A 144,179-nucleotide genomic window follows, 5' to 3' on the forward strand; every position below is an offset into this window, starting at 1 on the left:
TTGTAATAATATCGTATTTGTGAAGTAGGATGCCATGCACAATCCTGATTTGATAGAGACAGACGTGAAGAAGCATGGAGGAATATCTGGAGGAACTTCTGAAATGCCTGCCTCGCTGCCGCTGCTACTGTATGATCGAGAATCTCCAGAGAGAAGGCCCCAAATCCTCGGCCTTGCCTATTGCCAGGGCCGGGGTCGAAGCACTCGGCAGAGATGGTGCTCGTTGCATCGGTGTCGGAGAGCTAGTCGGAGGCTCGGAGTTTTCAGACGGACTCGGAGTTGGACTGTGGTTGGATGCTTCCGGGATGCTGCATCAGCAAGTTTGCGGCGCTGGAGGTTCACCGTCTGCGTGAGATGATGGGACTTTCGAGAGACTTCTTACCGTGCCCATGGTCTGTTCTTATCAAATTACGGTATTGCTTCGCACTATTGTACTATATGTTATAATTATGTGGTTTTTGTCAGTTTTTCAGTCTTGGTTTGTCATTGTTTTCTGTGATATCATTCTGGAAAAACATTGCATCATTTCTTAATGCATGCATTACTAAATGACAATAAAAGAGGACTGCATGTCCTCATAATCTAATCTGATCTAATCTAATAAATTTCAACCAATTTGTAGAAATTCATTTTCACTTTGACACAACAGAGTCTTTTCTGCTGATCAGTGTCAAAAAAGCCAAATTAAATCCGTTTTGATTCAATGTCATAAAACATGAAAACCTCCAAGAAGGTAGGATAAAAATTTTTATAGGCATTGTATTCATAAGCTAATAAGATAGATGGAGGAATATATAGCTCCAAGTGTGTTCCAGGCCAGATCTAATGTGACTGATCTAAACCAAAAGCTGTACAGAATATTTTTTTAAATTAACTGAAAAATCACAAAAAGCAAAGGCAGCAACCAATTATTCCCTCTGGCCTTTCAATTTGATATGCATCAGATAATTGAATTGAGAGTGCATCTCATATTATGTGCTCCAAGTGATTCATTTCAGCCTCCCATGCTTCTTTGTGTTGTAAAAGGTTAAAAAAACAACAAATACAAGGAGTATTGCTCAACAATGGTTAGGCAGTCAAAGAGGAATGATCAATGGTTCTTGACTGAAGAAGGTACTAACTGAAAAAGGTTAATCCTGGAACAAACACAGATTTATGCTAAATATTTGCTGCTTTTATTTATTTTCAGAACACTGATAGCACTGGCAAAGCCAGTTAATAATGACATCTCAACTTGTGGCCATGTGGCCAAGTGGTTAAGGCATTGGACTAGCGACCTAAGGGTCGTGAGTTCGAGCCCCATCCGAGGGAATGTGTTGTGTCCTTGAGCAAGGCACTTAATCACACATTGCTCTGCCACGACACTGGTGCCAAGCTGTATGGGTCCTAATGCCTTTCCCTTGGACAACATTGGTGTCGTGGAGAGGGGAGATTTGCAGCATGGGCAACTGCTGGTCTTCCATAGAGTGAAGACTTTCCAGGCGCAGATCCATGGTCTCGCAAGACTAACGGATGCCTTTACTTTACAACTTGCCCTTCAGAAGATGATGAGCTAATGACTGCACTCTCACAGTACCAGTGGATAGGGAGTTCCAGTCTTTAGCTGCAGCAGCAGTAAAGGAATGGTGCCATCCAAGTCAGGATTATGAACCATCTGAAGGAGAACCTACCCATCATAGAGCTATTCAAGCCCTCTTTTTGACCGAGTGAAGGAGAAATGCAGTAACCTGGCACTGTAACCATGCTCATTTTCATAGCCCTATCAAAGAAGCACAATAGAATCACTGTAAAGCGGCACAGATAACCAACCAATGAGCAAAGGACAACAAACTGTGTGAATACAAAGAGAATGATAATAATAATAAATAAGGAAAAAATATGGAAAACATCAACTGAAAAGTCCTAAAGAGTGAATCGATAGATTGTGGGATCAGTTCAGTCTTGGGGCGAGTGAAGTTATTCGCTTTGGTTCAAGAGCCTTCTGGTTGCTACTTCTATTTACTCACAGTATATTCCTGTCAATTATGTTTCCATGGAATATTTAAACAATTGTTTTACAGTCATTTTGAATTCATTTTCAGAGCTTCTGTTTGTCTTCCATAACTAATGACAACGTCGTGTATCTTTGACACTTCCTACTATTCATGCATATTTTGTTAACCATGTGCATACAATTGAATCAATCTATAAAGTAATTCCAAAAAATAGTTCCGGACTTGTCACGTATTGAGTTCCAAAGGGAGCAATCAGGGTAACCCTGAACAATACCTGTGGCGGCAACTTGAACAAACCAATGCTGCTGCTGCTGACTGCATGGATAATTATCTCGTATGATGTGCCTTCTGATCAATCCAATGTTCCAAAAAGTCAAAGAAAAGCATTCACTCCTTTTTTAGCAACTGGTAAAACAACCTTGAAGTGATGAAACTAAAATTATTAATATTGAACATACTTAAGCGGGCTTAATTGAAGTTAAGTAGAATTAAGCGAAGGCAAATATAATTAAGCGAAGTTAAGCGGAATTAAATATTCAACAAAAGATATGACACCCAGCAGTCCCAGCTCTAAAACTAACCAGAATAAAGCATGAGCATGTAACTTATTCCTTCACTTTTACCACACACCCACCCACATGACCAGCTACCATAACAAACGCATAACACAGAATACAATACAGATGAAGAACAGATGCATGGCTCCCACAATCTCAAAAGAAAATGGAATAATCTGCATTATTTTGTGTGTGTGAATTTAAGAACAATGGCCGATTATTCTCCTTTTCTTTTCTCTTTCACCTTTACAAATACATCAGATCATTAAACTGGGATTTTATATTGATTCAAGTCAGACTCCTGCAACTTCACACACAAAAAATGCTGGTGGACGCAGCAGGCCAGGCAGCATCTCTAGGAAGAGGTACAGTCCACAACTCAGGCCGAGACCCTTCGTCAGGACTAACTGAAGGAAGAGTTAGTAAGAGATTTGAAAGTAGGAGGGGGAGGGGGAGGGGGAGATCCGAAATGATAGGAGAAGACAGGAGAGGAGGGGTGGATCTAAGAGCTGGAAAGTCGATTGGGATAGACTGGAGAAGGGAGAGGATCATGGGACGGGAAGCCTGGAGAGAGAGAGGGGGGGGAGGGGAGCCTGGAGGGTGGAGAGCAGGCAAGGAGTTACAGTGAGAGGGACAGAGGGAGAAAGAGAGAAAGGGGGGGAAATAATATATTAAATAAATAAAGGATGGGGCGCGAAGGGGAGGTGGGGCATTAACGGAAGTTAGAAAAGTCAATATTCATGCCATCAGGTTGGAGGCTACCCAGACAGAATACAAGGTGTTGTTCCTCCAACCTGAGTGTGGCTTCATCTTGACAGTAGAGGAGGCCGTGGATAGACATATCAGAATGGAAATGGGACGTGGAATTAAAATGTGTGGCCACTGGGAGATCCTGCTTTCTCTGGCGGACAGAGCATAGGTGTTCAGCGAAATGGTCTCCCAGCCTTGGCGAGACCCGATGCAGGCTGGGAGACTGTTTCGCTGAACACCTACGCTCTGTCCACCAGAGAAAGCAGGATCTCCCAGTGGCCACACATTTTAATTCCACCCCTCCCCTCCTGTCTTGTCCTATCATTTCGGATCTCCCTCTCCCCCTCTTACTTTCAAATCTTCTTTCAGTTAGTCCTGACGAAGGGTTCCGGCCCGAAACGTCGACTGTACCTGTTCCTATAGATGCTGCCTGGCCTGCTGCATTCCAGCAGCATTTTTGTGTGTGTTGCTTGAATTTCCAGTATCTGCAGATTTCCTCGTGTCTCCCGCAACTTCAGGTGACAATTGCTGATGAAGCAAACCCATCAATTAATATGCAGATTATCAGACACAGACAGAATTTGGTTAAGTTATCTGCCAAAGACCAGGTCAAGCTTAAATGAAGGTGATTAAAGTAAGTAAGCAGATTAATAATGTAAATTGGTATAACTGCAGTTATAAGCATTATATCTCCATTCCAAGTTCAAGAGAGTTCAGAATTAGCCAGTTAAGGCTACAACAAAACAGTATGCCTGCAGTTCAAGTTCAGAATTAGAATCTGACTCAGAATCGGGTTTAATATCACTGACGTACATCATGAAATTTGTTGTATTGCAGCAGCAGTACAGTACAATACATTAAATAGTGAGGTAGTGTTCATGGGTTGGTTCATAGTCTATTCAGGAATCAGGTAGTGGACAGGAAGAAGCTGTTCCAAAAATGTTGAGTGTGTGACTGCCTCCTCTTTGATGGTAGTAATAAGGGGAGAGCATATCCTCAGCGATGGGGGTCCTAAGTGATGGACGCTGCATTTAAGAGGCATTGCAATTTCAGTATGTGCTCAATGTTGGACAGGCTGGTGCCCATGATGGAGCTGGCTGAGTTTTCAAACCTCTGCAGCTTTTTCAAATCCAGTGCAGTGGCCCCTCCATACCAGACAGCAAAAGCTAGTTAGAATGTTCTCCATTGCACGTCTGTAAAAATTTGCTTGACTCTTTGGTGACATACCAAATTTCCTCAAACTCTTAATGAAATATGGCTGCTCTTGTGCCCTCTTCATAATTTCATCAATATATTGGGCCCAGAATGGATCTTCAGAGATGTTGACACCCAGGAACTTGAAACTGTTGATTCTTTCTATTACTGATCCCTCGATGAGGATTGGTGTATGTTCCCTTGACTTCCCTTTGCTGAAGTCCACAATCAGTTCCTTCGTTTTATTGACATTGAGTGCAAGGTTGTGGTTGTGACACCACTCAACAAGCTGATCTATCTCACTCCTGTATGCCTCCTCATCACCCTCTGAGGTTCTGCCAACAACAGTTGTGGCATCAGCAAATTTATGGAATCCGTTTGATCTGTACCTAGCCACTCAGTCATGAGTATAGAGAGAGTAGAGCAGTGACCTAAGCACAGATGTTCGAGGTGTGCGGGTGTCGACTGTCAGTAAGGAGGAGATGTTATTTCCACTCTGCATTGACTGTGGTCTCCAGATAAGGAAGTCAAGGATCCAGCTGCAGAAGAAGGTACAGAGACCCACGTTTTGAAGCTTGTTGATTTGTATTAAGAGGATGTTAATGTTGAACGCTGAGCTGTAATCAATAAACAGCAGCCTGACATAGGTATTGCTCTGATGGCATGAAATTCGATTTCTCTAACTTCCGGTGATTGCTATTCCACATTCCTGCTTCTCTCTCACCTTACCTCCTTACCAGTCCATCACATCTCTCTGGTGCTTCTTTCCCTTCCCTTTCTTCCATGGTCATCTGTCCTTTCCTATCATATACCCGCTTCTCCAGCCCTTTATCTTTTTCACCAATCAACTTCCCAGCTCTTTACTTATCCCCACCCCCTCTCCTGGTTTCAGCTATCATCTGACACCTTGTACTTCTTCCTCCCCTCCCCTCACCTTCTAATTCTGACCTCTCCCCTTCCATTCCAGTCCTGATGAAGGGTCTCAGACCAAAACATCAACTGATGGATGCTGCCTGGTCTGCTGAGTTCCTCCAGCATTTTGTGCGTGTTGCTAGGTATTGCTCTTGTCCAGGTTGTCCAAGGCTAAGTTGAGAGCCTGGGAGATTGTATCCACTGTAGACCTATTGTGGCAGCAGGCAAACTGAAACGGGCTCAGGGCCTCGCTGAAGCAGATGATAATTCTGGCCATGACCATCCTCTCAATGCACTTTGTCACGGTAGATGTGAGTACAATTGGGCAACACTCATGGAGTCTGCTCACCCTGCATTTCTTTGGCACTGGTGTGATTGTTGCTCTTTTGAAGCAAGTGGGAACCTCTCATTGCAAATTTCAAAGATCAAAGTACATATAATGAAATCTGAGAGGTAGAAGAGGAGAAGAGGTTAGCTAAAACATCTGGCCTGGCCAAACAAGGGGCTTGGACCTGGTGGGTAAGTGTTGAACAATGACATCTATCTTGGAATGTTCTGTGGCAGATGGAACCACTCCACATTTCTTTTCTATGCAGAGCAGCGTACGATCTGCTCCCAACACCTGCCAACCTCAGCACCTGGTATGAAGATAAGCTGGACAGGTGTGCTGCTTGTGGCGAGAGAGGAACACTTCAACATATTTTGAGTGCACGCAGAGTCAATCTTTCCAGCGGCATGTACACTTGGAGACATAACAACGTTCTCAAAGTTGTAACAGAAGCGGTTGAGCAGAGAGTACTGCAGCACAACTTATATCATGCCCCATGCTGCACAGAACATCGCATATCATTTGTGAAAGAAGGCTCCAAGTCAAGGGTGCACAGTGCAGGCTCACGATCAAGCATACTTTCTTCAGCCAACGATTGGTGTGTCAAAGCCGACCTGGACAGGAAAGGCAGTTTCCCGGAGCAAATAGCTTTCACCACATTGCGTCCAGATATAATCGTATGGTCTGACACCAGTAGAGGAGTGGTTATTGGTGAACTCACAGTCCCCTGGGAAGACGACATCGATGAAGCCCATGAGCGCAAGTTAACCAAGTATGCAGAATTAAGATCAGAGTGCAGAGACAGAGGGTGGAAGGTCTCATGCTATCCATTCAAAGTAGGCTGCCGTGGGTTTATTGCGTTCACTTTCCAGAAGTGGCTGCGTGACCTTGGCTTCACTAGAATAGAGATCATGTCAACCAGCAGGGTCAGCATGGGTGTGGACCAAGTATGTCCAGAGGGGCAGATAGTCAGACAGTGTATACATATCTTGCAAACTCTTCAGTAGTTGCATAGACACCTGAAGAGCAGACTATCTGTTGGATGGAAGTGACCAACAACTCTGATAGAGGCAGATGCCAAGTTTTTAAGCTCACCAGTGGGAGGTGGTGCTTTAGCACTGCTGGCCTACCACCTCGAGGGAGTCTTGATCATTAGCTGGCCGAAACTCCTGAAGACAGGTGGCAGATCAACTGATGATCCCACTGGTGATGGCACAGGACAGCTAACATCTTAGTCCACGTGTATTTTTTAACTCTCGTCACCATATGCAACATTGAGTTTCATTTTCTTGTGGGCATACTCAATAAATCTATAGAATAACAGAATCAATGAAAGGCTGCCCAGCTTGGGCATTCAAGCAGAGTACAGAAAACAACAGTGGCAATACAAAAAGAAAGAAATAATAATAAATAAACAATAAATATCGAGAACATGAGATGAAGAGTCCTTGAAAGTGTGTCCACAGGTAGTGGGAACAGTTCAGTGTTGGAGTGAGTGAAGATGAGTGAGTTTATCCTCTCTGGTTCAAGAGCCTGATGGTTGAAGGGTAACAACTGTTCCCGAACCTGGAGGTGTGAGTCTTCAGGCTCCTGTACCTTCTTCCTGGTGGCAGCAGCGAGAAGACGGCATGAATGGCCTGGGTGGTGGGGGTCCCTGATGATGGATGTTGCTTTCCTACAACAATGCTCCATGCAAATGTGCTCAATGGGGGGCGGGGGGAGCTTACACGTGATAGACTGGGCCGTATCCAATACTTCTTGTAAGATTTTCCATTCAAGGGCATTGGTGTTTCCACTCCTGGCTGTGATGCATCCAATCAATATACTCTCCACTACACATCTATAGAAGTTAGTCACAGTTATAGATGCCGTGCGGAATCTCCACAAACTCCTAAGGAAGCAGAGGCGCTGCAGCGCTTTCTTCATAATTGCACTTGCGGGCTGGGCCCAGGACAGATCCTCTGAAATACTTTATACTTTATTGTTGCCAAGCAATTGATACTAGAACGTACAATCATCACAGCGATACTTGATTCTGTGCTTCCCGCTCCCTGGAGTACAAATCGATAGTAAATATTAAAAATTTAAATTATAAATCATAAATAGAAAATAGAAAAGGGAAAGAAAGGTAGTGCAAAAAAACCGAGAGGCAGGCCCGGATATTTGGAGTGTACGGCCCAGATCCGGGTCAGGATCCGTTCAGCAGTCTTATCACAGTTGGAAAGGAGCTGTTCCCAAATCTGGCCGTACGAGTCTTCAAGATCCTGAGCCTTCTCCCAGAGGGAAGAGGGACAAAAAGTGTGTTGGCTGGGTGGGTCGTGTCCTTGATTATCCTGGCAGCACTGCTCCGACAGCGTGCGGTGTAAAGTGAGTCCAGGGACGGAAGATTGGTCTGTGTGATGTGTTGGGCTGTGTTCACGATCTTCTGCAGCTTTTTCCGGTCTTGGACAGGACAACTTCCATACCAGGTTGTGATGCACCCTAGAAGAATGCTTTCTACAGTGCATCTGTAAAAATTAGTGAGGGTTTTAGGGGACAGGCCAAATTTCTTTAGCTTTCTCAGGAAGCAAAAACTGACTGGAGTCAGTGAAGACATATCTATCCTTAAGCAAACCCTACTGGCTCTGCGTACCATGGATGAGGTCATAACTAGCTAAAAGCCAACCACTCCAATCCCAGAACATAATGTCAGCAAGACTGTCTTGTATTCAAGTTTGAGTTTTATATTAAATACAGTCTCAACCTTCCTGATATTATTTCATTAATGACATTTCTTCTACTATAAGGCTCTCGTTTGAACAAAAATCCAATCCATTTTCAATTCTTCAGCAACTGAAGCAGTCCAGTTCAGAACAACACAGACAATATTCAGGCATAGCAGCAAGAACACCAACTTCCAGCTTTACTGTCAATGGTACAGCCATCATGAATCCATCATTGACATCTTCAGCAGAACCTGGACTAGCTACAAAATATTGCATGTTGAAAAGCAGATCAGATCTTGGTCATCCCTTAATATGCCACTCAATCTCCCTCAAAACTTGTTCACTTTTAATAAAGCACGCATATGGAACGTGATGGTCTATTCTCAGTTTAACCGAATGATTGCAGCTCCACCAACATTTGGTCAAGGGTAAGTTTTTTTTAATAAACGCAGAGTGGTGAGTGTGTGGAATGGGCTGCCGGCGAAGGTGGTGGGGGTGGATACAAAAGGGTCTTTCAAGAGACTCCTGGATAGTCACATGGAGCTTAGAAAACTAGAGGGCTATGGATAACCCTAGGTAATTTCTGAAGTAAGTAGATGTTCGGCACAGCATTGTGGGCCAAAGGGCCTGTACTGTGCTGTAGGTTTTCTATGTTTCTATGAGTGTGTTCCCACAAGATCATTCAGTTTCCCCCCAAAAAATGCCCTGGATGAACCAGCAGATGTGCAATCTGCTGAGGGCCAGATGAAATGCATTCAAGTCTGCTGACTAAGAAGGTTACAAGCTGTCCAGGTATGATCTCCGGAAAGACATCTTGCAGGGAAAGTGGCAATTCTGGACTAAACTTGAACCAAAAGGATGCTTGACAGTTGTGGCACAGCTTAAACACTATCATTTCTTATAATGCCTTCTCTGTTCGCTTTGACCATCAAAATATGGAGCAACTATCACAAACTCCCACAGCCCCCCCTCTGATGATCCTGTGATATCAGCCTTCAGGAGGGTGAATCCACAAAAAGCATCTGGCCCAGACGGGGTACCTGGCCAAGAGCTAAAGACCTGTGCCGATCAACTGGCTGGAGTGTTCAACAAGATCTTTAACTTCTTGCTTCAGCAGTCTGAGGTACTCCCCTGCTTCAAGTATGCTTCAATTATACCAGTGCCTAAGAAGAACGAGTTAATCTGCCTCACTGACTATTGTCCAGTAGCACTTACACCCACAGTGATGAAGTGCTTTGAGAGATTGGTGATGAAACATATCAAATCCTGCCTGAGAAGTGACTTCGATCCACTCCAATTTGTCTACCAGAGCGAGAGGTTCACAGCATTTCCTTGGGTCTTCATTCAACCCTGGAACATCCGTACAGCAAAGGTGCATGCATCAAGATTCTGTTATCAATTACAACTCAGCCTTCAATACCATCATCCCCTCAAAACTAAATAATAAGCTTCAAGACCTTGGCCTCAATACCTCCTTGTAGATGAGCATTTCCATTTCCTCACTTGCAGTCCCCAGTCGGTGTGGATTGGCAACATCATCTCCTCCATGATCTCCATCAGCACAGGTGCACCACAAGGCTGTGTGCTCAGCCCTCTGCTCTATTCACTTTTCATTTCTGACTGTGTGGCTAAGCACAGCTGCAATGCCATATTTAAATTTGCTGATGATATCACTGTTGCAGGCTGAATCAAAGGTGGTGATGAATCAGCAGTTAGGATGGAGATAGGGAGGAGGATCAACTACCTGCGGTGTACCAATGTACCAGTGACATCTCAATTTCACTCATGAAACCTGGAATATCTCCCATTTTACCCTCTACCTTTACAAGCTTTCCAGAGCCTACTGCAGTGAAGCATCCCCTCAGCACGATGCAGCTACCACCATGCTTTATGGTAGGGATAGTGTTTGGCTTGCGCCAAACAAGCTTTTAGTCTGATGACCAAAACGTTCAATTTTGGTTTCATCAGATCATAGAACCTTCTTCCAGCTGACTTCAGAGTCTTCCACATGCCTTCTGGCAAACTCTAGCCGAGATTTCATGTGAGTTTTCTTTTCCTAACAGTGGTTTTCTCTTTGCCACTCTCCCATAAAGCTGCAACTGGTGAAGCACCGGGCAACAATTTTTGTATGCACAGTCACTCCCATCTCAGCCACTGAATCTTGTAACTCCTCCAGAGTCATTTGAGGTCTCTTGGTGACCTCCCTCACTAGTCCACTTCTTGCACAGTCACTCAGATTTTGAGAACAGCTTGCTCTAGGCAGATTTACAGCTGTGCCGCATTTTCTCCATTTTTTAACTGTACTCCAAGGGATATTCAGTGTCTTGGAAATGTTCTTGTATCCACCTCCTAACTTGTGCTTTTCAACAAATTTTTCGCACAGCTGCTTGAGTGTTCTTTTGTCTTCATGCTGTAGTTTTTGCTGACTCACCAGTAGTCGGAACCTCCCTCTTCTTCCGACTTAATGGCGACTGGCATTTCAACTTAAAGGTGCATTAATGCCACCAACTGGACTGGTGTGTGGTGTAGAGAGTTAGGAAATAAACCCCCTACTGGTCTTTATCAAATGAAAACCAAATTACCCTCAAAAGTCCTATAGATTGTAAATAATGAAAGATGATATAGTGAATTAATTTAAAGTCACCTCCAGTAGTATAGTTTTTAAATGAAAACTATCAACACCCAAAGATAGTAGTACAGCCTGTATTTGCATTGTTTCAACCTTATATGCTTCACTTTGTAAAAGAATGTGTTCAACATAATGATGACAAAACCTGTGCACCCCAGAGCATTGTTTTTCTACAAGATACAAAGAATAATTAAGGATAGTATACCTAATTCTAAGTCAAGTCAATATAATTTCTTCCCTTCTGTTTTACACCCTTCTCCCATCAATCCAACAGTTTTATGTATTCTGTAACGGTATCTCCACTTATGCCCATTTGTCCCAGAAGTCTTGCCATAATCCCCTAATTCTTAGCTCCATCAAGCCCTTAGCTTCTGATTTGCTAAGTGGAATAGCAATAACCACAATTGAACTTTTAACAGCTTTTTGGCCAAACAATCAATTCAATCATTCCCCTCAACTCCTCTATGTGCAGGGTCCCATAAGAAGAGAAACATGTAAACCAATACTTTGAATTATGAAATAAAGTTTGATGAGATTCCAGCGGTAAACCTGACCTACTGCTAGAATGACCTGCTTTAAAACTAGTCAAAACTGAAAAAGAATCTGAACAAATTACAACTTTGCAAGAAATTTCCTCCACCCACTGTAAGCCCAAAATGATGGCAACAGTTCTGCTATATGTACTGATAAATAGTTAGTAAGACTTTTCTTTATTCTTACCAGTAATTCAGGCACAAAAACAGCCAAACCAACATTCTCAGTTAAATTATCTTTTGATCCATTAGTAAAAATAGTTAACCTATCACAATAATTTTCCTTAACATATTGATGAACCAACCGACTCAGGCATATGAGGATCCTTGGACTTCGTTAAATATGCAACCTAACATCAACTTGTCATTGGAAAAAACTACCAGGTGCACATTGCATAATCCAGCAAGCCCATATTCCTAGCGTGGTAAGAACCCAGCCACCCAAAACTAAAAACTTCTTGATGTTCCCAACAGTCTTCCAACACACCTTTAACAAGGTTATCATTTCTCTGCCCCCCTAAATTAATCCAGTATGTTAACAACAACTTCAGCCTCTGCAACTGTTAGGGTAATTGTTCCATTTCAACCTGTAAAGCTGAAACAGGAGAAGTTCTCACTGCACCATGACAGTCTTAAAGCCTGTGCTTGTATCACACCCAAACATTTTCAGTTTGAAGATGAGGCTGATCCATAAACCACACAGCCATAATCCAGAACAGATCTAATTAAACAAATATAAATGATCAGCAGAGATTTTCATGTAGCACCCTAAGAACTCTCACATAGACACAGAAGGATATTTAATGCCCCTTCCACTTATCAATTATTTTACTGATATTATGCCTCTATGTCAGCATATTATTCATTCACATGCCAAGAAATCTTACCACTGACATTTCATCAAGAGTTTGACCATATAATTTCAAATTAACTGCAGCCTTTCTCCTATTAATGCCCTTTTTAATAGGAATCACTTTCACTGCAGTTTGATGAATAATGTGACATAACCTTATATTGCAGATATTCACCTCATCCTCATTTTTAAGCTCAAACAGATGTTCATCACGTAAAACCTTAAACTTCTCCCAATTTGCTTTACGAAAATTCCACCTCCTAAACCCAAGCTTATAAATATAGGAAAATGATCACTCCGCAGTTTTTCATCTCCCATGATATCCTACTCACTTACTCCAGTCAGAATGTTGGAAACTAAAAGTTAAATCTATAGCAGTTTCAGAACTATTATGACCATTAAACCTCGTACCCTTCCCATCATTAAGACACAGAAGATGGGAAATATCTAAAAATTCTTCTACAACCAAACCATTACCAGCATTCTGTGAACAACCTCACAGTGAACTATGTGCGTTAAAATCCCCACATCGTACACCCCTAGTGAGCCAGAGCTACATATGCTTTCCAACAAATCAGTCAAAAACTTTCTACAATTTACCATTTTAATACCCCTACCTGTTGAATCAAGTACTTCTACTAAAAGTGCCTCATATACTTCATTCACATCCACAACTCTAAATCTTATCCCTTTTGTTATAAAACTTGCAATACCGGCCCCTCTACCAACTAACCTATCACGTCTAATTACAATATAATCCTGCAAAGAAAAACTTAAATGTGGTAACAACCATGTTTCCTGAATAAATATAACATCGGGTGGATTTGATAAACCAGAAATAAACTTCTTAAAGCCTTGACCATTAGAACTTAGGCTTCTCGCATTCCACTGCAATATTCGTAATTCATTTTGTACCTTCACAAGGAGACTGAAATACAGATACCTCACCCATCAGAGTTTTATTTACAGCTTCCCACATAACACCAGTTATACCCAGGTACTTATTAGCCGCTTTCACAATAATTTTAATTTTCTCAGTATTACTGTCTAAGCAGTACAATTCACCACATCCATTATTACCATCTCAAGCTTCAATTTATCAACTAGTAAAGTATTTTTAGTAAGGGAATTATGATGCCAACATATAGCCTCTAATTTCACATTCTGTTCTCTCACTGGTAATACTTTATCAACATTCAGTTTAACTTTTTTGCAAGATCTCTGCGTAAGACGCACCCAACTTGTTGAAGTTCAGCTGCCTTCTTAAGCACTCCACATCCTCTATAAGCTGTACTATGTTCTCCTCTGCATTTACAACAATCAAAACTTTACACCTTCACAATCTTCACACTTGTGTTCCCTACCATCTCAGTTTCCCATGACATACCGCCGCAACATGTCCAAACCTTTGACATTTGTAACATCTAAGTGGGTGTGGAATATAAGCTCGTATATTATAACTAACATACCCCAAACTAACTTCATCAGGAAGCTTCACCTCATCAAAAATTAATACAGATAAACTATATAACCTTTCCCCGTGTCTGACTACTTGCAATCTCTTTACTTCCTTAACTTTGCCTCCCAATAAATGAAATTTAACCTCTTCCATCGAAATCTCCACTAGAACACCATTATAACACCCCTAACACCTCTGTTTTCTTTAGGTAATATAGATACTATCTTTTTGCCAAGTTAAGTCTTCAAATGTAATGCCTTCTCACATTCTTTCTTATCCTTAAAAATGATAAATACATTATCTCCTCTTAAAGTATGAGTACAATTTATATTTCCAAAAGCAGATATCACCTCTGTAGTTAATTTAATGGGATTGATAGAAGAAAGCTGTACCAGGTGAAACTTAAACAATACTTTGAAGTCTTTTTTTTTCCAAAATATCCCACCATTCCTCTCTATCACTTGAAATTATTCCAATATTATGTTTCTTTTTCCATTTACCAGCTCTAGATTCAGCTTCATTATAATCTCCTCCCCCCAACCCACACTCACTCGAATCCTCCATTTGCAGTTTCTTTTCCAGATCTTCCCCCCTATTTGAACCCACACAATTTTTCCAACATCCCTACACCATTCACAGCCAGCGCCAGGAAACACCACTCCTCTGAGCTAACCACTGCCAACACCCCTCCATCAGCCCAGCCCAGCTGGTCTTCCAGATACAGGTGTATTTTTTTCTACAATCAGTTGAAACACCTTGACTGCACACAGGTCTCCAAAAACAGATCTCCTTTTAACTAATTATGTGACTTCTAAAACCAATTGGCTGCACCAGCGATGATTTCGTGTGTCATATTAAAATGGGTGAATACTTAAGCAATCAATTATTTTGTGTCGTATATTTGTAATTAATTTAGATCACTTTGTAGAGATCTGTTTTCATACTCACCCAAAAGAGTCTTCTTCTGTTGATCAAAAAAGCCAAATTAAATCCTCTGTGTTTCAATGTTGTAAAACAATTCAACATGAAAACTTCCTAGGGGGGATGAATACCCTTTATAGGCTCTGTATATACACATGGTTAACAAAATCTTTATGAACACTGAAACGTTGATGTATCAGAAATAGAAAAGAATTCTTTATCAATATTTACAAAGCATGAGATAGCAAAATCATTTAAAATGTTCAGAAAGAATCTATGTTGTGGTTAGGGTGAATAATTAATAAGATAATCAACCACCAAGGGGATAAATTCATAATTACATAAACATTTTAGAGAAAATAGCCATCGACGCTCTTGGAGAAATTGATTAACAAAATGAATAACGGCTAATAATTAAATTTAAAAAGGGAAATAGAAAAGTCTGGAAATGTGTTATAAATTAGCTTAATATCAATTCTAGAAAAAATACTGGAATCTCTTCTAAAAACATCTAGAAGGTAAAAATATTCTGCTGCTGTTCTTACATCACCAACCCTTTGCCCACATTGTTTCTTCCAGTGTGTGTTCTGGTGATTACTTCCCGCAGGAGACAAGCTCCTACTGCAAGCATGTAGTTTAATACTGTATCTGCATGATTGGTTGTGTTTGTAAAACATTTGACAAGCAATGAGATGCCATCCTTTCAGCTCACTGTTGTCAAATGTATATGAATTGCTTCAAATTTGACAACAAATCAAAAGCAGGGAGGAGCTGAAAGGCAATTATTTAGGCATTCAAATGTGGGAATAGTATTCCATAAAGGACTTTATGGAACTATTGCATAATTATTCATTCATTACAAAAATGATTTGGACTGGAAAGAGTAACATAAAAGTCCAAAATAGGTGAAAGATTTTCATTTGGGGTGTAAACTGAAGGTAATCGATAAAAGGCATTGAACTTTCAGAACAGATATGCAATTCACAGATGAGCTTTAAGTCAGAATGAACAGACATATTTTGAGAGAAGGAATTAGGAATACACATGCTTCATGGAGCCTGTGTGCAAATAGGGCCAAGGAGCTGCGCATTCTGCAGCTGCAAATACAAAATTACAATGTAGTCATACAAAGTAAAAAAGCCTTCAAAAAAAAAGAAAAAAAATCATATCATTGTGGTTTACTTCTTGTGGATTGGAATGGAAAAGTGAAGGTTTTATTGAATATATAGAAACTTGCACTGACCATAAGCATGTGCCAGTGCAAACATTATTTATCAAGCTCCTAACAGAATTCAGAGAGCATAAAAATCATGAACCACAAAAAAATGAGGTTATTGTTAAAGAGAAGACCTGAGGGGAATATTTATCAGACTGTAAGTGTTTGAGAGGAAAGAAAGAGAGGTTTCCATTTGCTGAAGAAGCTGGAGCTCAGGGTCATAGATAGCAGAATGTTGTTAATAAGTCTATTTTATCCAAATTTATCCAAGTAGAGTTCAATGCAGCAGCAGTTCAATGCAATACATAATATAGAAGAAAAAAACCAAAATAAAATAATAAAAAAAAGTCAATTACAGTATACATATATTGAATAGATTAAAAATAATGCAAAAAAAACCCAGAAATAATATATACTAACAAAGTGAGGTAGGTTCAATATCCATTTAGGAATCAAATGGCAGAGGGGAAGAAGCTGTTCCTGAATCGCTGAGTGTGTGCCTTCAGGCTTCTGTACCTCCTACCTGATAGTAACAGTGAGAAAAGGACATGCCCTGGGTGCTGGAGGTCCTTAACAATGGATGCTGCCTTTCTGAGACACCACTCCTTGAAGTTGTCCTGGGTACTGGATGATAATGTGGTAAATTAGATCACCAAATTTGCTGATGACACTAGGATTAGGGGTGTAGTGGACATTGAGGAAGACTATGAAAACTTGCAGTGGGATCTGGACCAGCTGGAAAAATAGGCTGATAAATGGCAGATAGAATTTAATTCAAACAAATGTGAGGAGTTGCACTTTGGGAGAACCACCCGGGGTGGGAATCACACAGTGAAGCGGTAGGGCACTGCAGAGTTTAGTAGAACACAGGCATCTGAGAATATGGACCCATAATTCTTTGAAAGTGGTATCACAGGTAGATAGGGTTGTAAAGAGTGCTTTTGACACATGGGCCTTTATAAATCAAAGTACTGAGTACAGGAGTTGAGATGTTATGTAGAAGTTGTGTAAGGTGCTGGTGAGGCCTTATTTGGAGTACTGCGTGTAGTTCGGGTCACCTACTGACAGAAAAAATATCAATAAGATTGAAGAAGTATAGAGAAAATTTACAAGAATGTTGTAGGGACTTGAGAAACTGAGTTATAGGGTAAGGTTGAGCTCTAAGTGTAGGTACATGGATGGGAGTGTTTGGAGGGTTATGGTCCTGGTGCAGTCCGATGGGGCTAGGCAGATTAATAGTACGGACTAGCATGGGCTGGAGGGACTGTTTCTATGCTGTAGTGTCTTAGGACTCTAAGCCTTGAGTCTGTTCTTTCCCATGCACAGTACAGATCCACCTGAAGGGGCAGCACAATGGTATAAGGGTAGGAACGTGCAAAGGTGTGTGTCCTCACCATTGAATCCAGAGCCCATGAAGTCTCATGCCATCAGCTCAGGCACAGGCCAAGAAGTCTACTCCTGATAGTTAGCTACTGTCCTCCCTCAGGTGACGAATCAATGTTGAACAACACTGGGAAACACTGAAAGTACAGAATCCATTCTTCAGTGGCGATGTGAAACCACCTTGAATGATAAAGCAGCTAGACTGGTTCTCCAGCAAGCAGTGAGTGAACAACCAGAAAAGATAAGCAGCTTATAAAGTGACAGAAAATATGAGCAAGAGTGGTTCCTCTGAGCCCACTCTGTTAATCAACATGATCATCCAAATTCAGTACTCCGTTTCTGCTTTTTGCCTCTATCCCTAGCCCCTTCTCACCCTAACAATGGTATCTAACTCTTTGAATGTATTTAGTGATTTGTCTTTCTGTCATAGGGAATTCCAGGAGTTCACCAGTTCCTGGGTGAAAATCGTTCTTCTAATCTCAGTCTTGAATAGCTGAACCCGTATTGTTAAACAAGATCCCTAGTCCTGGACTCTCCTATCAACGGAGCCATCCTACATGTTCACTCTGGTTAGAGTTTTGTTGTTAATGAGATCCCCTCTCATTTTTCTTATAAACTCCAGTGACTAGAAAACAAATTGAACTAATGTCTCTTCAGTCCTGTAATCCTAAGTCTTCATTCTGAATTCCCTCCATAGGAAGAACATCCATCTTCAGATTAGAAGCACAAAACAGCATGCAATACACAAACAATGGTCTCACCAAGGTGCTGTGTACGTGCAGCAGGGCAATCCCACTCTTATACTCAAATCCTGTGAAGTCAAACCTTCCACATCTCCTGAGGTATCCACAGGCTTACCTTCAGTGATTGGTGCACAAGTAGATCCAGGTTCAATTTATCCCCAGTCAGATGTTAATCTACCTTCCTCTTATTGACACCAAAGTTGAGAAAATTACAGTTACTCTAGAACACTGCAACTCCATTGTGTCTGCCCACTCCTTTAAATTGCCCAATTCAAGTTCCTCTGCCACTCTACATCCTCCTCAAGGTGCACTGTCCCAACTAGATTTCTGTAATCTGTAAACTTGATTTTACATTTAGTTCTTTCATCCAAATCGTTAATATGCATAGTGAATAGCTGGGATCCCAATACTAATCCCTGCGGTGGCCCACATCACTGTCTGCTGATCAGTAAGCACTCCTTTATTGCTATGCTCCTTGTCAAGTGTACTTAACTTTGTCCTCATCAACCTGCCTGGCCTGCACAGGCAGGCACCCCCCGGACTCCACCCAGCTAACAGGAGTCACCTTCTACTGATTTCCAAGTCCCCTGCAGCCTATTTAAACCCAGTTCTCATCCACAGCCCATGTTGACTTACACGAACCAGCCAAGCTCAATCAGTTGCTCCTACCCTTCAGTTACCTTGGTGCCGTGTTGTGCTAAGTATCTGTTCTCTCTTGCTTTGCGGCCCCTCATAGCTTGTTATTTTGCAGTTAATTATTTTAAAAGTGATTGCTCATTGCTAAATCGTGTCCGCTGGTCTACGTTTGAGTCAAGTCTCCTCTACATTTCCTACCACAGTCTACGCATGGCAGATGTATCTGTCTTCAATTGTATTGATAAAAGTGATCACAGTGTCATCCATTTGGAGCCAAAATGCTGTATTGACATTGAGAATACCCTTGATTGTGTTGCACTGCAGACCAATTGTGCCAAAAGGGGGTGGATTTGGAATAGGTGTGCAGGTTCCAACTGGGATATCAGAGGCACAGGGGACCACCAGGAGCAGTATAATCTGCAACCTGTATCCTCATGGCCATCACATTCCTCTCTCTGTGATTGTTCTCAATCAACATGGTTGAGTTAGCATTTCAAAAGGCATGCTAGGAGCAGCACCTGGCATCCATATAATGAGATGCCAATCCGAAACTGTAATTGTAAATTTAAAGGAATATTTCTGTGCAGACCAGACTGCTCTCTGTAAACTACAGAAGCCTTCAACAAATAAAAAGAGCACCCAAAATGTGTAGAATTGCAATAGTTGTCTTCAAGAATTTTACCTTGTGACTTAGTTTTGACTTGTTCTAAGTATGGTTGGTCATGAGAAAGAAGAAAGAACACTCTCTGGAGCATGGATTTCTCATTGTCTTCAACTCAGTGTGACCTGCTGATTGTGGAATTTATTTATTCTGCAAGCATTGTGAAAATGGTCTTTCAGAAATATCCCTGTGTGCCTTGTCCTTATGTTGCCCATTTGAAGCATCTGATAGCCCTCCAGAACCCCATTTTGCCCCATTGTTTCCTTAACTGTGTCATAAGGGGGCACTGGTGGTGGACCCAAATGCAAGACACAGACACTGAAGTACTAGGAACAGGACTAGGTGTGTCAAGAAAGCAAGGGAAGTGGGGAAGAAACAACACTGGACAAGACACAGGCCCTGGACGAGGCTAGGATACAGGGCCTGGGTTAGGACTTGACTAGGAAAGCGGAACCAGGACAAGGAACTAGGAACTTGGAACCTGAACAAGGACTCCAAACCAGAGACTGGACAGGGACCTGGAACCTGGGTCTTGACTCGGGCTCGGACTCCGGATCTAGGCTAGGACAAGACGTGGCAGCACGTCACAGGACTCCAGGGCAGGATGAGGACACGAAGCTCAGATTTGGACTTGGGAGACTGGAACACAGAACCTTGATCTTGGGAGACAGGAACGCAGAACACAGAACCTTGGTCTTGAGAGACAGGAACATGGAACACAGAGCCAGGACCCCTCCTTGGGAACAGGACGTAGGGCCAGGACTCATACACAGAATGCTGAACACGATGAGACGGTTTCTAGCACAGGGTAGCGGCAAACAGCCGGACCTACCTAGCGAAGGCGTGGACACGGAGATGGTTCCCAACACAAGGTAGTGGCAAATGACTGGACCCACCAAGTGAAGGCGTGGACACAGAGACAGTTCCTTATCTAGACACAGCAAGGCTCCGGTCTTGCTCCAGCAGTAGAACTTGACAGCGATACAGATGACGACGCAGGCGAGGTTGCAGGCAAGTCTTCAGGCAGGGCTTCAGGAGGAAGGAGAAGGGGAGGGAACAGTCCAGCAACTGAAGCTGAATCCAGGAGCTGTTTATGTAGCCAGCCCAAAATGAGAATCATGTGCCTCAATTAAGGCACCAACAGAACAAGGGAAAATTGGAAAACTTGGAATAAGGATTGATGGACTGGTCCATGAACCGGAATGCGGACTTCACGGACCGGACCATGACAAACTGCACATTTGGAATTGGTGCATTTTCCTCAAATCTGTTTTAGCTAATCTAATTGCAACTAAGAAGGTTTGATCTTTCACCTCCGGTTGTTTATAAACTGTGACAGTGTCAGATAAGCAAAGGCTTCTTTCATCTTTTCAGAAGACAGAGGGACAAAATCATTCATAGCATCCTTCCTGATTACTGTCATGTTTATCTTACCATGTACACCTACAGATGATGGCCACATGGAGAATAAAGTTTAGCATTAGACAAACTGTATATTTATATTGTCATTCAAAAAAAAAATCTTATACCTTTCAAATTTTAAATCTGGTGAGTGTGAAGCAGAATGAAGATCCTGGCCTGGAATTTGCTTTGTAATGAAGATGTTTCTGTTATCATTTTCCCTCATGAAACTTGAAACTGAGAGTAAATTCTGGCATCTATACTTGTTCTGCAAAGCTTGGATATCCTGTAGTTCTTGGTGCTAAGCTACTCCTCCACAGGATTTGAGCTGCAGTCTGTTCAGATGCAATGAACAATTTGGGGTGAGAGTCAACTGCCTGATCTGACTGTAAAAAATCTTAAACCTTTTTCTCATTAGATATTGCTTTTTATTATCTGTACTGAGTCACAATTATTGTTGATCAAGCTCCGTAACCACCATTTGAAATGTGAGGATTTATTCTCTCAGAACTACATTTTAAAAACTACTGACTTTTAGAATCAAAGATTAATGTTTCTTTCACTTTAAGTGTTGAGTTATACTATTTCCTTATGCATGAACCCTATCCATCATTTCACTTTGCATACAATGGCTAACATGTACATTTTGATTAATATGTGAATTTTAATTGCAAATATTACACCCTTGTTTAGAAGAGTGTTGGGATATAGTCAATTACGCGAGACATCCGTTTAACCACTGTGATGGCGAAAGTTCCAGAAATAATAGCCAGAGGGAAAAGAAATCGGTTACTTGATGAATGTGGATTGTTGGAGAAAGACAGCAGAGATTTGTTTTGGGAAATCAAGTCATTGCGATTTCAGGGCGAATGCATTTGCCGAAAGTTAATGGTAGCTGTTTGACAGCGAATTGTTACCAATCATTCCTGCAAGTGCAGGCAAATTCAGGACTTCACCATGTACGCCTCTAAAAGCAAAGTCGCAAATTTTCAAACAGATATCACCGAACAATCTGTCGGTTCACTCTGCTGCCAAGAAGAAAGAGCTTGCTGCGATTTCTCGGCGACATTCTCTGATTTATCAAGTACTCCCTTTATTAAATGTAAATTTTAAATATTCATGTCAGTGCGGATCCTTACACCTTATTTTCTGTTGTAACCGGTGGACCGTAATTTATAGACAGAAACATTCAGCCGACAGTTTGACTCCTATTTAAAACGCGCTTAAAGTTGATCACAAATCTTCTGTCCAAACCTGACTGTATAATCCTGTAAGGGACACGTCTATTAGAACAGATCTTTCACTAAATTGTAATGACTCATGCCCACTGTTCAATAAAATTTTCAACATGACAATGCAAGTCCCGCGAAAAGTATTCTCAGTCTTTAATAATCACGTTTCTCTGGTGTTAATGGAAAAATTGAATCATTTCATTCCTCTCTGCTGAGACTTGATTGTGGTGTTTATATTAGGTAGAATATTATCACATCTCCGCTGCTGAGATGCGTTTGCAATGCATATTATATTAATACTAAGTAAGGTATTATCTTTTAACTTATACCCAATGAAAACCAAGCTTCGTGACCCTAGTTCACTGGTCTAGTGTGCATTGAATTTGTCTCAATTATTGGTGTAAATCCATATAGAAAAACAAAAGAAAAACTCACCTGGTTTGTTCGGTGTCGGGTAAAATTAATGCATTCAGAGATTACCAAGGCCGTCATTTTAACTAAATCGCGAGAAGTTTGAGTATTGTTTCAAATGTAAAAGAAAGCCAAATTCTTGAAATGGAGTTTGGCATTTCGATTATTAGTACTTTTTCAGATGTTGCTAATCGTTATCGGAAGACCACCGAATTAATTAATCATTCCTTCCGTCCCCCCTGCCCCCATCACATGGATATAACCCCTTCAGCAAAACAATTTTCCTTTGTGGCATCTTTATTCGGAACGTGCATTCATACATGTTGAAGAATGCCATTGTTTCCAACGTTTAACTTGTAGATCCTGGGAACTGACATAAAGGAGCGAGTATTTCCTCAAATGCTCTTAACAAAATTTAATTCGTATTTGGGGAAATGAGTGAAAACATTTCTTGCGCTGATTGGGAGAATTTGTAAAGAAGACGGGGAGAAATCTTTATGGCAGAGTGATTGCTGGAGGACGCAGACTAATTAACAAAAGTTCCAAGGGGAAGATACGAAGGTACTTTACCTGGTGAGATACCCTGATCTGGAAAACACTGTCTGAAAGGCTGGTGAATGCAGAAATCATCCCAGTCTCCACAAGGGGATTGCAAAACGAAATTTGCAGGGCATTGTGGGAAGACAGGACAGGATGTATTGGCAGTGCTTCGTTTTAGAAGTGGTGTGGGCGCAGTGGGTGATCTGAACTTAAGCGTTATGAACTTTAAGTATTCTTTAGTATCGGAATGAAAATTGGACTGCATCTATAAAAGGCGGGCCATCGGCTCAAGTAAATCAAGACTCAATCACTGGAGGCGAAGTTTAACCCGTTGGTAGAATACAATGACCTGTTGACCACGATCCGAAATGATAGCATGACTAGGACATTAATGCAAGGGGTTCGTAAAAATTATTAAGAGCGAGATGGAGAACAAAATCTAGAACTTTGGGGAAAAACACAGAATAACAAAAATAATAGAGATTTGTCATCATATTATCATATTCAAATACAAAGTTGAAATGCAAAAAGTCATCTATATCTACAGGTGTAAAACCAAAACGCAGCTTTCTAAAATATATCACCCAGGCAGCTGTTTCAGGGAGCTGAGCAAAAAAAAGGTAAAATAATAGATGAGTGCCCAACAGATTTATTGGAAAAATGGTAAGATGTAGATTATGGATAAAGACGGAAAATGATGAGGCAAATGAGAGGGATTAATAGATAGCAGCGTTGTCAGCGCACGATGGAAAGAATGATTTCCTTCTTTGCCGAATATTTATTAACGCTGATGTAAATCTGAAATTAACATCAGATCATGCAAGACGAAATCAGTTACAAAACTGATTGCTGACTCTACTCAGTTACATTGCGACACTGGGATTTTTTTTGCATTCACTGAAACCAACATGGACTACACTCAGTCCTTGCAACAAGGTTTAAAACAGCACCGAAGAGGAGTAAAATGGTCGAGTAGAAGCAATGTTAAACCTGTATATTTGATTTGGGAGCGTCTTGACTTCAGTTCTGCAATGCTGGAGTGGATGCTCTGATTGGAAGTGTGTGAATATTCAGCAGCTCATTTGCATGTATTAACATCCCCCAAGAGCGCCGGCCATCATTTGCCCGCAGTCGGCGTTCCCATTTGCTCTGTGGCGGCTCCGCAGTACCGGTGCCTGCACGCTGTCGCATCTGCCTTTATGAGTCGCATCGCTTGACCACATCCATTGGTGCAATTCGATAAAGTTTCTTTTTCTATCCAGTAGCTGTCGGTGTAGGTGAAATTTTGCCGCCCTCCTCCTCTCTCTTTCGCTCTCTGTCTCTCTCTTCCCCCCCCCACCCCCTCTCCATTCCTTCATCCCCTTCTTCGTGCCCCAGCAGCTCGCTGTGCCGCTGCGGGAAAGCGTCGCTGGGAAGGTCGGTGTGAGACGGCCGAGGCTCGGGCGCAGGCCCAGGCCTGGTTACCATGGCAGCCGCCAAGGACGGAGTGGTGCAGGAAAAGTACAAGTTGGTGGTGGTGGGCGGTGGCGGCGTAGGCAAGAGCGCTCTCACCATTCAGTTTATCCAGGTCAGTGCGTGGCGACATTAATCCAGCCCGTGGCTTCGGCCTACTTCGCGAGTTGCGTGCGAGGCGGAGATCTGGGTGCGGGCTCCGCAAGGCAGAGCCCACACGTAGGGACGGTGGGTATCGTCTTAACCCCGCATCTCGCCTCCCCCCTGGCGGCCAGTTCTTTTGCTTTTTGCTTGGGGTTTGGTCTCCAGGGGTCACAGGCCGCTGCACTGTTTCTACATAAACTAATGCACAACTTCAGTGAGTCAGCGCTTCTTGGCGAGGAGTTTACAAATCCTTGTAAGATAAAATCAAATCTATCTCTCACTCCTTTTCACTTCCCCTTATTGGAGTTGTTGCATTTGATTTATGATTCTGTTCATGACCTAGGTCCGAGCCATGTTGGTTTCCAGAGTATGAGCACTTTGGTTACAATTTGTAAGTAGTTTTTAAACTGGCGTTAAACTAGCCGATTGTGGAATCTGTATTGGATCTCACCCAGCTATTTTATAAGAAGTTATAAAAGTTTTCGCTATAAACAGCTGCTATTGATTTGTTTTATTCAGAATGGAATTTAATCTACTGCTTGGTGATCCTCTTATAATCTCACGTAGACGGTGTAAAATTTGCTCCCTTTATGGCAAGTATGCGAGAAGTTGAATATCATTGTGGTTTATTTAAATACAAGAAGTGATTGTTGTATTTCTGGAATTGTGATCGCCGGTTCTCTGAAGTTGTGTTCATGAATGATCTAACATTAGTATATTTAGGAAAATTAATACTTATTGAAGTATAAGTCTTGAGCGGACAAATAACGCATCCTCTATACAAGGGGTACAATGTGCTGTTTTGGGCGGCTAGAGGAAGACATTTGTTCGATGCTTTAATTCAATAACTTGAAACCTCTTCTAACTTTTAGACAGCTGCTACATTTCAACCGTTGTTTACAACTGTTAGCCATCTTCCAGCTGTCACGTTAAACCTGTCCCTGACGTCCTATCACTCTAGTCTGGAGACATTTAACAGAACTGAATTTGATAGTAATTCAGTTTGTTTGTAATTTGTAGCATTGTTTTGTAGTAGATTTGTGTGATAATCATAGACCTCTCCAATATAGTTGAAAGATAAACTATTAAAGATGTTGCACACAACTAGTTAACTTAATAGTTTTGTAAAATGGACATTCATGGTCTCAATGTTGGTAAACTTTGAATGTCCAATTAATTTCTGGAAAAGGAAATTAAGCAGTTCATCTTTTAGATTGCACAGTTCATGATCACCACTGAATTTTACCCTTCCATCTGCCAGCAGACAACAGTAAATCAGAAGTGTAACTGGTGAAGATGGTCTTTTATGATTTTTATTAATTATGGTGGAATTTCTTGAGTTTACTTTGCTTGCAGGTTCAACCTACTTAAGACCAATCAACATCCACAGAAAAATGGTTGCTTGATTGGGATACATGTGTTGTGAGTATGCACTGTGGTTTACAGTATAGAATCAAGGAAATGTATTGGAGCACCTTCTTAAAGATGACTTAAATAACATGACTTACATTTTTGATTTCTATCAGGTCCATTTGTAACACCTCCATCTCAATCTCCCTCCCCCTCCCCCTGATGGGCAAATACCCCTTTTTTTCTGGGTTGAAATCCTGCCCACAATCAACTCTGTAGCTTAATTTGCAATACTCATGGAATACTGAAACAAAATTTAATTCAGCAAGACAGTTGATTGCCAGTTTAAGGGCAGCTATGGAGAATATTTGCTGACATCTATTACAGTGTTTTTTTTTAAAAATGTTGAATGTTGGTAAAAATTCCATGAGACGGAAAGTTATAAAACTGGCTCTTTTATGCAAAATAAAGAGAAAGGTTGCAGGTTAGTGGAACACTTGTCAAAAGAGAAATTTTGAAGGTATTACAGTAGGTCACTTGGAAAAATTCAATGTAATTGGAGAGAAATAAATTTGTGAAGGGAAAGGAATGTTGATTTATTGGAGCTCTTTGGAGAAATAACATACTGTGAAAAAAGGAGAATTTGTGAATGCCCACAGAGATCTCCAGAAGGAATTTGAGGTGATGTATCGAAGGCCATGATAGTGATTTAAATGTTTGTGGTGTTGGAAGCAATATATTGGCATGGTTAAAGAATTGGCAGGTTTATGGGTAAGAGCAAGTTCCCTATGTTCCCGGTGCAGCGGCCTCTATGTTGATGAGACATGACATGGATTGGCGGACTGCTTTTTAGAGCACCTTCCATCCATCTGCAAAGGGAGGATTTTCCTGTGGCCAACTACTTTAATTCCACTCCCCATTCCCATTCTGACATGTCAGTCCACGGCCTCTACTGCCCTGATGATGCCACTCTCAAGTTGAAGTAGCAACACCTCGTATTCTGTTTGGGTAACTTCCAACCTGATGACATGAACATTAATTTCTCCCACTTCTAATTTCTCCCCTCTCCCTGTTCTCTTTTTCCATTTTCCCATTCTGGTTCCACTCTTGCCCCTTATCTTCTCACCTGCCAATCCACCCTCTTCTCTCTCCCCCCCCCCCCCCCACCCAGTGCTCATCCACTTTCCCTTTTCACTTTCTTCACCTATTAGGTTCCTTCTTCAGCTCTTTACCTTTCCCACCTTTCACCTCCATGCTTCCACTTCATCCTCCCTACCATGCCCACTTTCTTCCCCTTCAATTGGCTTTACCCATCACCTTCCTGATTGAAATAACAGCAAGCTGTGAGGATTAGAAGTATTTGTGAACTGATGAACTAGAGTTTCAAAAGGACAAAGACAGTAAGTTCTTAAGGAGCAGGGTGGCGGGGGGGGGAAAGAAAATTCATTCAAAGCAGATTGATTCCTTGGCATTTCAGATGTTGAGAGATATTGGGGAATGCAGTGAAATGGCACTGTGTTGGATGTTGACCGGGATCTTATGGAAAGGTGAAATAGGCTCAGGGGCCCATTTGGTGGCCACTGCTACTAATTGTGACATTAAAAGATTGCTTTTGTCATTTAGCTTGTTTGCATTTTAATTATTATTTAAAAGATACATCTTAGGGGTGCTATAAACATTTTCAATGTTGAAATGTTTATTTCATGGGAACTTAATTAAACCCTAGTGCTGCTAGGTGCTTTTGATACACGGACAGTCTTTTGTTTCTTCTATATTGACAGTTTATCTTATCTGCTTCCTGCGTTGTACTAAATTCAAAATGCTGTTACCTTGCTCTTCATTTTGCATCAGGCTATTAATGATTTTCTGAACCTTTCTCTCTTCCATTCTCCCGTTTCCATCGTGAACCCACTGCTTCCGACAGCTATCTCAGCTTCTTTGCTCTTTCTGCTTTCTCTAAGGACTCCATTCTGTTCTAGTTTCTTCATTTGCTCTGAAAGCTTCCACACTGACTTTTTATGTACCTCCTTTACCATGACTGTTCTCTATCATAGTTGATGAGGCTCATGAATGTCTGTCCTTTATTTCTTGAACTCTGCTCAGCCCTTCTCCCAGCTAGAACAAGAACAGAGTTTTCCTTATCCTTGCCTTCTGCCCTAACATTTGGCAGATCATTCATCATTATTATATACCATATCCAATGGGATTTTACCACTGGCACATTTCACGTTCTCCACCACCATTCTGTAAAGACTTCTCTGAAGGTTTCCTGATCCGCAAACTATTCCTTCTCTGACATGGCATTTTCTTTTGCAGCCACAGGAAATGTAACACCAGTCCCTCTGCCTTCCTTCCCATCTGGCGTTCCAAGTCATCCTTGCAGGTGTATCAATAATGGATTTCTTCCCTGCTGCAAAAGCAATCCCAATATAGTTAACTGGAGTATCGTTGAAGTCTTTGTTAACTTCTCAAAAGAAAGCAACTGAAGAAATTGGATATTTGGGAGGTTAGAAGAGTAAAGAGTAAGGAGATAGGGTAGATGTAAAATTGTTTCTATCAGTAAGGCAGTCTTGAGTAGGGAGTGTAGTTAATGTTAATAAGATGGTTATTCTTGCAGAGGTTGGTAAATAACTGAGACACTGTACTGAAGTGGCTAGTTCATTGGAGCAATTTAAAGAGGATTTGGATATATTTTTGATAGATGAGTGAAATGAGGGCTCTCAGGTAGAAGAGGCGATGAGGCCTTGGGCATATCATAAGAATATTGAATGGTGGGATGGGCAACTTCCGTTTTCCTTGTGTGGAAATATTTTTCTTGTAATGTGATAAATTATAACTGGACCTTGATTAGAACCTAGGTTTGTAAGCCGAGCAAACATTGCCAGTACTGCCAGTTGATTTTGGGACTTTGACTGAGACGCTTAGTATTTTCCCTTATTCATTTGAAGCACTTTCCTGGTAGGTTGACTTCTCTGAAGTTGAGGATCATTGCTGCTTCATAAACCATGTGCTTGTTAATGCATTTAACGTATTGACCTTTGAGCACTTCTGAACTTCAGGCTATTTGGTTGCATTTTGCCATCAATATGTCATTGTGGAAGGGATAAAGTTAATCTTTTTCCAGAGTGTTGGTTAGCTTTTTATTATTTGTGGAGATGCTGTGCATTGCAGCTGGTTGGTACAGAATATTCCTCTTGCCTTGAATGAAATCCTTTCATGATAAATTTTTTGGTGAGAAGCTCTTTGTGCTTTTATTGTATGAATAATTTGACCTAAGTTCTAGTGGGAGATGTGCCAATTCTCAATTGACTTCTGTGGTACTTAATGAAAGAAAATGAACTTCTGAAAAGATGTGATTGGCAACGGAAGGGGTAAGATAACTCCATTATAGTTGTTCACCTGTCTGAAAGCTTGAATCCAGGGTCCAGTATTCTCATGGGGAAAGATATTGGCCTTGTGGCAGCATTTTCAGTCTAAGATCTTGTATTTGTTGGTTTTTTCATTGCCCAAATGAGGGATGACAGAGATGTTTGCTTCTATAATGGGTTCTGATGACTGCTTAATTGGTCACCATTTCATAGAGTCTGTTATCTTCAGCATCTTGGGTCTTAAACTTCAATGGTCAGGTTTAAGCAATGATGCTAAAGGACTTGAGGTTAGTTCTACTCTGCTTTGCAGTCATCTGAATCATTTCTATTCGGAGCTACAGTGTTCACAAGTGACTGGTATGGCATGGTCTCTACCTTAACTGTTTTGTCTTCACTATAGAAAACAAACCTATTGGTGAGAATGACTTGGAGGTTCAAAATTAAATGCATGTTTGTTGGATTGGAAACATTTCAGGAAAAAATTGTTAAATGACTAGCATCAAGGCTGAAGGGAAATCAAAAATCTGATGGCGGGTGTAAAGTGAGCAGGGGATCCAGCAGTGAGCTGTTAACAGAGTTGACTCTCCAGTACTGTCACTCCTATCTACCTTCTTGCTGAGAGCCAAAAATGAAGTACAAACAACCAGTTACTGCTGAAAGGAGCACTTTGAAGAATATTGTTTTTAACCTCTCGGATCACATGGTTGTGGTGCAGTTGGGAAATGTATGTCTTGTGGTTCAGAGTATCATAATAGTTCAGAGGGTCTCTTCCTGTTGTTGTAACAGCTTATTGAAGCCACATTCAATTATTATAGGCCAACTTTAGAAGGATTGTGAAAAAGTGTGTTTAAATGTATTTCAAACCTTCAAAATGTTGGGTGTTTTATTTTACTGAAAGGTAATTAATGATTACCTTTAATATTCAGCTACTCATGGAAAGCTGAATCACAAGGGGTCAAGTTGTTTTTAAATCAAACTGGCTTTTTAAAAAACTTTAAATGGAGATTTGAGAGCTGGTTAAATTTTATATACTGAGGGTTGGACTTAGTTTTGTGGCCCAGTTGTAGCAGAAAATAAAAATGCTTGTAAATTATTCAGCTAGCCGATGATGGAAGTTAATTTACTTTAATCATTTTTTAGCATTGTATTTTCAGATTTAAGTTTTGATTCAATTTGTATGTTTATTTTGTGTCATTGTTTATCTATATTATTATAATTTTGCACTTGTAGCTCCCTGGCAAGCCTCAGGCTCGCTCAGCTCGCTTCTGTCTAGGGGGAGCAGCCTTTGGCCCCGCCAAACTGGGTAATCAAGTTTGTGTGGATGCTGTGATGTACCACACCCCGCCAAATAACAGACACTACACCATATGTGATTAAATGATTACACTTTATAGATCTTACTGGAACTATGTCATTAATAGATAAAATATAAAAGGAAAGTAAAGGGCACCAAACTTATCAAAGTTCAACCACTTTGTGCACAACAGTTGGAGCTCAGTTAACGGAGACTTCTTTCCACCATTTGATCCCCTCCGACCCCCTCGACCCGCTGCCTGGGACCAACCACGGTGGTCGACCAGATGCTCCACACGAGTCTTGTCTTTGTCTCCTCTCCTCGCCGAAGACCCTGGGCCTCGGACTCCTGCTCAGGGTCGGTCCTGCCGCCCAGGATCACAGCATTGAGTCTCCTCTATCTGTCCCCATCGCGCCTTCTGCGCCAAAGCCCATGAAACACAATAGCTTACAGACACACAAGAAAGAATAACATCTATTCCAATTGGTTCATTCCCTCTTTTATCAGTAATATAACCCAAACAAGCAGAGAGAGAGAGAACTTGTATCGCAGTTATTATTACAGAAAAGCCATTTTAATTATAACATAACAAAGAAGCCACTTTGTTAGCCTTTGCAGTAACATAAAAGAAGAAACCCCTTACACTCTTCCCCCCCGCCGCCCCACCAAATCATGTCCTCATGACTTCTAAGTAACTCGCCAACCCTTCCTGCAGACACAATCCAGGTACAAACAGTCACATTGCTCCCCAAAGAGTAGACCTTACGCTCTTTTTCATGGACACTACATAGGCCAACCTATTTGGGAGTTTCCTAATCCTCCGAGACCTCTGTACCCCCCTCACCTAAACCCTTCAGGCTTGGATACTACTGGGGATACCTCTGGTCTGCTTGCCAAATCCTCTCTCAATCTCTCACTCATGCCCCACTGCAACTCGGAGCCCCCTGTCCCGTGTCCATTGCCCTGCTTCTTTTCCTTCAGGGTCCTGCTGTAACCCAGGCTGCCCACAGCTAGCCCTCCCCACTACACCTGACAGTGGGAGAAGGGCCAAAAGTCTCTTCCTCAATCGAGGGGAAGTTAGTGAAAGGCAGCATGTACCACACATCCCGCACATCATCCTTCGAAGCCGTACTCTTCCTCATTCCCTCAATCGGTAGCTGCTGTTTGATTTTCTCCAAACTGAAGCACTTAGCCTGGGCAGCTTCTGTAGCCTCCTGCAATCGAGACATCAGCTTCTTCTCTGACTCCTCCAGCTCTCGCCCCAGTCTCAGCAGTTCTGACTCACGTTTCGTGTCCATCTCCATCTGGGACGCAATTATACCACCAGCTTCTTCCAATCTGTTCTGGATCGATTTCTTGAGTTTCTGCTGATCCTTTCGAAGGTTGGTCATTGTTTTGTGTCTCTAGATTAATTCATCAGTAAATGACTGCAGTTTCGGATCGGAATTATGTTTCCCCGTCTCCACTTTGACGAGCGTGAACTCCAGTTCTTCAATGGTTGTCCGGGGCTCCGGCACCCTCCTCACATTATAGTCCCCCAAGGCGAATCCAAACCCTAGGTGATCATCCACATATGCCAAAACTCCAAACACCTCCACATCCCCCCATGGTCTTCCCCATGCCCCACGGGAAGGTTGCAGGGTCTCCGAATATGCCCTGTGGCATCTTTTCGGTTCGGAAGAACCCTAGGGGACCTATAACGGCCGTCTTCTCCTTGTCGGCCTCACTCATTGGGATCTGGCAACATCCACTCCTCAGATCCAGCACGTTAAACCACGTCGCACCATACAAACAGACCATAGCATCTTCGGCCCTCAGGGCCGTATTCTGGTCAATGACAGTGCGCCTCTTCAGAGTTCTATAATCCACATACACGCTGCCTATTTCTTCCATGGCTACAGGGTCCAGTCGCCGCGACCTCTCTCTCACCGAGGTGTCTTCAGCGGTCAACTCCCCTCCCTTGTGGTATTTCGGAGCGTCTACTAAGAGAGTCTCGCCCTCAGGTACTTCCCCCAGGGTGTACCACAATCAGCTCTCATTTAAATCCGGTACCAGCCCAAGGCTGCTACACACGTCCTCACAAGCAGCTCGAAACACTGGGTGCGCAGACAATGTCCTCATGAGCTCCATTTTCACTGATCAATAATCGTCTTCTGGATAATCACTGGCACTGGTACCCCAAATCTCAAGTGCCCTTAAGGTTGTCAAGGGTAAATGCTTTGGAAACCGGTTGTAAAACGAACTGTACAACAACGACCTGCGCCCCAGTGTTGAACATAGCTTCCATCAGTCCGTAACGACACACGGGGGCGTGGTCCCTCTAAGCCTTCAGGAATAAGGTCTTTTCCTTTCGGAAGTTCCTTGGTGCATTGCTGGGAATATGCTCCCCCAGAGACCCCAAGCTGTTCCCCCCACTGGGCCTCCACTAAGTTTCCCGACACCTCTCTGATCAGCTGAGCAACTGAGGGAGGGGCTGATCCCCTTAAATAATCCCTCTGGCACTGCAAGCAATTTAGCTGCCCTCCTAGCCAGAGAAGATACACTAAAGGCTTTTCCCCAATCTCCTGACACAGGTATGGAAAGACCCCCAGATGCTGCATCTTGCTTCCAGTTGAACCAGATGCATTTCCTCCCACTTTCAGATAACTGGCAGCTGTCACTATGGGGTAATTGAACCTTACAGTTCTAACACCGTCAATAGCCCGCCTACTCAAACTTTCAAACTAACAGCTGAGAGATCCGCTCCGCCTACGTCTTGTACGCCTCCGCCCCTTTAGGGGTGGACATTATCCCAAAAGCCAGGCGGAGCCTGCCATAGCAGGAACATTTATTCGTAGATACTACCTCTGAATCAGACCACTCTTTCCTCTCTCTCCTAACAGTATGGACAGCCCATGGTTCTGCCTCACCTGGGGCACCAATAGACACTGGCAGTCCCACCACCAACTTGTCAGCGCTAGTCTGAACTCGAACAAAGACCTCCGGGGTACCAACAGCCAATCCACCCAACATGCAGTAATAACCAGCAATCCCACAGAGACGCACATTACTAATCGCAATCCCACAGAGACACAGCAGCACTGATTTAAATAGGGCTATCATACAGCACCCCACTGAATCAAATCCATGGACGAAGCCCCCAAATGTAGCCCCCTAGTAAGCCTCAGGCTCGCTCAGCTGGCTTCCATCTAGGGGGAGCAGCCTTTGGCCCTGCCAAACTGGGTAATCGAGATTGTGTGGATGCTGTGTGATGTACCCCACTCTGCCAAATAAGACACTGCACCATATGCGATTAAATGATTACTCTTTATAGATCTTAATGGAACTATAATTAATAGAGGTAAAATATAAAAGGAAAGTAAAAGGTGTCAAACTTATCAAAGTTCAATCATGCACAATAGTTGGAGTTCAATTAACGGAGTTTTCTTTCCACCATTCAATCCCCTCTGGCCCCCTCGACCCACCGCCTGGGACCAACCACGGTGGTCGATCAGATGCTCCATGCGAGTCTGTCTTCGTCTCCTCTCCTCGCCGAAGACCCTGGGCCTCGGACTCCCGCTCAGGGTCGGTCCTGCCGCCCAGGGTCACAGCATCGCGTCTTCTCTCTCTCTGTCCCCATTGTGCCTTCTGCGCCAAAACCCGCGAAACACAATAGCTTACAGACACACAAGAAAGAATAACATCTATTCCAATTGGTTCATTCCCTCTTTTATCAGTAATATAACCCAAACAAGGAGAGAGAGAGAGAGAGAGAGAACACGAACTTGTATCGCGGTTATTATTACAGAAAAGCCATTTTAATTATAACATAACAAAGAAGCCATTTTGTTAGCCTTCGCAGTAACATAAAAGAAGCTCCTTACACACTCATTCATCACTTAAGTTCTCCAAATGCAAATGAACCAAAATATCTGTTAGCCCATAACTATATTTTCACACATAGCTTGCAGAAGATGTGATGAATTATTTCCATAATTCAATGTGATTTAAGAGGAAACGTGGAACTCTGCCACTTATTACACAGGGTAGTTAAAGGCGGCCCTTAAATTTGCTTTTCAGGAGTTGCTTGATTTTTCCATTAATGCTGATGATTTATTTGAAGATTTTGTAGTTAAAAACACATGACAGTCTATCAGGAAGAAGGCTCAGCACTGAAAGTGATTCTGCCAGTTGGTGTTTCATTGGTTTTCTTTTACCAAGACTTAAGTTGCTTGGTTGAATAATAGAGACCACTTTGAAAATATCTCCAGGTTGACGTGACTTCTGCTAAATGTTCCCTCAGATTGAACAATTAAAATTTATTTTTACCTACAAGATTTCAGTTCATTTTAATTTTATACTTTCACAATTCTGCTCAGTGCATCCTACGCACAAATAATATTACTTAGTCCAGTGGTCCCCAACCTCCGGGCCGCGGACTGATACCGAGCCGCGAAGAATGCAGCGGTAGCCAGAACACACTCAGCACATCTTTAAGAAAAAAGCTGAAATAAACAAGCTAATTAATTAGGTGCTGGGCAACGCAATCGCCTCTGATCTGGGCCAACATTTACGGGCCGGGCGGCACCTAATTAATTAGCTTGTTTATTTCGGCTTTTTTCTTAAAGATGTGCTGGGTGCGTTCCGGCTACCGCTGCACCGCTGCATTCTTCGCAGAAGTGTATTGGTCCGTGGCTGGAGGTTGGGGACCGCTGACTTACAAATGTGCACAAACACTAAGATTGTTATTTGTCTTTTTGTGTGTTTGGAGTTGGGTTGGAAAATTTTTTTTTTGAGTGGATAATGATGATGATTTGTCTTGCTATGGATCAAAAGTTTAAAATGAAACAATTTGAGGACTACTTTTGGCCATCTACAATAGGAATTGTGAAAGGAGCAGGCCATTTGGTCCTTTTGGAGCCTGCTACTATCATTAATTAAGTTATGGCTGTAATTCCACTTGAGGTTCATTTCTCTGCAGTGTTCACTTTTCTTGATTCTAAAATAATGAGGAATAAGTTACTTTTGCTTTGAATGAATGCAGTAATTGACCAAAAGCCCTCCAAGATGGAGAACTCCAATGATTCACCATTTTCTTGAATAAGTTTCTCATATTGGTCTCAGATTGTTTAGTCCTTATTCTAATGATGTCTACAAGTTCTTGATTATTCCTTGAATTAACCTTTCATTTTTACTGGCTTAGTCTATTCAGTCTTTCCCTCTTGGGATAAATCTGCTATCTCACAAACCAGTCTCGTAAATTTTAATTGCACTCCCCCAATAGCATACAGATCCTTTTGAAGTAAGGTACACAATACTCCAGGTCTGTTCACAGCAAGGCCATTTTATTTTTAAGTTGCACTCAAATTTTCTTGCAGTGAAGACCAACTTACCAAATGTTTTCCTAATTGCTTGCTACATACTCATAGAGCACTATAGCACAGAAACAGGTCCTTCAGCTCATCTAGTCCATGCTGAAATGTTCTACCTAGTCCCATCAACCTGCAACTGGACCATAGCCCTACGTACCCCTCCCATTTATGTACCTATTCAAACTTCTCTTAAATATTGCAGCCAAACCTGCATCCACCACTTCCACTGGCAGCTTGTTCCCCACTCGCACCACCCCCGAGTGAAAAAGCTCCCACCAGATTCCCTGAGCATTACGGTATCGTAGCAGTTAGTGCACCATTATTACAGCTCAGGTGTTGGAGTTTAGTTCCGACTCTCGTGTGTATGGGGTTTGTATTTCCTTCCCATGAAGCACATGGGTTTCTTCAGTGTGCTTCTGTTTCTTCCCACAGTCCAAAGATGTACCTGGTTAGTTGGTCATTGTAACCTGTTCGATGATTAGTCCAAGGTCAAATTGGTGGGTTGGCAGTGTGGCTAGAAGGGCCTATTTTGCACTGTATCTCTAAATAAATTATTTCATCTTTAACCCTTAACCTATACCCATCATAATTTTGTACATCTATGTCATATTTCCTTTTATTCTGTCATGTTCTGGGGAAAAGTCCAAATCTAATCAACCTTCTCCCAACCTTCTCCCATACCTCAGGTTCTCAAGTCCTGGCAACGTCTTCTAAATTTTTTCTGCACTCTTTCAGTCTTGTTTTTCCTATAGGTAGGTGACCAGAACTGCATAAAGATACTCCCTATTAGGACTCAACAATATCTTGCACAACATAACATCCCAACTCCTGTACTCAATACCCTGTTTTATGAAAGCCAGTATACCAAAAGCTCTCTCTGCGATCTTTTCTACCTGTGATGCCACTTTTCTGAGCAAATACACATGGTTGTTATGGACAGTTATAGATGAGTGTGTCCCCACAAAATCATCGGTCTCCCCCAACCTTGAATGAACCATGAGATCTGAAATCTGCTGAGGGCCAGATCAGTGGCATTTAGGTCTGGTGATAAAGTAAGATACAAAAGGTCCAGGTATGATCTCCAGAAAGCTATCTCACATGTGTAGTGGCAACATAGTTGTATCATGACCTAATATGGAAGCACCAGGGCTCTTGAGCAGAAAATCTGACAAAAATTACTGGATAAAGCCCAGTCCGTAACAGGTAAAGCACATCTACATGCAGCGCTGTTGTGCTAATGCAGCATCCACTATCGTGAACCCCCACCATCCAGGTCATGCTGCTTCTCACTGTTGCCATCAGGAAGGAGCCTCTGGACCTATGCCACTAGATTCAAGATCAGTAATTACCTCTCATCCATCAATCTCTTGAACCAGAGGAGATAACTTCTTTCACCTTCACTCACCCCATCATTGAAGAGTTCCCACAACCTGTGGGCTCACTTTCAAGGACTATTCATCTCATGTTCTCATTATTTATTAATATTCTTATTATTTCTTAACTACTTGTTGTATTTGTAGTTTGTTTATTTGTCTGTCCTGTTGGGTGCAATCTTTCATTGATATGAGAGATCAAAAAAGTTAACTCCACAAGAAAATTTGTCTCAGGGTTGCATATGGCAACGTATGCACTTTGATAATAAACTTACTTTGAACTTTGAGTTATGGAGCTGCATTCCCAAATCTCTCTGTCCTATCGCTCTCCTCAGTGCTTTGCTGTTCTCTGTGTAAAGTCCTACCCTGGTTTGTCCTCCCAAAGTGCAACACCTTATACAGTGCCTATAAAAAGTATTCAAACCCCCCAGGAAGTTTTCATGTTTATTGTTTTGCAACATTGAATCACAGTGGATTTAATGTGGCTTTTTTTTTACACTGATCAACAGAAAGACTTCAGTGTCAAAGTGAAAGCAGATGTCTACAAAGTAATCAAAATTAATTATAAATATAAAACAAAAAATAATTGCATAAATATTCACCCCCTTCACGATGCATACCAAATTATCACTGGTGCTGCTAATTAGTTTTAGAAGTCACATAATTAGTTAAATGGAGATCACCATTTGCAGTCAAGGTGTTTCAATTGATTGTACTAAAAATACACCTGTATCTGGAAGGTCCAACTGCTGTTGAGTCAGTATCCTGGCAAAAACGACACCATGAAGACAAAAGAACACTCCAAGCAACTCTGTGAAAAGCACAGTAAGTCAGGAGATGGATACACAAAATTTTCCAAATCACTGTATGTCCCTTGAAGTACAATTAAATCAATCATCAAGAAATGAAAAGAATATAGCACAGCTGTAAGTCTGCCTAGAGCAGGTCATCTGCAAAAACAATGACCGTGCAAGAAGGGGATTAGTGAGGGAGGCCACCAAGAGACCTAGGACAAATCTGGAGGAGTTGTAAGCTTCAGTGGTTGCGATGGGAGAGACTGCATACAACAACTGTTGTCCAAGTGCTTGACCAGCCACAGCTTTATGGGAGAGTGGTAAATGGAAAGCCATTGTTGAAAAAACTCACATGTAATCTTGGCTAGAGTTTGCCAGAAGACAGGTGGGAGACTCTGAAGTCAGCTGGAAGAAGGTTCTATGGTTTGATGAAATGAAAATTGAGCGTTTTGGCTATGAGACTAAATGCTATGTTTGGAGTAAGTCACACTGCGCATCATCAAAAATACACCATCCCTACTGTGAAGCATGTGATGGCTGCATCATGCCGTGGGGATGCTTCACTGCAGCAGGCCCTGGAAGGCTAGTGAAGGTAGAGGATAAAATGAATGCAGCAAAATACAGGGAAATTTCTGGAAGAAAATCTGATGCAGTCTGCAAGAGGACTACGGCTTGGGAGAAGATGTTTTCCAGCAAGACGATGACCCCTTGCGTAAAGCAAAGCTACTCAGGAATGGCTTAAAAACAACAAAGTTAATGTCCTGGAGTGGCCAATTCAGAATCCAGATTGAGAATTTATGGTTGGAATTGAAAAGGGCTGTTCAGTCATGATCCCCATGCAACCTGACAACTTGAGTTTGGTTTAAAAAAAAATAAATTGCAGTGTCCAGATGCGCACAGCTGATCGATCTATCCGCACACTTAAGGCTGTATAGGTCGACCTTCACTAATTCGGCACCATTGGGACCTGAGGAGTGCCGGATTAGTGAAAATGCTGAATTACGGAAGGATCACATTAAGCATAATCAGTGCCGGATTATGGAAGAAACCGGATTACAGGTAGTCGGAGTAGTGAAGGTCGACTGCATTTGTTGCCAAAGGTGCATCTACTAAATATTGCCTTGAAGGTGATGAATACTTGTGCGATCAATTATTTTGTGTTTTATATTTGTAATTAGATCACTTTGTAGAGATCTCTTTTTGTTTTGACATGAAAGTTTTTTGTTCATCAGTGTCAAAAAAAAAAGCCAAAGTAAATCTACCGTGATTCAATGTTGTAAAACAATAAAACATAAAATCTTTCAAAGAAGTTGAATACTTAGGCACTGTACTTGTCTGCATGACATTCCATCTGCCATTTTTTTTATGGACCATATATTTCAGTTGGTCCAGAACTTACTACAAGCTTTGATTCCATTGGACAGAAGATTTTTTTCAAGTGTTGCTTCCTCAGATTTTTGTGGTTATTATAGATGGCTTGAAACTGAACACAAATATATTTTCAGACAACTTGTATTGGGTAGGAGTTTTGAGAAACAAGAAATTAACCTTTACTGAATATAATCCATTTAATTGCATAATGGTGCTGATGCTTTGCAATAGTACAACTCAGCTACAAATATTGAGTTTTCATTTGTACTCTGTGTCTGAAGTTTCTTGCTTTAAGTGTTCAATGATAATCAGCCAGCATTAATGAATTGCAGTTGTCCTGATACTGTTTCTCCATGACTGCGAAGTCCTGGTTAAATCTTTCACCGTGCTCGTCACTGACTGCGCCAAGATTTGCAGGGAAGAAGTCTAAATGGGAATGCAGAAAATGAATCTTTAGTGACATGTTGCAGTTCATGGTTTTGTATGCTTGAAGCATGTTGTCAATCAGCTGCACGTAGTTTGGTGCTCTGTAGTTGTCGAGAACATTTTTAACAGAATCCTTGAATGCTTTCCATGGCTATAGTTTTAATGGCATTTGATGCATATTAATTCAACATTGTTAATTTGGATATTAAGATTTAATTGTAACTTTAGTTAACTGTTTCTGTAGCACTTATTCCAATCTGACCCAGCCTAACAAACATTTTTAATTTTCACCCATTTCACTGAAAAATTTTAAAATGTCTTATATATTGCAAACTGTTTTCCTTCAAAATACCAAAACTTAACTAAAGATCATATACTTTTTAAAAAATTCAGTGTGTTTCTATTCTGCAGTGAATTGCTTAGAGAGCAGAATGGTTTAACATACTAAAAACTAAGTTGGTCATTCTTTTGGCATGCTAATTATATTTTTACATCAGCTACTACTTTATTTTCTGCTAATCCAATTTTGAATCCAATTTGCTACCTCATTCTGAGTGCCAAGCGACTGAACTTTCTTAAGCAGCCTCCCATGCTGGACTTGGTCAAAAGCCTTGCTAAAGTCCATGTAGACATTGCCCACTGTCAACTTTCCTCGTAACTTCCTCAAAGCTCTATAAGATTAATGGACACAACACACTGTGCACAAAGTCATGTTAACTACCTTTAATCAGACTGTCTGTCCAAGTAATTAAGTATCCTGGTACCGTCCTGTTGATTACTTTCAAATTTGCCCACTACTGACGTCAGGCTCACTGGTGTATAATTTCCTGTCTGAAAAGAGGATGCTGTCTAAGTTGCATGCCATCTTGGTCAATGTGTCCCATCCACTACATAATGTACTGGGTGGCCACAGGAGTACATTCAGCCAGAGATTCATTCCTCCGAGATGCAGCACAGAGCATCATAGGAAGTCATTCCTGCCTGTGGCCATCAAACTTCACAACTCCTCCCTTGGAGGGTCAGACACCCTGAGCTGATAGGCTGGTCCTGGACTTATTTCATAATTTACATTTTACTATTTAACTATTTATTACTATTTTCTATTACTATTCTATTACCATTTATTATTTCTATGACTATTTATTTACTAATAGTAATATTACTATTACTATTTATTATTTATGGTGCAACAGTAACGAAAACCAATTTCCCCTGGGATCAATAAAGTATGACTATGACTATTATTTGTAGAGATAGTAATTAGTTGATGTATCTTAGACAGTATCTGTGTTTTTGGAGAAACCTACCTGTTAGCAGAAATTGGATTTCCCTCAAGGTGCAAGGATGGACCAAGAGGAGTCTCAAGGAAGTTCCGTACTTGAAATTGATGATGCAATCTGTTTGAATGTTTTTATGTAGCCGATATTTGTGAATTGTTTGGAATATTGGTTGTCTGAAGTATTTCCTGTTGAAGTATATTTGTGAATCATTTACATTTTAGACCTAATCAATCTGTGCCCATGTCTCTGAGCTATTTCAATAATTACCGTAGCTTATTGGTGCAAAAGACAGTTTGTTTAATGAGAACATTTTTTGTGTCTCAAAATCCATTTATCCACCTTTGTTAAAACTCGGGGTGAAGCAAAGTGATCCTCGGGTGAACAACCATTCGGGTGAACGTCACTTTTAATTAGTCATTGGAAATGGTTTTCAATTTTTCATATTTAACTTCCTCTTTTTATGAACAAATGCTCATGAATAGGCCATGCATGCTGTAAAGTCTACTTCATGCACTAATTTTGCTCACATACTTGATATTTAATGAGATCTGTGGGTGAAGCAAAGTGATCCTCTGCCTTTCAAATAAAATAATTGTGCTTAATTTTTGTGACTAATATTTTTTTTCTATTTGAAATGGTTTGAGAAGCTGTAATAAATGATGTTATTTAGATTTGAAATTGAAGTGCCTTGAGGATGTACTTTTGTGGAGATTATTTGATTGCACTGGATATAGTTTTACTGGCATTTTAACTTTATAAATTCAACAATGTGAATTTAGATATGAAGATTAATTGTTATTTCAATAAACTGTGTTTCTGTAGCATTTATTCCAATCTGACAGCTGAACTGTTTTAATTTTCATCCATTTCAGTGAAGAATTTTAAAATGAAGTGTTATCGTAAGCTGTTTTCTTCAAAATATCAAAGACCATATCATACCTATTTTAAAAAGTCAGTGTGTTTGTATTCTGGAGTGAATTACTTAGAAAAAATGGTTCAACATTTAAAGAAAACAAGTTGCTCACATGTTTGGCATGCAGATTTTTTTTTTACACATACTGGTCTTACACATTTTAAAAATGAAATCAAAAGTTTGCGATCGTCATATGATGCAATTGCTCATACCTCTTCACTAAAACTTAGTACAAGTGCATTTCTGGTTTAGTTGTCCTTCAGTTACAACATTAATTTTGCCATAATTTGGATATGTACAGTGAATACAAGTGTTGTACTCTTTGCCTCTGATATTTTTGGATGAAGCAGCTGCAAGATGGAATGCTTTAAAGTATTCTTAAGTTTTGTACTACACTGGCAAAAATGCTGCAGTTTAAATAAAAACCCAAGTCTGAGTGATTTAAAAAAAAATTGATACAATTAACTTTCAAAACAAAATATTTCAATTGTATTTACTAGCAACATTCAACATTTTGTCCATCATAATGCATGAAGTTATTTTGCAACTTGCCACAATTAATTGAACCCTGTTGTTTATCTGTGCACTAGCAAGTGTGGGATACCACAATTTAAACAAAACAGGCAGATCAGAAAAAAATGTGCCGAGCTTTATTAAAACCACAAAAGCACTGATAACTACAGTGGCATGCAAAAGTTCGGGCATCCCTGGTCAAAATTTCTGTTACTGTGAATAGTTAAGTGAGTAGAAGATGAACTGATCTCCAAAAGTCATAAGTTAAAGAAGAAACATTCTTTTCAACATTTTAAGCAAGATTAGTGTATTATTTTTGTTTTGTACAATTTTAGAGTAGGGGGTGGGGAGGAAAGGAGCACCATGCAAACGTTTGGGCACCCCAAGAGATTTGAGCTCTCAGATAACTTTTACCAAGGTCTCAGACCTTAATTAGTTTCTTAAGGCTATAGCTTGTTCACAGTCATAGTTAGGAAAGGCCAGGTGATGCAAATTTCAAAACTTTATAAATACCCTGACTCCTCAAACCTTGTCCCAACAATCAGCAGTCATGGGCTCCTCTGAGCAGCTGCCTAACTTTCTGAAAATTAAAATAAATGATGTCCACAAAGCAGGGGAAGGCTATAGGAAGATAGCAAAGCGTTTTCAGGTAGCCGTTTCCTCAGTTCGTAATGTAAATAATGTATCGGCAAGTTTGTGGTGCTGGAGGTTCATGGCAGGAAGAGTTTTTCTTCCTTCTACCGTCTGCGTGAGATGATGGGACTTTCGAGAGACTTTGAACTTTTTTACCATGCCCATGGTCTGTTCTTTATCAAATTACGGTATTGATTTGCACTGTTGTAACTATATGTTATTCTGTAGTCTTTGTCAATTTTTTTTAGTCTTGGTTTGTCTTGTGTTTCTGTGATATCATACTGGAGGAACATTGTATCATTTCTTAATGCATGCTTTATTAAATGACAATAAAAGAGGACCGCGTGTCCTCATAATCTAATCTAATTAAGAAATGGCAGTTAACAGGAACGGTTGAGGTCTGGAAGACCAAGAAAACTTTCCGAGAGAACTGCTCATAGGATTGCTAGAAAGGCAAATCAAAACCCCCGTTTGACTGCAAAAGACCTTCAGGAAGATTTAGCAGACTCTAGAGTGGTGGTGCACTGTTCTGTGCAGCGACACCTGCACAAGTATGACCTTCATGGAAGAGTCATCAGAAGAAAACCTTTCCTGCGTCCTCACCACAAAATGCAGCGTCAGAAGTTTGCAAAGGAACATCTAAACAAGCCTGATGCATTTCAGAAACAAGTCCTGTGGACTGATGAAGTTAAAATAGAACTTTTTGGCTGCACTGAGCAAAGGTATGTTTGGAGAAAAAAGGGTGGAGAATTTCATGAAAAGAACGCCTCTCCAACTGTTAAGCATAGGGGTGGATCGATCATACTTTGGACTTGTGTTGCAGCCAGTGGCACGGGGAAGAATGAATTCGATTAAATACCAGCAAATTTTGTAAGCAAACATCACACCGTCTGTAAAACAGCTGAAGATGAAAAGAGGATGGTGGCTTCTACAACGGGATAATGATCCTAAACACACCTCAAAATCCACAATGGACGACCTCAAGAGGCGCAAGCTGAAGGTTTTGCCATGCCCCTCACAGTCCCCTGACCTAAACATCATCGAGAATCTGTGGATAGACCTCAAAAGAGCAGTGCATGCAAGATGGCCCAAGAATCTCACAGAACGAGAAGCCTTTTGCAAGGAAGAATGGGCAAAAATCCCCCAAACAAGAATTGAAAAACTCTTAGCTGGCTACAGAAAGCGTTTACAAGCTGTGATACTTGCCAAAGGTGGTGTTACTAAGTACTGACCATGCGGGGCGCCTAAACTTTTGCTTTGGGCCCTTCTCCTTTTTTGTTATTTTGACACTGTAAAAAATGGAAATAAAAAAAGTAATCTTGCTGAAAATATTAAAGACATATGTCATCTTTAACTTTGTCTCTTGGAAATCAGATTATCTTTTACTCGCTTAGCTATTCACAGTATCAGAAATTTTGACTGGGGTGCCCAAACTTTTGGATTGCTATTGATCAAGAGTCGGAAGTGATGTGTGAATTTAAGTGTCCAAGGGGGGAAATGTCATAGCTGTGTATCCAAAACCTATAATTTTTGTTTTACATGCATTCCTTTCTCAAGAAATAATTAAACATACGCCTCAATAAAACAGTACTCAAAAATGTAACAGTTCAAGTTTATAAACTGTGTAACTGATGTTGAAACAACTGAATTCTCAACGAAGAAAGGAAGTTTTCTAAGAATATATTCCAATACTAAATGGAAAAACTTTGAAAACGTTATAAATATTCAGTCTATCAGGAAAGAGCTTTCTGATCATCCCTTCTGAAACATTGTACTCTGTAACAGGGGAAAAAAATGATATATAATTGAAGTTTCTTTTACATCTGCATATTCACAAAGTCTTGCTTTTAAAAGTTGTTGTCATCCCAAATTCTACACAACTCTGCTGGCCTTGCCATTTCCTACTTACCCATTACTCAACTCTAACATGTTACCTCCAAGGATTTTGCCACTTGTTGAGGGCTTGAGTAATGGGGAGAGGTTAGCCAAACTAGGTCTCTAATCCTTGAGGGATGAACTTACAGAAATGTTTAAAATTCTGAGCGGTATAGATTAATGTGGACAACAAGTCTTTTTCCCCAGGTTAAGGGAGTTCAAAACTGTGGTGGGGGGGGGCATACTCTGCATCTTATTTGTCATTGGTTGCTCACTTTTCAGTGCTGATGATGAGGAATTATTGGGTGGAAATGTAAACTTTTTCTCCACTTCATTGCTGCTAGTATTGAGTTTTGCCAGTACTATTTTGGTGCAGCATGTACTTGCAACTCTGGAAATTGTAGCTGAAACAGAACTGTACTGAGAAAATGTGTCTTTATGAAAGGGAAATGGTGTTTGATTAATAACCTGGAGATCCTTCAAAATCTAGCAATCAAGGTGGGCGAAGGGGAGTTTGTAAATGCATTGCTTTTGGATTTTCAGAGTGTGTTCATAAAAAATGTAGCTGTGCAAGTTCTGGCATCTGTGTTTGGAAGTAATATATTGGTAAGGGATTCTCCGACTTATGGAAAATTGGAAAGGTAGAATTGATCCAGAGTTTGGGGATCCTGAGACGTAAAATAGAAGCTGAAATGTAAATATAGTAAGTAGACCATAAGATAAAGGAGTAGAATTGGACCCTTTGAGTCTGCTCTACTATTTCATCATGACTGATCCAGTTTCCCTCTCTGTCCCAATCTCCTGCCGCCTTCCTGTATCCTTTCATGCCCTGACCAATCAAGAATCTTATCAACTTCAACCTTAAATATATGTAAAGTCTTGGCCCCCAAAGCCACCTGTGGCAATGAATTCCACAGATTTGCCACTCCCTGGCTAAAGAAATTACTAATCTCTTTTCTAAAGGGACGTCCCTCTATTCTGAGGCTGTGTTCTCTGGTCTGAGACATTTCCACCATAGGAAACATTCTCACCACATCCACTCTATTGAGGCTTTTCAACATTTGATAGGTTTCAATTAGGTCACCCCTGCAGTCCTCTGAATTCCAGTGAATACAGGGCCAGAGCCATCAAACACTCTTCTTATGTCAAGCTTTCCAATTCTGGAATCACTTTTGTGCATCTGCTTTGAACCCTCTACTTGTGAATGCAATAGTATGTTGGGTATTAATTGGAAAGGGAGATGAGGATAAAAAAACAATTTCGGCTGCAACTTTTGAAGGTGGTAATGGGACCACAGCTCGAGTGCAGGTCTCTATTTGAGAAAGTACCCCTTGCTTTGGAGACAATACAGAACAACATTCACTGGATTGATGCTGGGATGAAATGGTTGCTGTATGGGGGGGGGGAAGAAAGGTTGACTATGCCATCCGAAGGTAGAGCGTTCCTATGAAATGGTTCGTAAGCGGAAATGTCGTAAAGCGAAGAAGCAATTACCATTTATTTATATAAGAAAATTTTGTGAGTGTTCGCAGACTCAAGAATAACCTACCAAATCATGCCAAATAACACACAAAACCTAAAATAACAGTAACGTATAGTAAAAGCAGGAATGATATGATAAATACACAGCCTATATAAAGTAGAAATAATGTATGTACAGTGTAGTATCACTTACCGGAATCGGGACAGTGCCGAGCACACTGATGATGGTATGTTAGACTGAGTCATCGCAGGTTGGGTGGAGCAGTGGCCCCCACCCTCCGGGCCACCAACCCGATACCAATCCACGAAACATGCAGGGGTGCAGCGGTAGCTGGGAGCACACAGCACATCTTTAAGAAAAAAGCCGAAACAAACAGGCTAATTAATTAGGTGCTGCCTGGCACGTAATTGTGGGCCCAGATCAGTGCCGATTTCCGATTGCGTCGTCTCTGATCTGAGCCGACAATTACGTGTCAGGTGGCACCTAATTAATTAGCCTGTTTATTTTGGCTTTTTTCTCAAAGATGTCCTGTGTGCCTCCCGGCTACCGCTGCATTCTCCACGAATCGGTATCTGTCCGTGGCCTGGGGGTTGGGGTGGTGGGACACCGGGGTGTCATCTCGTCATTGTTTGTTTCCATTAAGGCAGGCAGGTCATCTTCTATCTCTGCCCACCTGGATGTCGAAGGTCGAGGTTCGTCGTCTGCTGTGGCTGATGTGAAAGGCTTGCTTGACTGCTGAGCCTCACACATATTTCTGTCACACAGTTCTTCGTAAGGACTCAAGCCATCTTGCAAATATCCACTAAACCTACGTACCCTTTCAAAATTAAAGTCGTACTTTATCATTGCAGCGAAAATCTCACGCAGTTGAAGTTCAGTTCGCTACTGCATACGGTTTCGATTGTTCTTGCAATTGCATCAGCTCTTCATCTATCAGATCTTGGTCATGGGATGCCAAAACCTCTTCAACATCATCTTTGTCAGCTTCCACAAGCCAAACTCACTTTGTCCTTACTTCGTTCACCACGATTGAAACACTTAATTATGTCTAGTTTTACGCTAAGTGTAACACCCTTACGAGCTCTCTTAGGCTTTTCCGATACCTTAGAACCCATCTTGCAAACGACTGCTCACAGGCACGTGTTTAAGCAATGCCGGTGAGAATGCCGTTGCGAATCCTGGGAGAGCGGCTGCTCGGGGCGCGCGCTGCCTTTTATCATGCACTGATTTTTTTCATGCGCTGCTTTTTTTCGTAACAGTGAAAACACCTTCTGAAAGCAAAAACAGGGTACTATTGTAGGTCTGTCGTAATAGTGAGGTTTTAAAGCGAATGTTCGAAAAGCGGGGGACACCTGTGGTTGTAACTGTGGATGGCTGTTTGAAATTGATGGCAGATATGAAGCCAATGGCAGGGCTGGATCTAGGTAATTGATGAGGTCAACTCTGACAGTCTGTGGAGGACCCAGCTCCATCAAGATACTGTGCTACGACTGTAGACTGTTCAGTGGGCTTCACATCAACTGAAAATAATGCATATGTGTTGTTGTTCGTCCTTTGTAGTCGAAGATGACCATGGCTTCAAAGTCAAATGGGAGATCGGTGGCTGTGGGTCTGGAGGTGACTGATGAGGCCAATCCGGGCCCTGAAGGCTTGCCCACAGGTGGGACGCAAGTGGGTGGGTGCTGTCGTGGCAGTGGATGCTGCTCGGGCCTTGCGCACAGCACGCTTTCATTGCGCCTCGATGATGCGCCTGACTTCAGCTGCACGGGCTCCTGTGGTGATCTTGCTGCGCCAAGCTGGACGGTCGAGGGCAAGCGTCTCCCATGTGTTGATGTTGACACCCAGGCCTTTGAGGGACGCTTTCAGGCAGTCTTTGTAACGTTTCTTCTGCCCCCCGACTGAGCGCTTGCCCTGACACAGTTCTCCGTACAGCAGCTGCTTAGGCAATCGGCTGTCTGGCATTCTGACCACATGTCCGGCCCACCTAGCTTGGGCTTTCAGCAGGAGGGTGTAGATGCTGCAGAGCCCAACTCGTTCCAGGATTTCCGTGTCGGGGACTTTGTCCTGTCACTTGATGTGGAGTCTGCGGAGACAGCCCAGGTGAAAATGGTTGAGCTGTTTGGCGTGTCTGCTGTAGACAGTCCAGGTTTCGCTGGCGTAAAGGAGGGTGGTAAGGACCACTGCACAGTAGACCTTCAGCTTGGTGGTAAGGCTGAGTCCTCTCCGCTCCCAGACGTTCTCACGGAGTCTCCCAAAGGCGGTGCTGGCTTTGGCAATCGTGTTGTTGACCTCAGCGTCTATGTTCACTGCGCGAGAGAGTATGCTGCCCAGGTAGGTGAAGTTGTCGGCTGCCTGGAGGTTCTGGCCCTTCATCGTGATGCGCGGCTCCTGGTATGGCTTTCCTGGGGCAGGCTGGTACATAACTTGGGTCTTTTTGGTGCTGATAGTGAGACCGAAGTTGTTGCAGGCTTGTGAGAAGCAGTCCATTTCACGCTGCATCTCCTGCTCTGTGCTGGCGTTGAGTGCGCAGTCATCAGCAAACAAGAAGTCTCTGATGACAGTCTCTCGCACCTTTGTAACTGCCTGCAGGCGCCTAAGGTTGAACAACCTGCCGTCAGTCCTGTATCTGACGTATTCTTTGTAGTTATGGAAGGCATCTGTCAGCATGGCAGAGAATACCATACTGAACAGAGTCAGGGCAAGAACGCAGCCTTGTTTGACGCCATTTGTCACTGGGAAGGCCTCCGACTCGTCGCCGTCATCCAGAACTTTCACCATCATACCGTCGTGGAACTGCCGGACGATTGTGATGAACTTGCTGGGGCAGCCAAACTTCTCCATGATCTTCCACAAGCCTTCTCTGCTGACCGTATCGAAAGCCTTGGTTAGATCGACAAAGGTCACGAAGAGGTCGCTGTGTTGCTCCTGGCATTTTTCTTGGAGTTGGCGTGCAGCAAAAATCATGTCCGTGGTCCCATGTTCAGCACGGAAGCCGCACTGGCTTTCTGGGAGCAGACCTTGCTCAAGATGTTGGAGAAGGCGGTTGAGCAGGATGCGGGCCAGAATCTTCCCCACAATGGACAAGAGGGAGATGCCTCAGTGGTTGTCGCCAGACTGGCGGTTGCCTTTCCTCTTGTAGATGTGGACTATGCTGGCATCCTTCAGCTGTTGCGGGACCTGTCCCTTTTTCCACATGGACTGGAAGAGTACAGTCAGCTTTTGCATCATGACAGGGCCTCCTGCTTTGTATACCTCAGCAGGGATTGCATCAGGTCCTGGCGCTTTGCCGCAGGAGAGTTGCTTCACTGCCTTCCTGACTTCATCTACTGTGGGGAGGGTGTCGAGGTTCTTGTTGATCTCTACCTGGGGCAGGCGGGCAATGGCCTCGTCGTTGATGTCGGCAGGGCGGTTAAGGACGTTGTTAAAGTGCTCAGCCCACCGATCCAGAATCTGCTGCTTCTCTGTCAGCAGCTGCATCTTATCTGCATTGAGGGGTGAGGAGCCGGAGGACTGGGGTCCGTATACAGCCTTAAGCGCATCGTAGAAGCGCTTTATGTCGTGGCTGTCTGCATAGCCCTGGATTTCATCGGCCTTCTTGCTGAACCAGCTGTCCTGCATCTCGAAGTTTTTTCTGCACCTTTCTTCTTGCGTTGGTAAAGGCATCTTTCTTGGCTAGCGACGTGGGGTCGTTCTGATGCGCTCTGTAATGTTGATGTTTCTCCGTTAGTAGTGCCTGTATTTCTTCATCATTCTCATCGAACCAGTCTTGGTTTCTTCGGGTTGCTGGTCCGAGATGTTCGAGGGCGGTAGTGTAGACAGCGTCTCTGAAGGCTGTCCACTGTTCCTCAACGCTGGTCCCGTCTTCCTGTGGTGTGTCTGGCAGTCTGCTTTCAAGGTCATCGACAAATTCTTCTGCAACCCTGCTGCTTTTCAGCTTGGAGACATTCAGCCTCTTTGCAGTCTTATGCCCTTGGGGTCTTCTCATGGGCAGAATGCGAAGCCTGAACTTGGACACAATGAGGCGGTGGTCGGTCCAGCAGTCGGCACCACACATGGCTCTCATCACTCTGACATCCATCCTGTCCCTCTTCCTGGTGATGATGTAGTCAATCAGATGCCAGTGCTTCGAGCGTGGGTGCATCCATGACGTCTTCTTACGGGTGGGTAGGCGGAACAGGGTTTTGGTGATGACAAGGTCATGTGTGGCACACGTCTTGAGGAGCAGAAGGTCGTTGTTATTACACTTGCCAGTGCCGTGTCTCCCAACGATCCCTTCCCAGGTTTGGTAGTCTGTCTCTACTCTGGCATTGAAGTCCCCGAGAACGATGAGCTTCTCTGACTGTGGGATTGCTGAGATGAGGGCGTCAAGTCCTTCATAGAACTTGTCTTTAATGTCATCTGGGTTGGTTATAGTGGGAGCTTAGGCACTAATCAGCGAAGCACTCTTCTTGTTTGCAAGTGGGAGCTGAAGTGTCATAAGGCGGTCGTTGATGCTCTCTGGGTGCTTGGTGAGTTTACGGGCGAGGTTAGAATTGATGACAAATCCCACGCCTGCTTCTCGTCGTTCAGTGCTGCTGCGACCGCTCCAGAAGAACGTGTATCCACCACTACGTTCTGTCAGCTGGCCCTTGTCTGCTAGGTGCGTTTCGCTGAGAGCTGCTATGTCCACGTTGTAGTGAGCTAGCTCTTTTGCAACCAGTGCAGTTCTTCTCTCTGGTCTGTCTGCCTTGATGTTATCTCGCAGAGTTCTCACGTTTCATGTGCCAAGGTTGAGCACCATCACTTTCTTCTGCGTTGGGTTTGAAGTCATGACTTGTGCTTGACTTGGATTAAAGTGAGGGAGAGTTGCGCAGGTCGTCAGCCTCACTCTCTCGTCCCACCTATCTGGACCCAGTGGCAAGACATAGTTGAGACGGCTGGAGATAGGTCAGGATGCAGTGGATGGCCAGCAGTGTTCTGTGTGTCTCACTGTGCCTTCTTAGCGCTGCACGACGCATTGCTGAAAATCGCCTTTCTGCCTGTTGAACCAGTGATGGTTTCTTCCGTGCAGTCCGCCGAATCCAGGCTTCACACGCTAGGTAGACAAGCCCTGAGTGTTGTGGGTTTACGGCAGTTCTTGCGGCGTGCTCGCAAGCCTCCCTACCCATTGTTGGACATCCTCATCTGCCTTTGCAGCCGTTGGGAGATGTCTCCTCTTCTGCCTGCTCCACCGTTGGGATGATCACCTAGTGGTGTGGTAATGACACCACCCCCTCACTTGTTTTCGCCCACTAGCTGCTCCACCTTCGCCGGGTCCTGCAGCTGCTCCCAACCGTGGCGGGGGCGGGTGGCGGCGGTCGCGACAAGCGGCAGGCCAGCTCTAGGCCTCGGGCCTTGCCCCCTCCGCCCGCTGCCGCCTCGCCTTATACCTGTATAATAGGTCCAGTGTCAGTTTGACGGCCTCGGCCGGGTGTCTCGGCGCTCACGACCCGGTGTCGGCTCGACCTCGGCCGGGTGTCTCGGTGCTCACGACCCGGTGTCGGCTCGACCTCGGCCGGGTGTCTCGGCGCTCACGACCCGGTGTCGGCTCGACCTCGGCCGGGTGTCTCGGTGCTCACGGCCCGGTGTCGGCTCGACCTTGGCCAGGTGTCCGACCGATCGGTGTTCAGTATGAAGAAGCATCAATTGCTCAGACAGGGCAGAGCGTAGTAGATAGCAGTTGCCTTAGGTTTCCTTCATCTTTGTTCACCTGAGGCTCTTAGACTTCATGAAGAACAAATTCATTCCTGAGATCTCCTTCACAGCACATGCTCCCTTCTATTGTGGGTATATTCTCCCAATCAAGGCAGGTGTACATAGATACGTATGTAATGTAAGCAATACACACATGCTGGAGGAACTCAGTAGGCCAGGCAGCATCTATGGGGAAGAAGGTATGGTTGCTGTTTCAGGCCAAAGTCCTTTGGCAGGACACTATACTTTTCTGTACATTTTTCCATGGATGCTGCCTGGCCTGCTGAGTTCCTCCAGCATTTTGTGTGTGTTGCTCGGATTTGCAGCATCTGCAGAATTTCTCTTGCATATGTAATGTACATGGATTTCGTGTCCCCCCCAAGGTATCTCATTATATAGATTCAAATATTCCAGAATCTGAAATACCTCAGGTTTTAAGCATTTTGGATAAAAATTAAATTCTCAGCCTGAACATGTTTAAGTTTAATAAAATCTAGTAAAAACTCAATATTTCTACCTCATTTGTCTGTTATTTCCAAATGGCAAACAATTTCTAAAACACAAAGGATTTCCAAAACACAGGTACAATTTCTGTAAGCTAAAAAGGTTTACCAGTGAGTTGCAGATGATTGAATCATCTGATGCAGGAATTGAATGCAGAGGATTGGAATCCAGTTCACCCTATCTTTCGCATGCTTGATGTTCCTGGACTCCTCCTAAAAAGCCTGACCGCTCTCTTGGGTGACTTCTCACGCAGAGTATTTTTTTCATATACCTTTTTGCACAAGTGGTCTAAAAGCTTCTGTGGACAGAGTTTCCAGATATCCTCAATTAATGCTGTGAAGCTGACTCTTTGAGCTTTCAGACTTTTCAAAGATTAGTAAATCAGCTGTTTGATGTGATGGTATCAGTCTGGTCAGTAAGCTTCCTTGCATTTTCTTTCACTGCATCTTTTGAGCAATTTGTCTTTTACTGTGGGCCAGTATCCTTTCTCTATAGACAATGCTGTATGTTTGCAAAACTGTACTTATAACTTCAGACTGATTATTACTTTCCATTTGCATTAAGAACTGAAGACTGGCTGTCACTTGTGATGGGAAGCTAAACAAAGAATATTGGTTGGAAGTTTAACTTATTCAAAAACAACTCTTGATCTCTGGAAACTCAGCTGCTATATTTAGAAAGCTGAGCTTGGCAAAAAGGCCCCCTGGCTCTAGACTGTGAATATCCATCACAAGACATCCCTCTATTCTGAGGCTGTGCCCTCTGTTTCTAGACTACACTATAGAGTACATAATTTCTAGACTCTCCACTGTAGGAGACATCCTCTCCACATCCATTCCTTCTGGGCCCTTCAGTATTTGATAGGATTCAATGAGATTCCCCTTTATTCTTCTGAATTCCTGCACGTACAGGTCCAGAGCTGTACGTTAACAGTTAACAGAGCTGCTCCTTGTACGTTAACCTTTTCATTCCCATAATTATTCACATGAACCAGGTCTGGACCCTCTCCAAAGCTAGTACATCTTTTCGATAAGGGGCCCAAAAACTACTCGCAATACTCCCAAGTGCGGTCTGCCCAATGCCTTATGAAGCCTCAGATTCAAGATCGTTTAATGTTATTTCCAAAGGAGAACAAAGTAATTGTTACTGTGGATCTGATGCAACACAGAAGATAAAGAACACCTTATTTTAAAAATCACAGTAAATATAAATGCATAAGAGCTTGTATACATGATAGTATGTTGATAAAGTTCAGGGCACATGGGCACCTGTACGTGGGGTGTCTGTACATAAGGAAAACGGACAGGAAATAATAAGGTAATGGTGGGGTAGTGGGTGGAAGTGTTGATCAGCCTTACTGTTTGGGAAAGTAACTGTTTTTGGTTCTGGCGTGGATGCTATGTCGCCTCCTCCCTAATGGGAGTAGGACAAACAGTCCAGGATCAGGATGGGTGGGATCCTTTATGATGTTACTGGCCCTCTTCCATCACTATTGTTTCCATGTCCTTGATAGCAGATAGGCTGGTGGAGGTGATGTTGGACAGTTATTACCCATTATAGAGCCTTCCTGTCCATTGCAGTGCAGTTACTGTACCAAGCAGTGATACAATATGTTAGAATGCTCCCTACTGCACAACTGTAGAATGACATGAATATGGATGTGTATAGACCAACTCTTCAGAATTGTGGTGGGTCGTGTTCATTGTATGGAAGTGCAAATTCATTCATTTGGATCCAAGTAAAGCAGATTGAATTGCATTTTCTAGTGTTGGGGAAACAGCCCTGGATGAATTGTGGATTAAACAACCCTTTCAGAGATTATGTACTAGAACAGTGTTATAAAAAATGATTATTAAAATGTAGCTTATTTCAAGGAAATCAGTGTTTAAGATAAGTCGTATATCCAATTTGCTGGTGTTTTATAGACCCCATCTAGCCCAATGCATACTGATTTTCAAATTTCGTATTTCACTTTTACTTCAGGCCAATTTAGGCTTCAGATTTCAGAGACATTACAGGTACAGTACAGATTTTATTAAATAATACTGAAGGTTGAAGGATTAAAATCAGATTATTTGAATACAGATGCTATGTAAAATTAATGTGAATTGTTATTTGATAAGAGGTATTTGAAGTGATTTGAGAGGTTTGATAGATATACTTTATTAATCCCGAGGGAAATTGGGTTTCGGTACAACCGCACCAACCAAGAATAGAGCGTAAATATAGCAATACAAAAACCACAAACAAAGAAAATATTTGATACAGGGAAAATATCTCTACTGAGGATTCAGAGATGAAGACTAATTTAAAATTAAACCTGAAAACAAAATACTGCAGACTCACGCCCCCCTCCCCCTCCACTCTCACCTGAAACATTAACTCTCGTTTTATTTCATGCTGATGTGGCCTTTTGCCTTAAAATTAATGCTGCACTCTTCATGAGAAGTCGCACATTTTCACATAAAAGGGAATTTACTGGATATCCAGACTACAGCTCAGCCTTCAACACAATCATACCCTCAGTTCTAATCTAAAAGTTCCAAAGCCTAGGCCTTTGTTCCTCCCTCTGTAACTGGATCCTTGACTTACTGGGATACCACAGTCTGTGAAGATAAGAAATAACATCTCCTCTTTGCTGACGATCAACACCGGTGCACTTCAAGGATGCATGCTTAGCTCTACTCTCTACACCTACAACTGTGGCCAGGCCCAGCTCAAACACCATCTATAAATTTTCTGCTAACACAACCAAAATTTCTGATGGTGTCAAGGAAATATACAGGAGCAAGGTAGATCAGCTGGTTGAGTGGTGTCACAGCAACAACCTTACACTCAATGTCAGTAAAACTAAGGAATTGATAGTGCATTTTAGGGAGGGGAAGTCAAGGGAACACACACCAGTCTTCAAGGGATCAGCATGGGAAAGGATGAGCAGTTTCAAGTTTCCAGGTGTCAACATCTCTGAGGATCTATCCTGGACCCAACATATTGATGCAATTGCAAATAAGGCATGGCAGCAGCTACTGTACATTTCATTCAGAGTTTGAGGAGAATTGGTATGTCACCAAAGACACTGGCAAGTTTCAATAGGTGTGCAATGGAAAGCACTCTAACTGGTTGTGTCACTGTCTAGAAAGGAGGGGCCACTGCACAGATCAGAAAAAGGTGTAAACTCAGCAGGCTCCATGGGCACTACCCTACCCTATCATCTGGGGCACATTCAAAATATCATGCCTCAAAAAGGTGGCATCTGTCATCAAGGATCCCCAACACCCAGGGCATGCTGCCTTCTCATTGCTACCATCAAGGAGGATGTACAGGATACTGAAGATACACAATGTTTCAAGAACAGCTTTTTTCCCCTCTGCAGTCATATTTCTGAATGGGCAATGAACCTATGAACACTTACTCTTTTTTCCTCTCTTTATACACTTTTTTATATATATCTACTGTAATTTAAAGTTTTTATTGATGTGTATTGCAATAACATGCTGGTGATATTAGACCTGATTCTGATTGAGATGCATCAGGATTGAATGGTGGACTAGATTTGATGGGCTGAATGGCCCTTTTCTGCTCCAGTGTCTTCTGGTCTTATTCCAGGATCTAGTATTTCTTGAAAGATAATTACTAATTCCATCCCAATCTCTTCAGCTACTTCTTTCATAACCCTATAGTGTCACCCCAGGTGACACCTACTTTCAGATCTTTCAGCTTCCCAATTGCTTTTAATTAATAGCAAGGAATTTTTTGATACCATTTATTTTTTAAGTCTGTGTAGTAAAGAAATAGAAATTGGGGCATCTCAAACTTTTGTTTACTGTTATTACTGATTGTACTTTGTTCACTGTTCAGTTTCACTTTCATTATATATTTTATTCTAATTTGCTTTATTTTCCTATCTACTCTTGTTTCTTTGTCAATTATTGCAGTGACATTGTGCTACCTACATGCAACAGTGGATGACATATATTGCACATCCCAGCTGAATTAGAGCAGTTGCATGGAGGCTGTGCAGGGTTGAATTGGGCGCTTGAAGATTTACTGCTGTATTTGGTCATGTATTTGAATGCGGGTTTGCTGTATATTTAGATTATTTCCTTGTGATCTAATAATGAGTCAGTTACAGCTTTATCTTAGTGGGTGTCATTCTTTTAAGATTGGAATTGGTCTGTCTCTTGAGTGTGAATTTCTTAATAACTTGGAATAAGAACTACATGCAAGGGAATCTCATACTTGGATTTCAAAAGGAAATTTGGTAACGTCCTGCTGGATGCTCCTGATTTTTAAAAAATCTGTTTGCATGAAAAAACCTGCGATACCTCCTATTCCTTATAAGAAATTCCTTCCACAGAAGTCTCTTTTTTTTTTGCACCAAAGAGCAAAAAGCAACTTGCTTTCTTTATCTAAATGTGAGTTCAATGTTTGGAAAGACAGATATAAAACTTTAAGATACATGTGTACAGTACTGTTAGGAAAATTGGGAAGCAAGATTTTTGTTTTGTTTGGTTAAAGATGGAAATTGGAAGACTGTCCAAATTACCTGCTTCTCCAAAACATGAGGGGATCTTTTTGGAGAATCTGGCACTCAAATATACAATGGGTGTCAAGTTTTATACTTCAGATTCCCACTAAATATGCTAGAAAATGTTGGCATTTGCCCAAGTAAGTTTGTTATTTTTGTGTGTGTGGTATGCTAAGTTTCAATTATTAATCAGTTTGGCACTAGTAAGTAATTTGTACGAGTATGCTGTAACATTTCTTTAAACTTCAAGTTGACATGCACTTCTACTCCTCTCATCATATTTCCCTGATTTGCCGTTTGGACTCTCCTCATCAAGATTTAGAAAACTATAGAAACCATAGAAAAACTACAGCATAGAAACAGGCCTTTTGGCCCTTCTTGGCTGTGCTGAACCATTTTCTGCCTAGTCCCACTGACCTGCACACGGGCCATATCCCTCCATACACCTCCCATCCATGAATCTGCCCAATTTATTCTTAAATGTTAAAAAAGAAACCGCATTTACCACCTCGTCTGGCAGCTCATTCCATACTCCCACCACTCTCTGTGTGAAGAGGCCCCCCCAGTGTTCACTTTAAACTTTTCCCCCCTCACCCTTAACCCATGTCCTCTGGTTTTTTTTTCTCCCCTTGCCTCAGTGGAAAAAGCCTGCTTGCATTCACTCTATCAATACCCATCATAATTTTATATATCTCTATTAAATCTCCCCTCATTCTTCTACGCTCCAGGGAATAAAGTCCTAACCTATTCAACCTTTCTCTGTAACTGAGTTTCTCAAGTCCTGGCAGCATCCTTGTAAACCTTTTCTGCACTCTTTCAACCTTATTTATATCCTTCCTGTAATTTGGTGACCAAAACTGAACACAATACTCCAGATTCGGCCTCACCAATGCCTTATACAACCTCATCATAACATTCCAGCTCTTATACTCAATACTTTGATTAATAAAGGCCAATGTACCAAAAGCTCTCTTTACGACCCTATCTACCTGTGAAACCACTTTTAGGGAATTTTGTATCTGTATTCCCAGATCCCTCTGTTCTACTGCACTCTTCAGTGCTTTACCATTAACCGTGTATGTTCTACCTTGGTTTGTGCTTCCAACGTGCAATACCTCACACTTGTCTGTATTAAACTCCATCTGCCATTTTTCAGGCCATCTTTCCAGCTGGTCCAAGTCCCTCTGCAGGCTCTGAAAACCTTCCTCACTGTCTACTACACCTCCAATCTTTGTATCATCAGCAAATTTGCTGATCCAATTTACCACATTATCATCCAGATCATTGATATAGATGACAAATAACAATGGACCCAGCACTGATCCCTGTGGCACACCACTGGTCACAGGCCTCCACTCTGAGAAGCAATTCTCTACTACCACTCTTTGGCTTGTTCCATTGAGCCAATGTCTAATCCAATTTACCACCTCTCCGTGTATACCTAGCGACTGAATTTTCCTAACTAATCTCCCATGCGGGACCTTGTCAAAGGCCTTACTGAAGTCCATGTAGATAATATCCACTGCCTTCCCTTCATCCACTTTCCTGGTAACCTCGTCGAAAAACTCCAAGGGATTGGTCAAACATGACATACCACGCACAAAGCCATGTTGACTCTCTCTCATAAGTCCTTGTCTATCCAAATGCTTGTAGATTCTGTCTCTTAGTACTCCCTCCAGTAACTTACCTACTACTGACATTAAACTTACCGGCCTATAATTTCCCGGATTACTTTTCGATCCTTTTTTAAACAATGGAACAATATGAGCCACTCTTCAATCCTCTGGCATCTCACCTGTAGACAGCGACACTTTAAATATTTCTGCCAGGGCCCCTGCAATTTCAACACTAGTCTCCTTCAGGGTCCGAGGGAACACCCTGTCAGGTCCTGGGGATTTATCCACTTTAATTTTCCTCAAGACAGCAAGCACCTCCTCCTTTTCAATCTGTACAGTTCCCATGATCTCACTACTTGTTTCCCTTAACTCCATAGACCTAATCCTGTAACATTTCTTTAAACTTCAAGTTGACATGCACTTCTGCTCCTCTCATCATATTTCCCTGATTTGCTGTTTGGACTCTCCTCATCAGGATTTGTATGTCTTGGGAATAATTCTTTCTTTCACATGATTTGCACACATCCCCATTTGATCACCCAAGAAAAGCTTTTAAAGAAACGTTGCGTTTTTGCTTGGCACTGATGACAATTTAGGATAATATTTTAAAGATGTATTTGAGCAATTTTAGTTTTTAAGTTTAGATTGGGTGAATAGTTTACAAATTGCCTTGTGCTGTTAATTGCATGAATGAGTCAGAAATGAAGTTGAGATGTTTTTAAGTATAGTGCTAACCTGATTTTGACCTTTCTTTAAAATCTTTTTGCCCAGATGATTATGCAGTTGGTAGTTTGAGGAAAGGCAGAATATTTAGTTATTTAGCATATATTTTAATTTAACTCATTATGTTACATTATTCATGATCTTCATTTTGATTGTTGGCTTCCTGACTACTCTGGTAAATGTGCGAGGCTGTGTGTTACTGGTGTTCAGATTAAGACTTTTTTATTTCCAGTGAATTTCTCCACTTTTTTTTGACAGGTTGGCATTAATGAATCTTTTTTTTTGAACAAGTTATTTTGTTCACACAATGTTGTGGGCATGTAACTCCTGAATAATTTGCTGTTGAGATCTATTTTTTTTATATATGTTGATTTGTTTTCACCCAAATTATCTGATGATCAGACTGGGTCATGATTCAGAAATTCCTGTCTGTTCAATGGATTTGTTCAAGTATTGATTCTGTTTGTGAAACCTTAAACATATTATAATTCACATCATATTTTGCTTCAACTTAGTTTTGATGTGAACTTAATGCAGCACAAAAATTTAACTGTACCTCAGAAACTATCAGAATTTGTTGGTATGATGTTGATAGATCCTTCATGGTGCCCTGAGTACTGTAGCATTCATCTGTAAAACAAATAGTTTCTGTTAGTGTGCAAGAACATGCTTATTGCTACTAATTGAGAAATGTTGCCCTTACTAATGCCTGGACTGGTGATGGAGAGTTTATAGGAAGAAAAAAATTTTAACCAGGCAATCTTGTATATTATGAATTTTAGAATTATTACTGTTGCATAGAATGTGACTGAAGAAAATGTATATTTTCAAGTTGTCCTTTGAAAGAAAATGCATGTTTCATTTCAGCTTAGGTCTAATTTAAAATATGTAAAAGACATTATCCTCATAAAGATAACTGCTACTCAATGCTGTAGACGAGGAGTAAAGAACTGGAATACAAGTTGGTTATACAATCTTAACTAGTTCAAACGGATATATTGATTAGAAACTTGCAGGCTAGTTGGGGATGTAGTGCAAAATAGTGTTAAATTTAAATATAAAAAATGCAAAGCAATTTTCCCCTATTTTGACATGACGTGATTAATCTAGAAGAACACAACTATACTTTCAGAGTTGGAAATAATAAGAGGATCTTGGGAACAAATTTGAAATCTTGAGTACTAGATAACAGTGAATTTCTTATTAATAACAAGAATGATACATACGAAATCTAAGATACCTATATTTAGAACATATTGGAGATACCTTTTTTAAAAATTAAAAGTAATTAATTTGGCCCCCAGGCTTTTTAAATTGTCCAGTGATATAAATTAAACTGTTTGAGAAGTTATTTATGAGATTCATTTTATTTAAAATGCATTTCTTTTTACTAAGATTAGACTGGATACTACAGTAAAATGGAGCCACAGCAAAAATAATCTTTTGAAGTCCTTGCTTGCAGTGTTATATATTTGGCATGTACTATTGGTTTACTTTTCAAAAGTTTGATTCCAATTTCAATTCAATCGTGTATAAGCTAGTTTATCTCTAGTCCTTGTGACTTTATTTTACAACTGCTGTTGCATTTTTGCCCTTTCCATTACTTTGCTCCACTTTCGAAGATTTGTAGACAAAATAAGCTAAAACATAGCAATATAGCTTCTGAGCATGGATAATTGTTTAATGTAAAACATTTTGATTAGTTTGCATTGTATATTGCATTTTTAGTGCTCCATAACTCCTATTTTACATCAGTTTTGCAAGTGTTTCCTTGGCTACCAAATAATGGTTTTTCTCCATGGTTAATTGTGAGATATGGTTGCCATGATGAAATCGCTGATAAACTGGTATAAGAAATTCCCATAACCTGGTTAGGGAAAGTTTGCTGCAACACTAATCCTGTAAACTCTGTCTCGGAGACTGATGTCAGAACATCTCTTAAGAGGGTGTACTTGCTGGGTCATTGAAAATCCAAGCCAGACAACGAGCTACCTCAACAACCACCATCCAGCTGCACTGACAGCTACTGTGATGAAGTGCTTTGAGATGTTGACCACGGCTAGAATCAACTTTTGCCTAAACAAGGACCTTGAGCTGCTGTAATATGCCTATTGCCACAGTGGGTCTGCAGAGAATGCAATCTCACTGGCTCTCCACTTGGCCTTGGATCACCTTGATGATAGTAATACCTACGTTAGGCTACTTATTGATTTCAGCTCAATGATACTTGGTTTTAATTGACAAGCTCCAAAACCTGGTCCTCTGTATCTCATTCTGCAACTGAATCCTTGACTTCCTTACTGGGAGATGACATTGAGTGCGGACCAGAAATAACATCTCTTCCTGGCTGACCACAAGGATCTCTGCTTAGCTCACTGCCCTACTCACTATACCCATGACTCCATGGCTAGGCAGAGCTCAAGCACCATCTGTAATTTTACTGAAGTTATATATTGTTGGCAGAATTTCAGGTAGTGATGAGGAAGGGGTACAACCGGTTGAGTGGTGTCACGATAATAGCCTTGTATTCAACATCAGCAAGACCAAGGAATTGACTGAACTTTAGGAAAGAAAAGTTGAAGGAGTGCACACCAGTTTTCATTGAGGGATCAGCAATGGGAAGGATAAGCAGTTTCAAGTTCTTGGGTGTCAACATCTCTGTGCCCAACATATTGGTGCAATTACAAAGAATTCATTATAGTAGCTGTATTTCATTAGAAGTTTGAGGTGTCGTGGTATTTCACCAAAGACTAGCAAATTTCTAATGATATACCGTGGAGAGGGTTTGCATCACTGTCTGGTATGGAGGAGCCACTGCACAAGATCGGAAAAAGCAGAAAGTTGTAAACTCAGCCAGTTCTATCATGGGCACACACCTTCCCGGTATAATCATCTTCAAAAGGTGATGCCTTAAAAAGACGGCATGAATCATTAAGGACCGCCACCACCCAGGACCTTCCCTCTTCTCATCGCTACCATTATAAAAGTAGTTCAGGAGCCTGAAGACAGACACACTCAATGTTTCTGGAACAGCCTTTTCTCCTCTGCCATCAGATTTCTGAATGAACCATGAACTCATGAACACTACCTCCCTATGCTTCAGGAGAGAGGAAAATGACAAATGTCTTCCATAGAAGGATATTGCTGTGAGTTTTTATAAAAACTCATAGTTTCTCTATCTTGGACAGTTTCCTTTATTGTTTGTGCAGTCAATGCATTGCAAACATTATACCAGGATGTGGTTAGCTTAACGATATGTATTTGTTTTACAAGGTTGTTGCATTTACAAGGTTGTCTGCAGTTACAATTTCAATTGAAATTTGTAATATAGAAATTCCAGCAGTCGACTGAGTACTGTGGGTTACTAAACAAGTATGCTGCTGCTAGAAGAAAGAAAGTTTTAAAAATTGCATTCTTAAGTTTTGGAGTCATTCAATTGTTTATTACGTTTCTGTGGCAGGGTATCATTTGTGTCAACTAGTATGGCAAAAAGATCTTCTATCCTGCTGATGGCAAATTAGAAATACTGCTCACTGTTGGGGTGGGATAGAGTGTTTTGTGTAAATTACAGCATTGAATAAGGTTTTGTAAAGGTGGGAAAATATCAATTACTATTCTATGAGGCATGTGAGTGTAAAGAATAAATTGAAAATGCATTGTTGAAAAAATCATGAATTGCAAATTAATGCAATTATAGTGTGAAAGATAACATTATTAATCACTGCCAGTACTGAGAGTTAAGATACAATCTTGGTGCGGAATGAGCCAGCTGTCAGGCAGTTGTTGTAATAGACTCAAAGGCCATTTTTGTAACTTGTCTATACCAGTTGTTTGAATCGAAAGTGCTTGAAGATGTATTACATAATAGATGTTGAATTGTACAGTGCTGAAGAAAGAGTTGGATATTCTGTAGTTCAGTTGATCTTTGCATGATCTGTATTTCAGATAAACGTTTGCTATCTCCTTGCCCAAGAAGTATGTTGGGCCGTACCCTCCAAATATCCAGACCTGGATCTGGGTTTTTTTTTTGCACTACCTTACTTTCCATTTTTCTATTTTCTATTTATGATTTATAATTTAAACTTTTAATATTTACTATGGATTTGTAATCCAGGGAGCAGGAAGCGCAGAATCAAATATCGGTATGATGATTGCACGTTCTAGTATCAATTGATTGGCGACAATAAAGTATAAGTATGTTGCAGCCTTTTGTTTTTTTTTTAAAAAGAGGGTACTTTGCTAAAGAAAACTTAGCGCTTTTTACCTGTCTACACATTTAGTGATATGTGTGCAAGGTTGGTCAAATAAAAGTACATAAAATAAATTATTTTAAATAACTGCTTGTTCAGGAACTGAAAAATAATTGCTTGTCCATTTTCATTAACCGTGAAATCTATTTCCAGACTAAACACTCTCCATAAAGGTTTGAGAAATATAACTGAAGGATGGTTTATGCTTCTGTTCCTGTTTTGTATATTTTTAATATTCCACTTTGGAATACAGTCAGAATCAGATGATGTGTGAAATCTGTTGTGTTGTGGCGGCAGAAGAGTACCAAGACAAATTATTAAAATAGTACATAAGAGGAATAGGTAGTGTTCATGGACTATTCAGAAATTTGATGGCAGAGTGCAGGAAACTGTTACTAAAACTTTGAGTGCAGATCTTTAGACTCCTGTACATTCTCGAAGGGCAGCTGAAGTTCCCCAACCATATCGTAGCCACCACCCTGTGACCAGACATTGTCCTTGTGTCTGAGTCTACTAAGCAGGTGGTGCTGCTGGAGCTGACAGTCCCATGGGAAGATAGCTTGGACGAGGCCTTTGAAAGGAAGCTCTCCAAGTACGCAGGACTGGTCAGCAACTGTCAGCAGGCTGGATGGAGAGCGAGGTGTCTCCCAGTGGAGGTTGGTTGTAGGGGATTCGTAGCATGTTCTTTAGTTAGAGCCTTCAGCATTTTGGGCATCGAGGGAGAGAGGAAGAGGAGAGCCATCCGCAGTACCACTGATGTGGCAGAGAGGGCCTCAAGATGGCTGTGGCTCAGAAGAGGGGAGCCATGGAGTCATAAGTAGCTAATCATCTGGAAACAAGCTGGGGTCTGATCAGCCCCGGCTGGGTCACCTGGAGGAGGTTGTATGATGTTGAAAGACCTGAAACACCCGATGATTCCAGGAACATCACTGAAGATGTGTCCAGAAGCATCAATAGATGTATGTACACAGTCACTAATGGTAATTATGAGAAGAGTGTTTGACCTGGATGATGAGGGTCCTTAATGGATGCTGCCTTTTTGAAACACCACTTTTGAAGATCTTCTCTCCAACTCCCCCCCCCCCCCCCCCCCCCCACCAAATGGGGAGGGTTGTACCTTTGGAGTTGCGGAATGTCCAACTCTTTGCCGCCTCTTTTGATCTTGCATATTAGATGTCCCCTACCAGGTGGTGATACATGCTCTCCACTGTACATCTGTAGAAATTTGGTGACATATCTGATCTTTTCACTCTCCTAATGAAGTATAGATGCTGCAGTCTTTTGTGATTGCATCAGTGTGTTGGGGCTTGGTTAGATCCACTGAAATATTGATGCCTAGGAACTTGAATCTGCTTGTCCTTTCCACCATTGACCCCTAAATGAGGACAGGCATGTCTTCTCCAGACTTCCCCTTCCTGAAGTCTACAGTCAATTCCTTGGTCTTGCTGACGTTGAGTAAGAGGTTGAATGCTATCACCTCTTGTAAAGTAAAATCAAGTAAAACCTTGCTTCCAGATGAACCCAATACCTTCTATACCATCAAAACTTTAAGGAAGCATCATAAACTCCCACAGCCCCTAATGATCCTGTGATTTCATTTTCTGAGGCTGACATGTGAGCAGTCTTCAGAAGGGTGAAACCTTGAAAAGCATCTGGCCCAGATGCTTTAAGTACTGAAAACCTGTGCTGGGACTTGGTTAGATCCTCTGAAATATTTAATCTCTCGCTTTGGCAGTTTGAGATACCCACCTGCTTCAAATAGCTTTCATTTATACCTGTGCCAAAGAAGAATGTGGTAACCTGCCTCAATGACTATTGTCCAATTGCAGTTGCATCCATAGTATGAAGCGTTTTGAGAAGTTGATGAAACTTTATTAACTGCTTGAGAAGCGACTTTGATCCACACCTATTTGCCTACTGGTGCTCCAGATCCATAGCAGATGCCATCGTATTGGTTCTTCATTTAAAAATTCACTCAACCCTGGAATATCTGGACAGCAAAGATGCATGCATCAGGATGCATCTTGTCTACAGCTTGGCATTCAATACCATAATTCCCTCAAACTAATCAATAAGCTTCAAGACTTTGGCCTCAATACCTTGTGCAGTTGGATCCTCTATTTCCTCACTTGCAGCCCTAGTCAGTTCGGATTGGCAACAACATCTGTCTCAATCAGCACAGATGCACCACAAAGCTGTGATTAGCCCCTGCTGTACTCTCTTTGCACTTAGGATGGTGTGTTTAAGCACAGTTCCAGTGCCATATTCAAGTTTGCTGAGGATGCCACTGTCATAGGCCAATCGAAGGTGGTGACGAATTGGCATATAGGAGGGAGACTGAAAATCTGGCTGAGTGGTGTCACAACAGCAACCTCTCATACCATGTCAACAAGAACCAAGGAGCTGATTATTGACTTTAGGAAGAGGAAGCCAGAGGTCCATGAACCAGACCTCATCAGAAGATCAGAAGTGGAGAGAGTGAGCAACTTTAATTTCCTCTGTTATCATTTTGGAGGAACTGCGCTGGGCCCACACACAAGTACAATTACAAAGAAAGCATGTCAGTGCCTCTACTTAGTCACTAAGTCTCCAAGTACCCCCATCACCCAGGATATGTCCTCTTCTCATTGCCATCATCAAGGAGGAGGTACAGGATATATCATTCCAGTTAATTGGGACACATCGGTATCAGTACATTTTGGCCGATTTAAATGGCTGCCCCAAATTGACCGAAGTTTCGTGGAAATAGTTATCATCCCGTGTACACTGCAGTGTTTTTGACTAAAGGACAAAATCAGTGGAGCTGCATAGTACAGATAATGGACTTTAAAGTCCTTTTTTTAAAGTCAAGATAAAAATAAAAGTCACTGCGCTTTTTTAAAAAATCAGTGTCCATTGGCCCAAATAAATAAAATATAACCCGTGCAACACACACAAAATGCTGGAGGAACTCAACAGGCCAGGCAGCATCTATGGAAAAAAAAAAGTACAGTTGACATTTCCATATTTGCTGCCTGGCCTGTTGAGTTCCACCAGCATTTCATGTGTACTGCTCGGATTTCCAGCATCTGCAGATTTTCTCTTGTTTGTGAATATATAACACGAGCACACGCAACCTTCACTATTAAAAAAATTTTGCGCTGAGCACGATGTTGTCTATCGGCCACACAAGTACTTGTGACTGACACTGGCTAGAATTGAATTGACTTTCTTACATCCTTCACATACATGAGTTATGTTAAGTACATTATGTCTCCGTCTAGGTGTACAATGTGCAATTATAGTAATTTATAATAAATAGAACAGTCAATGTAACACTTGAAATACACTCAAGTCAGCATGATTTAATCTGTCTGATGGCCTGGTGGAAGAAGCTGTCCTGGAGCCTGTTGGTCCTCGCTTTTATGCTGCGGAACCGTTTCCCAGATGGTAGCAGCTGGAATAGATTGTGGTTGGGGTGATTTGGGTTCGCAGTGATCCTTCGAGCCCTTTTTTTCACACCTGTCTTTGTAAATGCCAGTTCACATCAGCAGATGCTCTGGGCTATCTGCACCACTCTGCAGAATCCTGCAATTAAGGGAGAAACAGTTCTGAAACAGTTCTGCAACAGTCTTCTGTCCCAAATAGACAAAGGGAATTGCAGATATTTTTTCAATTTGTTTTTGTTCTTTGAGATGTCCCGAATAAACAGCTGCCCTGATTAACTGATGGACCTATTAACTGGAATCCACTGTACATTTGTAATTTATAGATTTCTATGTATTCCACTATACTGCTGTCACAAAACAACAAATTTTACAAGATATGCCAGTGGTACTAAACCTGCCTGATTCTATCCCAAAGACCTTGCATGTCTCTCAAAGAACTAAGGTGAAAACTAACGTTATTGATTTTGTAGGAATTTTTTTTTAGATGGTGTTTATGCAAATAAACATTCATCAGAATTGGGGCAACATTCAAATCCAACATTGTAGTGCTGTTTACTGTGCATTTGCAAATTATTGTTTACTAATAAGCTACTTTATAGTGGATTTGTAATTCCTTTTAAAGGAGGTAATAGAGAAGATGCTATTTGTTTAATCTTCACTTCTGTTGGTTAGTATTTTCTGATTAGCTTTTAAATTATTTTCAGAATTCTTTTACGGATGGCATTGCTTTCTAAACTGATATCTAGCAGTTTGGAGTGCATATGTCAGGCTTTTGGGATGCTGCCATTGCTGTAGGTGTGGTTTCCTTCCTGTAATTCATTTGTTATGAGCTATTGCTCAGCTTGGATTCTGGAAGCAGTGCCATTCATTTTGCTGTGCAATATTAGTTATTACCTTTCATTTAATTTGGCAAGAAACTTGAGTATTAACAAAAATCTGAAAAATTGGCCAGAATAACATTACCCCATGGGAAAAATTTTGGAGTAATTGAACCTGGTTGTGTGAGCTCTTTGAATAGACCTGTAAATTTGTTTCAATTCATTTGATAGCAAGAAATGGAAAGCCATTTAAGTAATCAAGTCACATATGTTTTGGTCCACATAAATGGGAATGTTGTCTCATTGAACAGAATTGAAGAATAGTGCTTTTTTATGGACAAGATATGGATTTCAGTAATTGGTCATTTAAAAATCTCCATCCAAAACTTTTAATTCTGTTTTTAAAGTTTTAGTGAGGCACTTGAACCTACAGTTGCATCAGCATGCATGTGTTCAAAGTTTCTTGTGCCCATTTCCAGCAATAGGCTTTTGAAATATTCTCTCATCTGAAGTTTTAAACATTTTGTTCTTGCAGCTTTTGCTCAGTATAATAATTGGGGTATTTGAATTCTTGTGATCAGAATCTGCATATACCATATACAGCAGAAACTTGAATGGTTGAATGCTGCCCCAATAAGTTGCTGGACCCTTGATCTAATTTGCTACCACTCTACTGAAGATACAGACCCATTTCCTTCAAAGTAAATGGTACTTTTGAAAGTAAGATTAATCAATAAGCAAAAGCTACTAGTGTGTTTGTATAATACTAGTCGTTATAATTTTCAAGATGGCTTCCATCAAACGTTAACCATGGTTAACAAGTTTTCACTGTTCTCCTTCCATCTCAATTTAAAAAAAATTGGAATGGCATTGATTTATGAATTTTTAAAAAAACTGGTTACTAAAATTGCAGAAATTAAGTGTGTTTAGCAAAGTGGTATTCTGTGCTTGATCAGATTCCTCATTCCTGATATTGGGACTAATAATTGGGGAATTATAATTCAAATGCCAGAATGGTTGTCAACATGCTAGTTAATCTGCAACAGGTTAATGAGTTAATCAGTGTTAATTGAGAGAAATTTCAACTATTAAATCGTACCAGCTCCACTTAACTTAAAACACCTATTGTAGTACAGTACTTGCGTACTGTTTTGGATTGACAACTGTATTAGAGATTCTTAAATCTTTGAACCCTTAAAATGAGATGTCTAATTTCTGAAATAAGCTGTCATTATAATAAACTGACAGTTGAACTGCATGGGAGGGGAATAAAGTTTCAAAACTTGTTTGCATTCAAGCAACCATTCAGTACTTCAAATTGCAGACACCTTTAAGATGCTTTGTTTCGTCCAGCATTGTCCATTGCTTAGACTGTGGCATTCCAATGGAAGGACAACAGTATCATGCAGGATGTTTGAAGCTCTACCAATTTCTAGATGCAAACATAGAACTTGCCTTGCTTCTGTTGCAGCAATAAGCCATTACTAACAGATTGTCCATTAGTGTGCACTTTCTGTTCCTGAGCCTACCGTAGTCGATCTTACACCTGGCCAAACAATTCTCCCTGCATTTCCATAAACTCAGTAGGAACCATACCTCAACTGTGCTGGGGAATCTCTAACTGCTGTATGTTTGACCACACAATTGGTTAAGTCCGTCTAATTTTACATTTGAGTACGTAATTTACTTTGTATACTGAACTGACAAATTGTGTGTTTGGATTCAATCACTTTAAAAAAATTTTGTATTACGTTATTACTATGCATCCTGGATTTGGTTATTTCATCCATATAAACAACTCAATTTGTGATTTTTAAAATTTTGGTTTTAAAAGCCATGTCATGGAGATAGAATGGTAAGAACTTACAGTAATATAAGGGTGCAGGTACAATTTCAAATACAGTGTATTCTGGTTACTTGTGACACATTGGGACTAGAGCATTTTGGCCTAATTAAGTGGCTGCCAGTTGGCCAGTTTCATGGAAGTAGTTAGGTATAGTTTTTTTTAAAAAAAAAACAAACTACCATTTAATTGAGTAACAAATTATCTATTTAAATGAAATGCAGAGCAAATTAGAACATAGCCAATACTACTACAGTACTACAAAACTGTATTGGTTCCTAATAATGGAGGAATTCATCCAGTGTATGTTATGGTGTTCTTTTGATTAACTGTAAGTTAATCAGCGCAGACATCTAGTGCAGATAATGGACTTTAAAAATTCATTTTAAAAGTCAACATAAAAAGCAAAATAATCAAAAATCACTGCTTTTTGGATCAGCATCCATTGGTCCAAATGGATAACATAACTAGCACACGCAACTGGTGCATATGCACAAACACCTAGTATAGATAATGGACTGCCTTCATGCAATGCTTTTGAAGATTGCATTCTCCAGATCGTCATTTTCATAGTTGTAACATTCAAGATGGCTGTCGATTCCTTCAAATTCTTCATAGTGCCTAACTTGTCGAAGGTGTGAAATCATTTCATTTTCACTCCCTGCCATTTTTGGCATCTTCAAGCCTCAATGCTGGAAACGGCAGTGAGCAAAATAGTTCCGAGTTGACTTCCTAATTCCTTGCCAACTGTCAGTAACAAAAATTACTGTTTTGAATGAGCGCGCGCACACACACATACTTTAAAATCGGTTAGCTTTAAGCATGGTGCGGTGTTTAACAGCTGTGCAAGTGCACACGACTGATGCTAGTTAGAAACTGTTTGGCAACAGTCTCCTTTTGAGAAATCGAATAAGGCTAAAACGGTAAACACTTGCTTTCAAACTCCAAGTTAAATATGTATATTTAAGCAGTCTTAATATTGATCCAACCTAAATTAAACCTCCAGAACTGCTTGCTTGCACAATATTGAAATAATTTGCTACTCTTTTGTATGCTTGTATTTTTTAATTTAAAGTTTCCATAAATTGATAATATTTAAAGTTAGAATGTGGTGACTAAATTAAGTAACGTAACATGCAGTTAAATGGCTTAAAAGGTAATGGGGAGAAACTTTGTTGCAAGCAAAAGTGGACCATGGTTTCTGATTATTCCTGCATTGCTTTATTTTGGGGAAATGGGATTTGGACTTGGTCCTGCAGAATTGAAAGTGAAAGTTGTAATCATCTAATTTCTTGTGTAGATATCTCTGGGTGAGTCTGTAAAAATGACAGTGATTTTGACAAAGGGTGTATAATACAATAAATGATATGTACTGTCAGCTTTGCTGCAATGTGGTGGTTAAGCTACAGTCTTTAGAAACACTACAGCACAGTATTTCTAAAGACGCCAATGTTACAGCAGCCAGCATGAGAGCTGTGTAAGGCTGAAAATGTAATTGTCTACTTTTATCTATTAAAATGCACCAAAAAATTGGAAGAGGTTTGGAATGCGGGAGTGGGATTTTGGTGGTTGCTGAAATTCTGGCTTGTGTAAATGAACACTCTAAATTTTCCTCTTTCACAGTCTTATTTCGTTACGGATTATGACCCTACAATTGAAGATTCCTATACCAAACAGTGTGTTATTGATGATAGGGCGGCAAGATTGGATAGTAAGTATCCTAATGTCGGTAAGTCCTTGGGTTTTGTAGGTTGATCATGGGAAGAACTTTTAAGTTGTCAGCTGAAGCCTGACCCATTCCACCAACTGTTCTCCCCATGGTCATGTAAATTCTTTCCTTTTGGCTATTTATCTAACTCCCCTTTGAATGCTGCAATTAGTAGTTCCACTCCCTTCTGTAATCTTCAAAAAGCTTTTACAGTGGAATGCAGTGTAACTAATATTTGGTTAAAGTGTGTGTGGCTGGTAGCTCATGTTTGAATTGGAAACTGGCTATTAGTTATATCCACCCTGAATTCTCGGGACACAAGTTTGAGAGATGATGGTCAGAGGCTAGGTCATCTGCTTGCGCTGCCATTAAACAGTGAGCTTGGTAGAAGAGCTTGTAGATACATACTTTATTGTACAGATATGCAAATATTAGAAGAGAAGTAAGAAGGAATAAAAAAAAGTTACCTCAGTCTAAAAGGAGGGGGTCATCATTTCCCCGAGTATAAGTTGACTCGTTATAGAGCCTAATGACCGAGGGTAAGAATGACCCCATATAGCGCTCTTTGAGTAGTGCAGTTGTCTTAGTCTGTTACTAAGAGTGCTCCTCTGTTCAGCCAAGGTGGCATGCAGAGGGTGAGAAACATTTTCTAGAATTCTCTGGATTTTCTGGAAGGTCCTCAGTGAAGAAGATTGATATAGATTTTATGCTGAGGGCTGGTATAGGAATAGACCCTGCAGTAGAATGGTGTCTGAAATCAGCTAGCGAAAAAGTGCTTTAATTAAGGTTTGTTATTGTTAATGATTCTATATATTAAATTGCTCATGTCTTAGTAATCTATTTGAAACTTTGTATTCTTAAGATTTTATAATCGGAACCAGGACTAAACAGCTATCTGTAGAATCGTTATTGTTCTGTTAAAGGTTGATGGGGCCTTGTGTTACCATACCCAAAACTGTGTTGCAGAAGGAGGCTGTTTTGGCCCATTTCAGCCTATTACAACTCGCAGAGCAATGTGATTTCCCAGCTCATTTTCCCTGAAGTGATTAAGTTACTCTGAACTGGTAGAAGCAAAGCACTTTTTGGAAGCCAGTGTGGAGAACTTGCAAATTCTGTTGGCGGTCAGGGTTGAAACAAAGTTGCCAGAGTTGAGAGGCAGTTGCTTTGCTAGTTCTACACTTAGCTAGTTTGCTACCTTCCCTAAAACTGCTCAGAACCTCAGGCATCTGTTGGTTGTGGAAGGTAAGCTCATTCAGTTCCTAATGTCTGGCGGTTGGGCAGGGCTGGGCCTATATATTGGAGAGATAACCGAGGCTGGAACTGTAAACCAAATTTTGACCGTATATTGCCATTTCTGTGATCATGAATTTGATTCATGTAATTGACTTCCCATATTTATTGTATCAAAGCATAGTTTACTTAAGTTTCCTTGGCTGAAATCCTTTTAGTAATTTGCCATTTAAGAAAAATGATGTAAAAGTCTCGTTCATCAAGGGAAAAGTTTCTTGGACACCCCCACTTACAATTCATGATTTTTACAGTGCAGTTACCATTTCTTTTTAGTGGTTAAGGAAATCTCATTTTGTCCAGGCATTGGATTATTGCAGTTCATTTAAAAACCAATAAGCTGCAGATTCTGGAAATTGGAAAACAATGAACATCTGAAGAGAAATGAAATCCATGTTTCGGTGAAAAATCTAGCATTACAACGTCTTGCACTTTGTATTTTATCCATTGTTTGTCTTTCAGCTAATCTTGTGAATTTTCTTTTTGTCATGTAGTTTTAGACACAGCAGGACAAGAAGAATTTGGAGCCATGCGAGAGCAGTACATGAGGACAGGAGAGGGTTTTCTGCTGGTTTTCTCTGTTACTGATAGAGGAAGGTATGTTTGAAACATGGTGTGGAAGAGAAATCGTGTGGATTTTCAGAGTGTACCAAGTTTAACTTGATCTATGAAGTGTAGTATTTATTGGACTACCATTAAATCTTGCACTAGCTTGTGATCTAATGACAATAAGTTGATATTGATATTAGTTGATGAGTAGCTTCAAATTAGAGGTTTCCACTTAATTGGGTCAAATTGGGACCACTCCATTTTGGCCTAATTAAGGGGCTACACTGATTAGCTGAAGGTTCATGGAAGTAGTTAGGTATTAAAAAGGACAAGCTGATGTTTAAGCAATACACACAAATACTGAAGGAACGTTGCAGGCCAGGCAGCTTCTATGGAAAGAGTACAATTGATGTTTTGGGCCAAGACTCTTCAGCAGGACTGGGGAGAAAAGATACGTAAGAAAGTGGGGGGAGGGGAGGAAGAACCACAAGGTGATAGGTGAAACTGGGGGGAGGGGTGCGGTAGTGGGGGAAGGGGTGAAGTAAAGAACTGGGAAGTTGGTGAAAGATGCAGGGCCAGAGAAAGAGGAATCTGTTCAAAGGCCATGAAAGAAGGAGAAGTGGGAGATGATAGGCTGGTAAGGAGATAAAGTGAGATAGGAATGGTTGGGGGGAGAGTTATTCCTGGAATTTCAGGAAATCGATGTTCATGCCATCACGTTGGAGGCTACCCAGACTGAATACAAAATGTTGCTCCTCAATCTGAGTGGCTTCATTGCGACAGTAGAGGAGGCTACGGACTGACATGTCGGAATAGGAATGGGAAGTGGAATTAAAATGGGTGGCCCCTGGAGATCTAACTTTTTCTGGCTGATGTAGCATGGATGCTTGAAGAAGCAGTCTGTGTCGGGTCTCACCAATATACAGGAGGCCAAACCAGGAGCACCGAACACAGTATATGACCCTCACATGCAGGTGAATTGTCGTCTCACCTAGAAAGACTTTAGGGCCCTGAATGGTAGTGAGGGAGGCGGTGTAGGGGCAGGTGTAGCACTTGTTCTGCTTGCAAGGATAAGTGCCAGGAGAGAGATCAATGAGGAGGGATGAATGGACAAGGAAGTTGCGTAGGGAGTGATCCCTGCGGAAAGCTGAAAGTAAGGGGGAAGGTAAGATGTGCTTGGTGGTGGGATCCTGCTGAGGATGGTGGAAGTTCTAGAGAGTTATGTGCTAGATGCAGGGACTGTTCGGGTGGTAGGTGAGGATAAGATGAACCCTGTTCCTGGTGGGGTGGCGAGAGGATGGGGTGAGGGCAAATGTGCGCAAAATGGAAGATTTGTGGTTGAGGGCAATGTTGATGGTGGAGGAAGGGAAGCCCCTCTCTTGGAAGAAGCACATCTCCTCCAACCTGGTGAAGATGATGGTTTGCCTTCTGGCAATGCTTTTGATGATTGTACCCTCCAAATCTTCGTTTTCATTGTAATATTCAAGATGATTGTTGACACCTTTAATTCCTAACTTGGAGTAGTGAAATCATTTTATTTTCACTCCTGGCTGTTTCTGGCATCTCCCAAGTTTCAGTGGTTGAAACTGTGGTGAGCAAAACAGATCTAAATTGTCGCACTGCTTATTTCTCACCAACTATCAGTGACAAAAATCACTGCTTTTTGAACACAAACACATGCAACTGATGCTATTTAAAAACTGTTCAGCATGGTGTAATGTCTAACGGCAGCACAAGTGCAGAGAACTGACATCAGTTCAAAAACTTTGGCAACGGTCTCTTGTCCCAATTAAGTATCCCAAATAAATGAAGGGAATCCTGGCTCTTTTCTCAATTTAGTTTCTGTTCTTTGAATTGTCCCAATAAACAACTACCCTGATTAACCATAGGATATAGGAGCAAAAGTAGGTCATTTGGCCCATTGAGTCTCTTCTGCCATTCAATCATGTGCTGATCCAATTCTTCCTGTCATCCCCACTCCCCTGCCTTCATCCCATACCCTTTGATGCCCTGGCTAATCAAGAACCTATCTATCTCTGCCTTAAGTACACCCAATGACTTGGCCTCCACAGCCGCTCGTGGCAACAAATTCCACAGATTTACCACCCTCTGACGAAAGTAATTTCTCCGCATCTCTGTTCTAATTGGACATCCCTCAATCCTGAAGTCACGCCCTCTTGTCCTGGAATCCCCTACCATGGGAAATAACTTTCCAATATCTAATCTGTTCAGCCCTTTTAACATTGGAATGTTTCTATGAGATCCCCACCCTTCATTCTTCTGAACTCCAGGGAATACAGCCAAGAGCTGCCAGACATTCCTCATATGGAAACTCTTTCATTCCTGGAATCATTCTTGTGAATCTTCTCTGAACCCGCTCTAATGTCAGTAAATCCTTTCTAAAATAAGGAACCCCAAACTGCACACAACACTCCGTGTGGTCTCACGAGTGCCTTATAGAGTCTCAACATCACATCCCTGCTCTTATATTCTATACCTCTAGAAATGAATGCCAACATTGCATTCACTTTCTTTACAACTGACTCAACCTGGAGGTTAACTTTTAGGGTATCCTGCATAAGGACTCCCAAGTCCCTTTGCATCTCTGCATTTTGAATTCTCTCCCTATCTAAATAATAGTCTGCCCATTTATTTCTTCTACCAAAGTGCATGATCGTACACTTTCCAACATTGTATTTTACTTGCCACTTGATTGCCTGTTCCCTTAAACTATCTAAGTCTCTCTGCAGGCTCTCTGTTCCATCAACACTACCCGGTCCTCCACCTTTCTTTGTATCATTGGCAAGTTTAGCCCAATGGCCCAATTAAATGGAATCCACGGTATTTGTTCTAATTGTTTGACTTCATATTGAATAATGAGACCACATTTAACTTGTTAACTGGTGATATTCCCTCCAGCAGAATAGTGAGCATACTGTAATTTAAATCACTAATTATTTTATCTTGATGGTGGAGGGAAGACATGAAATAATAGCAATCATAAATTTGATCTGTGGTCATCATCCTTGTGCTGTGAATGTCCAAGAGGTATTGTGAAGTCAGCTCCAAAGGCTGAAAATCAAAATAACTGCAGATGCTGGATAAACGGAAAGATACGTCGCATCTGGAGTTTCTCTGGTTAGCGGACGATTTTCTTCCACGCCTCTCTGACGTAGTGGGGAACTACGTACGAGGCAAGTTGCAGCAGTGGTTTGCCATTGCCTAAAAAAACTGAAAATGTTAGAAATGCCCAACAGTCAGGCTGCATCTGTGGTAAGAGAAATAGATGACATTTCAGGACATTTGGGGGAAACATGGCACACATTTTTTTTCATAAAGTAAAAGTAATAACATACAGGGAGGAGAGGGAGCATCAGTCTCCAGAGTATAATCCTAATCCTTATCTCCCTGGATTTATTTTATCTGAGAAATATCCTCTTTCTCCCCGCCCCTCACAATTTAACAAGATTCTTTTGTCTCCTTCCCAGTACTGATGAACAGTCAGATCTGAAAAGTAATTGTTTTCCCATAGATATTCCTTCACTTGCTAAGTATTTCCAGTATTTTGTTTATATTCTATTATTCGAAATAATGTGTTTTCATTGTGATCCCCAGTTTTTGATCAGTTATTGCCTGCCCATGTCCATGAATAGGAACACAGTGCACTATGTTCTGTGTTTTGTTGCAAAAGTCTTTGAAATCAATTTTGTCTACTGAATGGCTCATTCATTCCCCAATTCTTTGGCACGTCAGGCTCAAAAATTCATACACTCAGTGCCACTTTGTTAGGTACACCTCATTAATGTAAATATCTGATCAGCCAGTCATGTGGCAGCAACTCAATGCAGACATGGTCAAGAAGTTCAGATAGTCAGACCAAACATCAGAATGGGGAAGAAATGTGATCCAAGTGTCTGATCATGGATCAGTCACAACAGTCTCTACAGCTCAGGGAATGGTGTGAAAGATGATAAAACACTCGGTGAGCTGCAGTTCTGTGGGTGAAAACTGATCCAAGCTGATGGGAAGGCAACTGTAACTCAAATAATCAGCCGAATTAACCAAAATCCACTGTAACATGAAAACAAAGTCTGAAATTGGATATAATGGAAACAGCATTAGAAATATTTGATTTTAAATGGTTGATGAATTTTGAAGATCTTTGCCATTGTATGATCAAAGCCAGAAATGTTTGTGTTGTACACATTACTTTTCTGATTCACCAAGTTGGCTTTAGGAAGTGAAGTGCATTGTCCAGGAAAGTCCCTGCGTTGATCAGTTTGTGAACTTGGGAGCAGTTAAATAAATTTGAGTTTGCAATTTTGTTTTTGCTTTTAATGAACAAATTTGTTAAGTGTTAATTACTCATGTTGATTGTCACTTGAAAATCACCTGAGTTAGCCTTGTTCCCCCAGTCCTATCCAAAATTACTCAGTCATTCACAACCCCCACTGTCATTCACTTAACTCAATTGGGCTGAGAGATATTGGCTGGTGCTTGTGAGGTTTGCGGCATTGACTCCTTGAGTTTTCTTCGATTATCATACTTTAATCAGTGGAGAAATCTAGTAACCTATTGATGTCATCACATGTATTTAACACAACAAATGAGCATGTTGAGAACATTTTGATTTTTTTTTTGAAAAGCAGTGGAGGTTTGGATTCACTTCAATTTAATGTTCCATGCACATTCCAAATTCCATTAGGAATTCTGATTTGAGAATGCCATGTCCTAACATATGGCTGGTCTTTGGAAAAGCAAGTGGTTAATCTTCCAGTTCTTTTATATCCAGTGCTTGTAAGCTGGCCTGAAACATGATTTCCGTTTTCTTTTGCGTGCGGTAGTTTACTCAATGTTTTGCTTAGGGAAATTAAATTCTGGTAGCCAACACTTGGTGATGTTTTTTTAGTCATTTTGGAAGGTGATTTATTTTGTGGTCTTGCCTGCAGTTTTATCACATGAAATAGGTTCAAATGAGGAAGGTACAGTAAAATTTAGAAACCTTTTAAGTGGTCATGTGATAGAAGAACGGCAATTGTGAATCAAACATAATGAAACATCATACAAATTTAGCAAAAACTTTTCAAAACCCTTGATCATTTTTCGGGGGTCAGATCGAAAATGGGACTGGTGTGAATCAGATTAATTTTTTCTTTGAGAAGAATATAAATTTGTATTAGACTCTTGTCAAATTATATTCAAGGTATTTTTCTTTTACAGTTTTGAAGAAATTTATAAGTTCCAAAGACAGATCCTTCGAGTGAAAGATCGTGATGAATTCCCTATGATCCTTGTGGGTAATAAAGCTGACTTGGAACATCAAAGGCAGGTGAGCACCTGGAAGTGACCTGGATTTTTGTGATGCTGAACAGTGAGGTCAGTAAAAATAAAAGCTACCTCCTGGGGTTATTGATTTCTGTCTTTTGATTGATGTGTAGCTTCCTGACATAAGCAGAAATGTCAGAAGGATTGAAACTTCAGTCAAAATGCTAGAACCTTTTTTGTATAAAATTTAAAATTAAGCTCTTTGTATTTGTCAGAGTTTGTGCTTTTATGAATTATTCTAAACCATCAGCACTGTTTGGTTCTTTTAAGTGCTCAAAAATAGAATTAATGCCCCAACTTGCTATGCAGCGCTATTGAGATACCAATTCTGACAATGGAAGACATCTTTTTTATATTGAGTTAATCATTGAAATATTTAGTATAGAGGAATGTTTAAATACTTAATGAAAATAACAGTATATTTTGTAATTTAGCTTCACCAAAATTAAACCTTGCCATTTTAGTCTATAAAATTCTGACATTAATATTTTGCTTTGGCTATGACTGGTTGATGCCAGTTATCATCATCATGTTCACTGATTTATTTTTAGGGATGGAAACCTGTCATACTCAGTTGGTTTAGTGTATGTGCCTGCAGACGTAATGACTTTTTAAACTGCCCACTGAATGTTCCAAGAAGCTATTGAATTTAAGATCAATTAGAAATGATAACTGACTTTCTGTGCCTGCATTGCCCATTGCTGTGTTTAACCTGCTTTTTGTTTTGGCTGTTTGGGATTCTGAATTCTCAAGGATGATGAAACTACTTTCCCAAATGGGATTGGGCAGCAAGGATGCATGTGAGGGTAGTTGCTGATATTTGTTGGTATTTTTATTGTCTAACTTATCCTTTCTAACTAATTGTCCTTTCTATCCTTTTGAGAGGTGATCTTAAAATGTAAACTTTTTAAACATCTATTTAGGCTTCAGATTCAAGTAGGTAAGATCGAATTTTAACATTTTTCATAACTTGACAACATTCTGCATGGGCATACGTATCATGGTTGATGTATTCATAGAAGGATTTGAAGAGGATTTTATTACGCTCTGCTTTTGGTGATCCTTAGCTAGGGGTACTTCCCTGTTCAGAGCAGTGCTTTAAGAAAATTAGTATTTTGGATCTTGTAGGTGTTGAATATAATTACATAAACTGAATAGTTCAATTATTTTAACTTTGCTATAAGTATTATTGTAATTATAGTAGGATAATTGTTTTTTGGATTTGACTGGAAAAGTTTGTTCAATAGGTAATGCTTCCACTAGGCTAACTGGGGAGGGAAAAAGGAAGATATTGCCATAAATACTCATCAGAAAAAGCATAAAGGTCTTGCTTTATTAAAATAGTGGTTAATACAATACTAGGAATTCTTATAGAGAACAATGGAAACCTCCCTAGTTTCATAGTTGCAATGCATGTGCTCAAATTTCTTCCCTTCTGTTAATTTTTAACATTTACTATGAGTAAATTTTTTTTCAGTTGATCAGGCACAAACTATTCATATTTTTAAAAACATAGTTTCAACTGTGGCTGAATTTTGTCTCATTTTTATAAGCCTAACATGCGTTTCAAGCTAGGTTGTCTCTGGGTGCTGAGTAACCCTTGTTATTATCATGTTGTCATGGGTGGTACAGTAGCCTAGTGATTAGCGTAATGCTTTACAGTGCCAGCTATCAGGAAAATCTGGGTTAATTTCCTGCCACTGCTCTTAAGGAGTGTGTAGATTCTTTCCATGACTGTGCATGTTTCTTCCAGTGTTTTGGTTTCTTCCACTTTCCAAAAAGACGTTTAGGTTAGTGTTAGTAAGTTGTTGGCATCTATGCTGTCGCGAGAAGCATGGCAACTCTTGCAGATTTGCCCCCAGGACATCGTAAATGATGCAAATAATGCATTTCACGGTATGTTTTAATGTACATGTGACAAAGCTAATTTTATCTTTTTTAAAAACTGAGCTATTTGGGCTTTTTAATATTAAGTGCTTTGCATCAGTGATAGGTTTGTCAGGAAGTTTTGAAGTTATCCAATTTTACTGAACAATAGAAATACTTGTTTGCTTTAATACAACTTGTTCTCATGGGTACAACTGTCATGTTGAATCATTATATAGTTTGTTCCTTTTGTGAGTAGCATTATTAGTATTGTTGGGACTAGTGACGTTCCTGTTCACAGAAATTGAAGTGAACAAGAAACTTGCAAGTCAGCTGATCAAGCCTGTGTAAGCAGGATTACTGCATGGATTTCTGATCTAAACAGAATGCAGTCTGATGTAACTATATTAGGTTTTCTTTGTTCAGTTCTATTTATGTGGCAGGCTATGTTTTTAAAACGTTGTATCTCTTCAAATAGAATCTTTGCAGTTTTGATCTAGTTTTGTCTCTAGCACAAGGCCTTAATGTCTATAAACTTTGTGAGTCAGTGTTTTGTCATGATTCAGAGTTACAAAGCAAATAGTTTGCAAATTTCAGCAATCAATCACCCAAGTTTTTCCCTGAACATTTACAATATAACTAACAATCTTGTTACTTGAGTATAACAATGCAGAAAACCATTTGCTCATCAGCTCCATGCTGCTGTCAGTGGAGATTCCATTAATCCCATTCCTCTTGTTCAGAATTATGTTTTTATCACTGACCAATGTTGTGAAAATTGTTTTGTGGCAGCAGTACAGTGAAAGACAAAAATTACTAAGTTACAATAGTACCGAGGAGTAATAGTGGGGTACTGTTCAAAGGTTCATGAACTGTTCAGAAATCTGATGGCAGAGGGGAAGTTGCTCTTTCTAAATCTGAGCGTGGGTCTTCAGACTCCTGTACCACCACCATTAAGAACAAGGTGTGTCCCAGATGGTGAAGGTCCTTAATAGATGTCGTCTTCTTGAGGCATTGCATTTTGAAGATGTGCTCAATGGTGGGATGGCTTGTGACCATGATGGAGCTGGCTGAGTCTACGAAACGCTCTTCAGCCACTTTTGATCCTGTGCATTGATGCAGTAGAAAAGTAGGTTAAGCACACAGGCTTGAGCTGCACCAGTGTTGTTGTCAGTTAGGAGGATATGAATTTATTACTAGTCCGCACAGACTGTGGTCCCCTGATAAGGAAGTCAGGAATTCAGTTGCAGAGGGAAGTACACAAGCACACATCTTGAAGTTTGTTGATTGGTAATGAGGAGAAGACAGTGCTGAACGCTGAGCAAATGCAATCTCACTGGCTTTTCAGGCAGTATCTCTAGGAAGAGGTACAGTTGACGTTTCAGGCTGAGACCCTTCGTCAGGACTAACTGAAGGAAGAGTTAGTAAGAGATTTGAAAGTGTTTCAAATCACTTTCAAATCTCTTACTAACTCTTCCTTCAGTTAGTCCTGATGAAGGGTCTCGGCCTGAAATGTCGACTGTACCTCTTCCAAGAGATGCTGCCTGGCCTGCTGCGTTCACCAGCAACTTTGATGTGTGTTGCTTGAATTTCCAGCATCTGCAGAATTCCTGTTGTTCACTGGCTTTCCATTGCTTTTGGAGCACCTTGACGACAACAAAATATGTCAGACTGATGTTTATCAATATCAATGTGGTATTCCACATCATCCCTTCACTACCAATTAACACAGCAAATTAATTCTAGCCATGATCAACTATTAAAGTACTTCATTACAGTAGATGTGAGTGCTATCAGTGATAGTTGTTGGGGCAGCTCATCCTGCTCTTCTTGTATAATTGATGCCCTTTTGAAGCAGCTGGGAGCCTCTGACGGCAGCGGTAAGAGGTACAAGATGTCATTGAACACTCCAGCCAGTTAGATGGCACAGATTTTCAGGACACTACCAGGTATGCTGTCAGTAAATGTGCCTAAGTTTTAAAGAAGGGGATAAAGTTGACTAGTGGTTAGGTATAGATTGTATGCTGCGTGTGCACTTCCCTTGATCATTATAGTGCACTAAGTGTTTGAGTTGTGCAGATTTTAATCTGATGACACAAAGTATATCTACTTTGGTGTGATGATATTCCTTAAACATTTGCTATTCGACCTAATATATCCTTATTGCCTTTGGTGAGCAGAGGCTCCTCAGTCAAAGAAATCCAAATGCTAAAACTAAAATTTAATTGATGTCAGCTTCACTGTCTTAGGGATACGTAGAACTGCACAGCACAGTCTAGGAAGTTCCCATGTATTGCTGAGAATTAATTTGCCAGTTTACTTCATGTTGGTATCTTGAAGAGGAGATTCTATCCAAACTTAAGATATCTGCTGGAATATAGAAATATAAATTGTAATTGACATTGGCTTGCACATATTGGTCATAGAATACTATAGCACAGAAATGGGCCCTCTAGTCGGCTCATCTAATCATGGTACACTATTAACCTGTCTAATCTCATTGACCTGCATCCAGACACTTGTCCTCCATACCACTTCCATCCATGTACCTATCCAAATTTCACTTCACTGTTGAATTGAACCTATTTGTTGCTAGAGGTAACCTTTAAAATGGCTCAAAATTTACAATATTAGACCCCTAAGAGCAACAGATTGTAATGTACTGAGTGGAAATGCTGCAAAATGGACATTACCTGAGTTCTTTTCTCAATTATGGATATTCTTATTCATTGGAAAAAGAATGAGGGAGGTAGATTGGGGGATTGATATACATATAACTAGCTTAAGCATGTGAATGCTGCTAGTTATACTTCATCTGTGCTTTAGATTCCATTGACTTCAGAGCAGAATGATGATGAAAGTATAACTGACAAATTTTTTCCTTCCCCCACTTGTATTCAGCAGTGATGACTAAAGAGTGTTAACACAATATATTTTGACTCTGTATAAATTGACTAGTAGATATAGCGGTCCAAATGGGTGCACTGGTTTAAACCAGTGGTCCCCAACCACTGGGCTGCAAAGCATGAGCTACCGGGCCGCGAGGAAATGATACGATTTGGCGATGTTACACCATATGAGTCAGCTGCACCTTTCCTCATTCCCTGTCATGCCCACTGTTGAATTTGAACGTACACGAGGTCATCAGGCGGTCATTAACCTATAACTACTCGAGTAAAAAGCAAACATCGCTTTAGAGTTTCTTTGGAAGAGGTGGTAGCGGACATAAAAGGTCTGTGATGATAATGCAGAGACAGCTGAGGCCGACACTGCAAAAAAAAAAAAAAAAAAAAAAAGCTTCCTTCAACAGAAAATACGACGAGTCGTACATAAAATATGGCTTTATTGCGACCGGTGACTCGCATGCTCCAAGCCCTCTGTGTGTGATATGTGGAGACAAGCTGTCTAATGAGGCAATGAAGCCCTCCAAACTGCTTCGGCACCTTTAGTCTAAGCACCCTGCACTTAAAGACAAACCCGTTGAGTTTTTTGAGTGGAATAAATGTGAGCAAGCGGGACAGAAGCAAGTGCTGAGAGCCACCACGTCCACAAATGCTGCTGCTCTGAGAGTGTCGTACTGAGTGGCAAGCCGTATTGCTAAGGTTAAGAAGCCTTTCACTGTTGGTGAAAAATGGATTCTGCCTGTTGACAGAATTGAAGCATTACTTCCCAACCACAAACGACCCAAGACGTGCAAAGCAATGGGTCCGTGACCCACTTGTGAATGCCCCAGTGAATTATCCATGTCAGCGTGGGAAGAAGATCAACTTCTCAAGCTTGCAAATGACGGTGGACTGAAGAGTATGTTTGACGTAACATCTCTCCCGGCATTCTGGATCAAAGTCAAGGCTGAATATCCTGAGATAGCCACGAAAGCACTGAAAACATTGCTTCCATTCCAACATCATATCTGCAATAGTTTTCTGCAATGAATGCAACGAAAACTAAATTGCGGAATAAACTGGACATAAGGAACCCCTTTCGAGTATTGCTTTCTCCCATCACCCCTCGATGGGACCGTCTTGTTGCAGGGAAACATGCCCAGGGCTCCCACTGATTCAGCGATATTGGTGTGTTGCAATAATTTTATATGTTCATATGAGGAAAATAAGCGCTGTTTTTAATACCCAAATGTTACTTTAAATGTTATGCTATTGACTTGTAAGTGACTTATAATTGACTTATCACTATATTCATGTGAGGAAAATATGCGCTGTGTGTTTAATATTAAATTCATTAGATAAACCTTTTTAGAAACGAAATTGAGTGTATTAGCTACTTGTAAGTGACTTATAGTTGACTTATCACCTATATTCTGGTTGTGATTAACACCCCCCCCCCCCCCCCCCCCCGGGGTTGGCTGGTCCGCAAGAATATTGTCAATATTCAACTGGCCCGCAGTGCAAAAATGTTGGGGACCCCTGGTTTAAACACCATCCTAGCAGGGATGACAGTGGAACAACGATGGCAGTTATTTCTGGGAATAATACAGAAGTTGCAGGACCAGTTCATTGCAAAGAGGAAGAAAGATTCTAAGAGGAGTAAGGGGCGACTGTGGCTGACAAGGGAAGATAAAAATAAAAGAGAAGAAGTATAACATAGCAAAGCTGAGCAGGAAGCCAGAGGATTGGGAAACTTAAAGAGCAACAGAGGATAACTAAAAAGGCGATACGGGGAGAAAAGATGAGATATGAAGGCAAGCTAGCCAAGAATATAAAGGAGGATAGTAAAAGCTTCTTTAGGTATGTGAAGAGGAAAAAATTAGTTAAGACCTGAAACGGGTGAATTTATTATGGGAAACAAGGAAATGGCAGATGAGTTAAACTGGTACTTTGGATCTGTCTTCACTAGGGAAGACACAAACAATCTCCCATCTGTAATAGTGGCCGGAGGACTTAGGGCAACAGAGGAACTGAAGGAGATTCACATTAGGCAGAAAATGGTGTTGGACAGACTGATGGGACTGAAGGCTGATAAATCCCCAGGGCTTGGTGGTCTGCACCCCAGGGTACTTAAGGAGGTGACTCTAGAAGTCGTGGACACATTGGTAATTATTTTCCAATGTTCTATAGATTCAGGATCAGTTCCAGAGGACTGGAGGATAGCTACTGTTATCCCACTTTTTAAGAAAGGAGGGAGAGAGAAAACACGGAATTATAGACCAATTAGCCTGACATCAGTGGTGGGGAAGATGCTGGAGTCAATTTATAAAGGATGAAATAGCAGCACATTTGGATAGCAGTAACAGGATCGGTCCATGTCAGCATGGATTTATGAAGGGGAAATCGTGCTTGACTAATCTTCTGGAATTTTTTGAGGATGTAACTATGAAAATGGACAACGGAGAGCCAGTGGATGTAGTGTATCTGGACTTTCAAAAAGCCTTTGATAAGGTCCCACATAGGAGATTAGTGGGCAAAATTAGAGCCCATGGTGTTAGGGGTAGGGTACTGACATGGATCGTAAATTGGTTGGCAGACGGGAAACAAAGAGTAGGGATTAACGGGTCCCTTTCAGAGTGGCAGTACCGCAAGGTTCGGTGCTGGGACCGCAGCTATTTACAATATACATTAATGATTTAGATGAAGGGATTAAAAGTAACATCAGCAAATTTGCACATGACACAAAGCTGGGTGGCAGTGTGAAATGTGCAGAGGATGTTGAGATAATGCAGGTTGACTTGGACAGGTTGGGAGAATGGGCAGATGCATGGCAGATGCAGTTTAATGTGGATAAATGTGAGGTTATCCACTTTGGTGGCAAGAACAGGAAGGCAGATTACTATTTGAATGGTGTCAAGTTAGGGAAAGGGGAAGTACAAAGAGATCTTGGTGTCCTTGTTTATCAGTCACTGAAAGTAAGCATGCAGGTACAGCAGGCAGTGAAGAAAGCTAATGGCATGTTGGCCTTCATAACAAGGGGAGTTGAGTATAGGAGCAAAGAGCTCCTTCTGCAGTTGTACAGGGCCCTGGTGAGACCACACCTGGAGTATTGTGTACAGTTCTGGTCTCCAAATTTGAGGAAGGACATTCTTGCTATTGAGGGAGTGCAGCAGAGGTTCACGAGATTAATTTCGGAGATGGCGGGACTGTCATATGTTGAAAGATTAGAGCGACTGGGCTTGTATACACTGGAATTTAGAAGGATGAGAGGGGATCTGATTGAAACATATAAGGTTATTAAAGGATTGGACATGCTAGAGGCAGGAAACATGTTTCTGATGTTGGGGGAGTCCAGAACCAGAGGCCACAATTTGAGAATAAGGGGTAGGCCATTAAGAACAGAGTTGAAGAACTTTTTCCACCCAGAGAGTTGTGTATCTGTGGGATGCTCTGCCTCAGAAGGCAGTGGAAGCCAATTCTCTGGATGCTTTCAAGAAAGAGTTCGATAGAGCTCTTAATGATAGCGGAGTCAAGGGATACGGGGAGAAAGCAGGAACAGGGTACTGATTGTGGATGATCATCAATGGTCACAGTGAATGGCGGTGCTGGCTCGAAGGGCCGAATGGCCTACTCCTGCACCTATTGTCTGTAATGGCTGGATTCCTTTTGCCTCAACTTTATTTTTTGAACATGACATTTTTCGAACATAATCCTCAAGACCATTTTGAATAACTTTCTTCTGTCTTCGCCTGTTCATGGTTTCAAGTGTGTGGTTACTGTTGTGTTCCCTACTTAAAAGCAGTATGCATAAGTGTCCTTTGGGGTACAATTCTGCCAACAAGATGAGGGATATTGTAAGTAAAGGGAACCCATATCTGGAATACATTATAAGTCGTTGGATCCTTGAATTTTTCTGTATGTTACTGGAGAGTGTTTTGCATGTGGAGGCCACTTGGGTATTTGAACCTTATGGTGAAGTACATTGTGATATTTTATAGTGAAGGTGTCATTTAAATAAAATTTCATTTTGCTGTTTGAATGGGCTTATGAGGTTGAGTTAATTAATCTTGTTAAATTCAGAGATTTGAAATTATTTCTTTCCAAAGCTAATAGATGGAATAAAATCTTTTTTGCATCCAATGCTGTTTTTCCCCCTCAGAAACACATCCTTAAGCATTTACTTGGAACTTTATACATCTGCTCAGTTTTGCCCATTAAACAGGTGTTCTTCAACCTGTGGGCTGTATGTGGCCCATTCAGTACACAGCGGCCCATGTGACATCCTGTTTTAACAACAAAGATCCATGCTTGCAATTTCTTAGAATGGAGCTGCTACTTATTGAAAATATAGGCATTTGACAGTGTTTAAATCACTAAATAAAGGATATTAATAATGTGCACACCACTTTTTGCTTCTGCATATTCACTTGAGTATAATGTATTGAGTTTTAAGTTGGAAATCACTGTAAAACTAACCTTTGAATGTATATGTATGCTTAGCAGGGTAAATTTAACCTTAATCATCAGTAACTACTACTACGTTGACTCAGGCCTAGGGGGCTGGCGTCGGGCCTAAGGCATCAGTAAAGAGATGGAAAATGTGATTAAGTTGTACTTGCTCACTAATTTTTAGTTCAGATTTTATTAGCTTTATTTGTCACTGGACCTGCATTGCAGCCTTGATACAAGTGCAGACCAAAGACCTGAATTTGAGATTAGATGAGTAACTGATTTTGATATGAAAGAAACTTTTTAGCAAGTGTAGCATCATAGACTCTTAGTAAGACTGCAGTCAGAAAATATTCTGGTGACTGGAATCTCAACACAATCCTTCATGCGGGATGAGGGCAAATGGAAGTTAGCACTGATTGAATATTTTCCACTTGATGAATGTATTTAACTAACAATGCAGACTGTCTACCATCTATACTGTGCATTGCATTTACTCACTAATGTTGATTCAATAACCCTTTCAAACACAGATACATAGTCACAGATACCTGGGAACAATATTACCTGCAAGTCCCTTTCCAAGTCTTATCCACTTGGAAATATCCTTTCATTGTTCCTGAGCCTAATACCAGGAATACATTATTTGGCATAAGCACTGTAGTGACTGACTACCATCATCTAAAGCTAGTTAAGTAATGTTATGCTTGCCACAGTACCCATGTGCAGAAAAGGAAAATGTGAATGCATAACTTGTTATTTTGATCTGTTTCTGGGATTCAGTTCACAATTTTACTAAGTACTACTTCTGTTCTCCAGTATATGCACTTGCTCCAACAAATGAACAGTTTTGTCAGTGTTGTACTATGCACAGATTTGGCATATTTAATGTATCTTTCCTTTGCAGATAACGACAGAGGAAGGGCTGCAACTTGCGAGGCAGCTCAAAGTAACATACATGGAGGCTTCAGCTAAAATTCGTTTGAATGTAGACCAGGCTTTTCATGAACTAGTTCGAGTTATAAGGTAGGAATAAATGATGATGTATGTAAGGTATCTTTCCCTTGACAGGGATATTTGTGAAGCAGGTAAAATTACACTGGAAGAGATGTCAATGTCAATTGAAATCCTTCCACAAGTTTTGTATAAAAAGCTGTTCAAATTTAAGATTCTGATTTTGGATTTAATTTCTATTTTTTTAAAAAAAATGTATTCTATCACCTCTGTGTATAAGGTTCCTGGAGCAGCTTGATTGAATAAGCCCTTCCTTTTGGATGATACTAGATTTTAAATTGTCTACTGCCTTAGTCTACTATGGGCACCACAGCAGTGTAGCGTTTAGCTTCAATTATGACATCCTCTGTAAGCAAGTTTGTATGTTTCTTCCTGTGTGTGTGTGTGCGCACGCGCACTTGTTTCCTTCAGGTGCTCCGCCTTCCTTCCACAGTCAAAAGACATACTGTTTAAAAAGTAAATTGGTCATTGTAGATTATCCTGTGATTAGGCTAGGGTTAAATCAAAGGGTTGCTGTACATCCCAGCTTGAAGGGTTAGAAGAGCCTGTTCCACACTAAGTAAATAAAGTGAAGTGGTAATCTAGAAAACCATGTGTTGTCCACTCTATTGACTGGAAAATAGCCAGTGATATGCATTGATTTTAATGTAGAAAGTGAACTAATGAATTTTGGAATGAAGAATTAGGAGATGCAATAAGCAAAATGAAACAGTTGCTTTATGGTGTAGGTTGTGTGCACATATCATTAAAGGTAGGAGTTGGTAAGGCTTTTATGCCATGTATTTTCAGTAAAGATGTGGAAGTCCAAACCCAAGCTGATTGTACAGTTGAGCACCACACCTTATGCATGCAGTCATTTCATAAGTGACTTACCAGAATAGCATTACTGATGATGAAGCTTGCTTATCTGGAATAATTTATGAAGCTGAGGTTAATACTGAAGTTTAAGGAAAACAAGATAGATTATGGGGAGATTTAATAAATGAAGTTCTCAGAAATGGTTTTGATAATGAAGGCTATTTTTACTAGTAGAAGATTGGTTAACAGATGATGCAGATTCAAGATTTTCTAGAGTATTAGCAGGGAAATCAGTATTTTTCTGTGCATTAAACTGTACCCTGGACTGGACTTCCTGAAGTTGTGCTGTAGATTGAGTCATACATTTTGGAGGAGTATTTGATGCATTTTGAGGGGATATGTAAGGATATAAGGAAATAGCGAGGACAAATTGGATTTGGTTTCAATATCCTGCCCTGGCCACATTAGGATCCACTTTTGTTTAGCAATTGCTCATTATTTAAACAGAAATCTGCTTTCACTTGAGCAGAAATTAACTTGCTTATTTTATTTCCCTGCAGGAGATTTCAAGAGCAGGAATGCCCTCCTTCTCCTGAACCGTCACGGAATGAAAAAGACAGTAGTGGCTGCCACTGTGTTTTAATCTGAGATGCTGGTTTGTCTGCTCTCAACAGCTGCCAAACCACCTGCCCCCATTTCTGCCTTCAAAAAAAAACATTTGTGTCAATCAATATTGCCTCTTTACTGCATGCTTACGATTTGGTCGCAGATTGCCTTAGTCTAATTTAAAAAAAAAGCTGGCTGTGATGTGCACTTGATTGGGGAGGGGCTGGTGGGGACATTTTGTCACCTCTCTTGCCCCCAAGGCAGGAGGTGAAGTTTAAGGAATATAAACACTAAGGCTGCTACTTAAATGTCATATTTTTATTTGTTTCAGGAATGATATTTCTATTTGATAGGAGAGAAAATTCAGAATGTAGAAAATTGATTTGAGCTAATTTGCCTTGAAGTGTTTAAAATCCATGCTTACATGTCTTGTCCACAGTGCCATTTAACTTTTAATGCTATAATTATGCGTTAATCATTATTGTACATAAGGATCCATGATTTCCAAGAAAATTAACTGTCATATGATAAGTGAAGGGCAACAAGGAGGCGTGAATTTGTCATTTCTTTGCCCTGGATAAAATACATAGAATAAGCCTTAAATAACACTTGTTGGTAAGAGTCTGAGTTTTGTGCAATGCTGCAGTTTGTTCCAGTGGCCAAATCCAGTCAGTCTACTGTATTTATTTTAAGCAGTCCAGAGAGATTTTTGGGAATCAATGTGGCCAAACACCTGTGATCTCACTGGATATGAACATTTTTTTTTGTTTTGTTTTTTTTTAAACCAATCTCACATCATTGTTGAGGAGTTCCAAGTCTTCTATTTGTCTTCCTTTGATGTGACTGTATTTTGGGATAAGGGATTCAAAGTGCTAAAGTGTAGTTGTTTTTCCTCATGTTATATAAAGAGATGGGATTGATTCTTCCATTGATGAAGATGATTAAATGTTTTTCTATATACTTTTATACATTATTTTCTTATCAAACTAGTTAACAAGTATTTTTATATGTTTGTAAACAAATATGCTTTCACAGCATAACTTGTGTATATGTAAAGATGAGTATTTAATTCTTGCATTTCACTTTTAACTGACAAACTTACAGGTATAATTTACAGAACTGTGGTAATACTTTCCTAAATATCCTCATGGCAGCTGGGTGTGCCTAGCTAAGTCTGGTCATGTGCCGGCAGAATGTACCCACACAGACATTAGCATGCTCAACTATACAGAATGCTCTGACCAGGCATTTCAGAAGGTGGATCTGTTATGTAAAAGTTCGGAATCTGATAAACTCGTGATTTTTTTTGGGTTTGACTGTGAGTACAAGTTCAACGGATGAATAACTTGGTTTGTGATTTGTCCTTTGAACTGAATCGCTGGAAAGATGCACACAACAATCCTGATACTGTCTCTACATCAACTCTTTGAAGTTTGATCCTACTACAGCCTTGTATAGCTTCTGGTGCTAGAATAAAGGTTGATTAATTTAGTGGAAGACTTATTATTTTCTCTGTGCCTCCTTTGCCTTGACACTTAATTATTAAATTTATTAGTAATCATTGACTAAAAAGTGTCTTGGTGCCTTTTCCTATCTTCAAATGAATTGCTGTCACTCAGTGTATTCTATCTTGAAGTTTGATTGTAGCATTGTTAGTATGCTATTTTCATAGTCATGTAATATTTCACAAAAGTTGGATGCATTGTACCTTTCAGATGGAATGTGTTCTTTAGTAGTGTATTGTCTGTTTGCACAATCTTGGTGGGGGGGGTGGGGGCTAACTGCTTGGCTTTTAATGTTGGCATTAGTTTGGACTGGATCAATATCAGATGAACAGCTGAGGGGCAGGTACATACAAAAATAGGAAAATGAAATCAGTCCAGTAGACAGTGCAGGCATATTGACATAAATCATGTGGAAGAAGTGTGAGACTAAAATGCATCTAATGCAAGGAGTTGGGCTAGTAAAACTGAACTTAGCATTGGGGATATGATATTGTTGTCAGACGTGGTTGAAAGGACAGCATTGGCAACTCAAAATTCCAGGGTATAGAATCTTTGGTGGTGTAAAAGAAGAGGTGGTATTGTTATATTTTTAAGGAATGTTATTTCAGTAATGAGTGATATCCTCAAAGTAAAGCCATATAGGTGGAACTAAGGAACAAAGAGGCTAATTGCTTTGCTGCGTATTTTACTAAATGTCTCAATGTTCAGAGGAGCAGTTATGTAGAAAAGTGGCAGATAGGAGTAGAAGTAAGATTAATGTGGTTATAGTGGTACTGGGATGGATTTATTTTGAGTTGTGAGAGGAGAGCGTTTTTGATCCAGTACCTAGTCCTAGGGAAAGGGCTGTATTGGACTTTGGAGAATGTAGCTGAGCAAGTGATTGAAGTGGCAGTGGAAGGACTGCTTTTTGGAGATGACAGCCATTGACATGGTTAAATATAAAGAGTAAGTGTAGTTGTGAGAGAAGGTTGATAGCAATATCATAGCCAAGACCCAGTAGAAGCAGGCTGGGTGCACCTGCAGTTTTAAATTTGCTTGTGACATGTGAAAGGACAGCAAGACATTCAGCATTCTTTGGACTAAGATTGTGGAGGGTTGGATGGAAAGTAAAAAGCATTGTTGTAACTGTAGAAAACAGAAAATGAGGAAATCCTACAAGAGTATAGAACATGTTTGAGGGTGATATTTTTGGTTACAAAACAACATTGAGGTTTAAGAGCTGTAAAATATCATTGGTAGATGTGATTAATGAAAATCCCGAAGTAATTTAAGGACAAAATGATAACTGGGGAAAAAGTAGGCCCCATTAGGAGCAAGGAGTGGTAAATACCTGGAATTAGAAGAAAGGTGAGGTTTTCAATGGATGCTTCTCTAATAGTTGGGTGTTCAGGGAAGAGGATTGTGAAATTTGAGAATATTTTTATCAATCAGGAGGATGTTTTGGATGTCTTGGAGGTTAAAGCTGGATAGACCCAAGTCTCTAAGATGTAAACAAAGCTATTAATGGAGGCAAGTGAAGAGATAGGTGTGGCCATGACAGCTTTTAAATCTTGTTGCAGGTAAGGTGGCACATGACCAGAAGACAGCAATTGTGGTACCATTTATTCAAGGGCAGCAGGGATAAGGTGGGTGCTTAACAGACTTGTGATTGCTGTTCCCTCTAAGCTGCAGGACTGCGCAGTAACTAAAATGGTCCCACGCACGTAGCCTTTGTTATTGCGCAGCTGGAATTAGATGCAGCTAGAAAAAGTTTACGAAACATGAAAGATTTTTGTACTGTATTTCATTATACCTTTCAATTAATAAATAAAATCAAAAGTGTATGATTCAATTTTCATTCTAAATATTCATAGTATGCATACAGTTATTACAAAAAAAATTTAGAGTGCCACGTGGTTTTCAGGTTATTTATATATTTAAAAAAAATCCTACTCAGAGCAACGGTTGGTAGGTGCAGCTGTGTGTGTGTGTGTGTGTAATGACTGTGATTCTTATGTCAAGAGTTGGGAAGTTGAGAAAATGAGGGACAAGGTCAATGTAATCTTGGAAAGGCAGGGATTAATCAAAAAATACTCAAGACTTTGTTTAGGAGTGATCCTGTCTCTCTAGCTTGTTTGAATTATTCGAAGGGATGACAAAGAATGGAGGACATTGCAGTTGTAGTTTACAAGGTCTTAAAGACTTAAGTTCCATTTGGAGAATTGGTCCAAGGCAAATTGGCAAATTTATATCCAAAACTGGCTACGTAATAGATGGAGGGTAATGATGGAAGGTAGACTTTTGCTGCTTTGAAGCCCAGGGCCAATAATATATCCCAGGTATTGTACTTGGGACCCTTATTTGTATACATTTTGGCAATTTGAATTGAAAACCATAAATGGTGATGTTCACACTGAAATTAGTGGTTTCGGTGATGGTGGTGTAGGTCTTTTGGCACTCTGACCTCCTTCAGTTAATACACTGAATATGGGATGTTAGGGTGTGATTGGCAAAATATTGGTGAGGCAGTACTTGGGGAAATTGTATGCAGTTGTGACAGACCTGCTGTTAGAAAAGATGCCATAAAGCTGGAAAGAGTGCAGAAAAAATTCAAAAGGAATGGAGTGACTGTTGAGATGTTGGACAGGCTAGGGCTTAGTTTTCTTGGCATGTAGGAAACGGATGTTATCTTGTAAAGGTGTATAAAATCATGAGGGGCATAGTTATGGTGACTGCACATAGTATTTTTTTCCTCACGGTTGGGGAATCAAGAACCAGGAATCAAGAGGCCATTGGTTTAAGGTGAAAGGGGGAAGATTTGATAGCAAGTTGAGGGGCAACTGGTTTTACACAGAGGATAGTACGTATGTAGAACAAGCTGCCAGAGAAAGTGATTGAAGTCAGGACAATAACAACTTAAGAAGCCTGTTGGACAAGTACATGGACAGAAAAGATTTAGAAATTTATGGACCAAAAGCTGACAAATAGGGTGAGCTTGGATGAGGCATCTTGTTTGGCATTGACCATTTGGTCTGACGGACCTGTTTCCATGCTATAGGACTCTACGAACTCTCGATCAGTTGGTAAGATGGGCAGACCAATGAAAGATAATTAAATCTTGATAAGTGTAAGGTAATGTACTTTGTGAGGAACAATAAGGCAAGGACATACACAGTGAATGTAGTATTAAGCAGTTCAAAGGGGAATAGATAGTAAACTTCCTTGAAACAGTTATGGAAAGCAAGTGCGTCAAAGGTTAGACTAATGGAAAAGAAGTTTAAAAAATCTTATCAAGAACTACTTAGCTCAGAGAGCATTTGGAAGATGGAACATTCTGCCTGTGTCTGTCAACATTGGAGAAGTACTTAGACCAGTATGTGAATTACCTGTACATAGAAGCCTGTGGATCAAGTGTTGGTAAAAAGGATTAGTATAGATGGGTCCTGGATAGGATGTGGTGGGATGATGGGGCTGTTTCTGTCATTTATCTATACATTCACATAATAAAGTAATTAACAAACTAATGCGCAAGGTACCAACTTACCTATTGAATATGTGCTACTTTGAATGTTGGGCATTAGGTCCTGCTCTTCCTCCAATGTCCTGCAAATTTTGTTATTTGCAACGTATCCAGTTTTTAAAATGTTCAATATGAACATACTGAAAACATTAGAAAGTAGAGCAGGGTTAAACCATTTATCTTTTTTTAAACCTTGTTCTGTTTTGGGTGAAATAGTGACATATGTGGCTTCCTCCACAGACAGACTACAAGGGATCCAGAGCAAGCTATCTAAGTAGATATGTTATTAGCTCATGGTAAGCAGAGGTTCATGTTGGAAGGTTTGTTTTGGACTGGAGGCCCATGACTAGTGGTGTCCTGCAGGAACTGGTGCTGGGTTTGTTGTTTGTCATTTATATAAATCATTTGGCTGTGAATGTACAAAGTATGGTAAATATGTAGGTACCACAAAAATAGATGATATTGTAGATGATGGTTATCAAAACTTCCAGCGATCTTGATTCTTCAACTAGGCAAGTGGGCTGAAGAATGACAGATGTTCAAGTCAGGCAACTTCTGCTTCCATCATCCTTGTCTGCCTCCATCTATCATGTCTTGTGACTCCACCCCACTCCCTCCCCTGTCTAGATCAATCTTTTGTTTAAACCCCTTCTCCCCACCCCTCTCCTCCTGTCAGTTAACTAATCACTGAATTTCTCCAGCAAATTGTTTATTTTACATTCAGTGTAGGAACTGGGGTGTTGTAGTTATACAAAATATTGGTGAGGTTTTACATGAAGTATTTTGTACATTATTTTATAAGATGTCATTAAGCTATAAAGAGTGTCATGAGGATTTGTGAGAATGTTTGTGGGACCCGAGAGCTTGAGTTATTGGGAGAGGTTGGGCAGACTGTGACTTCATTGTCTGGAGCATTTGAGATTGAAGGGTAATTTTGCAGAGGTGTATAAAATCTTGAGAGCCATAGGGTTAATGCACTCAGTCTTTTTCACATGGAAAGGGAACCAGAAACCTAGAGGACATGGGTTTAAGGTGAAAGGGGTATGATTTATTCAAAAAGGAGCAGAGGAACAGCAACAACTTCACAGGGGTGGTACATGTATAGAATGAGTTGCTGAAGAAAGTGGTGGAGGCAAGTCCAATAACCTTTTTATATTAAAAAAAAAAGAAAATGTTTGGACAGGTACATAGATAATAAAGGTTTTAGCAGGATGAGCCAAATGCAGACAAATTGGACCAGCTGACATGGGCATCTTGGTTGGTTGGCATAGGTAAGTCAGACTGCAGGGTTGATTTCTGCGTTACTGTATTAGTCTGACTCTTTAAAAACCAGTTGTTCTGTTAAGGAATTATTAAATCCATTTCTGACACATTTTAAGACATTAGGTTTTGGGTCATAAATTGCTTTTGCACAGTAGAATTCGCTTAGCTTTTGACCGTTACTTTTGGTCTCTGGCCTTTTGCTTAAGAACTTGCCTACTGGTTTAAAAAAACACTCTGCATAGAAAACGGGTGTCAGATTTGCAGTGTTTTAAAAAGATAGATTATTAGCAAGAATGTAAGTATGTAAATGATATTGAAGGAAAAGACTTGGATGATTTGAAGGGTAGTTTGACTATAAAGAAAGAACTTAGATCCAGTATTTGGTGTTACAGCTGTCTCTGGCCCATTGTTAAACTAGTGTGCCCCTGATGGAGTCCAGTTGGGCATCACTAACTTCCACAGGTCTCCCACTGTACAGGCGGGGAAGCCTCTCCACCATTCTTGCCTCATTTTACATCTGGCACATGTACAATAGACTTCATATTGATTGAATAGATGATATTGGGGGAAGGGAAGGGGAAATGACACGTTATTTTTCAAATATTTACAATGCTTTCGATTTTTATTATGCCAGTTTCAAATGTGAAAAAATTAATCTTTCTAAATGTTACTGATTGTAACACTGACTAAGCAGTTTCTTGGGGGGGGGGGCGGGGGAGGCCTTGCCTTGTCAGTGGGTTTGTGAATATATCAGTCTGCTACTTCAGATACAGCTTGAATTCTGTACTGGGCCACGTCAAAATACTGAGAAGTATGTAGTTGCTGGAAGGCTGGATTGAAACTAAATTGGAATAAATATGGCAGGTAGTTGAGGCTTTTGGGCCTCTGGCGTATCTGCCCTAATGTTTTCCTGCAATTTCAGCAAAGTTAATGTTGACTAGGGCAAAGGAATACTGCTAAGATATCTGTTTCATTCACCTGAAAGCAGACAAGGCTGATAGCCTTGCTCAACAATCTATTTCAAGTGCACTCTATTCTGAAAGGAAGTTTTAATAAATATTGAGAGTTCTGATTGCTATAATGTGTTTCGAACCTGAATTTCCTGATTCTGATGAAATTCAAGTAGCATTAATTCAAGGTTGAATCTTATGAGTATTCTGTGTGAAGTGTTGTCTGTGCTGGAGTTTAATTTATTCTTGGATAACACCATAAAGTTATTTGGTTTGTTTTTCCAGATTTAAAAAAAAGACTTCTGAAAATTTATAACCTCTGTGTAAGAATGGTAGAGCAAGACGAAGAATTAGTGCTGTGTTCAACCTGGAAGCACTGATCACTTCAGGTGGCCAAATGTGGACATTTCTTTATAAGCAAGAAATAAATGGCCCCTATTTTTCTGCTTTGGATGAGAAATAAATTTGAATTTGGCTTTTGTGCATCTGTTAATTTTAACCTCGTGGAAGATGCCAGTTTGAATCAGATCAACCCCACCCATGAAATAGGGGAAATGTTTGAATAAGCCACAGCACTTAATGTGAATTTGTCAATAATTTAAAAAGTAGTTAAAATTATTACAACAAAATCCTCAACACTTAAGAGGGCATTTAACACAATTTGTTCAGAAAAGGCATGACCTGAAGCTAACTCCTTGTGTCCTTTGTTCAAGTGAGAATAAATGCTATTTCAATTTCTTGTGGTTTTTTCTCCTGTGTAATGTCTGTGCATTCTACAATCCAAGCTTAGTTTCGAAAACACTGGCAAAGTAGGGAACTTCTGTGATCACAAATGTAGCACTGTAATCTGCAAGTCAAAATTGTGATGGAATGCTGCTCCAATCAAATGCATGGAGTGCAACACCATCCAGGACAAAACACTGCTTGATTGGCACTCCATTCTTCACTTGAACTTTTAAGATTTTATTGTGACAATTCAGTAATTTCAGTTGATGTCCTTCCCTGTATTTAATAATCCTGTATTACTGAATGCACATTTCTCAGGTTAAAGTAGCTGTTTGGTGAGGGAGACTTGTAAGTCAAGTGATCCATTAGAAACCATTAAGATAATAATCATTGCAGCAAGGTGCTCTATAATTATGAGTACTTTAATACAAAGTCTTAGATTTGTTCCATTTTTCTGAAAATGATTCTCTTCAATCGCATAACTAATTATTGAAAGCCATGGAATTATAACAAGCATGGATTTTGGGGCATGTCAAAAATTGAAAATTCTGTGTTGAGTAACTTGATAAAAGGAAAAGCTATGATGCTGATCTTTGATCTTATCCCAGAATATGCTCCTTTGATCAGCAAAATTGAAGAAAAAGCAGATAAGTAATCATCTGTCCATTAATATCTGTCAGCTTCCTCACTGAACTTTGCTTTTTATAAATACAAAAAAAATCGCATGTTTGTTGAATATGGGTGGCAGAGGGGTAGGTTTGTTGATGTTGGATAAATTTAAATCATAATTCAAATGAAATAGCAATTGCTTGTTAAACTTTTGGAATTTGATAACCAAAATCCCTCTACTGTGGTTGATGGAGCCCACATTTCCTACTTACAAGATTTCTGCCCTCACTTAACCCACCCCAACACTCCAAACTGAAGAGAGATTTCACTAGCCTGCACCTTTTCCCATTCTAGCCGCCACATGCAGCACATTATCCATTATATTTTTGTCAGCTGCACCAGGGATCCCAGCACAGCAGGCACAAGCGCTGCAAGACGTGTTTTCACACCACCTCATAAGCTTGCGGGGATCAAAACAGATTTTAGGAAAGGCAAAGATTTGTGTGCACATCCTCCAATCTTGTCGGCTGTATTAAATGCTTCCAATGTGGCTTCCTCTACATTGTTGAAGTCAAGTGCAGATGAAGTGGCTGATTTTAAGATCACTTGCACTCTGGTTGCAATATTTGTCTCTCTTCTCCCCCACCCCCCACCACTCGTGGTTCCATTGACTTCCAAATGACAGCTGCATATTGCAGCCATTGCATCCCCTCCCCGATCTGATTCCATCTTCCCATTGATACCTGTTGATACAGCATTTCATTGATAAATGAAAAAAATTAGCTAGATAAATGAAAGAGTTAGCTAGACCTTATTTTAAATTGTTACTGAAAATTCTTATATGTGGCTTTAGAAGTTGATTAAATTATTTTGATGCGTAATTCAGTAATTACTTTTCAAAAGAAATCTGATCGCGAGTACAGGCCTGCACCTATGGTGTTTCAGAAATGGTGTAATAACCAGTGTAACTACCTCATCTTTAAAGACTTTGCATCTTTTGTCACTATATACTTGTCTTCCACAGTACTTTCCGGGGGGTGGGGGGGGGGGAGGAGGAGAGACGGACAAAATTTGAGTAAAAATTTATATCACAAATTAAGGGTATGTTTTCTCTCTTTAGTGCACTTAGCTTTGTGTTTTCAATATTTGGGAAGTATATAAATTTTTACTTAACATTTTCAGGACATTAACACTACTGAAGGACATTCTTCACTGAACAGCATCCTCTAGTGGAAACACCAGGAATTCTGCAGATGCTGGAAATTCGAGCAACACACATCAAAGTTGCTGGTGAACGCAGCAGACCAGGCCAGACTAGTCCTGACGAAGGGTCTCGGCCTGAAATGTCGACTGTACCTCTTCCTAGAGATGCTGCCTGGCCTGCTGCGTTCACCAGCAACTTTGATGTGTGATCCTCTAGTGGAATGTATGCACAAATACTGACCTGCTCTTTACACTATGATCAATGCAATTGGTGTTTAATTTAAAACTAACAACTGTAGTGGGGGCAGTGTCTTCAGTATCCAAAGCTATTTTTCCCAATAGTAAATGGCATGCCACTCTCCGTGAGTAGGAATGGCATACTGAACTGTAGACAACACATTTTGGATACGCGAGACTGCAGATGCTGAAATTTGGAGCAACAGTCTGCTTGCTGGAGGAACTCAGCAGGTCAAGCAGCATTTGAGAAGAATGACATTGTCGATATTTTGGGTCAGAGCTCTGGTTTAACAGATAGCATATTTTCAGTTCTTGACTTAATTTTACTTAATGAAGCATTTTTTCCGAAATGTTTCCTCTTTGGAATTTTTTTTCCCCAAAATTGAGGTATGGTGTCGAGAGCTGTAGAATTTTATTTATGGGATCTGGTCGTCACTGGGAAGGCTCGTAGCACTTACCAAAATCACCATTAACTGGTGGTAAGCACGTTTATGTGACGAACGTAATCCTATTGTGCTAGTCGCATGTGTCTGGAAGCAGAGTGTGTGATTGACAACCCTAATAATGTACAAGATGTCCTATCCTGGCCTTCTGAAAACGGTCAAATTTAAATTACTTCTCATACACCTGAAGTTATAAAAAAAAAACTAGTCTGCGACTTGCTCAGGCGATAGCAAAGGGCAGTTAAATCTCTATCCTTAAATTTTGGCGTCAAATTAACTACACTAGGTAAGGACAGCGAACGTCTGCTGTCAATGACATTTTTGACCTTGCAGGTGACTTTTTACAGAACAACGTTGTTTTAAGAATTAGAAAGAATTTACATTCCTCTACTGTAAGGTTTTGAATTTGCACTTCTTGCTCATTTAGTTTTAATTAACATTCAAGTAATGTAACCACCATAGGCATTTGTAAAATGGGAATTGCCTAGCATTGAATGTGTTAGTTTTAACAATGGCCGCAGTACTTTCTATCATAGGTAGAGAAAGCCAACATTTGTAAATTCTAAATTTGGTTGTTTCCTATTGGACAGAAAATGAATTTGGGTAACCCTTCATCAAAACTGAAGGAGGAGAGATTAAGTGACATGAGGCCATCGTGCAAGATAGAAGATTGTGAAGTACAGATTTCAGATTTATTTTTTGTTTTACATTACCATGGTACTCTTTGTCACACCAGCAATCCTTATTTCATCTCTCCTGTCTCTATCGCAACGTAAACCATCTTTTGTTCTTTCTTGTCCCTCCTACCAAGAATTTGGTTTATTGCCTCAAGCTTCATAACTCTAGCTTTTTCAGTTCAGAAAGATTATGGGCATAATGTTATTTTTTCCACTTATTTATCTTTTCAATCAATAGAACCACTGGTCCACATGCTTCCTGTGTGGAGGGGGGAAGAGAAACATGTTAGTATCTTTCCCCACATTACCTGGCAATTGGGATAGAGACAAATTGTTTCATTAAGTAATTTTTGGGTTTCTTCAAGGAACAAAATACAGCACAGTTCAGTTTAAACATGAGCCTTATCTGATAAAGCTTGGGTAAGAAAAGGGGTGTGGTCATGAAGAGAGAATGTAGCGACTCGGGTAGAAAGACAAAAAGTGGGATCTCAAGGATAGTATTCTCTCGATTGCTACCTGTGTTCCATACTACAGAAGGTAACAAGAGGAATGTGTAGCTGGGGAATTGGTGTGGGGTAGGGGGCATGGTTTGATTTCTGGATTACTGGGGGGGGGGTTCTGAGGAAGGTATTAAATGCATTAAGAATAGGGGGAACCAACATTTTTGAGAGCAGATTTTCTAGAGCTGTTGGGGAGGGTCTAAACTAGCTGGGCTGGATGGTGGAAACCAGAGTTAGAGGGGAGTTGGTGTACAGGTAGGTAGTATATAGAGTTTCTGTGAGGAAGGATTGGCAGTTGATGGGGCAAAATTTGCAGTTAGTGGGATGGGTTGAAGTGGTCTAATGCAAAATATGTCAGGACAAGGGTGGAAGAACTTGGAGCATAAGTCCATCTTTGGAACGATGATGTACCAACTTGGCTGTCTCAAGGGCAGGAATAAATGCTGGGTGTACTGGGGTTTAGGTGTTTCAAAAGCAATGGAGAGTGTAAAAGAGGTGGGAAAGTTGCATTGCTACTCAACCATAGTATCACTGCTACAGAAAGGGAGGATGTCATGGAGGAATTGTCTGCAAAGTCAGTGTTGGTGGAAGTCAGAAACAGGAAGGGAGCAATCACTTTGAATATTCTATAGACCTTTCCCTCCATCATCAAAAACACTGAGGAACGGGTGGAGAGTACTTAGAGATACACCACAGAATAAGCCCCTTGAGCCATGCCAGTAGCAACTCCAAACTTAACCCTAGTCTCATCACAAGATAATTTATAATGACCAATTAACCTACTAACTGGCAAGTCTTTGGATTGTGGGAAGAAACCAAAGCACCTAGAGGAAACCCACACATTCCACAGGGAGGCCGTACAGGCTCCTTGCAAAGAATGCTGGGATTGAACTCCGAACTATGGCGCTCCAAGCTGTAATAGCAATGCACTAACTACTATGTTACCATGACAATCATGCAAAAATATTGGGTTGGTTGTCATAGAGGACTTCAACTTCCCTAATACTGATTGGCACCTCCTCAGTGCAGAAGGTTTGGATGGGGTGGAATTTGATGGATATGTCCAGGAAGGATTCCTGACTCAATATGTAGACAGGTCGACTAGAGCAGAGGCCATATTGGTCTTGGTACCAGACAATGAACCAGGTCAGATATCTCAGTGAGAGATTATTCTGGAGATTGACCACAATTCCATGGCCTTTATTATAGCCTGGAGAGGGATAGGAGCAGATGGCATGGGAAAGTATTAATTGAGAAAGAGTGGAAATATGCTATTAGGCAGTAACTGGGGGCATAAATTGGGACCAGAAATACTTGGGGGAAATGCACAACAGAAATCTGGAGATTGTTTGGAGAGCATTTGCTTGGGTGTTCTGGATAGGTCTGTTCCATTGAAGCAGGGAAATGATAAGGTGAAGGAACTGTAATTAAGAGGTGTGGAACATCAAGTCAAGAGCATGAAAGAAACTGAATGTTTAGGAAGCAAGGGTTAGATATGGGCTCTATAGAATTACATGGTAGCCCGGAAAGAGCTGAAGAATGGGCTTAGGAAAGCTAGAATGGGGCACGCGAAGGCCTTGAATGCAGGATTAAGAAAACTCCCAAACTGTTCCACATGCATGTGAAGACCAGGAGGATAGCTAGAATAAGGGTAAGACTGATCAGTGAAAGTAGAGAAAATGTGCTTTGAGTCAGAGGAGGTGGGGAGGTCCCCAAAAACACATTTTGCTTCAGTAGTGAGAGGCACAGCATAAAACAGGGAGATATGTTTGAACATGTGAATTTAAGAAAGAGGATGTGCTAGAATGCTTGAAAAAGCATATCCTGGGGCCAAACAGGATATACCCTGTTACTATGGGACATGAGGAAAGAAGTTGCTGCACTTTTCACTTTTCACAGAGAGAGTGGTGGGAGTATGGAATGAGCTGCCAGACGAGGTGGTAAATGCGGGTTCTTTTTTAACATTTAAGAATAAATTGGACAGATACATGGATGGGAGGTGTATGGAGGGATATGGTCCATGTGCAGGTCAGTGGGACTAGGCAGAAAATGGTTTGGCACAGCCAAGAAGGGCCAAAAGGCCTGTTTCTGTGCTGTAGTTTCCATGGTTTCTATGGATCTTTGTGTCCTTGCTGGGCACAGATGTAGTACCAGATGAATGGAGGGTGGTGAATGTTATTCCTTTGTTCAAGTTAGAGATAACCATGGAACTGATAGATCAGGGAGTCTTACTCCAGTGGTAGACAAATTACTGGAGAGGATCCTTGGAGACAAGATTTTCAAGTATTTGGAGAACTTTAGTCTGGTTAGGGTTAGTCAGCATGCCTTTGTGAGGGGCAGGTCATGCCTCATGAGCCTGATTGCATTTAGTCACATCCTCAAAAAATTTAATGATGAAGTTAGAGCAACGGATGTAGTCTAAATAGATTTCAATATGACGTTTGATAAGATTCCCCATGGTAGGCTCATTAAGAAAGGGGACATGTGATCCAGGGAAAATTGGCTGTTGGATATAGAATTGATTTGTCTATAGAGGGCAGAGGGTGAGGCTAGCAGATGGAGAGTATTCTGCCTGGAATTCGGTGACCAGTGGTATTCCACAGGGATCTGTTCTAGGAGCCCAGCTCTTTAAGATTTTTATAAATGACTTGGACAAGGAAATGGAAGGGTGAATTAGACAGTTTTCAGATGACACAAAAGTTGGTGGAGGTGTGGATGGTTGTAAAGTTGAAAAGGGACATTGAGAGGACAAAGCTAGGCTGAGAAGTGACCGATGGAGTACACCATGTAAAGTGATCGAGTTTGAAGGCAGAATACAGGATTTTTGGTAGTGTGGAGTAACAGAGGGATCTTGGGGTTAATGTCCTCAGAAAGCCTACATTAAAAGCTACTTAAGCTTATGTTCAGCTGTCTCCACCTTTAGCTTGCTGGAAGTTTTGTCTGGTTTTGTCCCCTTTAAGGTAACTTGAGATGATTTAATATGTTGCATGAGTGCAAGTTGTTGTATAGCCCAAATGCATGAGACCTATGAAACAGCGCATTGCATAATCTTGTATTTGAATCATCACAATCCACTCAGTGGAATATACTTTATTAAAAAGCCCTAACCCCAATTTCTGTATTTACAAATTTTAATAAAAGGCTATCTGAAGTCAAGGTTTAATTATGAGGAGAGTTTATGTTATACACAGGGCTGTAGTCTATAGAATTTAGTTGGAAAAAGTGATTTTTTTTAAACCTCTCTCTCAAGAAATCAAAATGTGCAAGTTAGATTAAATTTCCTCCCATTCGGACTGGCAGCATAAATATAAAGTTCAGAGCTAAATGTTTGACTTTCCCCATGGGCCACACCAGGGAACTACTCTCATCATCTGTAATATCAAATCTAATTCAAGCTGTGTTTGAGTCAACCACCTCTCATTACTTTAAACTCCAAGACATCTTCATGATTTCTACTCAATCTTTCCCTATAAGACCATTATACTTGCTACATATCAATCTAGTGAGCATCAGCTGTTCTGCTTCAAAAGCCAAGAATATCTTTCCTTCAATATTGGATGTCTTATGAGGATAGGTTGAGTGAGCTGGGACTACTTTTTGGAGTGATGAAAGATGAAAAATGACTTGATATAGATATACAAGATAAGATCAAGTGGACAGCCAGATACTTTTTGTCCCCCCAAGGTAGAAATGCTAATATAAGGGGTCACAAAAAGAAAGCAGGATCTCCCAGTGGCCACACATTTTAATTCCACATCCCATTCCCATTCTGATATGTCCATCCACGGCCTCCTCTACTGTAAAGATGAAGCCACACTCATGTTGGAGGAACAACACCTTATATTCTGCCTGGGTAGCCCCAACCTGATGGCATGAACATCGACTTCTCAAACTTCCGCTAATGCTCCACCTTCCCCTCATACCCCATCCATTATTTATTTATATACACACATTCTTTCTCTCTTTCTGTCCCTCTCACTATACCCCTTGCCCATCCTCTGCCCCCCCCACCTTTTCTTTCTCCCTAGGCCTCCTGTCCCATGATCCTCTCATATCCCTTTTGCCAATCAACTGTCCAGCTCTTGGCTCCATTCCTCCCCCTCCTGTCTTCTCCTATCATTCTGGATCTCCCCCTCCCCCTTCCACTTTCAAATCTCTTACTAGCTCTTCTTTCAGTTACTCCTGAGGAAGGGTCTCGGCCTGAAACGCCGACTGTACCTCTTCCTAGAGATGCTGCCTGGCCTGCTGCGTTCACCAGCAACTTTTATGTGTGTTGCTTGAATTTCCAGCATCTGCAGATTTCCTCATGTTTGGGTCACAATTTTAAGGTGATTTGAGGATTTGTAAGGGGATATCAGAAGTAGATTTTTTTTCAGGCAGGTAAAACGTGCTGCTAGGATGGTGGTAGAGGCAGATGTGTTGGGGATATTTAAGAGACTCAAAGTGGCACATGAATGATAGAAAAACGGAGGGCTATGTGGGAAGGAAGGATTAGATTGATTCTTAGAGTAGGTTAAAGTGTTGCCACAACATCGTGGGCTGGTGGTGTGGTGCTGTATTATTCCATGTTCTATAAAGAGACCAGAAGAAGACACTGCTCCAACTGTGGTCTTACTAATGCTCTCAATGGTTATTGCAAGATTTCCTCACCATTTTCTCTTGTGATAAAGCCAACTTTCCACTTGCTGCTTTAATTAGTCATGCCTTTTTTTTTGGTTCTCAAAGGACATTCAGTCCTTTCTAAACATCAAAATGCATTATTCCCATTTCATTTTAAATAATTTGGTGGATAACTTCACATTTTTCTCTCATTGTGGTCAATCAGTGATTATTTTGCCTACTTATTTTTGCAGCCCAATTTTCACTACAACTTACTTCCGACCCCTGTATTGCCAATTATAAACTTGAATCCACTAAGTGAAAACTATTAATGCAGATTGTAAACAGTGGAAGGTACTGCATTTATCCCCCATGCAGCCCAATGTTTACACTAGCTAAATTGGAAATGATCTGTTTATGTTAATCTCAGATTTATCCATTAACCACCCTTTTCATGTGACAGTTTTAACTTTAATACCATGGGGCCTTTCACCAATCCAGTCCATGCTGAAATATTAATCTTCTTATCTTCCCAGTAGGTAGGTGACCAGAGCTGCACACAATACTCCAAATTAGGCTTCGTCAATTTCTTATGGAAACATCAACGTAACATCCCAACTCCTGTACTCAATACATTGATTTATGAAGGCCAATGTGCCAAAAGCCTTTTTTATGACTCTATCTTCCTGTGTCGCCACCTTCCGAGAATTATGGATCTGTGTTCCCAGATCGCACTCTTCAGTGCTCTACTGCTCACTCTAAGTCTTAACATGGTTTGCCCTCCAAAGTGCAACAGCTCCCAATTGTCAGCATTAGATCCCATCTGCTATTTTTCCAGGTGGTTCAGATATCGCTGCAAGCTTTTATAGCCTTCCTTACTGTCCACTACACCCCCAGTCTCGATATCATCCACAAATTTGCTGATCTAGTTTACTGCATTATCATCTAGATTGTTGATATAGATGATAAACTACAGCAAACCTAGTACCAATCTCTGTAGCACACCACTAATCACAGGCCTCCAGTCAGAGCGGCATCTATCTGCTACTTCCGGCTTTTCCCATGAATCCAATGTCTGATCTAATTTACTCATCCTGAATGCCAAGCAGCTGAACTAACTTGACCAGCATCCTATGCTGAGGTTGGTTATTGATATATTAACTATTGAAATATTAGTTATATACATATGTTCAACTAATATCTTGCTGGTTACATCTTCACAGAGCCCCAGTAAATTTGTTAAAAATTATTATCTTTTTGGCTTAATCACGCTGTAGTTTTAAAAAAATTATACTTAAGCAAATCAGACTTCCAATGGATCAGCATATTACACACAGAAACTAAAAGCATTGCAGAAGAAGACCCATTTAATAAAAAGATTCTTTTGTAAAGCAAACTGATAGAAAACATGTACAGGTGTAAATGGATATAGCAAGATATATTTGCATATTTTAAGAATGTCTTCATGCTTCTAGTTTGATAGAATGTCAAATATTATTTCTTCAAATTGTTATTGGTGAAGAAATAGAGTTGCCTCCATGTTGGGCATGTTGTTATCACAGCCTGAATTATTCTTGTGGCACTGCACTCAGTACACACAAATTAAAATTTTGTCCAGCTTTCTTTGCATTATGTTAACGTGCATGTTAACACGTACAGCCTTGAATTATGCCCCTCTGTAATATCAGCAATTCCACCCTCTACCACTTCACATCCACACATGCAATTCAATTTTCCTGTAATCAGAACTACCAAAAAGGATTCTGGAACCATGTATACATTTCTGTAAAGATTGCCTAATTTTTAATTACCTAATAATTTGATTTTAAAAAATACAACAGCATTAAAATGCCAATGTTGTAGCTATACATTAGACAAATAAGAATATGAAATAAATTATAATTTTCTTTGTTTTCTCTGACCCCATTCTATAGCACATAGAATAATTAGTACAGCACAGTGCAGGTCCTTCGGTCCACAAATATTATGCTGACTTTTTAAACTTGCACCTACATCTGTCTAACAATTCTGACATTGACCTCCATTTTTCTTTCATCCATGTGCCTATGTTCCCAATGTATTTGGGTCTACCACCACCATTGGCAGTGCATTGCACATATTTGCCACTCTTGTTGGGGGGAGGGGGGAAGAATCTACCTCTAACATCCCCCATCCCCATGCATTCCTCCAAACATCTTAAAATTATGCCTCTCCTATTAGCCATGCTGACCTGAGGAAAAGCCATTGGCTGTCCTCTCTAAATATGCCTCATCATCTTACACCTCTGTCAAGTCACCTCTCATCCTCTTTCATTCCTAAGTGAAAAGCCTAAGCTCATTAAACCTTTCCTCTTAAGAAATGCTCTCAAATCTAGGCAGCATCCAGGTAAATCTGCTTTGCACCCTCTCTAAAGCTTCCATGTCCTTCCGATAATGAGGCAACCAGAACTAAACACAGTATTCCAGGTATGCTCCAACCAGAGTTTTATAGAGCTGCAATGTTAACATGTGGCTCTTGAACTCAATCCTCCAACAATGAAGGCTAACACACCATACACCACTCTGTCAGCTTGCGTAGCAACTTTGGGAGATCTATGGACGTGGACTCCAAGATTCCTCTGTTCCTCCGGACTGCTGATAATCCTGCCAGTAACTTTATATTCTGCCCTCAAGTTCAACTTCAGAATTTTGTATACCACCATCAAATCTCTCCTCGTTCTCCTACTCTCAAAGGAATGAAGTCCCAACCTACTCAACCTTTTTCCTAATGCAGGTTCTCAAGTCCAACAACATTCTTGTAAGTTTTCTCTGCACTCTTTCAATCTTATTGATATTTTTCCTATAGGTGGGTGACCAGAACTGCACGCCGTACTCCAGATTGGGCCTCACCAAAGTTTTGTACAACTCCAACATAACATCCCAACTCCTGTACTCAATGCTTTAATTTCCACATCCTTCTGCCCTACTGTAACTCTCAGTGCCCTACCAGTCACTGCGCAAGTCCCACCCTGGTTTGTCCTCCCAAAGTGCAATGCCACACACTTGTCTTCATTAAATTCCATCTGCCATTTTCAGCCCTTTTTTTTCATCTGATCCAGATCCCACTGCAAGCTTAGATAGCCTTCCTTGCTGTCAACTATGCCTCCAGTGTTGGTGTCATCTGCAAATTTGCAGATCCAGTTTACTATATTGTCATACAGATCATTGATATGGATTACAACAACGGACCCAGCACTGGTCCCTGTAGCACACCACTAGACACAGGCCACCATTTGCCCCTTTCTGTCTTCTGCAAAGGACCCCTCCTCCATCTTCATAATTACCTTGACCCCTAATATCTGCTCAGAACTCTGTATTTATTGAACTCTATTTCTTCTACCATTTATGTTCTCTTCAATCTACCACTGGCAGCTGTAGAGTCCCAGGTGTTGGAATATATCTGTCTGTCACCAAGGTTTTGGAACTGGTATCTTAAAATGTTCCTTGACAACTAGACCTTTTAGTTACCTTCCTAATATGGTATTTCTTTCGGTTGCCTAGAATTCTTCCCTGATCACTATTTTGAAATCATTTGTGTGTAATGCCCTGGTTAAGAGTTTTACTGTTATGCTGTGGGTACTTCACTTTGACAGCTTCTGCAAAAGCAGTGTGCCCTGCTGGTAGAACATTTTGGTTTCGGCTAAAGATGAAGGGCTATGGTGTTCAACTTGGGAATGTTGTGTCAGCCAGTCAGGATGGTGGAATTGAGAGAAGGTTCTGCAGAGAGCTTGGTGGAGAGAGACTTGTAATGGACACTGCTGGGATTCATGGTCTTTTATGGTGTGAGCAGCGGGGAGGACAGGAGGGAAGATGGCTATGAATAGCATGACAAGGAGCATCCCCAGTGCATGAAATGCTTTGTGTAGATAAATGGCTCCAAGGAGAAAGGGCAAATGCTCCCGAGAGAGAGCCAGTTTGTTCGAGATGGATTTCGTGTGAAGTTTGGAATGTGGTGTGTGTTTTCATGCGAACTGTGGGTCCAGTGCACAAGTGAAGAGACAACTTCAAGATGAGCTCCAACTTCATGTGCATATTTAGACTGGGTTAACAGTAATGGGACCCTTTTTATTTATTTTTCTTTTTTCTACTAACTGTTCAATAAAGCTAAAAATTGTAAATATGCTTTCTTTGTCATTTTATGCGGTGTATGATCTGTTATTTCTTGCCGTCCAAGAATTGTGTACGCGCAGTATTTAGATAGCACTAGCTCAAATTGAGGTTTCTTTAATCAGAACATCACAACATTCCTGTTTGGCTGAACCCTAAATCATACCGACCCTAGACATACATTGTTTATGAAAGGTGGCCTTCTCACTGTGGCTGTCAGCAGAGCCGGTTAACAAGCCAGGTTTTGCATATGAGCCCAGAGAAAGGGTTACACTTGTATCAAAAATGTTATATAAATGGAAGCTATTGATCATGTAACCTTTGTGAACATTGCCATTCTACTCACTCAAAATCCTTTCTGGGAAAAAGCTGATAGCTTAATTTCCAATTTGCAAACTATTGTTCTGTTTATAATTTAATTACAGGAGCTAATAAATGTTTTATTTGACAGGTGAATTTACTGTTGAAGTTTTATTTCTTGAGGCACAGATAATATAATTACTTAAATAGGTATGTACCTACATCTCTAGTAATATGTCTCATAGAGTTGCATATTGAATTATTTGTATGTTTAAAACATTTTATTAATTAGCTATTGGTTGATGTACAGGTCCTATAATGAATGGATTAAATGAACAAACCTCGCCCTGTTTTTGGTTATAATTATCAAAGAAAGAACATTAGCTAGATCATGTTGCTCATCGATTGATGTTTTAATACCTTCAGAACCCTTAAATAGTAATAATTATATCTAAAGTATAGTACCTTTGACAATACATTATTCCCTAAATAGTGTGCTGAAGTTTCCACTTTGATTCCCTGTTGATGTCTTACTCACATGTAAGCAACTAGCAACTAACAATTAATGAGAACAAACATTGTCAGGGAACTCTGAATGCTTTCTGTGAATATGGAGAAATTATTATGAACTTCTCCAAACTTAGCACTTTATGAAAATGACTTTCATCGCAAATGTTCTTTGAATGTGGCTGACATTTGGGAGACTAAGGATGCTTTAAGCTGAGTTGGTTTGATAAGACTGTGATGCAGATTTCACCCTGAAACTGTGCAGCCTGGATCAAGTTTTAGAATGCCAACACTATGAAGAATCCCTTATATTTATACTCTGTTCAGAAAGAGGGGTTTTCACTGGTCAGTACTGTATATCATGGGGCATGGTGCTCAGACACTGAATTTCATGCCTTCTGCCACTTTGTGCTAAATGACATTAGGGGTCCAACTCTTGAAAGTCACTCTCCACTGAGTCAGCAGATCAGTGGAGGTGTTGTGTCCTCTCTATCCTTGGTCTGAATTGATGATGAATGGGAGAAGGCACCCTTTTTTTGCTCATCCTTTAGGTCCTCGTGGAGGTGGAGTGAATGGAGGGGTCTTTTGGCCAAGGTCTTGGGCCACAATAGAGGAAACTGCCTTGTAGTGGTTATTGTGCCACCTGTGACTCCCACAGTACTGGAGTAGTTTCAAATTAAATTCCTGGATTTTGGTGGATGAATCAAAATTAAAGCTCTAATATATGGAACTGCATCCAATTTGTGCTGCCAACACACCCACACAGGAAGGCAGGTCGATTCACATTGACATGAGTACATAGAATATAGTAGCAAATACAACACTTCTACACAAATTAAGAAGCTGCATTGCAAGGCGTTATGCATTGGATTTCGTAAGGAATAACAGATTAGTCTGGCAGGCATGTGTCGCTTCACATTCAGAACCTACACATAGTGACCACTTAATCAGTTATCTCCTGCACATAAAGTGGTCCCTGAGTGTCTTCATGGTCTTCTGCTGTTGTAGCCCAACCACTTCAAGGTTTGACATGTTGTGTGTTCAGAGATTCTCTTCTGCACAGCACTGTTGTAACATGCGGTTATTTGAGTTACCGTCACCTTCCTGTCAGCTTGAATCAGATTCTCCTTGGACCTCTCTCATTAATACAGAATTGTCACTCACTGAGTGCTTTTTGATTATTTGCACCATTCTCTGTAAATTCTAGAGACTATTGTGCATGAAAATCCTAGGAGATCAGCAATTTCTGGTATACTCAAACCACCCTGTCTGGCACCATTCATGGTGAAAGTCACTTAAATCACATTTCTCCTCCATTCTGATGTTTGGTCTAAACAACAAATATACTCCTTGACCGTGTCTGCATGCTTCCATGCATTGTTACCACATGATTGGCTGATTAGATATTTGCATTAACAAACAGATGGACAAGTGGCCACTGAAAGTAACTGGGCTTAAAGAAAGAGTTCTTCTCCTTATGGTGTTGGTGAAGAAGCCTTGAACTACCCTGATATTTAATATTCTTCTTGTCCTTTAACATACATGGCTCCTTCATTGCAGTAGATATTGTACTTGGATGTACCTGATTGCTCCCATAAATAGGTCAGTATGGTCACATTGGAACAGATTTCTTTTGTTTTAATCATTATATTCTTTGAAAAATCCCAGAAACCATTCTCACCCCAGGAGAGCAGGTAACAGCTTGTGTCCACTGAAAATTTGGAAGAGGGTAAAATGGAAGGAGCCTAGACATGCCCATCTGCATTCCTGCACAGCAGTTCAGATGCACTATCCCACAGTGGAAACAGTATAAGTACCCATTATGGTCTGTGTTACCATTTCTGTACTCTCATAGTTAATGGAGAAACTTTGGTTTCTGTGAAGGCACAGAAGTAATTATTCTAAAGTCTCTGAGCACCTGTTAGGTCTCAGGCTGTTCCATCCACAGCTTTTCTCCCCTCAGCACTCATTTTCAGGCAATGCCATGCCTCTTTTTGAGAGCCAGTTACAGCATTCTTTAGCCGTGCATACTGAGATGGTACAATCCACAGTCAATCCTTCTGGGGCCACCCATCAGAGAAATCTGATATCCTGCAGCAAAATGAAACAGCAGCCAGAGTGGAAATCTCAGTGGCCACCCATTGTAATTCCACTTCCCGTTCCCTTCCTGATGTGTCAATCCATGGCCTCCTCTACTGTCAGGATGAGACCACACTCAGGTTGGAGGAACAACACCTTCTATTCCATCTAGTTAGCCTCCAACCTCATAGCATGAATCGATTTCTCGAACTTCTGGTAATACCCTCCCCCCCCACCAACCTTCACCATTCCCCACCCCCTTTTCCCTCTCACACCTTAGCTCCTTGCCCTCCTCCTCCTCCTGCTCCTTCTCCTCCTCCTCCTCCTGTTTTATGGCGGTTGGCAAACCAGCTTTAAGGTGCATTACCACCACCTGCTAGACTGGAGTGTCGATCGTTGGATAAACAGGAAGGGAAAAGAATTGTATTCCCTAAATTCTATATAATAAACCAGAGTCTTTCAGATACTTCATGATATACGTCTGTATTTCTCTTGAAATCCCACTCAAAATGTCTTCTATACCCACAGCAGTTTTTTTGTTTATCTTAAGCGCTCCTATCATCTTCACTCCTTCTTTTTGATACTTCTTACATTTTATGAATACATGTTCAACAGTTTCTGGTTGATTACAGTATTCACACAACCCAGTTTGATGTTTCCCTATTTTATGTAATGTGTAATTAAAACTTGTGTGTCCAATTCTTAAACGACTCATGATCACTTCTATCTTTCTATATCCACTTGACAATCTTTTGTATCTGACTTGCCTTTGTATTTTGTACAGATGTCTCCCTGTTTCACTCCCATCCCATTCTGCCATATCTCCTCAATACGTGTTTTTACAATGCTTTTGACTTCCGCTTTGCTTAGAGGGATCTGGACCTCTATTATCACCTCCCTCTGGTGCTCCTTCCCCCTTTTCTTTCTTCCATGGCCTTTAGTCCTCTCATATTAGATTCCCCCTTCTCCAACACTATCTCTTTCACCAGTCAACTTCCCAGCTCTTTACTTCCACCTATCACCTTGTGTTTTTCTCCCCACTCCCCCATGTTTTAAATCTAGTCATCTTTTTCCTACCGTCCTGCTGAAGGGTCTTGTCCTGAAATGTCAACTGTACTCCTTTCCATAGATGCTGCCTGGCCTGCTGAGTTCCTCCAGCATTTTGTGTGTGTTGCTTGGATTTCCAGCAGATTTTCTCTTGTTAATTTTGATAATTTGTTTACCTCTGTTTAATGAATAACCTTCTGTATTATTTTAGCACCAGGCATTCGTAAGTTTGAAGAATTATTAAAAGTGGATTGGTACAATGTATGATGTCTTCTCATTGCATATTTTACTGCTGCATTTGATTTAGTTGAATATTCTTCAAAACACAAATACCATGGATAGCATTAGTTCCGTGACGATCATTATTGGAGACTCCTTCCACTTCTCCCTCAGCAAGAAGATGCAGATGATGCAGTGTCTTTGGCAGTCATTTGGAAAATGTGTCACAAATGTCCAAATGGCAGGAAGATTTAAAATTGCCCTTTTTTTTTGTATTTGTAAGAAGCCTCTCATACCATTTGAGTGAACCATCTTCTGAATGTTCCTCCCTTGTTTCTTAGGCTTTCACCAATGCCTGGATTTTGCACTGAGTGTGGCCATCAACTGTACGGACATTAGTGAAACCCATCAGATTCAGTAACATCCTTCAGCCTTCATGCACATAGCTAAATGAGACAACACCAAGAGAGTAATGTGCTCGCTTGAATTTTGAAGATTAAGATGTAATCATTGAAAGGTATAACATTCCTCAATTTTTAACAAACAGAAGACAGATTGGAGTGTTATCTGAAAATAAGAGGCCAACCATTCAGCATGTGGTAGAAAAAAACTCTTCACCCAGAGGCATCTTTGGAATCCTCTACTGAGGGTTCTTAAGGCTCTCAAACTCTCTTGAATTTGTTCAGTCAATATACTAGTTCAATGACATCAAAGAGAACAGGATTTATGTGGGAAAATTATGCTAAAGCCATGATTTTGCTAAATCATAGAGAAGACACTCAGTCATAAAAATACCTAAGCATTGAGTACTGGGTGATGATGATTATAAAAATGAAGCAGAAATGGCTGGCTAAATTGGAAAGATTGACGAGTTTAATTACAAAATGTGATATTGGTGATGAAGTATTTTTGAAATGAGCCTGACATTGCTATTGACTTGTTGCGCGCAGCGAGACATTCGAGATTTTTAAAAAAAGCGCAATGGGGAATGGAGAGTTTTTAAAAAAACAGCTCAACACGTGCAGACTGACGAGTTTAAAAAAAAAAGGCAGAAAATGGAAGAGTTTATGGGTTCAGAAACAGTACCAGGTGTTAATAATCACAAGAAAAGCAGAAATGCCTGTCTACATTGGAAAGATTGAAAATTTGATTACAAAACATAACAGCTGACTTCTTTTTCTTTTCCTTATATTCTTATAGTCATGGTCATATTTTATTGATCCTGAGGGAAATTAGTTTTCGTTACAGTTGGACCATAAATAATTAAATAGTAATAAAACCATAAATAATTAAATAGTAAGATGTAAATTATGCCAGGAAATAAGTCCAGGACCAGCCTATTGGCTCAGGGTGTCTGACCCTCCAAGGGAGGAGTTGTAAAGTTTGATGGCCACAGGCAGGAATGACTTCCTATGACGTTCAGTGTTGCATCTCGGTGGAATGAGTCTCTGGCTGAATGTACTCCTGTGATACCCGGATGATGGCAGTGCTGTTCAGGAGAAAGCAGGCCACTTGAATTTTTTAAAATTCCACTTACCACCTTAAATGTTTTTTTTCCATTCAGTACTGGCTGATAGTGACTATCATCTACAAAATGATCGGTGAATGAATCATGAGCATAAGACCGTAAGACATAGTAGGTGGAACGGCCTAATTCTGCTCCTGAGTTAACTCTGCCATTACATCATGGTTGACTTATTACCCCCCTCAACCTCATTTTCCTGCCTTCTCTACGTAATCTTTGCCACCCTGACTGATCAAGAGCCTATTAAGTTCCACTTTAAGTATACTCAATGACTTAGCCTCCACAACCATCTATGGTGATGAATTCCACATCTTCACTACCCTTTGGCTAAATAAATTCTACCTCATCTCTGTTCTAAATGGATGTCCCTCTGTTTTGAGGTTGAGCTCTCTGGTGCTACACTTGCCCACATTAGGAAGCACTTTCTTTACATCCGCTCTATTTAGGCCTTTCAATATTTGATAGGTTTCAATGAGATTCCCCCCCCACCCCCACTCTTCTAACTCCAGCAAGTACAGGTCCAGGGTCATTAAATGCTCCTCATACACTAACTCCTTTGTTCCTGGAATCATTCTCATGAACCAACTCTGGGGATTCATTCCCATGAAGCAACTCTGGACCCTCTCCAAGGCCAGCATATCTTTTCTTAGATAAGGGGTCCAAAACTGCTCTCAATACTCCAAGTGTGGTCTGATCAATGCCTTCTAAAGCCTCTCCATTACATCCTTGCTTTTATATTTTGGCCCTATTGAAATGAATCCTAACATTGCATTTGCCTGCCTTAGCAGTGACTCAGTCTGCAAGTTAACCTTAAAGGAATCCCTCACAAGGACTCCCAAGTCCCTTTGCAGCTTTGATTTTTGAACTTTCACCCCTTTTAGAAAATAGTCTATGCTTTTATTCCTTCTACCAAAGCGCATGGCCATACACTTCTTTATACTATATTTCACCTGCCACTTCTTTGCCATTCTCCCAGTCTGTCAAAGTCCTCCTGCAGATTCCTTGCTTCCCCACACTATCTGCAACCCTGTCTATCTTTCTATCATATGCAAACTTGGCCACAAAACCATTAAGTCCATCATCCATATCATCGACGTATAACATGACCAGAAGAGGCACCCTTTATTCCTGCCAGTCAGCCAATCTTCTACCCATGCTAGTATCTTTTGCTTTTCCTTTCTTTTGCCTTTCTCCCCTTCTTAAAGAATGGAGTGACGTTTGCAATTTTCCAGTCCTATTCCAGAATTTAACGATTCTTGAAAGGTCATTACTAATGTGTCTACGATCTCTTCAGCCACCTCTTTCAGAACCCTGGGGTATAGACCATCTGGTCCAGGTGACTTATCTACATTTATACCTTTCAGATTCCCAAGCACCTTCTCCTTAGTCATGGCAACTACACTCACTTCTGCCCCCTGACACTGTCAAATTTTCTGGCATACTGGTACTGTCTTCCACGGTGAAGACTGACGCAAAATGCTTACTAACTTCCTTTGCCATTTCTTTGTCCCCATGGGGCCACTCATTAAAACTGAGGTTTATAGAAACATATTCTCCGAGGGAAGTGAGCCACTGTATTTCTTTGCCCCCATGGTGTTGTGTGTTTAATATTTCAGTAATATTGCTAATATACTGTTTGAATAAGCCTTCTTTACTTGTCTAAATAATTCATAATGGGTTATATGTAAAAATATGTGAATTGCATACATCATGATGCTACCATATCATAGGTGTGCGGCTCACTTAAAATGAAAATGAAGTCAAACTCACATTCTGAACCTCCTTGTTTTTTTCCCAATTAGTTTTATGTTTTTGAGTTACACAGCATAACAGTGGCAACAAGGTATAATTAAAATGAACTTGAGATGAGTACCTACCTGTTGTACTGCAACAACATGTTCAAGTATTTTGTTTAAAAAGCAGCACAGCACATGTCTTTTCCGAAGGGAGAGAGAGAAGATAGTAGAGTTTTTTTTAAAAAGGTAGATAAATTCATAAATTCGTAGGTTCATAAACAACGAGTGCTGGGTGATAATGATCATAAGTGGGGAAAAAAGCAGAAATGGCTGGCTACATTGGAAAGATAGACGTGTTCGATTGGACAAGGGATATCTGGATATGCTATTCTGAGTGAATTGAGCAGTTCTGAAGCAAATGAAATAGCCTATGAAAAGTGAGTGCCAATTTTGCTCAGTGGATTGGATTTAAAGGCATACAGTTTGCTTAGAAGTTTAAATGCTCCAACCAAACAAGCCAAAATGAGCTTTGCTGATATCATGAAAGTAATGCAGGAACATTAAGAACCAAAATTATTGTCGATTGCAGAACTCTTCAGATTTCATAAGCAAAATCAAAAGAAAGGGAGTCCATTTCAGCTTATGTGGCTGAATTGAAGATATTACCTCAGTTTAATGATGAACTGAAATATAGTTTAGTTTGTGAAATCTTTTAAGAAAGCATTTAAAATGCCTCCTAACTGAATCATAACTCACAATTAAAAGAGCAGTTGAAATTGAAGTATTGGACTTGAACGTGGTAAAAACAGGAGGTCCATCATTGTGAGCCCATGGCTGGCTGAGACAACTAAAACTTGATTGGAGATCCAGCCGCTATATGCATGCCAGATCCCCTGCAACAGAGTCAACTGATGGCGAATTAGGAAAGGTACTGGATGGCGCCACTGTAGTGTTCAAGGGATCTTTGGAAGCTCAAACCTATCAAGGGTCAAATAGTGTTAAATGAAAATGCCACACCCAAGTTTTACAAAGCCTATCTAGTTTCTTTTACCACCTGTGATAAAGTAGCCAGTGAGTAAGATCACATTGCGGCTAAAGGAGTCTATTCCAAGGTTGAGTGAGCTAATGTGCAATACCAGTGCCTCCAGTAGCCAAGAAGAATGAGTCTGTCAGATCTGTGGTGATTTTAAGGTCACCATCAACCCAATACAGAAAGTACCCCCTTGTCTTTCTTCCCGGACCTCCTGTCCCATGATCCTCTCATATCCCCTTTTGCCTATCACCTGTCCAGCTCTTGGCTCCATCCCTCCCCCTCCTGTCTTCTCCTATCATTTTGGACCTCCCCCTCCCCCTCCAACTTTCAAATGCCTTACTCACTCTTCCTTCAGTTAGTCCTGACGAAGGGTCTCGGCCTGAAACGTCGACTGCACCTCTTCCTGGAGATGCTGCTTGGCCTGCTGCGTTTACCAGCAACTTTGATGTGTGTTGCTTGAATTTCCAGCATCTGCAGAATTCCTGTTGTTTGCAGTACAGAAAGTAGATCAATGCCCTCTGCCCAGGATAGAGAATACCTTTGCAAACCTTTCTGAAGGGATAGAGTTCAGCAAAGTGGACTTAGCTGAGGCCTACCTACAGATGGAAAAGGAAGAAGTATCCAAAATGTTTGTCACCAGAAACACTCACAAAGGGCTTTATTTCTATAAACAGGCTTATTTTTGGAGTGGCATCTGCACCTGCAGTCTGGCAGAAAGCTATGGACCAGGTGCTGTAAGGCTGCCCAGACTCTCAGTGTTACCTGGAAGACATCGTTGTTACCGGCGAGGATGACAAGGAGCATCTCCAAAATCTCAAGACAGTATCAAAAAGTTCAGAAGACTATGGGCTCAGAGTTCAATGCAAAAACTGTGGACACACCATTGATGCACAAGCTTAACACACGTGTGCTGAGAAAATCCACAGAAGGTTGTTGCATTAACAGAAGCAGCACAAACACAGAGGTGAACTCTGTTACTTGGAGGACACAAGGTCAAATTTAAGAAGACAACTAATCATGGAAATGCTGATAGATTGTCCCATTTACCCTTGAAAAAGGAAATGACTGAAAGATTTTACAAAAGAGAACACTGCTCTTGACATATGCTCCCTAATGCGAAGCAAAAGTCTCCCTATTACAGCAGAGATGATCCACAGGGAAACCAGAAAAGACCCTCACACTGGCACAGGTCTACATGGTAACTCAAAATGGCTGGAATGTGCAGAAGAAATCGAAGATCCCTCGTTTTTACCAGTGCTGGGCTGAACTTGTTCTTGACACAGGTTGAGAGGCGATTGACAGTTGTTGTACAATCCAAGCAGAGTTGGGAGTTGCTAAATGCTGGTCAAATCCAGGTGTAGTGAAAATGAAAGTGTTGGCTCAAAGCTTTGTTTGGTGGCTTGGTATATATCAGCAGATTGACCAGTTTGCCATGCACTGTTTGGGATGCCAACACATCCAGAAGATGCCAAGAGCAGTGCCTCTCCATCCCTGGGAATGGCCTACCAATGGCAGAAGGAATATGCAGGACAAATAGCTGATACAAATTGAGGGCTCCCCAAACAAAGAGGTTCGATGTTTTACTCCTGGAGAAACAGTCCCAGCAACGGACTACAAGAGGTACGTACTTGGAAAGATATTAATGTAATTGGACCACTCTCCTACACAGTGGAGATTGTGTCTGATATCATCTGGAGATGACACAACAATCAGTTGAGGAGAGCAGAGTCAATTATTAGAGAAGAAAGGTGTATCGAACCTCTGCTTTCAGTCTCAGAGTCAACCACTACAACCACCACAGAGGAGGCCCCAGAATCTGAGGTTGTTACACAGCCACAAGTCTCACCTGCCAAGCAGAGTGATTTCACCATGTGAGGAAAGACATTATACCACAAGAGTAGGAAAGCTTCCACAGTAATTAAATCTTTAGGCCTGAATGAGACAATTTATTATTTACTATGCTGTGGATACTGTATCTGTTTATAGTAGTCTGTGTATACTGTATATATATATTTATATTTACACACATATTCACTTTTGAGTTGGCGTTTATAGCCAAGCAGGGTGGAGTATTGTGTATTTAATATTTCAGTAATATTTGAGTAATATTGTAAATATATTGTTTGAGTAAGCATTCTTTATTTCTTTAAATAGTTCATTACAGGTTACATGTAAAAATATGTGAATTGCATACATCATGAAGCTATCATGTCATATGTGCACACCTCGCTTAAAGTAAAAACAGTGGTCAACGCGCATTCTGGACTTCAAGTAAATTTATTATCAATGAATGTAAAAATTATACAACTTTGAGATTTGCTTGCTCACAGGTAGTCACGAAGCAAGAAACCTGAAAGAACCCAGTTAAAGAACAAAAATAAAAATGAAAGACTGACACCTGATATGGAAGAGAATGCAAAAAAAACACAAAAAGTGCAAACAATTGAGGTGAACAACAACATTCTGAACCAAAATTGAGCCCTCAGGTCTGAACCCCGGAGTAGGCCCAAAGCCTCACTTATCAGTTCATCATATTAGTGGGCACAGAGCACAGCAGCCTGAGCAGTCTTCATAGCCTCAGCACCATGGAGAGAGGAGTGCCAATCGCAGAGAAAAGCAAAATTGGCTCTCACCTTGGATCCCAACACCTTGTCTTTTCAGTCTATCGGGGCCGGTGTTTAAATTGACTAAACAATAGAATAGTGAAAGGCTCCAGTATCCTGGACAATGGTGTGAACATTGCAGGAATTGAGCAAAATCAGCTCTCACCTCTGATCTGGGCCAGTGTTTAAATTGTCTAAACAGTGAATTGTATCTTGCACTAGGACCCAGCTGCAGCGAAAGGCTCCAGGCCTAGTCCACACTGCCCAATGATTTGCTCCAGGCCTGATTTTACCACCTAGCCCAAAGCTGCTCTCAAGCTTTTCAACTCAGCTTGGCACCCAGAGCAATCCAACCTCACATCTGGGCCAGTTGTACGGGCAATGAATCTCCTCTGACCATACCCCGACTTCTTCTCTTGGTGCCCAGAGCGATCCATGACTTTACACCCACAACTCTACTGCCACACACAACTCCAATCTGCTGATCAAATTTGCTGATGACACAACATTGATCAGCCTTATTTCTAGTGATGACTAGACAGCCTACAGAGGAGAGGTTAACACCCTGACACAGTGGTGCCAAGATAACAACGTCTCCCTCAATGTCCAAAAAACAAAAGAGCCGATCGTGGATTACAGGAGGAACGGAGACAGGCTCACCCTGATCAGCGTCAATGGGACTGCATTTGAGTGGGTGAGTAGTTTCAGTTTCCTCAGTATACACATCACAAAGATCTCCCCTGGATGGTACACACCGGCTGTGTGGCAAAAAAAGCACAACAGCATCTCTTCCACCTCAGGCAACTGAATAAGTTCAGCATGGGCCCCCAAATCCTCAAGACCTTCCACAGGAGCACCATTGAGAACATCCTGACTGGCTGTATCACGGGAACTGCACCAACCTTGATCGCTGGGCAGAGCAGAGAGTGGTACAGACAGCCCAGTGGATGAGAACCTCCCTCCACTGAGGACATTTACAGCAGCAGGTGCAGAAATAAGGCCTGAAAGATCATTGGGGACACCAGTCAGCCCAACCATAAACTATTTCTGCTGCTTCCATCTGGCAAACGATACCACAGCAATAAAGCCAGGACCGGCAGGCTACAGAACAGCTTCTTTCTACAAGCCATTAGACTTTTAAATTCACATGTCTGTACATTGCAACGGAGTCATAACACAAAGATTTTTACTCCCTCATATTGTGGGACGGATGTAAGATTTAAATAAATTCAAATTCAAATGCCATCATTCGCCCCTTCACTGTTTGTAGTGATAATTTAACACAAGTTACCTCAGAAGAGTTATTTTTAGTGATTTTTTTTTAGTCGGATTTCATAGCTTTTTAACTATCAGAGAGCTGTGACACACGTTTGGTTGCGCCATTTTACCAAGGCATTTTTCTTCCTTGTTTTTCTTCCAATTAGTTTTATGTTTTGGAGTTACAAAACAGAACATCTAGGTAGTATTATTAGATACGTATATTGGAGATTGACCGGCTTCTGGCATAGTGGCATCAGCGCTGGACTTCGAGGTGAGAGGTCCCGAGTTCGAATCCGGCCGGCTCTCTTGCATGCTCTCCGTCCGTGCCTGGGTTGAGTGTCGAGCTAACAACTTGACCTCGTAAAAAAAACCCCGGAGAGGGATGAGCTCCGCCAGGTTTCAGATGCCTAAGACACGCCGTACGATGACCACGCCAAAAAGCTTGTCATGATGGCAACCTTACGACTTCACCAGGAGTTCAGGGTGCACACACACACACATATTAGAGATGGAGATGGGTAAAGGACTGAAAGAGGAGTGAATTGAGAGTTATGGTAACATGGCACTGAAAAGCCACAGTTGCCAGCGTAGATTAGCCATGATCATATGGGATGGTGGGTCAGGCTTGAGGGGTTTGGTCCTAATTTCTTAATGTTCTTGCTTGGGTCATTCTGACAATGCAACCCAAATCCTGTCCTTTGCTATCATGAAGGGTGGTAAGCACATGGAACTGTTGGAATGAACAGTTAGTTCTTGATGCACTGCAGACCATGGTCTCTCATTGGGGGCTTTGCTGTTGCTTACATGGTGAGTGCTGGGAATGCTGATCCTTTCTGCCAGAATAAGTAGGGGGATGGGGAGGGGGTAGAGTTGATGCTGCTTGCTGCTGCTTGTGCATGGGAAGGTGGGGGCAGGGGGCTTTGTGATTCTTATGTTTTTTTGTCATTCATTCCTTGATGTTTCTTTTTCCGTTTCGAGGACGTCTGTGTAGAGTAAGAATTTCAGCTTGTATGTTGTATGCATTGTCTGATAATAAATGGTACTATTGAACCATTGAAATATTCTCTTCCCACCTTCTCCCCTCACATCAAGGTACACACTGTCTAGACTTGGGAAGTGTATTACTATACCTTGATCTAAGTCTTACAACTTCAAAATCAACCTGCTATCACACAGCCTTTTCAATGTCAAAAAGACACCACAGGAATAATTGCAGTGGCTGAAAAAGACAGTTCATCACTGACATCAAGGACAATTAAAAATGAATAATACAAGTTTTACTACCTACAAAAACATTAATGCATTTTGGTGACACCACTTTGAGACAACACTTTTGACAACCTAGTTCTCTCTTAGTAGTGTTGAAATTTTGATTTAGCTTATATAATCTAGTCCTGAAGTAGAGTTTGAAGCCAAACATTCCCATACTCAGATTAACACCTTATCTTAGGTAAATAACTTCTGTTAAGGTGCTGGTTGAAGCAATGATTGTGGTAATATTTGATTGAAATGTTATTTTATTATTTTGGCATGGTTGGCCAATGTCTTATGTTACAGCACTATTTTACTTTACACGTGCCTACTAAAACATTCATCAAATTACTTATTATTTGCTATTTTGATTAGCAGTGGTTTAATTGCAGATCTGCCAGTGATGCTTCTCACTGAGTGTTTAAAACCTGAATTCCAATTTAAAGTGAATTGTTTAAATTAATCTGAGGTCCCTTATTCTTAAATTTCTGTTCACTGGAAAACTTTTGTGAGGGATCTCCTGTGACGCTCACCATGTTTGATAATGGAATGTCTAGATAATCTTGAACAATGTAAAATAAAATAGCTTTATATCATATATTTTAATCATTCTGAGATGCTGTCCCTGGGTTACAAACACCAAACTTGGGGACACCCATAGTGAGCTCTTCAAGCTTGTATGGGGAGCTGGAGAGCTTTGGGCTCCAAGGTTTTTAGAGTACCTGAATCGGTCAATTGTTGCATAATGAGAATCATTAATCATTTAAAGTTTCTTGTGTTTTTTCTCAAGTGACTCACTCTTTGTAGAGGGGTCTCTTGGTGCTTTCTGTTTAAATTTGTTAAATTTTTTTTGATAGGCTCAGGGATTCTGTGCTACTTGTATGATTTAAGTGGATGCCTGATTAGCGCTAATTGTGGGGTCTTAGTTTTGAGAATGTTATGTCTCATAGTGTTGCTTGGCCCGAGCAACCAATGTTCTGTTGTAATTCTTCTGAATAAACTCTGGTCACTGTCTCTACATTGGAGTTTGTCTTTCCCCTGCACTTGGGCTTTGATATTTCCAGTACACATTGTGACAGAAGGACCCCACTGAGTAATGGACCCAATGAGTTTGAACAGTGACATTTTGACATCGGTTGGCTTTAGGTGAGAATGTCATCTATTCTTGTCCACATTCTGAATTACTCAAGTTCATGTTCCTAGAGTCTCTAGTCTGTGTTCTGTGTTTCTCTCGTCTACTGTATGTTCCAAGTTTCTCAAGTCCACGTTCCAAGCTTCTCTAGTCTACGTTCAAGACTTTCCAGGTTTCAAGGCTTTTTTCTGGGCTGCTTCTTAAGATTTGCTGAGGTTCTCAAAGTCATCAAGGTCCTCCAGGTTTCCCATGACCATCCAGGTTTCCTAGGTTTATTCAAGGTTTCTGAGATTTATTCAAGGTTTTTGAATTTTTTTTTATCAATGTTCCCACAGTCTTGAAGTTCCCTGGGTCTCTCTCAAATTTCCCCATGCCTCTCTCAAGGTTTCCCTGGCCATAGAGAGGGGTGTATTATAATGAGCTCTTCGGGCTTGTGCAGGGAGCTGGAGAGCACTGGGATTTGAGTTGTTGTTTAATGAGAGTTGTTAATTGTTTAGAATTCGGTGTATTTTTTCTCAAGTGTAAAGTGTAGGCTCTTTGTAATGTGGTGTCCTGGTGCTTTCTGTTTAAACTTGTTAAATTTATTTTGATAGGGTTGGGGATTCTGTGTTACTTTTATTACGTAAGGGGATGCCTGATTAGTGCTAATTGCGGAGTCCTAGTTTTGTGAGTCTTATGTCTTGTGGTGTTGTTTGGCCGAGCCTCAGCTGTACTGTTGGAATTCTTATGAATAAATGCCGGTCGCTGTCTCTACATTGGAGCCTGTCTTTCCTTCACACTTGGGTTCTGACATTGCCAGCGCACGAGTGGCAACACCCTTGTTTATGGATGAGATCTCATAATATTAAATTCAAATTTCTGATGTTTGTATATATGTTTGTTTCTATGAATAATAGAACTAGGTTCTTCTCTATCCACTTTTAGTAATTCTTCATTCTTATTAATTTTATATGTTTTTGATATCATTCATTACAATAGTGTGGAGGTATTGTTACCATATTGAGTTATGGTGGTTTTCTGTACTTTTTGACTTACCATTTCATTACCTGGGGGTGGCCTGTATCAGCATCAAATGTTCCATATTCAATAAGACTACAAGAAGATAATTAGTTATGCAAATATACTGTACTAGATTTTTATCCTCACTTGAATAGTACCTAAGAAATAAGTTGAAGGACTGAAGAAAATTGATGGATCAGAGATAAGGCTTCTTGCATTTAAGGTTTTATCAGTGATTACAATTGTTCCCAGATTGAGACGGTTAATCCATGTTAAAACGGTAAGATTGAATCAGATTGGATTTTCTTTTAATGTTGATTAGTTTTTGGCAGATTTGTCTGTCCTTCTGCAATAGTTCTCTGAAATTGCAAAGGGAAAAAAATAACCACTTTCTTTTTGAAATGTTGATTGTGCAAAATATGTGTTAGAGTGGGATGGATCGTGCACTATATGGGCAGCACTGTTCACCTACTTTGGAAAGCTCCTGCAGTGCAGTAGCTACGTAAACTGCATTTTGTTTGCTCATTATGATTGTTCAACCACTGTTTTTGACTTCTGGGATTAATTTAATTTTCAACACAGTGTAAGACTAGACAATATCAAACTCAAAAATAGGAAGGGTACAATCACTCTGATGGGATTGTACTACAGATCCCCCAATAGCCACCAGGACACTGAGGAACAGATATACAGACAGATTAAGGAGAAGTGTAAGGGCAATAGGATTGTTGTCATGGGGAACTTTAAATTCTTTAATATAAACTGGGACCTTCTTAGTGCAAGAAGATTAGATGGGGCAGAATTTGTAGGTGCATTAGGAGGGGTTCTTAAATCAATATGTAGATAATCCAACAAGAGGAGAGGCTGTAATGGACCTGGTATGGGGTAATGAGCTTGGCCAGGTGATTGACCTTTCAGTGAGAGAGCATTTAGGAAACAGTGACCATGACTCCTTAAGTCTTAAGATAGCTATATATAAAGGATAAGTATGGACCTTGCGAGAGAGAATGAAATTGGAGCAGGGTAAATTATGAGAGCATTAGGCAGGAACAAGAGAGAGTTAATTGGGGACAGCTATTTTGGGGCAAGTCCACATCCCGCATGTGGAGTGTTTAAAGACTAACTGCACAGATTACTGGACAGGTACAGTATGTTGCAGTCAGAAGAAAAGACAAGGATGGCAAGGTAAGTGAAACTTGGATGTCAAGGATGGTGATGAATTTAGTCAAGAAGAAAAGGAGAAGCATGTAATGGTTAGTAAGATAGAATCAAATAGAGCCCCTCTTGGTTGTTTACATCATTCAGTATGGGTTATATGTGAGAAGTATGTGAATGGCATATGTCATTATAACACAACATCATATGTGAGTGCCTTACTAAAAGAAAAGTAAGTAGATTCATATCCCTGGCTCCTGCATTTTTCTTTCAATTAGTTTTTGATGTTACAAAACATAACAGTGCTGATGGGGAAGTCCAGAGATGACCTACCTGTTGAAGCACGGCATGCTTTTTTTTTCTTTGGAAGTGGAGAGAAAGGCATTTGAGTTAAATAAAAGGGCAGAAAATGGATGAAATGAACGTAATGCAGCAAAGTTTAGAACCAAAACAATTGTTGATTGAAGAATGCTTCAGGTGTCATAAGTGGAATCAAAAGGAAGGGGAGTCCATTTCAGCTTAAGTGGCTGAATTGAAGAAGTTGTTTGAGCATTGCCAGCTCAGTGATGGGCCTAACAATGCACTGAGAGATTGTTTAGTTTGTTGACTCTTAAAAGAAGGCATTCAAAAATGGCTCCTAACTGAAGCACAAATCACATTTCAAAGGACAGTTGAAATCACTGTTTCAATGGAAACAGCAAACAGAGAAACAATTGAATTGCGTCAGGTAAAAAAATGAACATAAACAAAATGGCAATGTCTAAGTCTGAACCTGCCAGGCTGAACAAATTGTGTTACCATTGTGACAGGGGCACACATACAGCAGGTTTAGGGATGAAACTTGCAGAAAATGCAACAAAATAGAACCGGTACTAAGAGCATGTCAGGCAGACAAAAATAATATGGACTTCGCAGGAAGAGATGAAGATAAGAGTCAAATCGCAGTTTCAAAAAGAGCATGCTGTTGATGAATAATCTGATAATGATGAGAGTGACACAGGACTGAGTAACCTTGGGATTTAAAATGTGAAAACTAACAATAGACCAAGCAATATGACTCACACCAAAATTGAATGACAAATTAACTAAAATGGAATTAGACACTGGCTCAGCTGTTTCAGTCATTTCTCAAAATGAGACTGAATGGCATTTCAAAAATACTGAACTGAAGCCTGCAGATATCCAACTCAGAACCTATACTGGAGAAAAGATAACTCCTGTGGGAATAACATTTGTAACAGTGAAATACAACAACCAACAAGCCACACTGGGCTTGTACTGTAAAACAGGAGAGCCACCATTGTGGGAGAGCCATCTTGATTGGAGATCCATCCACTATTTTCATGCCACATGCCCTGCAATAATGTCAACTGAAAGTGAATTAAGGAAGGTAATGGATGATGCCATAGTAGTATTCAAGGATGACATTGTAGCTCAAACATTTTAGGGGTAAAATACTGTTAAATGAAAGTGCCACACACAAGCTTTACAAAACCCATACGGTTCCCTATACAATCCATTTTAAAGTAACCGGTGGGCTCAATGGCATGGAGGTTGATGGAATAATTTTCAAGTCTGAGTGGAACCCAATGCTCCAGTAGCCAAGAACGAAGAGTCTGTCAGGATCTGTGGAAATTTTAAGGTCATCATCAACCCAGTGCTGGAAGCAGATCAATACTCTCTGACCTGGATCGAGGATATCATTGCAAACCTTTCAGGAGGGAAAAACTTCAGCAAAGTGAAACCCTACCTATAGATGGAATAGAAGAAGAGTCCAAAGTGTTTGTCACCATAAACATTCACAAAGGGCTATATTGCTATAATTGGCTTATTTTTGGAGTAGCATCTGCACCTGCACTGAGGCATAAAGCTATGGACTAGGTAATGCAAGGCTGCCCAGGCACTCAAAGTTACCTATCTGATATCATTGCTTCTGGTGAGGATGACAGGGAACATTTCCAAAATGTGAAGACTGTTTTAGAATGATGAGCAGATTATGCTCTCAGAGCACAACACAAAAATGTGAATTCTTCAAACAATGCCTCACTTACACTGTTGACATGCAAGTATTAAACAAATGTGCTGAGAAAAATCAAGCAGTGCTGGATACCCCAGGGCTAAAGGACATGTCACAGTTGTGGTCCTTTTTAGGATTTGTCAATTGCTATACCTGATTCCTGCTCACCCTGGCTACTGCATTCCACCCCTTGAACTCATTAGTATAGAATGGGAAGAAATGGCAAAGGACGAAGCAGTGTGAGGTGGCTTTCAAAAAGGTAAAGAGAATGGACGTCAGCCACTACACTCACATGTTATGTTCCACATTGTCCAGCAAAGCTGTGACTGCGCCATAGTCTTTGCATCACGTTCTCTTACTGCTGTGGAGAAAAATTAACCAGAGAGTGACAGAGAGGGCTTGCCTCTGGTTTGGGGTGTAATATGTTTCAACCAATACTTGTATAGGAGAGCAATACATCGCATATTTGAGTTGAGATGCATTCAATATTGAATTGGAGTTTACAACTAAGCAGGGAGGAGTTGTATACTTAATATTTCAGAAATATTTGAGTAATATTATGAAAATATTGTTTGAATAAGCATTCTTTATTTGTTTAAATAATTCATTATAGGTTACATGTAAGAGGTACATGAATGTCATATGTTATACACCATCACGTTGTATGTGAGCACCTCACTATAAGAAAAGTAAGTAGACCCATGTCCCATGTCTCCTGCTTCTGTGTTTTCTTTCAATTAGTTTCTGGGTACTTCGCAAGCAGTATTAAAAAGAATCGCAAGGCATTCTATACATATATCAGGAGCAAGAGGATAACCAGGGAGAGGGTAGGGAACATTTACTTTGATGTGGAGGATGCGGGTAAGGTCCTTATTGAGTATTTTACATTAGTATTTGCCATCTTGCTCTCCTCTTCTCCCTCTCCCCTTCCCCTCCCCCTTCCTCCACCTGTCCCCCTGTCCTCCCTCCCAACCCCCCTCCCCTTACCCCCTCCTCCCCTCTCCTCTCCTCTCCTCCCCACCTCCTTCCTCTCCTCCCCTCTCCCACACTCCCCTTCCCCATCCCGCTCTCCCACCCGCTCCTCCTCACCCTCCTCCCACTCGCCCCCCTCACCCTCACCCTCCTCCTCCCTCCCCTCCTCTCCTCCCCCTTCTCCTCTCCCTCCCTCTCTCACTTCCCCTCTCCTCCCTTTCTCACTTTCCCTCTCTCCTTGCATGTCCAGCTGAGACTTGTACTACTTTAGCTGAGGGCGTGTATTGTTCTAGCCGGCCTTTCTGCTATTTACATGGAAAGTTGGAAGGTCTGATGAAGTTTACAACAGGAGAGTAACCTTCCTTTCTGCTAAACTTCAAAATGTTACTCTCCCGTTGTAAACTGAAATTACATTACTATTTTGTCAAAGGCAAGATAGTATTTTGAGGTACCATGGGTGACATCTTCCTTTCTGCTGAACTTAAAAGAATGTCACACATGGTACCTCAGTCTTCTGATAAAGTAATAACATAATTTCAGCTGCTGACCATTGAACTCATCTACATAAATGCACAATATCATTGGTCTGCCTGCTTTAGTCCTATTCTCTGGCAACTTCACCACATAAGCCTTCATTTCTCTGTTCTTTTGATGAGGAAAGGTCAATGAATCCCAAAACCTATCCTTTTGCCAAAATTTTTGACACCGTTCTTATTTTTCCTTTTATGGCTTGGCAGCGTTTATACACTTGCAGTGCAGCACTGGAAGTTTATTCAGTCAAAAGCACTATGTGAGTAAAAGTTGGCAATTGAGCGACCTGCTAATGCAGGGAGCATTGATTTTGTCCGTAAACCCTGGCATTTATCACACTCAGTATGATGATTAATCAGTGAAGGTAGAAAATATAATTAGCTCTAAGCATCATCATCTTGTGTCTGACATTTAAATAAACACAATGCAACTATTGTGATCATCCCAGTGACAATTTGCAGTAAATGTCAGCAGGAATACCTGGAAGCAAGACACAGCACACCAGAAAGGTCTTCATGCTGTCTTGGGAACCCGAAGTGGAAAAACAAGTCCCACCTACAAAGAGGGAGACAATACAGAGTTATGTCACCCCCTCGATAAAAAGAATTGTCAGTGATTAAAACACTGAATATTTTTGATAAATTTAAGAACATTCAAAATTACATAAAATAACAAAAATGTTGGAAGGCGATGAACTCATAAGACTAAAATATTCCAAGTTAACCCAAATGCACCTTGAAACTTTTAAACTACGTTCAAAATCTGACTAAGTAACATATTAGAAATGTTTAAACATCTCTCAGATGATTAACGGGAACACTTTAAAACTAAGAATATCTGGAATTATTTTTAAATATAAAATTTAACTCTTGCTCAAGGTTCACACAGCTTTGTCCTGTTCTGACCTCTCACAGACTAAAGGACCCTTCAATGGATCCAAGACTTAATGTGCAGAGCATTTAGCAAAGTTCCTGTGCCCATGCTAAACTCCATGTGAAACCCATCTACTGTGCAGTCTGCTACCCTGCAGAAATTGCAAGCTTAATACCATTCTAATGAGGGGATTGAGGGGTGGAGTTGAGGGGAAGGAATGAGGCCAGCTTCCTGCCTCTTTCAGATGAGTGAGGCTTTATGGTACCTGAGTTGAATTTGAGCTGGTATACCCAGCTGACCATGGCACTTAGAAAGAATGGTTGGAAGGGACTAGCCAATGGGATAAAAAATACTTGCGAATTTTCTTCATTAGTAACAGAGATTTATACTTTAAATCTTCTACTTGCTGATTCCAGGAGAGGGGTGAACAAGAAGGAGTAATCTCGAAAACAGAATGGGTGGCAATGGTTCACATGTTATGAAACAGAGAGACCGTGAGGAAAAGCTTGAACAAAGCTACATTTACCTGACATACTGAATTCCAGTGGAATGGTTCCTAGGTGGTACTCCACTGGATAAGTAGGTGCTTTATCTATAATTAACTCTTTGGATGTGATAACATAATTTTCTTGACTACAGCCAATAGAGAGGACTTTTGATGTAGGGAAATAAATTCAAGTTCCACTATGGCAGTTGGACAACTTTAATTCAAATAAAATTAATGAATGTGTGAGTGACTGAGGCCTCCATCAGTCAGGGTCGACCATGGATATTGCATCTTAGCTGTTGTGTCCAAGCCTGGGCAGTACACTATGGAGAGCAAGTTGTTGCCCGTGTAGCAGATTCCCCCTCTCCATGCATCTGATGAACCTAAAGGAACGGCAGAGACCGATACAGTTTGGTACCAGCAGTGTCGCAGTTGTTGCCAGTCAGTGTTGAACTGAACTCAATGTAGAATTGCCTTACGGACTGAAGCTCCAGATTTTTCCCTCGAGATATACTCCCGAAGACTTTCCCTTGAGCTGGTATAGCCGCAAAGCAGCGGAGGTTTGAGATCAGAGTTTTACTTCTTCTAGATGAGATGCCAACCATGGCTGATGAGCCCCATCTGCCCAAAGTGACTGGTTTTAAGGCACCAGTGCCCCCTCTCCTCTCAGTAGAAATGGTTAAACCAGTCTTAGTAGCTAAGCCACACATGAAGTACAGGATCAGGACTTGGTTGTCAGAGATTAATTGAGGCACATGCCATTGGGAGCATTTAATAGGTAGTGGGAGCTTGTCCCCATTAACAACCCTAAGAAATAGATCTAGAGTTTCAATACAAATCTTGTGACAGTAACTATGCAAACACCTCTCATGAAGCACTTGAGCAAATACATTCTGGAAGTCAATGTGAATATCATCTACAAACAAGAGAAAGTCTGCAGATGCTGGAAATCTGAGCAACACATACAGAATGCTGGAGGAACTCAACAGGCCAGGCTGCATCTATGGAAAAGAGTACTGTCGACCTTTTGGGCCGTGACCCTTTGGCAGGAATCCAGAGATTCCCCTGTCCACTAATTTTATCTTGGTTTCAAAAAAAATATTAGCCAGGTTGTTGAAGGCAAGATACTTTCCAAAATCATGCTGGCTCTCTGATTCACTGAAAATGTCCATGGTCTCCAGTTACTCTATTTCGACTATAATTTCCTGATAGCAAGTGTTACACTAACTAGTCTATCATTTTCTATCAACTTTCACGTTTCTGAAATGACTGAGTATGGGTGTAATTTTCCATTCTATGGGAAGTGCTCTTGGTGAAGATGACTTTGAAAGATTATAATTTAGGTCTGTACACTGTTGTCACTTATTGACTGTCAAATCCTGAGATGTATAATCTGAATGTGCTGGACTGGGTGCTGCCTGAAACTGTTATCTGTAGTGCCCACATGACTGCACACAGAACTAAACATGGAGGAGAGACCTCTCTGGCCCTCTGTACAGTGCAGCCTGGCAGCAGGGTCAGAACAGTGACTTGGCCCCAGGACACACAGATGGACTTCTACATAAGATAAAGTTGGGGTTTTACCTGTTGTGAGAGTGGTAAGGCATTTTCAATGGCACCTAAACAGTTAAATTTAAAGCAAACTATTAAACCATGTTAAAATAAAGTTAATTAAAACTCATTATCCCCTCAGAAAAAAATAAAACATTGTATTAAAGGAACATGATTTTGAAGAAATGACTTGCCATTTCCCCAGCACACTTGTTGAAGTGAATGAAGCTGCCGGTGCTGCACTGTCTGGCCTGGCACAGTCTGCACCACAATACAGTAGAATAACAGCAAGACAAAGGCAGCCGCTGGATTCCACAGCAAGTTCACAGGAGGAGTGAATGACAGTTCAGTCCCTGAGCTCTCGGCAGCTGAGTGCAAATCCATGACTTAGTGCAGTTTGAAAGATGGATGAGATGTGGCAGCCACAGCCAAGATGATTTTTATATTCATCAACATAAGCTCTTCATATAAGTAAGTCTTATAAATATATTGCATTCTTGTTCACCTACATTCTTTATAAAAAGTAAAATCTATGTATTTTTTCATAACATATACTTTCACTGACTATCCATTAGATTTAATTATTTCATTTCCAATTGTGCCTTTTATCTCCATAGCAAATCGTTAAAACAGTTCTCCCTCATTCCTTAATCAATATTCAACAACTACTGTAAGCAGAACATCGTGAATTTAATAATAATGTAGTACATTAAATAAAAAACCCGGGACTAAATTCAAGACTGTAATTCAATCCTGTTGTTGAGGTAATGGTTAGAAACAGCCTAGACTTAATCTAATCGCGAGAGAATACAGATACTAGAATCTGGAGCAAAGAAATTAATGGTTGCCGTTTGAGGTTGAGACCCCTGATGCAAGTCTTGACACAAAACATTGACCATTGCTTTCCCTATTGAGTTCTTCTAGTAGTTTATTTTTAGCTCATTGTTCATCCAGATTGTCTGTGCAGTTCCTCAAAATATTTGGTTCATTACCATGTAATTAATTCCTTGGTACTCTCCACCTCAATAATTTCTGATTAACGCCAATATAGTTTAATACTTCCTGAATTTCACCGAATAATATTAGCATCTGAGCAAACATAAGAATTTGCACAAAAGCAGTCTGAGCAGTTTACATTAGGGCAGCAGCAGTTGTGGAAAACAGCAAGAGAAATGCTTTAAAGCAGCATTACTTTGCAGCTTGACAGTAAGTAGCTAGACATTGTTTACAGTTATTAGTGAAATGTCTGTTCTCAGTATTCTTTGAATCTTATATTTTAATCATTTATAGGGGTGTGAAAGAATAATATTGCACAATTAAGCTAAAAGGGCTTCATTTAACATCTTTCCTTCTCCCTCGGGAAGATGTTATAAAATCCCCTAACCAGCTAAAATGACTGGACTAACTGTAGGGAAGATAATATAAAATGTACTTCTCTGTAATGTGATAGGAACGCTTAATGCGAGTTTTAATTAATGTATGAAGAGGCAGTAGCCTAGGAGTTGAGGCGATATATATTGTAGCCTGTGGTAAGTGTTCTTTCAGACAGAGTGGATTTAATTAGAGCCTCTGAAAGGATGAGGTTTGAATGAATTGTAGACTGTGTGATTGGACAGAAGAGGGAGTGATGTCAAAGAATAGCGCTGTATCTGTGGAAACAGGAATAAATAAGGAAGACGAGCAGTAAATTAGCAGAGGGAGCTGGATCTAGTTTCAGCCGATTGAAGAGTGACTTCATAAGGCAGGCATTTTATAGCTGCTTCATTTGTGATTTAAATGAATGAGGAATTTGCTTGAAGAGATAGATTAGAAATAAAACATTGTACGATAATTCTTTTGTGCCTTCTGTGCTTCCCCCTCTCAATGACATGGCACAGTCCTTATTTTGTCGGCTCAAACGAGAACAGTTTGTGTGCATCTCTGCTGTATCCCTCACTGCAGAGGTGTAACTCTGACAGGACCAGTTTCGCGTTCCATCAGTCCCTGGACGGAATTGCAGTGAAGAGAAGAGGCAGGTAATTTCTGCCCCGGGCTCTGTTGGAAAATTCCCTGGGCTCCACCTGACTTACCCACTCCTGCAAGATTGGATTGCAGTGTAGCCAAGGAGAATGGACGGAGTCAGCAGCAACAGGACCATGTCCTACAGCAGATGGAGTTATGATAGGTACTCTATGCGTTTTCTTATTGAATTATTTTAGTATACAGCAGTCCAATGAATTCATCACACCCACTTATTCAGAATATTAATATTGACAACACCAAGCCGTGACTGTTACATTTCTTAAAAATAGTGCATCACGCCGTGAAGCCTGAGGGAAACACAGTATCTTTCTGTTGGTGTGTGATGTTATCAAATCTATGGGAAATGCTGTGGGGTTAGTTCTGAATGTACTTCAAAAATACTCAAATTGCAACTGGAGAACTATGTGCCAGTATTTTTTTTAAATAACTAACAGTTCATTGAATGCTTTCCCAATTAGTCATACATATGTATAAAAATCAAGTGTTTAAGCAATTGGGACATTATATTTTTAAATGGTTAGCATATTAATTAAAAGTCAGGTTAGATGCAAGTTGTGAAGGGTAACAAAACCATTCGGGAAAAAAAAACTTCCCATTCAATAGAATTTACTTTAGTTGCAAGAAAAATCTAGAGAAATTTCTGGAAGTCTTGTATTTCATCATTAAATTGGGCAAAGCTTTTCTTTTATTCTTCCAAGCTGAACAATGTATTTTTCTCATCTTTACAGTTTTGCCCCTCACCTGTTCAAGCACCTGTCTATTCTAGCCAATTTTCATGCAAATTATTTTGACAGTGTTGAGCCTGTGGCTGCCGAGTGGTGACTCCCTTGCAGTAGTTAGACTATGCTATGTTGAACTCTTCCAGTTGCAAATACAGGAATGCATATATTGCCTGTGTGTTACGTTTCCCAAACCTCATATTTGACTGCTGCTTATTAAAAGAGTGTTTATATTGACGTTTACCTGTATTGAAAATAGAATGTTCAACTCCGTGGCAAAACATTTGGTAGTAGACATTACTGGTTTCAGCAATAAGCAAATTGTAATGATAGAGACAAAGCAAAGAAGATGTGTTTCTAGGGCTCCAGTATAGTTTGTTTTGTCTAGACTGCTGAAGTGGTAATTGTGGATAACTGTTACCAAATTAAAGGCATTTTGATATACGTTATGTTTTTTTTTCTGTGAACAAGGCACAATAAGTTATCCTTATTATTAGTAGAGATTACTTATCATTTTAAGGAATTCATTCTTGCATTTCTGTGGTGCATGTGGTGTATTGCAACTATATGGAATTGTTAATTTCTTATTGATTTTATTATTTTTATAGAAAGAAACAATGAAGATTATTCATGATCACACATTAAACTTAGAAGTTTTTACCTATATCTGTTCTTTGAATGGGCAGTCCATTAAAAGTTCCTTTCAATTACTGTAATTGCTATTAGAAGAGAAATTGTAGCTAAAATTGTTTTTATTTTGGCATTGCTTTAAATGGTTGACTAATTGAGTTTAACCACTTCTAGAGGAAAGGGGCCAAATGAGGACTGAGGAGTGAAATTCTTGAATGAACGAAAAGGCAATAGTATTTTGGCATCTTTGAGTATAGAGTGCCATACAAAGTAGCAGTCTCTGTCAGCACTGTATTGAATTGGTTCAATATCATGTTAAATCTTGCACTACATTTTTCTAAATCTGTTTAATTTAGATCTTCAGAAGAAAGTGATAACACTGCTCATTTTGCTTCTTTTTGGACTTGGAGGAGAATTGTGGAGGATCTCCAAGATTGTTGTTCATGTTTTCAAGGCTGAACTTTGGATAGGGTTTCTGGGAGGATGAAACATGAAGAGAAAGAAAGAACAAAAATGCCCAGTTGGTAAAGAAAAAACTGTTAGGAGCAAGTCCTAAGATAAGAAGAAAATATATACAGAATAGGTTAAATATCAATGAACAGCAGTCTATGCAGGGGACAACCAATTAAATATGCATGGTTTGTTCCTCTTGTGAAGATAATGATAACAGAGCTACGTAAAAAAAGGATCTTAAAAATGCTGCCTTTTAGGATAGATGGAGTATGGGGTAATTGTACCTTTTAGATACTAAGAATGCATGTGTGTGAATTAGTATGACAAAATCCTGTTTGGTGGCGTAATAATTTATGACTTTCCATCACATCGCATTCATTTTGAGTAGTCTTTCTCCTCTTCTAGTCTTGCCTCTTCTTTCAGTTTGTTCCTAGCACCCTGTCCTTTGGAAGATGTCCCCAAAACTCAAACTTAATGCTCACTATACACTTGCTGTTTAATGCAGTTTGATTCTGATGTTGCCTCTTTAAAAAGAGCCTACATTCTCATTTCCTTTCCTGTGGAAACCCACTACTACATTTAAAGAAATGTGCAGCATGATTTAGAGCAGGGATTCTCCACCTGAGGTCCATGGACACATTGCTTCATGGTATTTGCTTAATGGTATTGATCCATGGCATCAAAATGGTTGGAAATTCCTGATTTGGAGCAAACTAGAATAAGTTAGAGCTACTGTTTAGGAATTATGGCAAAGAGAAGTGGAACTTTGTAAAGTTCAGTCCCCTCAGGCAAGATCTTTCTTAGTTAAGGCTACTGAGAAATATAGAGTCATTAATTTGAACAACTTCAAAATGGGCCCTCCAACCCACCAAATCCACGCTGACCTGTTTGAAGCATGCAGTAGGCACATTTCATTTGACTGTATTAGGTTTGTAATTTCCTAAGTCTTCTCTATTTAAACCCCTGTTAAAATATATTGATTTTGTCTGATTCTACACATTATCATCTGGCAGTTATAACATTATCCCATAGTAAAAAAGACTGTTGAACAATTCCCTCATATGTCAAGATGGATTCTTGACCTCACAATCTACTTCTTTATGACTTTGTGCCTTATTGTCTACCTGTACTGCACTTTCTCTGTAACTGTAATACTTCATTCTGCGCTCTCTTATTGTTTTCCCTTGTACTACCTCACAGCACTGGTGACCTGTAGAAATGGTGTGCAAGACCAACGTTTCACTCTACCTCAGTGCATGTAACAATAATGAAATAATTTATTAATTTATTGAATTTACATTAAGTTCCCAATATTAACCACTCACTATACTGTATGTTTAATTAGAAAACTTTCCCTTCAAATCCCCTTTAGAATTCCTCCCTCTCATCATAAACCTATGTCCTCACGTTTTAATGGATAATTTTATAATTTTATATATATTCTATCCCGTTATCCCTCAGCATCCTTTAGCTGCAGGGAAAACAAGCCCAGCCCGTCCATTCTATTCCCATAATTAATGTCTTCCAATCCAAGAAATATCCCGGTGAATCACCTCTGCACACTTTCCAGTGCAATCATACCCTTCTTTTAATGTAGTGGCTAAAACCTCACACAATACTTGAGCCAGGAAACTATAAATTTCAAAATATATTCTTTGTCCTGACCTATGAAAACAAACGTGTGATATGCCTTCTTCACAGTGTTTTCAATCTGTGTTGCCATTTACAGGGAAGTATGGGCTTGAATCCCTCTCTCTTCTTCCTGTCTTTTTCTTCATCAATATTTACTGTAGATGCTCTACTCAATATGTGACTTCCCATAATGCATCATTTCTCAGTTGCCAGGATTAAATTCCAGTTGTAATGCTCTATGCAACTTTCTGTTAGATTTATTCTTGCTGTAGCATTAGACAACATTCCTTGCTTTCGCCAATACCACCAGTTTTTGTGTCAAATGCAAACTTTTTAATCCTATCTTACATACCCACATCTGGAACTATAGTCAATGGATGGAAATTCAAAATAGGTTAATTGGATTGCAAAATTAGCTAGAATGGCTTACTTGTGTTTGTATGAAATTTCTGCTTTTAGACTACAACTGTATTGTTGAATGTTTGGGGTCCCTTAACATTAAATATTTTATGAATACAGACTGAATACAGACTTGAAAAAGATAATGTCTCTTTTTGGCCTAATCTTACTCATTCATGTAAACTTGGAAGGTAACACAAACCATGAAGTGTGATTAACTGCACTGTAGTCTGCAATCATGTTTCTGAACAGTTGAGAGAGGCAGTCTATGGAGGAGCCCCTGAATAATTTTGTTTCGAGTTACTTATATATATGGTGATTTTTAAATTTGCACATTCCATACTGAGATATTAAGAATCCACAGGGACCAAATGGACGAATTCAAGGTACTAAATATTGCAAGAGATGCCATCTGAACAGGCATGGAGAAACTTTGATTAGACCCATAGCAGGAAATCAGTGTGAATTCCAACACCACAGAGCACAAGTGGCTTGAAAGACACATATGGTGGGAAAATCTATTACTGTAGCAAACACTTAGCATGTCTATCACCTTAAAAACTTCAAAATACTTTAATTATTGCAAGCAAGAGTACTGGCCATGCGAGGCTAGACAGATCACAGCAAACCAAAACTGAATCCGTCAAACTAAGTCTCACTGGAAAGGGAAACAATTAGAGTGGAACATCACTGAAGGGGGACTTACACAATATTGAGATGGATGAGAAATATCAGGAGTGGTTCAGAGCTAAATATTTTACTAGTGGCACTATATAAGAATAGTAGTTTCAAATTGAAAGTAAGGATCAATAATCAGGAAGCCTTTACGAATCTTGACACGGCCATGGACTTCTCCTTTACAACAAAGGACAACATAAAATCAAAGCTTAAACAAGTATTCTAGATGAGAAACAAGTTAATGTTTAGTACCAACTCTGGTAAGTGATGCAAACATTGGAAAACAATATCTTTTACGATGGGCAAAAAGTAAATCCACTGGATTATTATGGCAAATTATATCAACAGACTGTTCCTGCTCAAGGATTGGTTGAAAACATTCAGGATGGGTTGAAGAATTTTTTCCCCCCATTTGGTATAAATCTGTCAGAATCAGATTTGAGAGAGATTCTGGAGTAATATAAAGATATACTCATGTATTCAAGAATTGAAGATAAAAAATGAAAGCCAGAGTAGGTCGGGAATTTGGCCCCAGTCCTGAACCAGAGTCTTGACCTGTCATGTTGACCATCAGATGCTACTTTGACCTTTTGAGCTCATCCAGCAGTTTTTCTGGCCAGTAAATTGTTTGTGCCAGCTACGCACTTCAACTTCCCACATAATTCCAATGAAGCCCAGCTAACTTTAATGAACATCACCCTCAGAACTGTCTAGGCACTGGACCCATCAGCCCTCTATGTTGAATTCAACAATTTCAGACAGCCAGGTCATTCTCCTGCTGTCAGAACTGACCAGTTTTGTTGCAAGGCTATTCACCTCTAAACTTACCTCAGTTTTTCTCTCCCCACAGATGCTATCTGATCCATTGAGTATTTTCAGCATTCTCTTATTTCAGATGTCCAACATCTGTTGTGTTTTGCAACTTCCAAGATGCCCTCATTCATTTATTAATTTGATAGATTCAGAATCATTTGTCACCAGGACATCCCATTGTATATATTCCTTTTGTACTCTCCATATATTACAGGTTCTCATTTCTCCAGTATGATGAAGATCCATTGATCAGAAAAGTTAATCCCTCACATTATCTAACATTGTTTAATAATCTCTTGTGTGGCACATTTCTGACGATCTTCTAAAAGTCCAAATGCAATGCATCCTCTGGGTTCACCTGAGTTAGACTGCTGGCTACAATTTTAAAAAAAAGCATTAACATTTGTCAGAACAGATGTCCTTTCATAAATTCATGTTGAGTCTTTCCAAACCTGGAATTATTTTCCAAATATATATCTACTACTTTCCCTGAGTTTAATATTGAACTAAATAGGTTTAGCTCCCCTCTGCTTCATTCTCTCTCTATCCTTCCTGAATTAGTAGGGTTAAATTTCCTATTTTCCCATCTGTAAAGGAGGCAAGTGTATCCCCACTATGGAATTTTGGAAGATGTTAACCAGCAAATCAATCATTTCCATAGCCACTATTTTCCAGACAGCTGGAATCCAGGTCATGGGATCCTGGGGATTTATTGTAATTCAGCTCCATTAATTTTCCCAATGTTAGTGATGCCCAGTTGTGTTGCCTCACCGAGCTCACTGACACATGTTCAGTTCTGACTCTCTGTGGAATTTGCATATTCTCTCTCTAGTTGTGAGTTTCCTCCAAGTGCTCTGGTTTCCTCCCAAATCTCATAGACATGTTGTTTGGTAAGTCCGTTGGCTCTAGTGTACAGGGGAGTCATTGAATCTAGTAAGATTTGCTGAGAATGTAGGGAAAATAAAAAAAAAATAGGATTAATGTAAAAGACAGTTTCCATGGTTTATCTTTCTATAATTCCATAACTCTTAAAAACTAATACTTATTTCCGTCAGCTACTCATGCACTTTTACATTTCTATGAGATTTTCTGTGCCTTTTCACAGAAAGACAGACTGTCTGTGATGCTTCCTGTTGCCTAGTGGTTTTTTTTATGTGACCAAGGAAGATAGAAGATTTTGCAGTTTGTGTTTGTGTTCTCATACCTTCTGCGGCACTTTATTAGGTACCTGCTGTACCTAATAAAGTGGCCAGTGAATGTAAGTCTGTGGTCGTTTGCTTCTGTAGCCCACTCACTTCAAGGTTTGACATATTGTGCATTTGGAGATGCTCTTCCACACACCACTGTTGTAAGAAATGGTTATTTGAGTTAATGTCGCCTTTCCGTCAGCTTGAACCAGTCCGCCCATCTTCCTATGACCTCTCTCATTAACAAGGTATTTTTATCCACAGAACTGCCACTTGCTGGATTTTCTTTTGTTTCTTGCACCATTCTCTGTAAACTCCAGAGCTAGTTGTGTGTGAAAATCCCAGTAGATGAACAGTTTCTGAGATATGCAAATCACCCTGCTAGTACCAACAATCGTTCCACGGTCACAGTAACTTAGATCACATTTCTTCTCCATTCTGATATTTAATCTGAACAACAACTGAACCTCTTGACCATATCTTTTGTGCAGTGAGTTGCTGCCTCATGATTGGCTGATTAGATATTTGCATTAGTGAGCAAGTGTACAGGCGTACCTAATAAAGTGGCCACTGAGTGCATACTGTTTTCCAGCGGTGGTAGCTCCTCAAGGTCACAAGGTACTTTGTGTTGACCTGAGAGGCCCTGTGTAAGTGAAAGTTCTAACTGTTTTCTGTTCAGATACAGGGAAAACAAAGCTGGACTGGAAAAATAATCTTGTATAAAAAGGCAACACACATAAATGTTGCTGGTGAACGCAGCAGGCCAAGAGCAGCTCTCGGCTCCATCCCAACCCTCCTGTCTTCTCCTATCATTTCGGATCTCCCCTCCCCTTCCCACTTTCAAATCTCTTACTAGCTCTTCTTTCAGTTAGTCCTGACGAAGGGTCTCGGCCTGAAATGTCGACTGTACCTCTTCCTAGAGATGCTGCCTGGCCTGCTGCGTTCACCAGCGACTTTTATGTGCATTGCTTGAAATTCCAGCATCTACAGATTTCCTCGTGCTTGCGTTGTACAAAACGGCAGTATACTTGTAGAGAAAGTTGGCTGGAAGGGGATGTAAGAGTAAAAGAGCCAAAGGAGATTGGGTATTAAACAAAACTAAGGGTTAGGAGAGTGCGGTATGAAAGTGCTGAGGTGGGATTGAGATTAACACTAAAAATTTGGCTTGTTGGATTTTATGGCCTTTTCTTGTTGATTGACCTTTTCTTTTAAAAAAAAGCGCACTTGAACTGGCAGCACTAATCTTGCTTTGAGTTCTTTCTCTTTACCTATCCAACCTATTTACTAATTAGCGTGCTGTTGAGAAAAGTGCAGCGAGTTTTTTTCTAAGCTATCCTTGCTGATTAGATGTCTGCTAGCAACTCTTGTTTGTTCTCAGAATTTGCTACATTTTTGGCCCAGATTAGTGAGGTGACTCCAGAATTGCATC

General features: G+C 40.5%; 1 protein-coding gene across 5 annotated transcripts; it reads left to right on the forward strand.

The window, feature by feature from the left end:
- Positions 1-24,159: 24,159 nt before the first annotated feature.
- Positions 24,160-98,511, forward strand: rras2 (RAS related 2). 5 transcript variants are annotated; one of them, XR_011887773.1, is made up of 7 exons: positions 24,160-24,625; positions 71,724-71,811; positions 73,590-73,692; positions 78,865-78,973; positions 89,074-89,192; positions 90,539-93,714; positions 98,087-98,511. XR_011887773.1 is itself a non-coding variant. In XM_072272535.1 (6 exons), exons 1-6 carry the CDS (start codon positions 24,524-24,526, stop codon positions 90,624-90,626), a joined length of 609 nt encoding a protein of 202 aa, XP_072128636.1. In that variant the 5' UTR covers positions 24,160-24,523; the 3' UTR covers positions 90,627-93,935. The 5 variants fall into 5 exon arrangements, 4 of the variants coding, with proteins under 4 accessions (XP_072128636.1, XP_072128640.1, XP_072128637.1 ...); XM_072272535.1 differs by lacking the exon at positions 98,087-98,511 and having other exon boundaries at positions 90,539-93,935; XM_072272539.1 differs by lacking the exon at positions 98,087-98,511 and having other exon boundaries at positions 24,161-24,331; positions 90,539-93,935.
- Positions 98,512-144,179: the final 45,668 nt, after the last annotated feature.

Source organism: Mobula birostris, chromosome 11, assembly GCF_030028105.1.
Source record: "Mobula birostris isolate sMobBir1 chromosome 11, sMobBir1.hap1, whole genome shotgun sequence".
NCBI lineage: Eukaryota > Metazoa > Chordata > Chondrichthyes > Myliobatiformes > Myliobatidae > Mobula > Mobula birostris.

What these genes read in the sequence shown, in the direction of transcription:
- rras2 (XM_072272535.1), top strand. Translation starts at nt 24,524, where the DNA reads ATGGCAGCCGCCAAGGACGGAGTGGTGCAGGAAAAGTACAAGTTGGTG. An exon ending in TCACCATTCAGTTTATCCAG is followed by an intron (nt 24,626 to 71,723) that starts GTCAGTGCGTGG and finishes CCTCTTTCACAG; the next exon opens with TCTTATTTCGTTACGGATTA. An exon ending in TCTGTTACTGATAGAGGAAG is followed by an intron (nt 73,693 to 78,864) that starts GTATGTTTGAAA and finishes TTTCTTTTACAG; the next exon opens with TTTTGAAGAAATTTATAAGT.